We start from the raw sequence: 131,575 nt of genomic DNA, 5'->3' as shown, positions 1-131,575 counted from the left end.
TCGGACCGACTGAAAACTTTTATTGGAATAAAGATTTTCTTCACAAAAAAAATTGCCATTCAAAAGTGGGTCAACTGTTAGGCGACTTTTAAGACTGCAGCATGTCGATTCTATAAAATATCACAACTCACTTCGACATCACTCTCACTTCGACTTCGATCTAAAGGTAGAATTCCGTGGACGCGACAATAGTCAACCTATGAAAATGTATGGCACCGTTGCCGAGGCCCGTGACAGTCGCGCGCGGCCGACGAATTTCGTAAGCTGCTCGCGGCATTGTCAACAATTTAATTCTGGTTTTACTAAAATTCTATAGATGTTATTAAGCGCTAGACCATGTTGAGAAGCGTACGGCCGCGAGCGGCTCACGAAATTCGTCGTCCGCGCGCGACTGTCGCGGCCCTCGGCAGCGGTGCCATACATTTTCATAGGTTGACTTTTGTCGCGCGCGGCTGCGACAATCGTGACCCACGGAATTCTACCTTAAAGTTTCGTGATTGACATTGTCAAACTACACTAGCGCTACACTATCGAGCGTGTTGACAAGTTGAACTAAATTAAACTCGAGATTTTGACAGATCTGCCAAAATCTGTCTATCTATAGGGGAGGTAGGGGAGAGATGGGCAGTTGGGAGACATGATCAAATCAGAATAAAAGGGGGGTCCTTTTATTCTGATTTGATCATAGTTTTTTTTTTTATTGGGTAGTTTACGTTACCGACTGGTAACGGTGTTCATCCATAGACTATCTGTCATTTCTGTGAGTTGTCAAGAACAAACACTCGTAAAAGTACTTAAATATTTTGTTGCGGTTTCGGATCGTTATAAAGAGAAAACTAATGAAAGGTATGTGTATTTTCTATTATTAATGATTGATTGTCAAAATCTCCAGTTATGATTATAGTAAGTCGATGCAATCCACACCTATTATACCTCTAGAAGAGGTACTACAGCAATAGTTTATGGGCCCCACATTTTTATTTTAGTCTAATATGACCGGGACCTCCTACGTAGGTTGACAGGTAAGTAACTATTTTTTATTTTCTAGTTTTCAGTGCACATAAGATAAAACCGTTTTACTTAAGTTTTTTTACCGATTTTTTTTTTTATAAACTAAGTCAAAAGTGTCCAATGCTCCCTATGGTAGGGAGGCTTGGACATACCATGTAATGTATAATTTGTAAATTTTTGTTCTTCTTCTTCAGTGAAAATTTGTGAGGTTATAAATCTGCGCTAAAAATCCTTTATAGAATCTTGTTTCAGGTACCGTTGCCAACTTGATCTAGGGACTCCATATTTATCAGCTGTTAATTTTATTTTTTAACCTTTTGATACCTCTTGTATTGCTCGTTATATTAAATCTTTAGGAATTTCCCGTCGCAAACCATTCTTTTTAACCCCCGACGCAAAAACGACGGGGTGTTATAAGTTTGACGTGTCTGTGTGTGTGTGTGTATGTGGCATCGTAGCTCCCAAACGGATGATCCGATTGTAATACGGTTTTTTTTGTTTAAAAGGAATGTCATTCGGGAGTGTTCTTAGCTATGTTTGGTGGAAATCGGTTCAGGTCTTCAAGGTCATCAGCTCGTTTGTTAGGTGTGATAGGAATGTTACACGCTCAGTTTACTTGCAAGCATATGTGGGATCTAAAATTTGAAATACTAATGTCTTCTGAAACCACTGAGCTGGTCTGCTGTTAGGACACGAAGATAGGAGACGTAACCCTGAACTGCCTTTTAGTAAACCCATCGAGTTTGGGCTCGTTTAATTTGTCTTGACTAGTTTTCTTCATGTTTCTAATTGACGAGAACCTAATGCTGGAAATGGGATGTGGCGGATGAAACCCTAGAATGGTATATAACCCTGGATCAACAAAGGTCCATCTTTATTGTTTCTCAATCTGTGCAATTCTCCCAGAGCCAGTTTGTCATGAGGATTGTTAAACAGCTTCCTTTGGCTGAGATCGCATAATTATAGCGAACCCATCATAAAAAGAAGGAAAAATTAAGGAGCTCCTTTAAAAAACCATGAAATAAAATAAAATTATAAATTTAAAAAAACCCCCGACCCAAAAAAGTACGCAATTATTATGACAAAATGTTATAAACGATAAACCCTATAAAAAGCAAAAAGTAACTTTAAACACTACGTAAGTACCAACTAAAGCATGTCAGACTAAACAAAATTTTGACGTGTCGACGGTTTTATTTAAACCGTTTAAATATCTCGTAATGTTGAAACTGATTGTAATTTTTAGGATAGCTCTTTGATTTTATCTAGCCAAACATAAGAAATGGCAATAAAATTGATTATCTGTAAAATCTGATTTTTTATGCAATAAATGTGAAAAAGTGCCCATCCCTCCCCTACCTCCCCTAAAGTATGAAATGACATTACGAATCGAAGTGAAATGCGAGTTGTTGATCGAATTTTATAGAATCGCAGGACAGTGTGTAGTACTCTTATTCTTTCATTTATTCAAAGCCTGGGGCATGTTTCGAAGCTTTATATATGTATTAATAAATTGCTGGATGGTAGACTACACTTAACTTCTTATAGAACGCAATATTTTGCATTTCTTGGTAAACTAATATGAAAAGAAAAGAGAACAAACAACACTGGATAATAAGAGCAAGAGGATGGATATTGCTTGTCGGAACCATTATATGGCAATATGTTGCAAATTAGAGCTGCGGTTGGTACAAGAATTCACTCTTTGAAAATGATTTATTACCTACTGAAATTAAGGTTAAGGGTGCTTACATAAAGAAACAGGTTTCCGGTACAGACAAACCTGTACGAGTAGGTACCGATCAGTGCAGGTATTATATTTCAATACAATCGTATTCACTCACTTATAAAGAAACAGGTAAGTTGAAACAGGTAAACAACCTGTTTCTTTACCCGTACAGGTTTGTCTGTACCGTAAACCTGTTTCTTTATGTAAGCACCCTGAGGTTTTATTTCAAACATGTGCATTACATAATATGATATTATTATAATCGAAATTATGATAGACAATAACCTGACCTAAACGAGAGCTATATAAGTACCTAAATAAGTAGGTATGGGTAGGCATATCGGTAAATCTCGATTGTAGTGATGAAACTTTCATTACTCATAATACATAATGTGTTATGTTATATTGCAAACTGCTCGTGGAAAGCATGTTCTGCTCCATAACATGTATGTTTATTTGTTTGTGTATTTACTAGCAGTTTTCTACTACTGATTTTTGAGGTAACTGCTTCTCACATTCGGATTAGAAGATTACTCTTTATCATTGTCTAAGTAACTACTTCTTAGTGATTTCAAAAACGATATTACATTGGTACCTAGCCATAGTTCAAAATATTACAAGAAATAAAAAAATGGGCTGCAAAGGAAAATTGATATAAAAAGAAAATTATCGCAATAAAAATTAAATATTAATTTGTTGTAAAAACAATGCTATGGATACAGTAATTAGTAATTCCTCAAAGGAAAGTGTTTCCTTAAACCGTTAATTAACTTACGATACTGATATGAACTACGATCTATAAACATTTCCGTATTTTTTTCTGACGAAGGAAAACTCAGCTAATAGGGGCAGATATTCGATATCGCATTGTTTCCTAAGGGAAAATAGAAAATAGCGACTGTCCCGGGAAAAACTTACTTGGCTATTTTCTCTTTTAAGTGGGTATATTTTATTCCTTTCATGTTTTTTCGACGATTATTTAACAAAAAATCTCAGGTTGATAAATATCTTTTCATTTTCATGTTTGTTGAATGCATTCATACTTTCAAGTAAAGTAGATAAGTATATATTTTTCAATAAGTAAGTATATTTTCTTTTATATAATTGCAGACGTGTGTTGCTACTACGTGTTGTGAAGGCGAATTCAAATAATTATTTTAAAATTAAGTTAAGAAAATATATTTTTCATTTTCAGTCATTTTTAAGTTGTGTTAAATTTCTATGTCAGTTCTATAAAGCTGTGTGAGGGAAACGTATTCGCAAACGAGTTTCGAAAGCAATGATAATGTGCGCGAATATAAAATGTAATAGCACTGGAAAGGGTAATGTGAAAGAGATCATCGGTGTGTGTAGAACGAATATGTTATTTCGGGATTTTCAGGAAAAATACGTAGATTTATGAAAAATATAAGTTTTAGAGAGTAGGGTTATAGTATTTGTGTTAAAATATATTGTTCAGACCGTTAAAGCTAAATATATAGCAATATAGAACAAAAAATCATATAAGATAGCGAATTACTCTATCCGTCCTATCTTTTTAACACGCTTTTGTTAGCTTCACTTGTAACGATGTATGTAAGCATTACTTGAAGTCTTAATTTGACCCACTTCCCGGTAACAATAAATCTATCTGTCCAACTCTTTATTAAGCAATTGAATCTTTGTTGGTACAATATTGGATTGATACACTGGTACACTGAGCCTATGTAAAACGCGAGGCAGTATGGCTTCGAGCGTGTTGCCAACTATTTGTGTATTCAAAGCACATACATGGATGGTTAAAAAATGTACTTTGGATGGCACGAAAAGCGTGTCCGATATTCCCAAACCCGGTTTGTGTATTTTACTTCCCGTCATCTGTGACGTATGAGAAAATCCCTCTGCGTTACGCAGTGAAATATTATACCAGCAAAAGAATTGTTTGTCCAAAATTATATTTTTGTTCGCCCAACTAATGGTAGCTTCGTTAGTTTCACACAAACGTTTTGTTCTTTCTAAAACTTGGATAAAAAACTCACTAGGAAATAACGCAAAGACGTATTGAACCAAAAAAATGCTCTATATTGATAAATGAAATTGTTTTTTGCTATCTGCTGAATCGTACCTACTCTATACAAAGGTATCTTAAACCATTTAAATAAAACTACTTTTACGGATTTTATCGCGTTATATTAATATTATTTAATCCCGACGTTTCGGATCCTTTACAGCATCCATGGTCACGGGTAGACAGTTTTATTTAAATGTCTAATATTCGCGTAAGTGTCACAAATCAATATCTTAAACCATTTTACATCCACTCGCTATGTACTTGGTACCTACCCACTTGTCAGGATTTTGTGTACTGAATTTCTAGTGATCTAAATCATGGTATAATGGAGGAATGGGCGAAGGGGGAGAATACTTCAGATCCTTTCAAGTATTTGTAACACAATCTTTTCGGACAAAGAAAAGGCGGTGTTCGACAACATATCGAAAATGCTATCTTATTTCTTGAACATGGTTTGCCAAGCACATCCGAACATCCGATAAAATAAGATTAGTTAGACCAAATTGTTATGAAAGTAGGGATCTCTCGTTTCCTCAAAGAGAAGTTACCTTCTACGTCAATCTCCCGAAAATATACTTTTATTGAATAAGAAAGATTGTTGTATTGTTCCTGTTTCTCTGCGCATCACATGAACCAATCTCTTGCGATAAATTAAATCAAATTGTGCTCAAATATGCTGCCCATTTCCGATTTTCCCTTATCCTATTATTTTTTCATCACACGTGTGTAAAACGAAAACCTCATCCTCAGGTTTATAAAAATTTCATTGGCTTCTCGTGGCAGGTGACTTATTGTAGTGTGTGAAGTGTATATTTCAATCGTGTGTGAGGCACTTACCTTGTTTTGTTCTGTAAGTAAAAAAAATGATTAAAATTGTTATTGTTTTAATAAAAAAAAATTAATATAGAAAATGATTAACTTAGAAATTATTTTCAACTCCTATTTTGTAAGTATTGTACGGTGTCCTTGTGAAAATGTTTGAATGTCACTATAAAGGTTTTGTTCATTTTATTTCATATTTCTGCCGCTGTGCTATGGCTTGGGGCCAAAGGTAACAGCAAAAATTCATATAAGAATCCATTCAATTTAGTGTAGGTATAGTTGTGTAACAGTGCACAATGAATTTTATATAGGTGCCGTTTATTTCGTAACAATGGCTTTTTGTTCTTTTGCTTGCACTAAAATGTTGAAGTTTTGTGGGAATGCAAGAAAAAAAAACCAGTTTAAAATCCCAATCAATACTGGTAATAATATTAACTGTGCTTCTGATGTCAGATAAAGGAAAATTTAAATCAGTTCAAGTGTAATAAAAAAGTTTGTAAGTACTGCCTTTTATTTCCAGTAAACTATTGTTATGTTAGTTGATCCTAGATCTCCATATATAGTCTGAAAAAAAGCGTCACTTTTTTTTTATAGAATTTGTTTAGAAAAAAAAATAACCAACTTTGAATAATAACGGTAAACAAGAAAAAGTATTGTCATTGTCTTGCGGTTCGTTGTTGAGAATCTTTCTTGTAAGCAACAAAAGGCATCCTGTATTCCATGGTTATTTCTTCAGTACCCACGATAAATTACAGTTTCTATTTGCCAGACAAATTAAATTCTGTGGTCTTTTTTACTTGGATAGAACGGTATATATTCTGGAATACTAAATGGCACATTAATAAAGAGATTAAGTACTCTTAGTGATTTTTTTGACTTCGCTGAGTCTAAGCTTTGAAGCTATCGGGAGGTAAATAATTCAATTAGTGACGAAACAATAAAGGAGTGGATTGAACACTTAATATATCGGGTGTGTCGTTCATAATCACATTAAATGAAATGCGTTAATATACTGGTTAATATATGTCGATTAACAGAAATAAAAAAGAAATATACGTAAAAATAAAAAAATGAATTCAAACAAAGTAAATAGAATAAATATGTGCGAAAATTAGAACACCATATAAAAGTCAGTCATTACAAACAACTGAAACTCTCCCTTGAAAACTGACAGTTGTTAACTGAGCAAAACATTTGATACTCCTAACTTTATCTCTGCTTTACACATCATGTTGTAAATTATAAAAACGAAAAATGACTCCTGTGGTTAAACCACTGAATGGATTAGGTTATTTTTTTTACAATTCGCCATAGAATATCATAAAGTATATGTGATAGGATTTAATGTGATTATAAACGACACACTCTGTAGATAAAAAAAAACAATTTTAACATAAATAAAAAAAACCTCTTGTTTCCTGTTATAATTTTGCTTATATACTTGAGTTTGTTAATAATATGCAGGTCCATCCATCACGGCCTTTGGGTTGTCCGTCTTCCGACGTAGGCCTCCTGCAAACCTTTCCATCTCTGTTTATTTCTTGTCACTTTAATGCATAAATATTAATGCATAATTTAAAACTCTTGAAATAAAATTTGAAAGTAAAAAAAAGTATTATACAGAAAATTAAAACAAGTTAGTCATAACTCGATTAAAGAAGAATAAGACATTAAGTAATTGACTTAAGCTAAAGTTTACTAAACGGGTTACCGATAACTGTGAGCCAATTAACAAACCTAATTAATGATAAATAAAGTGGTTAGGAAGGGACTCTGTAAGGTAAACGCGGGTGAAGTCGTCATGCCCCAATAGTCGTCAATTAATCTAAAAACGTTGATTATTTTTTTCTACATAACTTAAAATGGGCCGGTTTATTTGTCAACATATTGTTGATAACATATTGCACAATTGAAATGACAACACGGGGTTTTAACAGTCATGGCATCGGAGATATGTTATTCGAAACGTGTGTGCTATAACAAAATCGTTTTTTCGTGAAGTTCAGCTGTCAAAAGTGAAACTTAGCACGTGATTTTGTGTTTTGATTTACATAACTCCAGTGGGGTCTGTGGTATGTTTCTTTGTTTAATTAGATAGTTAAGTTTATTTGCTAACGATGTAATGTGCAATTTAGAATACTTTTAACATAGAAGATATATTTTTTTAATATGACATCTATTGGTACTTTAAAACTCCCATTTGACCCAAAACCCGTCAATTTTAGAATTATTATGACGAGTACTGGGACATGCTCAAAAGTTGCACCTAAACTCGTCATAACGAGGATATTTTGTGTTTTACAGTACAAAATGCGAATAAATAGCTAATAACGGGACTTTTACAAAATTGTTAACTCTCTAGAACAAACCTATTTAAGGTTTAGACTACATTTGTTGATGAAACTGCGTTTCTTTTAAGCTTTTTCTTAGGGGTATATTTTACTCTGCTGGTTTTTGATGCACGTACTCAGTCATGGTATTCGATTCAATTAATTTGTTTCTTAATGGTTAAATCCCCTGTTTTCTATAAGTATGCACTTATTCATTGGCCGCTGCTTTGGCCTACTTATAGTAGGTCTACCACTTGCCTTTGTTTCTACGACGCTTGGATTACAATTTGTGGCAAGCAAAAATTGAATGTTCTGACACTATGCTTTTTGTTCGAAATAACTGCAAGTCGTCACGCGTATTGTACCGCGTCTCCCTAATGTGTCTTAATAGCGCCTTTATAAAAATTATGTCATTCAACTAGTTTTGAAGCAAAAAATATTAAAATCAGTTTTAAGAGGTAGTATAGCTTCCATCGCTGTCATTTCTTTGCTTGTCGTATTCGATATTGATGGGTAAAGAGTAATTCTTAAGTAAGATTTTTTATTTAAAATTGTATGTACCTAGTGACTGAAAGAAACTACAAGCAAGAGGCAGATAAAGAGAACCATTGTCAACAATTTACCAACCTTCTGTACCTTATTTGAGCAAATAAATGATTTTGATTTGATTTGAGGGCCCTTTAAAAGTCATAGAAGCTGTAAATCAAGGGGCCACAACATCAGATGCAGTAAGAAAATTATAACCGCTGAAGCCCTTTTGAGACAACTTTAATGAAATGGTGACACAAAAGCGACGATTATCCGAGTATACACTATAGAAATGAACCCAAGGACAATCCCCGGTTCTGTGCTAAACTATTGCTAACTATGGAGGAAAACTACTTGGGCTATTGCGTTGGGATTTTACTGGATTAGGATATAGGAAACTATAGGAACTATAGCACCTGTCGATGATAATGTATAAAATACATGTTAAAATGACAGGTGGTGGCTCGCCAGCTCACTTACTGGGCCCCCGGGAATCAGTCACTGTATAGCAACAAGAGGGCAACAGGGACATGAGCGGCTGAAGGGTGAGGAAACCTTAGCGGACTTTAAGCGCAGATCTCGCGCTCCCTGCGGGTCCAGGATCACCGGGCCAATCGCCACTTACCTTGAGGCCTCCGAGCCAGGCTACTAACCCTGCTCTAGCGACTCCACTCTGGGCGGCCAATGAAGGCAAGCCAGAGGCGGGAGATCTATCCCCCGCCATGCTTCACTCCGGCCAGCTGGTGTGAAGCTGGACAGGGACAGTATACTTTCCTTGGAGTACTCGGTATATATAGCCCCGCGGGGTCGCTACTCCCCGTTATCCGCCTCAGATGTCCTTCGGGGTTAATTAAGATTATTATTAGATATTATTTGTATGTCTCTACAGACCTCGGGACTATAGAGCCCCGGATTTTTGGGAGGCGAACGTGGGGCCGAAGCCAACACGCTGAAACCCTTTTGAGACAACTTTAATGAAATGGTGACACAAAACCGGCGATTATCCCTGTAAACACTATAGAAATGTAGCCAAGGAAAATCCCCGGTTCTGTGCTAAACTATTGCTAACTATGGATAAAAACTACTTGGGCTATTGTGATGGGATGCTAATGGTTTAGGAATGGGGAAACTACGGGAACTATGGCACCTGCCGATGACAATGTATTAAATACATGTAAAAATGGCATGTGGAGACTCGCCACCTCACTTGCTGGGCCCCCGGGAATCAGTCACTGAATAGTAACAAGGGAGCAACAGATACATGAGCGGCTGAATGGTGAGGATACCTCGGCGGACTTTAAACGCAGATCACGCGCTCCCTGTGGGTCCAGCATCACCGGCCCACTCGCCACTTACCACGAGGCACCTACCCTCCGAGCGGGCAGCTAACCCTGCTCTAGCGACTCCACTCTGACCGGCCGGTGAAGGCAAGCCAAGAGGCGGGAGACCTATCCCCCATCATGCTTCACTCCAGCAGGCCGGAGATGGGGGACAGTATACTTTCCCTGGAGCACTCGGATATATAGCCCCGCGGGGTCGCTACTCCCCGTCATCCGCCTCAGATTATTGGGTTTGATTTGAACGCTTAGTTTTAATCATAATTTTGCATGCGCTAAGCAGTTCAGAAGTTTTGATGAATGGCAACCTTACCTACATATTTATGAATGTTAGTAATTATTTCGCGGAAAGCTATATAAATGAATGTGGCTTTTATTTTTTGTGAAACCTGATTATTTTACAATTTCAATATTTTAATAGTAATAATTTTACTCGTGCTACATATGCACATGACTGCATGGTTATTATGATTAAGAAAATATAACATTAATTTTATAGACTGATTTTGTGATTCCAAGCGTTTGATTTTAGGAATATAAATTAAAATGCAACTATGTATCTGTTTTATTGAATACCTGCTCTTCTAACAGATTGTAACCTGCTACTCTAAATAGGGATTTGGTTTTCTATCTATCTGTATGTTTCAAAGGCAAAAGTATGCTTAAAAAATTCAAACACAAAAAATGTACATAACTTGAACTTTATGTTCAAGAATATAGAGTTCATATTAGCACTAAAAGTTGACGAGTACTGGGAATATTTGACGAGTATCGGTACAAATCAGACGACTACTGGTACAAATCGCCCTTTTTTTACTTTTTCCTTAATAAATACATAAACCCATCAAAATGATTTAAAAACATTGGTTACTTAGAATAACGAATAAATTATCTTTCACGTCATGCAAAAATTGACATTTTCTATTAAATATTTAACACACAGTAGAGCTTCAAAGTCAGTGATTTCCGAAATCCGACGACTATTGGTACGTTTACCTTATTGTATTAGCGCAAATGTACTTTAAAGTACCTACTGCCGAGTAATAGCGGAATTTGTTGTCGAAGTTTTATTGTGTTGCTCTGGTTAAGTAATACATTTGGGAGCATTTACGAGGGAAATTAAACGAACAAATTATTTTTTTCAACGGTTTACAAACAAGAGTAATTTATTTAAAATTATCGTCGTACCTAGTATAAAGAGAGATTTAAAGTTTTTTTTCTTCATTCAGGATTAAGCTTGATGTATCGATAACTTAAAGAATACGTATTTATAAGTATATTCGCATTAATTAGGTATGCCATAAACAAAGAGCGTTAATGACGTTCAGTTACTGCGTTAAATGTTAAGTTGGGCAGCTTAATTAAACTTTATGCGAATATGAGCGGCTTTTTAATTGTAAAGCACTTATTTTATTCACAATATTTATTTAAAGACTTTCCTTGTAGTTATTATAATAAAAGTAGGTATTAATAAAAATGAGTCCGTGATATTAAATTAATTATTATTAAATTAACTACCTATTCTAATAATAAAAATGTGAGTGTAAATTAGTTTGCTGTTTGATAAACACCCTTATTATCGCTTGTTGGTCTTTCAGTGGTCATTGAAGGCAATAAGTATCTTGGTCATTAATTCAACACTCGTTGCTGGCTCTGACTTAGAATTAGGCCACTTAGGCAAGCTCAATTGCTGAGAGAATTGCAAACCTATAGGTACCTACTCTCTTTTTACATAGAAATGGAACTATAATGTACCTATGAGTATTTAATAAAAATGCACATATTTAGTAGATCATTTATATTTTAATAATACATATTTTTTTAAAGTAAATCTGTAGGTATGAGATGCTCTAGCCTTGCTTCTTATGTTTTATAGCTTCATAAGCATCGTGCGCAGTGCCAGCTGCATTAATGGCGCGAAGTCCGTTCTTCTGCAAAGGGAATAAAAGTTAAAAATACAATTAAATATTGGTTTTCGCAGTAGCGTGATGGTCAATCATATACCTACCTGTGTTAACGGAACTGTGAAGTCCAGGAATTTGTAAAAATCACCTGGGTTTTAAAGCAATATGAACAATATTGTTTTAAAGATTTATTTAATACACACGTACTAGGAAATGTAGGTTTACCGTTCCTAGAAGTACCTACTTATTGTATAGGGAAATGTGTGAAATTAGTGCTTTCTGTTAATATTTATGTGATAAAAGCGGAGCTTTACTGAAATAACACTAATTTATTTATTGAGCAAGGCAACGCCTACATAAATGTTCATAGCTAAACTTCTTTCAGTGAAATAATCAAGCTTTAATTAAGACACTGTAATATTGATGAGTTTGAGGATGAGTAAGGCCGTATACAGAAAGAAAGCTGGAAGAAGCTGAAGCTTATAAGCGCTTATCGGCGCTTGACAGCGCTGGTGACCAGCGCAGGAAAATATATGAACACGCGCCGATAAGCGCTTATAAGTTTCCAGCTTCTTTCAGCTTTCTTTCTGTACACGGCCTTAGACACCTTTAATATACAGAAAACCACTACACAGTATATTTTATAATTTTTTTAAATCACTTTGTGTAAATTATATTGTCAGAAATAATGTAGTAGGTATACTTACAACAACCGACCCCGCTTTCACTTTAGGGTTGGCTTCAGTCGTTCCAATGAACATCGCCAACGCTGCCAGAATCACCATGAAGAAAGCCATGAATTTCATTTTGAAAATGTTTCTTAGTTTGCTTACTTGATGAAAGGATAACGCGATGTGATCGAGGAAGATGACACAAGTGATATTTTGCACCAAGAACCCATCTATTTATTTGATTTCGATGTTCTAGCACTAATAATGTGAGTACTTACGTAACGAATTTACCACCTCATTTCAGAGCTTGTCTGGGTAAGGAAAATGATCGTGTTTGGTAAGGCAGGTCACGTACACAATTATATTCAATCATGCCAAACTCAAGAACAAGAACATCAAGATTCGTAGGAAGGGAGAATCCCGACACTAATTGCTTTCTAGGTACCTACCGCATTTGCAGTTTGGAATTGTCAAACGGCATTCAACCTATTTTAACGAAGATGGAATGACAGATGGGTCTAGGAATTATTAACATTGTAGGAGATTCAGGAATGTGTGACAAACTTAGATATGCAAACTAAGGTAAAATATTTAAACTCTCGGTAAACTTTTTGTCACGGGACATTGCACTAGTCGTTGGGCCATTTTTGGGTATCAGCAGCACCTGAGTTACGTGCAGGAAGAATATGGGCTACATGCACTCAGAATTTAGTTGCGAACCGCCAGTGAACATTGCAGATTAACCGTATTTGTGATTACGTACTAAATCTAAAAACACAGCCGACAGAAACTAGTTAATCAAAACAAAGCAATAATTCAACGTTTTCTTGAAATTACTATTATCCATCGTAATTCTTACTACGAAAAGCTAAAATGAAGATAAAGCAACCGTGTAGTCTGAAACACAAATTTATTGAAGAGTGAATTTATAAATCTTCATCCATAGCACGTTGGGTTTGAGCTCAGATTTATATACGGGATTAGCTCTAAAAATATTTTATTCAAATAAGGCCTCTCATCCCTGTGAAGCAGCTGTTGCATATTTTACTTTAGTTCAAGCCAATCTCTTGGATAGTGACACTCTTGTAGAGTGCCTGATATTTTCTTCCTCAAATGGAGTCCCCATTTTCCGTTTCTACCCCAATCTTTAGGTAATACTCGTACCTACATTATTCCTTTTTGTTACATCGGTAAGTGAATGTTGATTTCTTTGGGCATAAATACTTATCTTTTTAGTAATAAGTTAATCTTATAAGAGGAACCGTCTATACCGTAAGTCGTGCTTAGTCTGGATTTTCCTGTAATTTTTAATGTTAGAATTATTCCTTTAGTTTTCTTGAGAAATGTAATTTTGATATAATTATGTTAAAATAGGTAGGTAGGCAGAATAGGAAAACCGAATCCATATACCTGTACCTACCGTGTAGGTAATCTGTAATATACTTAGCATGGAATGATTCATTCCGTCAACATATAAAAGAACGAAACGAGACCCTGTATCTTATATTATCAAATAGTATTCATGGCAATAACAGGCATCACATCTTATTCTCATTTGTTGGAAAAGTTCTAAGTCCACAAACAGTTACTCACACATATACATTAATATTGTGATAGTGCTAACTAACTTATCGTGTTGCTTTATGCTCAGAATTTATCAGAAAATAGTTTTGTGTAGGTATCCGTTTGAAACTTATTCAATCGTAACTGTAATCTGTGTTGCAATGTTTGCTAAATAAATCATTTTTTCAATACCAAAAAGCGTTGAACGGTTTAACAAACTATGTGGCCCTAACGCGGTTACCGTCCAAAACGGTTGCCGAGATACAGCCAAACCACAGGCTCGACGGTCTCACGAAGTTTCATACTTTGACCAGTTTCGGCTCTCGGCGATGCGTCAAATATTCCATAAATTGCTGAATATTCGGCTAACATCTGCCTGTGAGAATTTATTGATCTATTGAGGCGTTTTAGGTTGTTTTAAAATTTATTTATTGACTGTGAAGTAATTATTATTACTTCGTACTTATGTTTCATAACATATTATCACACCACGTAGCATTTAAACTCCATGCCCATTACATTATTTACATTTGGATATTTTAAAAAATGCAGACATTTTGGTAGCGCAGCAAACAATGAACGAGGAAGAAGGAAATCCTTGAAAATTTCTGACACGGTATCATTAAATCACATTTATAACCACAGTGCAAAATGCAAATATTTAATAACGTTATAAGATTTTTTTTTCATCATCAGCCTTTTTATCATTAGAATGCTGGGCAATGGGCTCCTCTCACACAACGAGAGATTTTAAAAAATCTCGTAATTCCTATTGCCGCACTTTTTTAACATGCGTAAGATAATTTTAGACATGTAAATGCTCTGTGCCCTGAGAGCGTCAAATAATATTTTCCCTAGTGTGATGCAATAACAAGCAACTAAATGCTGAGGGAAGAAATGCACCTGTTGCTAATTCTCCATTGAGAATAGATGCCACGTGGATGGTATTAAATTAAAGGAAATACGACTAGCGATATAATGTTAATATTAAATAGATGTATACCTATTTAAGTTGGTTCTGTGAGAATAAATAAAGGCACTGTGCTATAAGTGTCACAGTCCAGTTCAACTAGAAGCAGAGTTGTCTATGGTAGATTGGAAAATACGTCAATAATAGTTTTTTGACAATTCATATTTAACCAGTATTTAAAAAAAACCCTGTTAATAATTATCGTCTATTTCTATTTATATCAATAGAGCTTAGCACAATTTTAAAGTTAAGAAAAATATTTATTTGCCAAACAATTCTGAAACCAGTTTTTCTACATTTCAATGCTATTATTATCAGTCAAAGTCCAAGCATAACAGGTAGTGCAAAGGTCACCGGGTATCAAAACATCACAAAAAACGTGGAAAACCTTTTGTAGTAAGATGTCAATAGTCCAATGAGCTTCTCTAACAAAATTATATGAACTTTGACCGGCGACACGTTTTTGTTGTTTCTTGTATCAAATTATAATGATGTTCATTATGACCTATAGTATCAGGCGAAACTTAAAATGCTCACACGACTTTATACTAGGGTGATTCTTTTTTTTCGTGCATATTACGCGTCCAGCCTAAAAATCTTAACTTAATAACTGAATACCTATGTTTTTTATACAGGAAATCAAAAGTTATAAAGTTAGGCTTCTGTGCATGTAATATTTACTGATGAAAGTAACCTAATTAACAAAATATAAATTAAAAACATAATTAATTCTCATTTCCTTCGGTGTCCATATGCTATCGTCCTAGATATACTTGTATTTTATTCAAAAGTATCATTATTAATTTTGAATAAGTAACCGTACTAAAAAACTACATTAAAAAGTACAACTTTTTCATCTACATAAACAAAGCTAGCTCCGCAATTTTATATTTTTTTTATTTCATAAATGTTTCTCATTTTTTTTTTGTCATTACCATCGGGTTGGACGGATCTATGAATTATACTCTGCGTATTGCCCTTAACGCTGATACACCGACAACACACCCCGCGCACATCCCTCAGTCGGCCAGTAAACGTCTTAGCAGGTGCACGCATGCTTGTGATAATAAAATATGTTCGTGTAAAGTTGCGCAGGAGGTGATTATTCTGGAATTGTTCTCTCTCCTATCGTTGCCATAATTAAGTTAGTATTTATGACTTAGTTTATTATGTTACTAATTATAGATTCTAATAATTACCTTCGATTACTAAAATATTTAAGATTTCCGTAAGTTTGATATTCTGTGAGATAAATTGAAAAAAGGATTGAAACCTCATTACCTTCTTCCTCACCACCTTCGTTTACCCTCGTTTTTTTTAGCGATGGTAATGAGATTAAAACGATGGTATTTAGAATCTATAAATACTTTAATTGCAATTTGTGCTTCATTTTTGTTTTTAATATAATTATAAGTAATATTAATTACGTTATAAATTACCTTTGATAAACTTGTGAATCTACTTACGTGTAAGGTATTTATTTTCGCAGAGGATCAAGAATTAAGAATGCCGAGAAAAACTAAACACAACCGAGAGCACGATAGACTTCAAAAGAAAAAAGAATATGCAGCAATTAAGGCAGGTCCCGAAAAGTATAAAGAAGATCAGTGTTCGAAAGGACCGCAGTCACCGAAAGTCAAAAAATTATCTGATATTATATAAGATGACTGATTGGGAAAATAGCAAATTTTATCTTGATAAAAAGGAACCCGTTGACAAAACTTTTAAGACCGATTTTGGGAAATTTGTCATGTCCATTAGGGAACCAGAGCATGATACCAAAGAAAAGGTAGAAGGAGTATACGCAAAGAGAGAAATTCAAAATTTTTGTGATGATGATTCCGATGAAAATATTTTCTAATACTTTGAGTTATTTTAATTCATTTGTTTTTGATATCATATTTTGTTTTTTTTTTTAAGTATTTTTACATTGCGAGAAGTCTAATTTTAGTTTTGTAGTCTGATTCTTAGCTTATCTTGCCCTATTCCCAATTTTATTTGGGGTTGGCGCAATATGACTTCTGCTTTTTTGTGTCATCTTTCAGACAATTCATCCATCTTTTCTTAGGTCCTCCTCTTCTTCTCCATCCATCTACATTTATACCTAGCACTACTTTGTTGCATGCGTATCATTCCTCCTCATTACATGCCCATACCATGACAACCTTCTTACTTCTCATCTTTTCTGTAACTGGCGCTACTTTCAGACTTCCTTGTAATCATTCCTCACATCCATCTCAACTTTCTCATTTCTGCTACATGTACTGTCTTCTCATCCCCCTTTTTCAGTGGCCAACACTCAGATTCATACCTACTGGACGACAGGTCTAATCATAGATTTATATATTTTCCTCTTCAATTTAAGAGGCATCCTTGGGTCGCAAATTACTCCTGTGACCTGTCGGCACTGTCGGACTGAAACTGGTGGTAGGGCCCGCTGCACTTGTTAGCAAATTAGCTTTGTTCCTTTAAGTTGTTCCAATCCAACACATCACTCTTGTTCTTAAAAATGTTCACCAGGAAACTATTGCACCACTCGTCTGGTATTGTTTCCTCTTGCAAACACTTATTGAAGAATAAAGTCAGCCATTTCCATCCATCCATCTTTAATATCTTCCACTCTTTCACTCGTATTCCACCTGGCCTTAACGCTTTTCCATATTATACTAATTCTTAGCATATAGAAGAAAAACAAAAGCTTCTCATTTTTTGTCTCATTATTCTCAAAGATTATGATTATTGTGTAGAAAAATAAGTAAAAAATTAAAAAAGGCAAGAAAAATACCATTCTCATAAGTATCCGATCATTTAGAAGTCTAATTTTAATTTCTTTATTTAGTTTTTTGAATATATACAAATAAATCTAAGTTTTTATCAGTCGATTCTTTTCATTTTCATAACCTTAACTTCTCGATTTTCCTCTGGAAACTAAACAAAATCATTACCATCGTTGAATTTCTCATTACCATCTCACTCCGAAAAGTTAACATGATTGTAATTCCATTGTTTTCTATCAAAGGAAGGTAGAAACTACACAAAGTTGAAGGATTACCTATATTTTGACGATATTAGAAAAAAAAACAAAGTTATTTGACAATAATTTGAAATTTCTAAATATCACAGAATTTGCACGAACTACGCGAAACACCCACTAACATGTATTATAGTGGTTACCACTTCAAACGTATATTTGTAGAGATTGAAACATGTATTTTTTAGTTTTATACCAAACACTTATTTTCAGTACCACACTACAAAGCCACTGAAACTTAACAAATTGTAAATTTATCAAAGGGAAACTGTTTATAATTTTTTGAACTCACTGAACATGAATTTGAGCCCATTCAAATAAGAGAAAACTAGAATAGGCACGAAGAGAGAGGGTTCAAAACCCCGGTAAACAGTAGACACTACCTTTATGTTTCGCTTTCAGTTGATAACTCAACCAAAATAAATGACACAGGTACAAAGGTCTTGTTCGTTCATTATTATGTTGACATCGTCTTTCATCTCCATACATTCATCTCGATCTTATATTACACAAAGTTGGCTAGCGAAAAAAAATCGCTTTTATTTTAAGTAATAATGTCACTATAAAATATGAATTAATTAAAACATTTACATTTCAACAAGACCAAGTAGCTAAATATTGATGAAGGTAAGTAATTTATCAATGTACGCCAGAAAGTGTCCATATTGGCTATTGTGTTACACTCGATGTTTAAACAAAAGCCATCAATCTTGCCAATTTTAACATACCTATAAACGTGTATATTATACTACCTTTGTAGGTAATTATGAAATCTACATTCAATATTGGATACCTATACATTTTTTCATCTAAAATAAACTACTGACAAAGTGGCGTATTTTCATTATGATGTAAGCATATCATAATGAAAATACAATACTCGCATAGAGGTCGATGAGTATTTAGAAATCACTGAAAGATAGTGATGCGAATTTGCTTTAGGTAGGTTTATTCTATACAAATCTGCAAATAGTGGAAAAAGTTATTTTTGAGCTACCCTTTTATATAAAAAAACCGTTCAATTTTAAAACATAGAGCGTATCGTACTTATGCCTGAATGCCTGTTCTATTCCATTTATAGAAATGTGAATTGACATACGGGACATTCTATTCCAATTTTCATTAGAGGTAGAAGGAATGCGAGTGTGATACCGATCGAATTGACAAATATTGACTCTGATCAGTTTTGGTTTGATTTGATTATTTATTTTTGAAGGAATTTCTAGGAGCTAAGCATTGAGGTTTCTACTCAGCAGATCCGTTTTTAATTTCGTGTCAGGAAATAAAATAGCTGAATAATGATGAAATAATCTTCATGTATAATGCAGGGAAAATGCTCTGTAATCACGGTGAATATACTATGGACTGTCCTACGGAATTCTTATGTGGGGCAATGCTGCCGATATCGAGAATGTTTTCGTACTACAGAAGCGCGCTGTCCGTGCTATATACAAACTTGGTGCTAGAGTCTCCCTTAGGGAAAGATTTAAGGATATTGGTATTCTGACTGTGGCGTCTCAATACATTTATGCCAATATAATATACGTAAGGCAAAACCTAGATTCATATAGTAAAAACAGCGACGTACATCATTTTAATACTAGAAATAAACATAAGTTAACCGCACCTAATTATCGTCTACATAAGGTGCACGGTTCATTTGTGGGGCTTTGTGTACGCATTTATAACAGAATTCCGGTTCATCTGTTGGAATTAACGGACAGTTCTTTTAAAAACAAAATCAAAGAAATTCTTGTTAAAAAGGCATATAATGTTAATGATTATTTCACAGATGAACGCAGATGGCAGCTCTGAAGTGGAACAAAAGTGCTTTATTTTATTTTGTATTTTTCTGTGTTTTAAATTAATAATTGATAAAATTGGATTGTATAATTGTAAAATAAATTAATAATAATTAAATTGTATAGACAGCTGTGTTGCTGGGAAGTTTGTTCTTCACCGCTTCTTCTTTCCAGCCATAACACTAGGAAGTGGTGAAAGGGGGGCGTTTTGGGGGTGCTGTCATTCTTGTAAAATCTTGACGTTAAAAAGTGCTAATCGTATTAGCCTATTTTAATAAATGATTTTGACTTTGACTTTGACTTTGACTATGAATATGAATGTGAATATGACATGACATGTCTTAATGTTGTTTTTCGATACATAAAAATTAAGGGTCACGAGTATTTCGGCCTTAGAGAGCTGATACGCGGGACATCCCGTCGAACGTCCGTTGACGTGACATTGGGCAACACAACCACTGAAGCGTGATTCATGATGAGTCGATGGCCGGCATTTTCCTTTGGTCACTTCCTCATTGTTAGGTTATGTACAACATTCTCATGCTCACGTATACTATACCAGGTGCCTAATAACACATTTTTGGGATTCACGTTTAACAACTCGAATGTACGTTTCCCCGTACGTTCACATAACATTAGGTATTAACCAATGCCCAGAGTAACTGATACAAGTTCGATTTATCTCAATGTTTATATTTATCACTAGAATATTAAATGACGCAATCCCTCAGATGCGCAATTCACAGAAATTAACACAAGTTTACATACTTCATCACGATTTCGATATGCACCATTTAGGGAATTGTAAAGTCCCGGTCTCCGTTTATCTTAGTGTATAAAAACTTAGTTCAGTAGTCATAATACTTCATAATTCATTGTCACGTACCTTTGAGTACTTGTAAATACTAGTTGGAAGTAATTAGAATCATGAAGTTCACTAAAGTACTTGTAATTTTTATTGTTGTGATTGCATTACTGGTGCCATCTGAGGCAGCCCCAGGAAAAATACCAGTTGGCGCTATCAAAAAAGCGGGGAGAGCAATTGTGAGTATTTATGGTCCATACACATTTATCATAGGAGTAAATTAGACTGACCAGAAAGCTATTGTTCAGTTGAATATAAACTAAATCCATAGGTCCCTACAGTGGTTTTACCTCCGGCCAGTGGGATGTATCCCTTGCATTAACCCAGATTAGCCTTTATTAGATTTCTTCGTTATGAGCTATCTAACACTGAAACATTTTTCATATCGGATCAGTGATTAGGTCCTGAGATAAGAGCATTCAAGCAAACAAACTAACTCGGCAGGTTTAAAAGTAAATAAAATTAAATAGGTACTTATAGTAAAAAGTATAAAATTTCTACTATACGAAGTGCTAACTATTTTCAGGGCATTTAAAAAATATTTTACAATATTGACTACGAAGTTGGTATCTATTACCTAAAAAAATAGTGGACCCTGGCATCTAGGTACATGTTTTTTGAATGATAAGGTTTCATCCCTCGAAATTGTTTTAATTATTTTTTGGGATTTGACTCTTTCTTTAATTATTAATATTCATTTGCATAGACTTTTAGACAAAAAAATATTATTTACTTAGTGTTAAACTATCTTTTCAGGGCAAAGGACTCCGGGCCATCAACATAGCGAGCACGGCGCATGATGTCTACACATTCTTCAAGCCAAAAAAGAGGCATTAAATATATATATTTTTTAAATCTACCAAAGAGTTACTTAAGGTTAATTTAAAAGTAAATGTTTTACTCCATAACATTTTGATAATGTCTAGTCTAAGTCTCGTCATGTCAAATATCTATAATACATGTATTGTACATTATCTATTTTTATTTTATTATATCTATAAAATCCTTTGTCCTGACTGACTGACGGAGCAGACCATAGCCTGCTTCACTGGACGCAGAGACTTGAAGTTTGGAAGAAATAATCCTTATGTGACCTAGGGTGCTGGATAAGAAAGGTTATTCGGAAATACAATCTCCAAAATAACACGTAAAGTTTGTATGGGAATAAGTAAAACCGCCATTCGTCATTACCTACATAAGTGAAGTTGAAAATAAATCGATGACGCCATGGTTTCAATATGGCTGATAGATAAATAACAACCAACCTTAAAAGCTAGTAATAAGGATAACAACGAGGATATTTATGAAAATAAATAAATTAGTATATTATAGGCAGGCACGAAAGGAAAACCATACAATTTCATTTAAATTTTAGAGTTTGGACAAGAGTTTCGCGATATTTACACATGTACCTATATAATTAAAGAGTGCGTTCGCTCATCATGATGTTTGTGATTGTGAATATATATTCCTCTTTTATTTTATTTAATATTTCTTTTATTCTATTGTGTCCATCGAATCTGGCGCTAAAAGTAACTGTGTATGATAGAAGATCGCCTGACCGTAAGTTAATACACTGATCAAAAAATGGCTTCAAATAATTTGGCTCATGCCTCCGTGAATAGGGTATAGTAAGTGAGGTTAAAATAAAAGCTTTGTTTTCAGCAAATACCTGGCCACAAGTTTATACTGGTGCTAGCTATAAGCTGCATTTTCACACCGATAGCGAATTACGTTTCTACTTAATAGTGTTGGACAATAACGACAACTTGCATGTAGCACCGTACACTAGTAAGTTTTTGATGAGATATCATTAAATGACTAATCCTGTTCACCACGATTCACGGATCGACCGTTGATCCGCACGGCTTTGACTTATCACCGACTTATTAGAAGTAAATGTATACATGAAATAATTTAATCTGCATTTCAACTATTGTGTATTTTTGTTACCTAACAGCTAGGTGGCTCTGATTATTCGCTGATTTATAGCTATTTATTTTTTTTTCATTTCAGACAATAAAATGAAATTTCATATTTCGAACTCCTCATTGTCATCATCAGCCTCAAATCATTTTTATGCATCCGCCTCTAATTTAGAAAATACCCTTATGTTATATATTACTTTGAAGATATGTACGAAAGAAAACATATGCATATCACCCATCGTTGTCAAAGGAAGATTTGTTTCAAATAAAACTCCGCTCTCAAAAACAGGTACCTACATACCTCGTATTAAATAATACGTCCAGGCCACGGCGACTGTCTTCACATAAAGAGATCAGCCAGCTGCGCAGGAAATATTATAAGTACTTAGTGCACGAGCATTTGCGCAGACACAGGTGCACTCACTATTCCTTTACTCTCATAGCCCGATGGGACGGCAATCCGGCACGACCGGAGAGACATCAGGCGCAGGACTGAAATTAACGTTATCTCCGATGCACGGGTAAATCAATCACCAACACTGCTTTCTGAAAGTTTATAAAACCCACAAAGCGATTTCGGCCCGACTCGGGAGTTGAAACCGAGACCTCAGACATAAGCAGTCGCGCTTGCAACCACTAGACAATGAGGCAGGCTCGAATTAAATAAAATACAGACGACGCTGGATAGATTTCATTTACTTCATCCAAGTCTCAAGTTGTTGCTATACATATATCTGTTTTTTCGTCCTTAAGTATTAGGTACATTCCTTCCACAGAAGGTTTACTTTAAGCATGAATACTTATACATATTTAAAACAGGGTGGTTAATGTCTTATTAGTAACGAATAAGCAATTTGTCCTGCGACTATTAATGGCAGAGACACGTCTATGAACTATCAAAAATTACGAAGATTTTTTTAGCCTACTAAAACGCTCTTTTTGGCGATGCACGACGCAACGCAAACTCGATTTTAGCGTTGCGCAGTAATGTTTCAGCCCTTGAACAACACGTGATAATTTGTGGAATCGTTAACTGCAATTTTATTTTTCAGATAAAGTTTGCTTACAGAGCGTCGTAAGTTGTAGCGTTGTGGTGAGTTTGTCAAACTTCACAACAGGTACGTACCTACGACACTCTATAGTTTGTATGCTCACGAGCAATTCTTTATTATAAAAATATGCTATATCGCTTGCACCAGCATCTGTATCCTCCCAATACTCAACACCAAAAATAATTTAATGTTCACCGTGTCTTAGTAAACGAACATTCTATTCTTGCACGTTGAGGCGTAGACTGTATCATTATGATTACATTGCATTCTGAGTAGTAATTTGAATTAATTGTTTGTAGCCTCTGTCCTGGAAAGAAACCGAACACATGTTACCAAGTCGACATCTTCTACAACGACTAGGAAGCCGGTGACGAGCGTGCTCGGTGTTACTGATCGGCCAGCGATAGTTGCTTCCAGTGCGAGTGAGTCACACTGTGTGTAGCTTTGCAGCTGATTCATGTTCTAGTGTGTATGAGAGGGAAAATATCTTTTCATCCCACCATCTCGGAAAGAGTATTTTTACCCTTTGATATCTGAGCGCAAAAGCCGTTTTTATCCTCTAGAGCGGCAAAGTGATTTGAATTTAGAACATCGTGTGCAATACTCCATTTGTGACAATTTTGATAAGACTTTGCAAACAAATACTTATTCAACAAATAAAATACTGCTTTAAATAATTATTCAATTAATTAAGTAATTACAATACATATTTACAATAAAAATCAAAAACTATCCTAGTAAAACAAACAACTAAAAAGCGTCGGCTAAATACGTGCCGTATTTAGCCGAGGCTATGGATGCATGGAAAATTACTTGCCCGAACGAAAATTTACCCAGCAACCCGTCTTCCCAAGGACAGTGGGATGAGCCGCTCTGCAGAGTAACCCGGAATAGTTTGATAGAAACGGCAATTACTCCTGCTGAGCGAGCGCGCCTACTGGCTGTGGGTAGATGGGAGTCGGGGCTTTGGCTTCAGGCACTACCGTCGTCAAACATTGGCACCATGTTTGACGATACAACTTTCCGCCTCGCTACTTGCTTACGTATAGGAGCACCGTGCTGCTCCCCTCATCGCTGCCACTGTGGTGAGGCTGTCACCAGCCTCGGACACCACGGCCTGTCGTGCAGCCGTAGTGCGGGCCGTATTGCCCGGCATGCAAACATCAATGACATTATACGTCGAGCTCTTGTTGCCGTCGAGGTACCAGCTGTATTAGAACCAAACGGCTTGGCACGCGACGACGGTAAGAGACCAGACGGCATGTCGTTATTCCCTTGGAAGATGGGTAGGCCTTTAGTATGGGACGCAACCTGTGTCGATACTCTTGCGCCATCACACCTTCCAAGTTCTGCGTGCTGTGCTGCTGCTGCCGCTGCGGCTGCGGAGAACCTCAAGCGGCGGAAATATAGTGGCCTTGTCGGAAACTATATTTTCGAACCGTTTGGGGTTGAAACCCTCGGGTCGTGGGGTCCGAATGCCCACATTCTATTTAAAGATCTCTCTAGGCGGCTGGTTGACGCTTCTCGTGACCAGAAGGCTGGCTATTACCTCGGACAAAGAATCAGCATGGCGATCCAACGAGGTAATGCTGCCAGCCTCTTGGGCAAGCTCCCAGTTGACAGGGATGATGACGAATTTTTTGACGCTTTTTAGTTGTTTGTTTTACTAGGATAGTTTTTGATTTTTATTGTAAATATCTATGTAAATAAAGTGTATGATTTAAAAAAAAAAAAAATTAAGTAATTTTTATTATTGTTTTTACATAGATTTTTGACCTCGTTTAATTTTAAACTGAGTTTTCAAATAAATGAACTTTAATAGGTACTTCTTTTTAATTTGATACTCATATTATGTGCGCGCCATTTTGTTTTTAAATTTCCTCGATGAGGTGGGATGAAAAGTTACGCGTTGCACTCGAGTGCAAAGATTTTTCACCTTGTGCTCTTTTGATTCCCTCGGTATCGCTCAGGATTCTAATTATTGAAACACGAGCGTAACAAATAACTATTATTGCATTTATTGATTGACAGTACTATGACTGTTCAAAAGTCAAGTATAAAGCCAGCCAACGCAGCAAGCTGCATACGTATAACTCATCCGTCTGCCTAACTGCTGTAGAAGACTGCCCGCCCACGTGCGATAAATCGGTGACCAATTTTTCGTAGGAGAAAATCATAGACTGTAAAAAGTTAGTCAGAAAATCCTAGTAAGAACATCCTACAAAAAATCGGCCCAATAATCTGTCCTACAAAAAGTCTGACGTGGGCGGGTAGCCTAAGGCACGGATAGCGGGTAAGTTCGAAAGATGGCAGGTTAATCAGGATATATCATGTAGGCACGTTGTTCACACAGATCCGTGGGTTATACAGACACATTATTTTCAGATTTGACAGCGACTATCCTCACGGTTATAGTACCATCGGTGGTGGTGTTGCTACTGGCGCTCATCACAGTGGCCTGCATACGTCGCCTTCGTCAGTCACCCACTAAGCCAGATAAAAACGACGTGAGTACAGTTCGCCACCACTCAAGTCCACCGGGATCATGGAGAGTAATGACAAGCAGAGATAACGTACAATCTCAAGTTGTAAATCGAAAGAGTTACTAAGTAGCTCCGCCCTTATACGCCGATTTTTGAACCCGCCCAACTTTTTTGAAACCAAATCACCAATCTCTCAAGGCATATCTTTGACAGGTGGACAAACTGTGAACGAAAGTTTGACAGTCATTTAGGGTATCGCCAGCTACCTATACCCCATGTATCAGGTATTTACATAGATGTAATATACTAAACAAGATTGCGCACGCTCAAAATATATATTTACGAAAAATAACTCTGTTCTAACGCAATAAGGTACTAAATTGGTTGCATAATAAACAGAGGCAAATCCGAGCCGAGAGGGATAGTTAGAACGGAGGCCGTTTGTCGCTTTCTAACACCTTGCCAGCATAAAAAAATGTTGTGATCAACAGTTTTGTCTTCCCAAAAAATCAATTGAATCACTTATATTTTTATCTTATTTTAACAATTGTAAGTCAACAAATTAATAACAATCGCATTAATTTATTCGTATTTATTCTTAAAACATAAACAACATAAATTTTTATTTTTATTTTTTTTATTTTCTAGCGGTAACCCTGAACATTTTTGGCGCGTAATCAGCATTTAAAATTTTATTTATATTTTTTGTATTAAATCAATTTAAACTATTAAAATGGTGAAAAAGTGTTGCGTTTATACTTGTAAACCTGAATCCTATGGTGGTTGCAATATATCGTTCCACAGGTTAGCTAATAATAACATTTTCGTAAATCAAACAACTAGGGTACCCATGAATTCTTGTAATGAGTCAAAATATGGGTGATGGATATTAAAACTGTTGTACTATTGTTATAGCTTCCCAAAAAATGAAGAAAGGCGACATAAACGGCTCAGCAGTCTATATGTTAAGCAAAAATACAAAAAAAAAATAGTCTTCACTTCGAATCTCCCTGCTTTTATACTGCTAATTCCCGCTAATTATTAAAAGCCTATATTAGTATTTTAAGGTCACAAACTGCGTAAGTTAAAATTTCAATACCAATCTGTGTTTAATAATCTTAGCAAATTCGGATTTGTCTCACCTAGCTTAATCTCATAGTCACCCTATTAGAAAGGGACAGACGGCCTCGGTACTAACTGTTTCACTCGGCTCGTTTTTTGGCTAAAGGTGCGCAGTCCTGTTTACTAATATTATGTCTATGGGTATTTACAAATGTACTCTGTGGGTCAAGGCCAGTATTACCAGATCTGGGAAATTCAATAACTGAAAAAGTTTTCATTCGAACATTTCGTTTTCATAGTTTTACGAAAATGAAGTAAAACGTTGGCACACACGTTTGTTTCAGTTTTGGAATCGGTTCTACGTAAACATGCTGATGCAAGAGGAATGCGATGCGGAGATACGCGAGCGCGAGCTACGCGACGATATAGAACTGCAATATGATTACGTGTACGCCGGCCGACCGAGATATGCCCCTCGTACATAAACAATAATGGATCGTACATAAAGAATACTGTTACACTCGGCATCAAACCAACAGTTTTGAGTGCAGTGAACTGCCGAACTCAGCTATTAATCTACGACTTGAGTTGATCTATTTTGTACATCCATTAGCACGACAAGGCAAATACTAACGAGATGATTTTTGATTTATTATTTTTTTCTATTATCGTAGCGTTAGGTATTTTTATATGTCAACATAATTTAGTAGGTAATATAAAAAATACCTATAACAACAATAACATATGCCTATTTGCTATCAGCAATGTTCAAGATAATTTGTTTACCCATATGTCATTAGTCTGTAACGCCTTCTTTATAAAGTTAATAAAAAAATATGCTCCCAATTAGATAGCGCAATGTTTAGCGAATACTTATTTTAATTGCATAATATGATTATTGTAATATTACACAATTTTCTTGCAGGACTAGGGCTCGCCCCATATGCGATTTGTTCAACTCTAAATGTAAGATGTACTCGTATCTATAGAATTTCAAAATCGGGATTCTTACAATTAGGTACAATAAATTGGTATTATGCTATGAAATAATATAGACATTATGTGCTTGACATAACATTAATTAATAAAATTATAAAAATAAGAATGTAATAACCGTGCAATATCATAGGTTTAAAGTTGTCAATTATAGTTATTAACTATTACTTCTAATAAAATTAACATTATAATCTATACTTCTATCTATAATAATAAAGAGTAAACATTTTTTGTTTGTTTGTTTGTACTCTAAAGGCTCCGAAAATACTGAAAATATCTTTCACTGTTGGAAAGCCACATAGGCTATATTTTATCCTGGTACGGACAGTAGTTCCCACGGGACGTGGGGAAACTGTTAGTACTAAATAAAATGTGTGAAAACCTCCTGTAATTCACGCAACTTTGGTTTTACCTCTATTTGTATATCTTTTCTAAGGTACAGATGAGTACCTATTCCTACATAAGGTTAAGATACATTTGGTATCTACTGCATGTAGGTACGCTTGTCGCATATTATACAGTGAATAGGTACTTAAGTAAATTGAAACCTGAAGAATTAAAGAAGCGCAGGATATGGACATGAATTGAATGAGATCTGAGTAATTGAAAAGATTGCAATTTTCTTTGGATTTCGATATAGGTAATTACACTATATGTATATAATTGACTGACTTTACAGTCACTAATCACACACATGAAAAATATTTTTTCCCGTATATATGAGAGTCTATTTTTAGTACTAATCGAAATTGGTTATACGTTTTATAGCCCATTCCATAATTTTAAATGTTAATAACTTGTTAGTTTAGTGTAGAAATATGGAAATATTTTCTGGTAGCCAGATAAACAATAATAATCTATGGAACCTTATGTCAAATTGCTCGTGTTGGGTTTTTACGCGATTTATATATGTAGGATTTTTTATGAAGATGTAAACTGGCTAGAGCTATCAAAAGCTGCGTATTTTCCCACCTTTTCATAAATTCACGTTTTATATAAAAGCCGAACCAAATCTATTTGTTTCAATGTGTTTTGGCGTTAAGATACGAAGGCACGATGAAGATCGCTGTGGCAATTGTTTTTGTGGTAGCATTATGTTCGCACGTATGCGAGGTGACGAGCGCTCCGTCGAATTCCCCGGCCGTTGGCGGGTACGGTTCAGCTCCAGCGCCAGAAAAACATTTATCCGAGAGAATCAAAGAAGGAGTGGTACGTAATTTTATACAATTTCAATATTTGTATATAGCAAATTATATTTTTAACGACGGAAAGTTTAAACATAGAACAAATACACCACAAATGAAGTTTGCCTTTACGTAATAATGCATTCATTGTAATCAGATCATAACATGATTTTACGAGCTAAGACTAAGTTTTCCTGTTATTTATCTCTTGTTTACTCATGTGTGCGTAGGGAAAATTTAATAATAATAAGGAAAAATATCTTATTTGATATGTACATATACATACAATAAATTGACTTGCAACATGACTGATTTAATATTTCTATTCATACTAAGTTATTAATCATTAAAACTTCAGTTTTGATATTTGTACATCCGTCTAGTTCACTACGATAAAAACAATACAGTTTTACATATATCGCAAATATTTTAACTAGGTACTCATAAAACCTATGATTTCAGGGTAAAGCGGTACACGCGGCCATGGTCGTGAAAACTGTCGCTCACGGGCTACACAGCATTCGCGAACATAAGGAGCAACATGATTCAGGAGCATCGGCGGGACCCGGTGGACATTCTCCCCGCGTTGTAAAACAAACTGGCACCAACTTTTTAGTTCTCCATTAATTATTTTTAATCTAGATACTTTACTAAATACCGCTTACTTAGTACTACTACTAAGTACTACTTTACTAAGTGAAAGGGTGACTGATAGTGGAACTTCATCATAAAGCTTTGTGCCATGTGCATTTTACCTGATAAGGCATACATTATGTAGGATAAGAATTACTTGTAAGAAACATAGACTTAAATACTCGTGTGGAGAAGAAATGAGATTTGCAATAAAATACCTGAAGTAAAATAGGCATTTTCTTTGAAACACCTTCCAGTTATTTTTAGTTCTCTACGTACAACGTGGAGGTGAATGGAACCGCATCTTCAGTTGTGAACAAAGATACGAGGTATTGTATCTAGTTCGCCGACATATATCAAAGTTATGAAAGACGTGGTGCCGGCGTCTGCTGTAACAAGAGACGGTCTTCTAACAACTGGACTGTCGCCAACAATGGAACGGAGCCGACACGAGGCACCGCCCACTGCACTTTGTGAATGATCAATACGTGCCCATAAGATCTTACATGGATTCTTATACTTAGCACCTTTCGTAGAAAAGCTAGTAAATATTACTTAGTTTTGTCTTTTTTATTTCATATCAGAATCACGAATTAAAAACCTCAATGTAAGTGTATTGTGCGTTATAATTTTGAGCAATACCTATATTGTTTTAGCTTGTAAATACTTTATGATACGGAGTCAAGAAAAGCAAATAGTCTGAGTTTGTGTGATAACAGACTTATCCCAACTTTTAGTTCATGTTATCTAAAGTCCTTCTAAAACTTCATTATAACATCATGAAGTTTAGATGAAAATAAAAGCTGCAAGGAAAAAAGTTTATAGAAAAACAAACAACCCGGAATATTCTATTTTCTCTTTATTATGTAGGTACTCAGATGCTATTACTCAGGGCCCTACTTAATACAAAAGATCCAATTTGATAAAGTAATGAGTAATTTGATAAATACGTACTTATAACGGGAAAATTACAACACAGCTGAAATTGTAGCTTAAATTGTATCTAAGTACGAGCTTGTTACATTTGATAATTGAATGAAAACGTTCTCAATTCTTCCTTCGGAATTTTACATCTGTCTGTTTTCTTATATTTTATTATTCTCTAAGTATGCTAAAGTATACCAATTACTAAAGTATCTGTTAAATTAAGTGAGATTAAAAAAATAGTAATGCATATGAATATTTGTTACAGTCAAAATTTATAGAAAAGGGAACTTTACAATAATTACTTCTTTTCTGTAGAGAAATTCATGAAATTGTTCCGATTAACAAGTAACTTGTGTTTATCGTTTAACGCTTCAAGCTTTTCAGTGAGCTCCTTTACTTTTGCATCTAATTCCACTTTACCACTGTAAAGAGAAATACAATTAAAAGTCTTTGATCTGTAACATTATACTTGCAAGTCAATACTCAGAATTAGTTTATTTACTTGACGGAAGACAAAATGTTGAGTACTAAAAATAATTTTCGATTCGATCTTGAATCAAAATTTGAAAACACATTTTGTAAATTGCGATACCTGGTGAGAGTATTGCTATGAAATAGTTTCTATGAACCATTCATGTCTGCTCCAATTTAGTGCAAGTACGATCAGAAAATAAGGTTAAAGGTTTGATGACCTTCACAAACTTACGAGTGCACTACCATTTAAAAATATTTTTTCAAGTTATAAAAGTTATGTTTTCTGCAGTCAAGAATAAGTACAAAAACCGGCCTGGAAACAATACGCAATAATATTCATCAAGTATCAAACGGCAACAGCCATTCAGAAGAAAAACAAAATCAGTAAGACCCTTTGTGGATTCGTTTTTCTTTTGCGTAGGGATTGACTGTCAATCGAATAGCATTTTTAGGGTTCCGTACCTCGAAAGGAAAAAACGGAACCCTTATAGGATCACTTTGTTGTCCGTCTGTCTGTCTGTCTGTCTGTCTGTCTGTCTGTCTGTCTGTCTGTCTGTCTGTCTGTCTGTCTGTCTGTCTGTCTGTCAAGACCCTTTATCTCAAGAACGCGTGGACGTATCAAGCTGAAATTCACATGAAATACTCAGGTCTATTGTCCCTTTAAGCTGTGAAAATATCAAACTTCTAAGCCAAGCCAATCAAAAGATACAGCCGATTATGTCGATATTTTCAACAAATTTTCGACACTCGCAAAGGAATCAAAACCTACGGGATACTTTCCGTAAACTCAGAGTCTTGAAATTTGGCATGAAGCATTGTCATATAATGCAAATATAGGAAAAATTCCGAAAATCTCATTTTTTTAGTTATATAATATAAAAAAATATATTTTAATAAAATGAAACTTACAACCTTATTTCTCACGAACGAATAAAGGTACCAAATTGAAATTTATACCAAATACCTATGTCTATTGTCCCTTTAGGCAGTGAAAAAATCAAACTTCTAAGTTAACGCGATCAAAAGATACAGCAGTTATACCGACACCTTAGACGAATTTCCGTCACACGCTAGGGAATCAAAACCTACAAGGTACTTGCCGTGAACTCAGAATCTTGAAATTCGGCAAGAAGCAACGTTATATAGTACAGATAAAGGAAACATTGCGTAAATGATAAATTTGAAGTTACATAAAATATTATTTTTGCTTACATGACATAAAATATTTTTTTAATGATTATAAACTTACTATCTACCCTTTTTCACATGAACGCGTAGAGATATTAAAGTTGAAATTCATATCAAACACTTCTTAAATATAATTGCCTCTAAACTGTGAAAAATTTTAAATCATTCAAAGGTCATTTTGCACCTTAGTATGGAAACCATACCCACGGCGGATTCATCGGATCATTACAAGTCGTCAGGCAGTTTTGAAAAAAACCTGAAACTGGAGCTCGTTAGGTGATTAATCCCTCAAAAATAAAAGATCTCATTAGTAGTGAATTCTCATCACCTAAAATAAAATAAGCTCCAACACAAGGTTACGTTATAAATTGTAAAGGAGTTCCCATAACTATATCTGATCTTTGCTATCGATCCCACAATGGCAGTCAAACCTATCTATGTGGAAAGTCTTCGCCAATACGAATAAAATAAGCCCAAACACGTGGTAGTTGCAACATACCATTCAGGAGTTCCCTCGACTCTCTGTAGTCTCCATAATCAAATCAGCTCCAAATCTTCACTGTTTACCAGTACCCTCAAAAATACAGTCACATGTCTGGTTTTGACTCGATGCGTGCCTACAATATTCAAGAGTTGCCCTCGATTTCTCAGGGTTTCCAGATCCTCATCAGATCTTGGTCATCCGAATTGGCATCTTCCTTCTTTATGAAAAGTCTTTACAATAAAAACTAGCATTGCAACCTGTACAATCCTCTGAAACTGCTTGTCTTTCATATTTTTCAAACGATCCTGGACATTCGTCTCCATGGAATTTTAATAAAATATTTATATTCAAAGAAACGTCATACCGTTCTCCACGATTTAAAACTACTTTGATTCATGTCCGCCACTTTTTACAAAGCGGGTCAGATATGCCCAATGACCTTTAAGACATGTTGTATACAAATAAGAAGACACACAAAATGTTGTATATAAATAACTTTTAGAAGGTACTGGCCTACTATTTTAGTTATATTATAAAATAAAAAATATTAACTAGGTATTTTGACTCTCACGAAATTACCATAACTATGATTGTTCTAAACTGAACGGTTGGCGCGAGACTCACTTTTTATCTATACAGGATTTGTACGGAACCCTCAGTGCGCGAGTCCCACTCGCACTTGGCCGGTTTATTTATAAGGAGTTTGGGAAAACGAAATAATATATGTGTGTGAGTGTCTCAAACTTTTTTTACCTTAACGAACCTTTTTTAGAGAATATTATAAAGACCGGTTATTAAAAAAGTTACTCACGTGATGTAAAGGAGATCTTCAGGTAAGGATGGTTTGAGCTGATTGAGTTGAGATTTTAACTCGTCAACCATAGCTTGTCGCTTTTGCAACTCATCTTCCAGTTCCGAGACTTTAGCATTGACGTTTTCAGTCTCCTTATTAACCTCTTCTTCATGCTGTTTTATAATCAAAATATGTACGTAATATTTATTGTTTCCTAATGTTTTGGTATAGTTGCGCAATGGACCCATAAGAAGTACTTATAGGCAGTGGCGGATTTGCAAATTTGCCGCTAGTAGGCCATTCAATTTTTGCCGCCCCTACTGACTTTTGGAATTCAATACGTTAGTTTAATCCCGTTATTAGTATGATTGTAAACTTAATGATATTTCTGTCAGTTGCTAGATTATTTTTGCAACCCGCTATGCACTGAAGAGTTTAATGTTGACCTAACAACAGTGGCGTAGCGTGGCTATCCTCCACCCGGGGCAGGAGGCAATTTTGGCGCCCCCAAGTTTTGGGTACAATTATGTATTGGCACATGCAGCCCTTAAAAGGTTGTGGGAATCTGGTTTTCAGGTTAACAATTATCATTAGCAATACCACTACAACCGATAGGTAAACTGAACAGATTTTGATTTATATTTTAGTGCGCTCGCTGGCGCGATGATAGAGGAAACAAGTAAATGTAAATAGGCGCGAGCGAAGCGAGCGCGAAATTTTTATAGTTTATGGTCTGAAAAAATAATTGGAGCCAAAGGCGTCTCTTATGTAGCTTAAGCTTGTGTAGCCCTTGTGCATTCATTACCTAAGTGGCCCCTATGTATTGAAATATTGTGATTAATATGTATATCAAAGTGCTTAGAAAAGTTTATGAGTAACCCAAACTAACGAACTTAAATGTTACTATAATAATTACCAATATAATGTACTATAACAATGTTTAAATTTAGTAAAAGATATTGATAGTCAACGTAGAAGACACATTCCATATATGTATAAGGAGCGCGAGTGAAGCGAGCGCGAAAATATTGTAGTCTAAGGCCTAAGGACACGAAATAAATTAAAACCACTGTAAATTAACAAAGCAAAGTCAAAAAGTAAGATATGCACAGAAATTAAGTGCAAGTGTATAAGAAGCCGCGAGCGAAGGGAGCGCGATTTTTTCCTTAGAGTTATTATGAAGTAAACATATCATAAAAAGCCAAACTGAACAAAAAGCCATAAGGGACATGCGCGAAAATTTTTTTTTCGGAATTGAGTGCCTCAACAATTTAAGAACGATAAATTCAGAAATTTGACATGGAGCCGCGAGCGCAGCGAGCGTGAATTTTTTTGGGGATGCAAAGGGTGAACCCGAAAATTGACAGGACATGACCAAAGCGGGCGGCTTTTTCTGAAATTCTGAATTATCTATTTTAAGTAAAAAATATGGTTTAATTTTGCCGCCCCCTAAATCGTGCGTCCCAGGGCATTTGCCATGTGACCCCCCCCCCACGCTACAATACTGCCTAACAAGTTTATTCGACACGCAAAACAAAACGCTTTAAAGTCGGGGGCTTTAAAGCGTAAAACCTCTGTAAGTTTTAAACGGCTCAATCGATTTTCATCAGACATGTCTAAGAACACTCGCCCGTAAAACACCTGTAATACAAAAAAAAACTAAATTGAAATCGGTTCATTCGTACGGTTGCTGTAATGCCACAGACAGACAGACACGTCAAACTTATAACACCCCTCTTTTTGCGTCGGGGGTCAAAAACAGCAGCATGTAATAATCATAAAGTGGGGAAAGGCATGACTTAAAAATACCTTCACTATATGAACACAGACAAAATAATCAGTGGTCAGTAAACATTGTTTTTGTTAAATATTTTTTTTACACTTAACAGTTTAAAAACAATAGAAACAATTTCTATTGAAATATAACATCTTAACAATCAGTTAATGGTGACAGACAATATGGATTGTGTACACGTATAATTATTAAAAAAAATCTGATAAAAAATAAAAATTTGCTTTTGCCGCCCCTCTAAATCTGTCGCCCTAGGCACTGGCCTACTTGGCCTATTGGTAAATCCGCCACTGCTTATAGGTAAAACAAATATTATAGTCGATAGGTAAATTAAAAGTAAGCAACAGGTAAAAAAAAACATACGTAGTAACCACGAGTTTTCCTGAAACGATCCGCTATTTCTTGTAACGTATCCTCATATTGACGTCTGTAAAAAAGTATTTTTTATAAAGCTAATCTAGCTTACAAATATGACCAGTAAATACGATAACATAGATAGGGTTAAGAAAAGCATGCCAGAAAGAGCTGAAAAAGAAAGGGACGTGTTTGTGTGAATATGTTAACGGATATTGCAATCACATGCATGGAAAACACTGACGGACAAAGGAAAAAAGGTCGCAAGATGAAGTCTTGTTTTAGGTTCAATCCAGAACACCCTAATTGTACCTAATTAAAATAAAAAATAAAGAAGAGTTGGCTGTGAGGTATCATTGAAAAAATCTTAAATCAAAATGCAAATGCTGTACATACAAGATTTTGGGTAATTTAGTTACGAACTTTTACTTTATCCTACATAAGTATAGGTCCACTAGAGTATCAACTCGGTACTTATTTTATTTAAGATGTTAATGAATACAACCCATAATACGATACGTGGGAATTTTAAGCGCCTTAAGAATTTGTTGAAGCAACATTTTACGACGAAGTGTGGAGTAGGCGCGAAATATTTAAGATCTAAGAATTCCCATTATTTTTACACACACGTGAAAGCGAAACTTCATTATGTAGTTATAATGACTTATCTAGTTGTTGGAAACTTAGTTTATACACACAAATACTGAGCTTCATAACTTTCCGATATATTGTGCTTGGGTAGAAGATCACATTAACAGTAGAGTAGATTTAAATATACCTATAGATCGGTAACGGTGTCCGTCTATAATATTTTGGCAATAACTGTTTTTTCTTTATATTTCTTGATATTTTTATTTATAAGAATGCTGAGAAACTCCATTAAAGTACTTAATACACAGTATTCAAATTGAATTAAATCCTGTAAATATAGTAACAACGAAAATAATGAATAGGTGTTGGCTCAATAGAAAACCAGTGAACCGTTCTTGTAGCTATGTGTATTGTGTGTCACCGAGACTTTTGTTCTGTTAATAATTGAAAAGGCAGGTAGATAAAGGGTTGGAATCTGTGTATGGCTGGCTAGGTAGTATAGCCTTCCATCAATGTATGTAGCAAAGGTATCTGATACCTACCTACTTGATAATTAGTGACCGAAACAAATAAATGAAAGTAATCATGCTAAGTAAATCATGGTATCTTAGAAAGGTACGAACCTTAATCGTCGCCAAAGATTAATGAAATCCATTGATTACCTAAAGTCAATGTAACAAACTTCTAACTTACAGAAGGAGTTCTGTTTCCTGTGCTTCTTGCTCCACTGACTTAGCCAGTTCACTTTGAGTCTCCCGTGCCCGCTCCACACTGTTGCTTATATCATCGCTTTGGCGTTTCAGCTGCATACGCTTTGCAGTTAATCGAACTGTAACAAAACAGCTTATAAGTCTAATACGTGTATTCAATTTAGAATCTTCTGTAGGTCTAATATACTTTAGGTTTTCCGCTACTACAGATGAACTACCCTGATATCTACGCCAGTCAGGCCCATAAATTGATGTTTCCCATCATATGACTAGTTGAGCACTCATTCAATAAGAAAATTCCTAGAGTCCGTTCAAATCGTGTGTTCTGAAAGTTACGAGTAGTATCATTACCTACCTATCTCTAGTTGGGTACTTGTGGGAACTGAACTGTTGGTATTTAACAAAAATATCTCATAAAGGAATAGTTATGTCGGGAAATGTTTAAATTTTCAAATATGTGCAATCGTCATGCTTGCTCCTAATTTAAAGGTGTATAAAAAACATTACTCGAAGATCAACTTAACTTGCAACTTTGCTATGTTAATGTGCTAGGGGCACTGATCACGTTCCTAAAAAAATACTGCGGTAATCTTTAATGCCACTGAAATTAGCCGAGTCATACTGACTAGCCCTTTCCTAGTCTGCACCGAAGCGCGGATGATGTATGAATTGGAGCAAACAACGCCCCTATCAGAAGAAATCGCTCATTGCGGTCAATATGATTAATTGGTGAACATACAAAAAATAACGTATAATTTTAAAATGCTATTGTAAAATAAGTTGTGAAGTCTGGGATGTAGGTTTTCCGTGTGTATGTCGACATTACAATTTGAATTGTTATTTTAAAAGTATTTGCTATCTATTTTTAAGTCTTTGTTTGGCAAACCTATGAGGCTGATTTACCGCAGCAGCTCTAGCTTCAGTAAATAAAATATTGAAAAAAAAAAATTGCTAGGTAAAACTTACCATTTTCAAGTTTAAGCCGTTCAATTTCTGTGTTCAATGAACGGGTAACTCGCAACGCGGTCATCGTGTCCCGGTATTTCTGCTCGTTCTCCGCATCCAATGCGGGTAATGCTGAGCGCTGAAGCGTTACAGATAACATCACTATCATATAACTGGATGTATCAATATTATGTTAAGTGACATTCGGTATTATACGTGTCTGATATTGCGGACCAGCGACACTTTAATACCCTAGTTAGTTCAATCAGAAACAGGTAATCGCAGTCAGCTTATATATAGGTATAATTATCTAAAGACTAAGCCTAAAAGGCATCATTGAAAAGCATATGACATTACGTAGTTGCCAGCGGCTTAATGTCTCTGGATGAAATTTACCTCGAAAAAAAAAGATATATTTTTCTAACTCAGAATCCAAAATATTTCACACATAATTATTAGATAGCTATGTAGGCCATGACAAACAGCAGTGAGCGTAGGTATAGCTCATTCGAGAAACTTAGGAATACTTTTATTGACCAACTATATAGCTGACCCGGCGAACTTCGTACCGCCTAATTATTGGCATATTTAGTAAGTCACAAATACACGACACAATACTTTTTAATTTTTTTCTTTATTTGCTCACCGTTTAGACCTACCCTGGACTACGACAAACATTTTAAAACCAAAATCAGCTCAATCGGCCCAGCCGTTCTCGAGTTTTAATCAGACTAACGAACAACAATTCATTTTTATTTATATAGATTCCATTACTTAGGTATTTAAAAACAATTTTCTGAATATCAATATTCATATTCGGTAATAAAATAGTTTAACTTCTAAGTAGTTTCTTTGGACCAAAAAATAACTTCAAGTGAGAAATAGCACACAAAAAGCAAACATGTTAAATGTGTATTAAAATGTCATTTTGCTATTAGGAAACTTCAAGGGGTTGCAATAGCTATTTCTTATGCTCTTCTAATGCCGTATGCGTAGCGAAATATTGGGCCTCCAAAATTTAAGTTGCCATCGACTCGCCAAGAAGAAGAAGCTATTTCTTGAGCTATGTTATCTTCAATATAATAGTCACAATATACATTATTTATGGTTTTTAACTGTTATTACACTAGCTACATAAATCATTACTTACCTGGACGACTAACTCATTTTCAATTTCTTCCAAATTAGATTTTAGTAAGCATATTTCAACTTGCTGTTCTTCTGGCCTGAACATTGTTTTAATTAATTGTAATAGTGTTAAAACTCAAAAAAATGTACTCTGAATAGTGAAAATGCAGGAAATTCCTTTCTAACATATGATGCACGCAAAACTTTTTATTTGCCGCCAAATAAAGACTACAATTTTATTTGAATTCAATGGAACACTCTTTAAAAAAAACACATTTTATTTTTTTTGTTGCCTGTATTCTCTATGGTTGAGGCCAACTAGGTTTTATGATTTCGATATTTGAAAATTTTTTAATGAATACTATGAAACGCGTATTGATATGTATTTTTAGACGTTCTGTATTTTATTGATAGGTAGTTATTGAAATGACATTTCCTAAATTTAATTAGTTCTGAAATATAGTACCTTTATAATAGAATAGTAATTAATTACTTATACCTAGAAACGCACACCAAAATAAAACAATATGTTTTCGCGTGGACATCATACACAGTGTGATCTATGTGAGTTTAAATTTTAGTGAGGACAAAGGTGTCGTGGGTTATGAAATAGCATAACTTTGAATATAACAGCATGAATTACGATTGTACCCTTATAATTTGTTGCCTGTAATAAATTACCAGTGTTTACGTGCCCAATTCAACAAAACAAAACCTGAGTTATTCAGGTGTGTTGGAACAAAATTATTTACCAGCCGTGATGTGAAGTTTTAAATAGGTACCTACAATAAATAAATTAATGTGGTTACTGTCACATAACGTCTTATCAGTCAGCATGTATGATAAATAATCTGTATGTATAGTTTATAAGTGTTGTACTGTCATTTATTTATGTATTGTATTTTCTATGGGCCCTAGTTGCCTGAAATAAAGGAACAAATAAAAAAATAATAATAAATAGCCGGCGAATTGCACTTGCCGCTATCGTTTAGTTCACATATAAACACAGTCGGTGTCAAATCATTTAATTTTTTGTTGTTGTTTACTGTTCAATTAAGGTATAATTTTTAGCATAACCGTTACACCAAAACTTTCAGCCAGAGTTTATTAAAACCCAGCGTCAAAAAGTATGGAATTTATGTACTTAATTCTAAAATGTTTTCTTTTTAGATTACCAATAGTGCCTATCTCTCGATATCGAACAGGCTTAAAGTTCACCTAAAGAAACCAATTATAAAAAAAATGTTTTTATTTTTTTCCCGTTCTCACGACACCGATCACATCCATTGTCCAGTTTCCATACATATAGTCGCGATTTATTAGTATTAAAAATAAACAATAAGCGCTATCAGCGTTATTAGATAACAGCCGCTCGTATTACCAGTGATTACTGAGTATCGAGTAGTAGGTTTAGGTATTGTTTCGATAAAGAATACGAACGTAATTTCGATTATTTGTACAGCGGATGCATCCAGTATTCTAATCAGCATCTTCAGTTTTTACTTATGTTAGTGTTTTTTCTTGAGTATTCCATACTTGTAGGTAAGGTATCTTCACTAAGAAGGAAAGCACACGGTAAATAAAAAATATTCCTGTTCGCAAGACAACCATCGCATCAGTCTAAATGTACTGTTTCGCCAATATCACTTTGGATTTTTTTTTTGGCATTCAGCATTATCGGCGTAATTCGACACTATACTTTCGTAGTTGTTTTAGTTACGATAACGATTTGTAGCTTAATGTCCAGTCATAAGGTCAGGTTTGGTTCCGAACGACAGCCAAACCGAGACAACGTTTTAAGTAAGTTTGTTGTATGTAGATAGTGTCTGCTCCTAATGGTTGTTCCATAAAAAAAATTCTGTTTGCAGATGTTTCGAGCAGTTTGCAGATAAAAAGTATTTTCAAGAATGTCGAATGCAATTTCGTTTTATAGTGAATTCCGATTTCATAACTGGTCAATATACTTAGTCGATAAGTCAACATTGAATGTTTAGGACTTATTTATAGTATGGTAAACCAATTCACTCCTATGGTGAAGCAAGTTGGGTGAAGACAATCACGCGCGAACAATGAGCGCCGCACACTTGTCCAGTAGTTACGCCAACAAAGATGGAGTTCACGCATATTGTATAGAAAATAGATACACAAAACTCAAGACCTTCGTTTCAAATAGAATTTCAGATTCATAAAAAGCAAAACGGACTGTCGCAAATATGGCCAATTCTACCTCAATATTGATTATTTCCCAAAGTAATTCTTATTGAATCAAGTTTTTTGTCCGTCTAGTATTTAGAAAACAAATAAACAGTTCGATTTTCTTTTACTGTTGTGGAAAACAATTGTGTCAAAATCACAAACTCAAGTTCATAGTTTTGTGAACGACCATATTTGCATCAACACCACGAAAAAGCAACTTTCATGTCTCCATGTAATGAATTAAATCTTCTACAGTGGACTGCCTTTATGAAAGTGGAATTCATTTTGAAACGAAACCGAAGTCCGTTTTTGTGAATTTTGTGTACACAATTTCTTTATAGTTCGGCCATTCAGAGAATGCGTTCCTGACACGTCGCGATTGAACTGACGACGTAACTACATTCATTGATTATTGATATAATAATGTTGTTTTAATGCTCCTCAATTGTTAAAACGGTAAACAACCAGCAAAAATATTTTTATCGTAACTGCAACGCCATTGCAAAGTTACGTCGTCAGTTCAATCGCGACGTGTCAGGAACGCATTCTCTGAATGGCCGAACTATAATGGCTCTTATTTATATACTGATTGTGTGTACATGACTGGTGTAACGTAAACACAAGGGATAACAAGAAAATCTTGAACAAAAAGTAATCGGTTTATTAAACATTCATATACATTCAACATTCGACGTTTTGTCCCAATATTTTGAATCTCAACGCCACAGTAGTACAGTACACAGTAACTTTAATAGCACCATTTTGCATCCGAAGTTTCACAGCATACAATTTTATTTATTTATTGTTCTTCGTTCCCCGCAGCATCATGTCATAAAGTGATTGTTCCGAGTCTTCATACACTTTGCATCAACGCCTACTACTATAGCGTAGGGATACAGACGCAAGTAATCATCAACATCATAGGTTCTTGTAGCGGGGTTTGCGTAAATTGTGTCGTATCCTAAGAACAACAACAACTTGAAGAACGCTCGTCGCAATGTCTGCAACACACTTGTTTTCATGTTATTCAATAAAATGATGATCCTGATTATGTTTATCCTCTGAATTTTAATTACTGACTGTTACATAATTTTGCAAAATTCCCTTTTTATACATCTTTTACATCCATATTTCACGTCCAAAATTTACGTATTTTGGGTTAATTTTCGTTCGGGATTGTGAAATTCCTTTTTCTGAGCTTTGTGTTAAGTCAGTGGTAAGTGCAGCATTTAGAAATTAACCTTACCCGTTTGCACTGCACCTCGTGAAAACGGCAAAGAACGTAGCCAACAAAACATCAAAATTCATCATGTCGATCGGTACAGGAGTTAAAAAAAGGTAACATAGACCCTCTAATGTATGTAGCAAAGCCAACATGATATATGCGGATTACAGAAAACCAAAACGCAGTTCTTTTCTTTTGATAGACTGTTTGCACGTAGGTATTGCTCGTGTAGATTGTATCATGTTAACATTCGTTACAAACTAAAAGCCAATATACAATCTAAAAATATGTAGGTATCGTTTTTGAATACGGTTGCCGCATTATGGAGAACTTAATACTTCACCATATTGGTAAATGCGATTTAGTAGCGCTACCCCAAAGCACTTTCTGCACGGAGTACCACTACCATCCTCCATTACGATTTCATTGCCATTTCCAAAATCATTTTTAACATCGAATTGTATTTTTACAGTGATTCGGTTATGTGGCAAGCACATCTGCGCAGTCGGGCTACAAAAGGTATTAGCCATGCAACATGAGATTCATTGCACCGCCTAATGCGGTTTTAGGTGCCGTGTCACGTGTGTGAATTATCTAACCTCTACTTACTTACCTACCTTTAACGTATTAAAAAAAATATATGATAGATACTTTCGGTTCAAAAAAACAGCTGTAGGTACCTATATATTTTCTAAACTCGCGTGGAAACTCAAATCCAACCTTGTGGAATAATGAAAACTTATGGATCCAATATTGTGCGTAGCAACTGGGAGGTGTGCGTCTTGTATTTTTATTCTTTTAGACAAGACATTGCAGCTGACGGCTTTTTCTACCTGACAGCTTTACGTGTCTCATAGCACATTCTGTTGGAAATTACAGTTTTTACGAGCACAGTCCGTATGTGTCTGTTTACTTTCCCTTATTGTTTCACCACACTCCGTTCCTAACCTGAGTTCAACGCAGCCCGCAGTCGTTCTGTCAAGCATTAAATTAAAGGATATAATATGTAAGTTACATAGTTGAAAGGAAAAGTAAATTTTGGTTTTCAAATGAAAGTGAGCTAGGTTGACCAAGGATGTTTTTGAAAGAACAACAACAACACTGACTATTACTGTCAGTTGGTTTAAAAATCACTACAAGGAATATCATATGTAACGATTACAATCGTACGCCAGAAAGAATAATGATTTTGGCCACTTATGCATGTAGGTAATTGCATTAAAATATTTTGGTTTTACAAAAGGAAAACTGATTTAACGCAGCTTTTGCTAAATGGATTTGATACACGAAACAAACTATTCATACGTATCTAAAATTAAAATCTGCCAGTTTGTCACAACGAATCCCGGGGTCAAACGTGCGACGTACCTTTGAACCAGTTTGTGGCATGACAAGGGAGGAGATGAAAGGTGGCTTTTCATGTTGATCATGAGAATTGAGAAAATAAAACATCAGAAGCTATAATAAATCCATAAGTATTTGAGTAGGTGTAAAATATAAACTTAAATAAGCAATGAAGTAAACAACATTTTGTATGTGTATTAACATACAAAATGTTGTGCTAATTAATTAATTTTAAACCATGATAGTTTGAACTAAACTTCTTCCATTACACACATTCTTATCTTCCATTTTCAATCTCTAGCTAAGTTCAAGGAACTTTGAACTCTCTTAAACACATTACATTCGCTTTGCAATACTCTCGATACATTTGCCCATATGCTCTTCATTTTCTTATAGATAGCGCCCTTTGTTCTGGAAGTAGTATCCTAGGTATTTTATTTCTCAGCAAACAAACTCGAAAAGAAGGTATTTTTTTCTATTGATTACCTATATCTTATTATTTTACTTATAAGTAGCCAGTTCAACTTGCTCTATTTACAGTTACCTATTCAAAATCTACTTGGATGTTATCTCGTACTAACACTCATTTTCATTTTCGTAATACAAATTATTATGTAGGTATTTGATATATGATATACCTACCTACTGAGGAAAATAAGATCTTTTTACTTCAAAGAACAAAAAAATAAAAGGCATATTATATCGCAAAACAAACACGCCTTACACAAAACATTTTATTTCTCGTACCTACTCACGTGACATTTTGGCTCTAAAAGCCCGAGTAAGTAAATTATCTTTAAGTAAATTAAGCGTCACACAAAATTATTGTACACACAATGTGATAAAACCGACGTCGCTAACTTAATTTAAATAAATTAGAAGACAATCGTGTTTATTTTGAAGGCTTCTTATTAAATTAAGGAAGACAATACACAGGTGATTTTTGAAATATTACATTTTCAATATCGTTTTCGTGTGAAATATTCCAGACTCTTGAACTTCTTTCAAAGCTTATAGGTATTGTTGGCTACTAAGAGGCGATGATTGGCGCATTCAGTGTTCGGCATCTCGAACCCTACCCAACAATTCATTACCAATTTGGGGTTTATTTTCTGATAAACAGGCGTGCTAAAATAGATATTTAGACAACAATAGGTATTTCGTATATCTGCAAAAAAATGAAAGTAAATAGAGATTTTTTATGTTAAATTGTAAAGATCCAATGTCAGGTAAAATAAAATGTTACCTACTAAATATAATATAAAATAATCGAGTAGAAAAAGCTGCTCATCTTACTCACTTCAAGGAAAAACGAGAATTTGAGTGACTTACATAAGTTACTTTTGTAGCTTCACTGATTTATTCAGCATAATGCATTTATATACCTAGCTGTTACAAAGCCTACAAATATTAGCAATAACATAGTCGCAGGTTACAACCTTTATGTGCCTAACAAGACCAGCATACAAAACTTTACCTTTACTTACTTTATTTGATATCATGTTGTCGGCAGTTTGAAACAAAGGATCAAAAGGAATTTCCTCAAAGTTGAACAAAGGAGTTCTTAAATATAATGCTGTTGATGATAAGCTAAATTCTTACTCAACTAAATATAAAGTAATAAACCAATGGATACAAATAAGGGGAAGTCATGAAATATTTTTTTTTATAAATTGACTGTAATAAATTGCACAAAGATACATATATTTTAAATTTTAAAATAGCAACGACAGCATTATGTTTCTAAACAGCTTCTTTGTTATTAAAAGTCCGAAGGTAAGAAAATTATTCACGACATCAATGAGCCAATGCATTGTAATCGCGTTCCCGCTTCGTAGCACTCTAAATGCAAACCAGTCCTTCTATAAGGAATACAAATAAATAATATAATTATTCAGATTTTTTAATAGAACTAGCTACTTATATGCAGCAAGGACATTATAAGTTAAAAATAACATTGCAAACGTCGATTCGATCTTGTTTCGGAAGGCACGTTAAAATGGAGAGTCCTGCCCGTCATTTGAATTTTAAATATCTTCGGCAGTCATCACGGGTAGTCAGAAGCCTGAATTCGAGTATTGGTTCTCTGGGTAACTGGGTTGAAGAAGTCAGATAGGCAGTCGCTCCATGAAACACACTGTTACTCAGCTGCATCCCGGACAAATTACTTTGATATACTATAGTTCGGCCATTCAGAGAATGCGTTCCTGACACGTCGCGATTGAACTGACGACGTAATAACATTCATTGATTATTGATATAATAATGTTGTTTTAATGCTCCTCAATTGTTAAAACGGTAAACAACCAGCAAAAATATTTTTATCGTAACTGCAACGCCATTGCAAAGTTACGTCGTCAGTTCAATCGCGACGTGTCAGGAACGCATTCTCTGAATGGCCGAACTATAATCGAAATTAGAGGCCACATTAACATGTCATCACCAACAAAGGAGTTAGGAATAATATACCTATGCAATGTCAGTACCAACGAATTCCATTTTACAACTTATTCAAAGGTAAGTTACCCAACTCCTTGTTTGCACATCAATCATTCGGGAGTTCTTTTGAGTTATTATACAACCAATTATGTAAATTACACCAATCCTATGTACCTAATGGAATTTTCATTTTGTCTGACTAATAAAATTATCATCAAGTGGCCGTTTTCATTGGCATCATTTTAATTGTTACTGACTTATAAAAGACAACGAGTTTCCTCGGAATAATGTCAAAGTTTTGATTGGTCGTTATTAACTTTGGGAATAGCATTAATTAAAATGAAATCACTTCTGTTAATTGCGATAAGAATTGCGACGACACTTGTAAAGCCAATTGCTGATAGAATATAATGTAAGTGTAAAAAATTCTGTATGAAAGACGATGAAAACTCAGTACATTTCAGAAATATTAGTAAACATTATTGGCCTTACTACAAAAACTTTAACCACTGTTTTACACTTGTCTAAAAAAAATGTGTCTCCAAAATGAACCATATGTCAACGTCATAATTTGACATTTTTTTAGACAAGTCTTAAACTGACGTTAAAAAGTTTTTGTGGTAAGACGGTATATGTCTATTAACCGACACCAACTACTACCAAAACATGGAACTTGATAAACAATTCTAAAATATATATTCGCAAACACTGTTTTTCTACTCCGTTTACTAGTGAATGGTTTACGGCGGGTATGAATCATCTCTTTCTCGACACGAGTGTGAATGGGAAGATAGCTGGCATTCATCACAATGATTGACATTCGATTGAGTTTAGTTATTTTGAAAGTGAAGGAGTTGCTGTCATAAATCTTTCTATATAGTGAAAATATTGTTTCGTAGTCTTGTATTCTTTTACTAGCTGTTGCCCGCGACGTTGTCCCTGTGGGCTGCATACATCGTAAGACGACGTATAAGTGACATTTATTATACACATAGTAAGCAACCTAGAAGTTCTGTCTAAGTTAAAGACGCACCGACCAAAAAGGAAACTACGGTTGCGCGATGCCCGTATCCTTGAATCGGTACTAATCGGTAGGCTTTGAAAGGTACGTCAACTTCTGGAAGTTATTCCGACAACGTAATCACAAACCAGAAAGTTATATTATCTTATATATATCTTACCGTCATCATCGGTTAAATACTCTATATATTCACTATTCATCACAGGTCTCATGTTTTGTCTAGCCGGGTTAACCGAGGTTTTACAGCCGGCTTACACTTCGTAAGACAAGATAGTCCAGCAGTGCTGGATCTGGCTTGGATCTACGATAGTGGGCATTGTGGGTATTCTTAATCGACTCGTCACTACTGTAGAATTCTTATTAGGTAGAAATCATATGTACATCCCCTGTATAAATCCCGAAATTAATGAATGTGAATTTTCAGCCTTATCGTATGGATGAAACCAAAAACTTTTATTCGCCCCTTTACTCTAGACTCCACTGGCAAACGATATCTTTACATGTAAAATACATAATATATAATAATATCTTTACATAATATTTCAGTCTCAGTCTCAGCCGAGTTTACTTTGCTTTTCTGATCAGACTTAAATTGTTGATTTACATTTACAATTGCAAAATAATTCACGTTACGACTATCAAATGTAGCATGCCCAGTTCGTTTTGTTGTTAGAATCTTTAAAGCGATGCATAAGTAATTCATCGGGTGCAGTTTTCAAAATCAGATTGATAATACATGAGGATATTCATAAAAACTACCTTTCATTCATAAAATATGGTAGTTTACTATAGGTACACTGAGTCACGTAAAACCTCTTTTGAAGCAAAAGCGATTTTAAAACGATTGGCGTGCATTTAAACTTTTCACTGAACCTGTGATGCAAAAATGTGACTTCGCACTCGTGTTATTTCGTAGCGACTCTATGGTAAAGTGTAGTTAAGTAAAAATGTTAGTTCGAGTTTGTGTGACCTACTGGTTGAATTAATGTAGGTGCTCTAAAAACTTTGTCGTGTTTTCATTAGTGTTCGTCCGTGATAGAGCGAGGCGAGGTAAATATTCAGGGTATTTTATTTTTATTCACGTGAAAAATGAAATGCTTGTTACTTTTTTTGTGTTCTTTAATTTTACAGAAATTATTTTTCTGAAAACAGCCTCTCTTGAAAATATATTTATTTTACAAAAAAATTGGGAGTTGAATCTTGGAAATTGGTTTTAATTTGTTTGTAAATTTATTTTTTAAATTGCTGAAGCAACGTTAATTTTTACCCGAGCTTCGTGCACATGAGTTAATTCTGATACTTATAGCCTGTCAAATGAAAGTGGAATTTAATAAATTGGAATCTTCAATAACAATTTTATTATACAATGAATTCGTGAAATGAAAGAAAACAGAAGTGTTTTTACATTCACATTTATTTGTCCAGAAACATTCAACATATCCATCATTTTCATTATAAAATTACTTATATTTCAGCTTCTATAAATTATCTCAATACTTTAGTATCATAATCGGCTTATTATTTACAATAAACTATATTTTTTATAAACACATATAAAGACACATCGAACTAATGACCTAATGTTAAAATCACATTTCATAAAATATCTACTAGCTTAAACTAATAAAAAAGCTTATTTTTAAATAAACTATTTGTTGCTTAGAAACTTTTTTATAGATTTAAATACAATTACAAGAAACGTGTCGACAATTATTAATTAAAACTATTACATATGTACACTTTTCTTATTATGGCGTCTTTTTACTTTTAAATTATAATGTTTAGTTTATACTATTTTACAATAAACTTTGTTTTTATGCTTCCTTGTAAATGAAAATGGCAATAGATACAAAAACAAACTATTAAATAAGAATAAGTTAAATAAAGCTTTAACATTTTAACAATTAACACTGACTTAAAGCAATTTTACTGTCAGCGAATAAAGACCAAACAGAGTAGGTAGTACAAAAAAAACAATCATATTATTATCATCAACTCCTCTTACTATTCCAGGTAAATTGTCAAAATGATAAAAACAGAATTCTGAAAATTCACATTTTTTTTTATAAAATAATAGGTATTCTTTTTATGAATTCACAAACGTGGTGGGTAAAACAAAAAGCCGTATATAGCAGTAAGTAATGGCGCTGTGATTGGTGGGGGTGGCGCAGCGCAGTAAGCCCGCGGCTGCTGTTTGCACGCCGCTGTCTTGCAACAAACAAAAAAAAACAAAATTATAAAAAACAGAACTGTGATTTTAATTTGCAAAAAAATCTTTAGACGTTACTATAATAAAAATATACATTTATCCATGAATTCACAAACGTGGTGGGTAAAACAAAAAGCCGTATATAGCAGTGAGCAATGGCGCAGTGATTGGTGGGGGTGGAGCAGCGCAGTAAGCCCGCGGCTGCTGGTTGCACGCCGCTATATCTTGCGCTAAGACCCACGCCATGCGCCTGAGCAGCGTGCTCGCGGCTATCGAACACGACCGTCCGGCGTTCGCCACGCATTGAATGAAGTCGTCTCGTGCACTGGAAATGAAATAAACTGAATGAAGTCGTCTCGTGCACTGGAAATGAAATAAACAATTGGTATCTTGGATTTTTGGCACATTATTTATTTAGATTTTTTGTTACGCTGTTAGTTTTCTTAATTTTTTGCCTTTTGCCCCTATTCTATTTTTCTTGTCTTGTCTCAAACAATCAAAGCATTTAAATTGCGATTTTATACAGTAGGAACTTAAATAATCAGAGAATTCATATTCCGACTATAAAGTTAAAGAAATGAAGTAGATTTACAGAACCCTCAACCCATAATAATTATTCAAGACTGAGTTCCATAAAGCTAACAACTGATGTAACCTAAGAACACTTGTATCATTATTCTTATTTTCCCTCTAATTGGGTAGCAGAGGTCAAATAGCATTCGGACGGCATTAATTACCAAGCCAACCCCATCTGGGCACAATAGGGGTGAACCTTAAAATTTATTATTTATTGTATATGGGCTTACTTTTATTAAACTTTGTTACAACTTGCAAGCGTTTTAATAAAAAGTACAAAATTGCCTCGAATAGCATAGGTGGCAAAAAGATAGGGGACGCCAAATACGTTTTTAAATAAAGAACAAAAAGGTTGTGTTGCTTTCCAAAAGTTTTTTTGCTGTCTGAATTTCACATAGTGATTTTTTTATTTTATCTGTATATCTTACGTAAAGGTAATAATAGGGTAGGAATATATACCAACAATATTTTGGTATAAGTATAGCAGTAGCACGTGAACAAACTCGAAAGAATATGACAGCCTCATATTTTATTGAGCACAACAGAGAATAGTTGAGAAGTAAGAAAACAGAAAAGTTAGACATAATTTTATTTACTTATAGTTCTTGAAATGTATTAATGGACTAATATAAGCTTTAGTTCCAAATTTCGTGAATGTCCTGTTTAGACCTCCCAGAAGTACTATATTGGGTGAAAATAGAATTTCCTGGTAAGTAGGAACTCCCAGAAATACCACTTAGACGTTTGTAATTATGACGAGAAAATGGAATATCGGTGTCGTAGAATCACAAATTCTAAGATATTGTGAAGTCAACTAACTGGCGTCTAGCTAACTTCTGCTTACTGGGAGTATTGAGCACCAACTGGGGAGTATTATGCTCTGATTTATGAGCCCACGTGTTAAACTTAAAGCTACAATGGAACTTCTTGGAGATGTGATCAACGTGAATGTTGCACTACAGACTATATAAGCCATTGAAATATACACCCTCTGATAAATAAAATAAGTTACAAAATCGATAGTTCTCAATATTTTATTAGCAGTGGGAGGCTACTAAGTCTCCTAAATATTGGAGTGTGATTAGAATAATAATAAGTCATTGTTTGTAAGTTTATTGAAAATGATCCTTGAGACGCAATCGTAAGCTGAAACTTATGAAATGAGAAATGGCAAAATGGGATTTCTATATTTTATACATTAAGCCTAACAATCCTTTAGAATAAATAGTAAATAGAACAGAGTAATATTAATATCTTTATTTCACAAGTTCTGAAATGAGATAAGCACAATAGATTCGGATAAAGAGATGAGAGGAACACATATAATTCTTTATTATATCTACGGATTTATTAACACTTGCTTTTAATTGCGTCTGCAGACAAAGAGACTCGAGAATAATGTTTCAAAACACAATCAGGAACAATGCATCCACTTCAGTTCTGTGAATCGTAATATCTTTGAAATTATTATCGTGTATCTTAGCGAAATATTCAGTGTTCATTATCTTGAGTAAATTAAGTAAAGGATGGTATTCAGAATACATAGTTGCTTTGTAGTTATTTCTTAGGTACCTGTTTGTTTGGGATTTAACTGTCTTGTTTTTAAGCTCTAAAATACAAACTTCTACAATGTATTGAAAGGTATATAAAAACAGAAATATTCTTAAAAATGAGATGATATACAAAGGTTCGTTTCAGTTAATCTCTCTGGGAGACTATGTATTTATTTTGTGCGGAGAATTTCCTTTTAAGTGTTGGAAAAATAAAAATATCAAAGTATTCTTCTGTTATACCTACATCTATACTAATATTATAAAGCTGAACAGTTTGTTTGTTTGAACGCGCTAATCTCAAGAACTACTGGTCCGATTTGAAAATTTATTTCAGTGTTAGATAGCCCATTTATCGAGGAAGGCTATAGGCTACTTTTTATCCCGGTACGGGAAGTAGTTCCCACGGGATGCGGGTGAAACCGCTGGCAGAAGCTAGTAAAAATATAAAGAGTAGATAATTACCAACACAGTTCGGCGTTCCTATTGAAATACGTGAGCTGTTGGGCGCGGTCCGTGTTCTCTCGAACGGCGACTTGCAATTCATCCACACATCGACTCCAGTCGGGGCTGACACGACCCCAACACGTTGGCTCCTTCAAAAATTCTATAAGAAAACGAAATAATTATTTAATAGCTCTATATTGCCAAAGCAAGGACTTTTGCATGCAGTAATGTGCGCGGTTTAAGTCTGAAAATGCATTTGGTTATAACCTAAGAAAGAACAAAATTACATCTTGTCTATTTGTTTTAAATGTCTAGGAGGCCATAAGACGGAAAACGAAGACCACATAAATAATGGACATAAATAACAAAAAGCTATAAATATGACACAGTAATCCGGACTGAGCATGATTGGTGATCGATGTTTGTGGTGCAATATTAGTTTATCTTTAATAAAAAATAAGTTACTAAAATAAATGCTATTTCGGGTTAATCACAAACTGGAATCTTCGAATTTCAGCTTCCTTTTCATGAATGGGGAACTTCAAATATTTTCCTTGAATGTCTTTGTCTTAGATGTAATGAAAGTCTTATCTATTTTGAAGGTTCGTAAAACAATTTGGCCTTAACTGATGGACTCCTAAAACGAAAGATCAATCAGTTTTCAATCCAATGGGAACAACAAAGTTTTATTTATTTTCAGTAAGCGACCATTCGACGCCAGTATAGCTGGATGATGGATCGTGCAGAACGTGTAAACTTTAATTCAAACAAACATTCATAGAATATTGAAACAAATGAACAGCGCCATACGAGTCTGTTTCGTTTTCATTTTATAGCCATTACGCCTGCAAGCGGCCAGCCATTTTTATAATTCAATTTAAATGTTTCCGATAACATCGATAATCCTCCTTGATTGTGGATTTGCACCTCATCTTTTTTATAAAACTTTAATTCCCCAATGATGGGATGCTGTTAAGTTTGTTTGTATGATTTATTTAACTCCCAAGATTTTCCTGTTCACCTTTCCTTAATACTTACGCTTGACATTTCTCTAAGAGCAATTTTTAGGGTTTTTAATTTTATCATTATAGAAACTAAAATTATTAATACCTGTAAGTATTAATAATATTGCAAATTATTATGGAACGTGTATAATATACAGCAGAAGATAATTAATTACACATAAACGTTGTTTTAGGTAAAATGAAAATGATTTCATAATGCAAAATGAATTTCGATGCTCACTTAATGGAAGTTACTAATTTGAATACGGATAATTGTAAATATCTATTATAATGTTCACGATATTTAGCACATTTATTAAACAGTCTATTTAATAATTGCTAAAAGGCTAATTAGATCGATTGACCTACTGACTAAAAACCTTTTATTAAAATTCCTCAGTAATATTTGAAATTAATATTATAGATATACAACTAACCTCTCCTAAGAGCCGTGTCATTTGTACATAGAAAGCGCATGAGTGCTCGCGCGCCTCCGATCTGCTGCTGCAGTAACTTCTGACCATCTGTGGGGAGGCAGCGCTTGATCCACGCGTCCATACACACCATGCCTGTATGGTATGCCCTGGGAAAATATCGAACTTATAAATAATCATGTCATAGAAGAAAAAACAAGTAGGTATGTCTGCTATTGATTTGAGGTAAATTCATTGCATATGAACAATTAAGAAAAAATAAGGTTGCATTTGAAGTGGACTTCGGTCCATCAATGAGGTCCATTTTCGACGAATTGAAACTTCAACTAGAATACGATATTTACTAAAAGTGGAGATGTAGGTACACTATAATTAACAAAACCCTTCACGAAAGTTCAACGAAACAATAACGCTCGATTTCACTTATTGATACTAAAAACAGACACCCTAGAGCTATTCTATTTGCGAAAACCAATAAGTGAGATCATCATCAAATAACAAAAGAAAAACACAAAATAACGAAACTTTGTCGTTTACTGTCATGCGAGGGTTAGATATAATTGGCCAAGTTTATTCGCAATGGTGCCATATGTCGAAATATTGTTTTGTAACTTTTCATAAATGACACACGCTCCTAAGACTTTGGTGGGAACATGACAAAAGTCGTTTTGAATTATGATTAATGGCGTCATTATTATTTCCAACTCGTTTTCAAAGTTTGTATATTTGTCATGTGTTGTATGTTTATAAGACCTAATTGTCATTTTATATAATTGATCTATGTATTTAATAAGTCAAATGAAAGCTATCCGTATAAGTCGCGAGGCACCGATCGACCGCGGTAATAAATCTTCATTTGTCGACGCTGCCGTGTTTTCAAGCCATTAATCGTAGTTTTCAAGTTATAAAAGAACTGGAATGTATATATTATCGTCAATTACAGCAGTAAATAGTTGCGTGAGATCCCTGAGGTGTCATTTACAGAACATCTGGAAAAACTTGGGAGCCAGTCATCAGTTTGTAACTTTTGGGACGACACGTCGCAAAAGGATCGATGACTAAAGGTTTTTGAAGACCTTCGTATCTTTCCCTCGAGAATAGAGAGATTTTATATGACATTTGGAATATGATCTGTTGTGAAAGTAAGACAATTATACTGAGATAGTATAGGTGATCAAAGATCAAGAGATTTTGAAGAAAAAGTTGACTTAAATCTTGGCAACTCGCGGCGTCAAAACGGGGAGGTGAGATCATTAGTACGTTTTCAGCATAAAATGTTATTTTCGCCTAACAATAGGACATAAAGTTTTCCTATTTGTTGTAGGTAAAATAAAATGCGGTACAACAAGTTCTTTGTCCGTATTCTGTAATAGCCCTGCCCACGAGCACTTGTGGTATAGCGTACGTATAGCTATTAGGAACATAACATGACATTAGTTGGACGGGAGCACGTACTCCAACGGTTAAGAGTGGCCTTGCTATGTCGATTTCGTCGAGATGTGCGTGTCCCAAATGTATTCGAATAATTGGATTACTATACCTAAAATTATTTTGTGACGGGGTAAACGTCTTGTTGAATGTCAAGATTGTGGTATTCATTAGTTAGGTATTGTATAATTGGGCAAATAAACAATTAGTTAGATAAGTAATTGGTAATATATGATATCAATAAAAGGTACAATATTAAATGACTCGATCTTCATCGGAATTCTTTCAAATAATACCTATTATCGATATTTCTTTAATACCAACGGCTTCTACGAATAAGTGAAGACCGAAAAATCTTTGATATATTTCTTGACTGAAACATTTCACAATCCCGCCACGGCGCCGTAACACAAATCTCACATTTCATTTCATACTTTGCGAAAGGTCTTAAAGAATAAAGGTTTTTTTATTAATTTTGATGTGGGTTACATGAGAACCTGTAGAAATACTATATTAGGCTGGACGTTTACTGAAATTCAATATGAAACCTTTTAGCCGATGTTGAAAGTAAGTACAAAGGTGAAATTAAATAAACGTTGAAGGTTGCTCGACGATCTTAATTTTACGTGGGTTATGAAAAGCTTTATAAGTTAGTCAGGCATGTTGATCACATTAGCCGAACAGCCCATGAATTAACAATGGGTAGTATTTAAACGCAAATCAAAAAATATCCTTTTTCTATGCAATAAGATTCCGAATTCCCATCAAAATTACTGATTGCACAGCAAAATATTCAACTCAAAATATCACTAAACACACTACAATTTATTTTCGCAGCGTACAGCGATTTTTCCTAAAGCAAAAGCTTTTTCATCAATGCACAGCTAATAATCTTAATGCACATTATACATGTTAACTCTTTTTCTTTTAAATATAGCTTCTATTTTTATATTATTTACAGCAGTTTTTCAGAATGAAACAGCATTTTATTTGTCTCAGTCATCTTATTATTTATTAATTACGGCATAATGAGACCAGCAAAAAAATATAAAATTAAATACAAAATTGTAATTTATTGAATTATTAAAGCGCGTCTTGCTTTCGCGGGGCGTACACGTTTCCTTTTTTGCCCTAATAATAATAGGCAACATTTTTAGCTTCTGCAGCTGGCGCCACGTACTTGAGTCGGATCGCAAGTCCGATGATATGCTTGCATATACATACTATAGTTCTTTAAAAAAATAGGGCTGGTGCATTGTCAGTCATTGTCAGTATTTCCTTTTGGCATACATTTCATATAAGTAGTCATTAAAAGGCTACTACTATAATATCATATTTCAGAATGTTTATAGTCAGAATCATCTTTTGGCATAGTTTTGGAATTTTTATTTTCCTGTAAGAAGCATGCAAACAAGCCTGAAGCATGAAAGCAGGCATGCAGCATGTAACCAGGCATGCAACATGGAAGTAAGCATGCAACATGCAGCAAGCATCACTTCTGTCACGGCTCCGGCGCTTCGTGGCTCCGGCGGTCAAATGCGAGCTTATCGTCGCAGATGATTTTCACGCTCACCACCGCAGCTTCGGCTTACTGGCCGGCCGAGCCGGCCAGCCTCAACCGCGTTGGCGAGCGTTAAAATTACCTGCTCCTCAGCTCGCAGGCCGCCTCGCCCCTCCGCGCCTACGCGGTTTTGAATTGCACTCTAGGGGTAGGGCAGACAAGACTACGTGGAGTCGGTTTTGCAGCGATTTGTTTTCGTTACTAGCTTCAATTTTTAATACAATATTTTTTAATTGAACTCTATCTTACTCACTCGCGCCACTCTGCACTCCAGTGACGAAAAAGCGCGCGAAGCCGCGAACCTTTTTCAGTTAATTTGTTCTGTTTTTAGAAATAATGCAATGTGACAGGATTTTTTTGTTATAATAATCATTTAATTTGTCGAGCATGGCTTCTTGAAAATTAAGACAAATATGATGAACAGGTTTTGTTGTACTTACTGGTTAATATGCGACTGGGATAGTTATTTTGCTATGAAATATGGAAAATTTGCTGTGCAGTCAGTATTAATGCTATGTATGTAGTATTTTTGTACAAGAATAAATTTAAGTGTATTGCATTATAATAAAAAAAGCAATGTCATATTGATGTATAATTTCGAATTATCTGCAGTTTGAGTGTTGTTAAACATTTAGTTTATTTGTAGTGAACTAAGTTATTTGATGTAAAAAAGAATATAAATGATGAGTATTAATTGATAGGCGATTATTTATTTGATATGCAATTTATAATATCCCATTAACAATGTGAGCCGTGTAAGCTTTTGGCATGCCGCTAAAATAATGAAAACAATGTCCATTATGTTAGTGCATGGAGTTTATGCAACATTAGGGCACTTTACAGACCTATTTCTCCATAACTGAAAGTTTCAGAAGTCCAGAACCAGCCATGAAGCAAATTACCTATCTGAACTACTTTGAAATCTGTTACTACGAGTTTCAAACTATATTGAGGTAACTATTAGGTTTACTTACTGGCAGTGAGCGTCCAGTTCGTGTTTGTTCCTGGGCAGGCCGACGGGTGTGCGGGGAATGAGGCTCACGCACATGTTCAGGTCTCCAGCGTCACAGTTTTCTGTCTCTCCTAACTGTGCTCCTCCGCCTCCTACAAGCAAGACAACTAACAATACAATACTTGTATACACTGGAAGCCGACCCCAATATAGTTGGGATAAAGCTCGAGAGATGATGTATACATTGGGAAAGTGTAATTCCTATAATTTCCCTGACCTCATCCCCATTTTCATATTTGGAGTTGGGGCAGCATGTCTTCCTATCGACGTTATAATACGTTATAATGGAGGCAACATAGCATACAACACTACAGTGCGCCCTACGAACCATGTACGGTGAGTTTGAAGTTAGCTGTTAGGCTGCTCAGTTAATCATTTACTAACAAAATTGTGCTGCGTCGGGCGCACTGTGAACTAGTGTGACACAATTTATGTTAGAGCGATGTGTTTTAACAGAACGTGACTATTTTTTCTAATTAACGTGTCTCAGAGTGTAGATGGTGGATGGTGTTTCTAAAAAGATTTTGGTTTAATTTTTGGTATATACAAGTAATTGGTTCAAGGCATCTCGTCAGTCTTCTCCATCATATCGTTATATTTCACATAAGAAGCCAGGATTTAATTCGTAAGATAGATGAAAACGTAAGGCAAAGGGAACTATCTACATAAATAATCCGGGAAGTGTGTGGAAATCGTAACTGACAGCGATTTCAGACACATTGTGTTCGGCCTTTGTATCTGCGTCTGCAATTGCTCTATTGTGAGGATGTCCATTGTTAGCGCAACGTCATGTCAAACTGTATCATAAATATTGTATAGCTGAGAAACTACGTCGTTTGGATTGATGAGCCAGTGCCCTAGAGCAAAAAAGAAATAAATAATTGATTCTCTTGTTCGTTACCCCAAATTTTTTGTTAGCAAAAGCTAGCAACGTTCCAAAATACCTATGTCTGTTTTTTACGCATATTTACTGAATTTAAGCACATAATGAATTACAGTCTCTTCAGAAAAAGAGTGGTTTTTATTTTGTGTTCAACAATGAACTGGTTGTGCGCATAAAACGCACCAAAGTTCGTTAAAAACTGCAACATTTCACCAAACTTTGGAGCGTACGTTGTAACACGTATAACGGAAAACCGGAATGTATGACATAGGATTTTCAAGGCGAGAAAAGTGAGAATCATTTCTAGTTTTACGAGGCACGTACTTCTGACAATGAGGCAAGGATGACCCGGCCATGTCGAGCTAGAAACCAAAAACAAAAGAAATCCGTGACACAAGCGTGGATGGCTCCATTAGGAAAAACGAAAGAGGTGGGTGTAATCCATATCTTAGAGAACAGCGAAGTGATTATCTTTTGAAACGTGATAATTTTAAAGGTCTCTTTATTTAGCGTAAAAAAATTCTTTGATATTTGTCCTTAAATGAAATAGACATAGCTAAAAAAACTGAGTTATGCTTTTTACCGTATGTTCTCGAAATAAAAAAGTCTACAAAAGTAGATGGAAATAGGTAGTATCCTCCAGAATTTTGGTTATTACAATAAGTAGCACTCACTGAATCTCCTGTCTGGATTCAACTACCTACTCAAAGTAAAGTGGTGTAGATTTCAAGCGAGGTTTGAAACTGACATATTGTTATCCTTCAAATTGTCACTTTTGGACAAACCCTCCTCATACTTGTTCCATGTGTACAGTACATTAGAATGAGTTAAGTAATTAACGTTATTGTTTATATTGTTAAAAGATAAACCATTTTCAAAATTAATTAAAAGTAGCTTAATATTTTATGAGATTTTAACACTGGACACATTTATTAGGATTTATATAATTTCAATGAAATTATATGTAAGTATATCTCGCACATATGGCATTTGACATATATTATGTAAGTAAAAAGTCTTTGGAGAAATAGATAAGCGTGACAGAGAAAAGAAATTAAAATTGAAGAGTTTTATGGACTTTTGGTCTTCAAGCTAAATTATACTGCCTATAATTATACCTCCATTTAAATTGGGGTTTACAACGTTTAACGTTAGTACTGGGAAACCAATATGATTTACCACTTTCCGCGTATAAGTTATTAGAAACAAATAGATATTATATAACATTAATTTACTGCCTATGGTAATACCTCTCTATCAGTTCTCGATAAAGCATTCATACTGCTTTAGATAACGGATTAATATCTACAATGAGTTCAAATTAATACGGCTTAGATTGATGAACGTAACTAGTTCTCTGAACGTGTAATATTCAAAAGGATATGTTTGCATATGGTATTTTATTTAACAGGGAATAAAAACGATCATTATATTTTTATCTATTGAAAAGATATTTTACGAATGTCGAAGTAAGTATTCCAGGAATAGAACGTTACTATTAAGCTTTTGTGCCTATTCAATTTGGTATTTTCCGGTCACGATTCCACTGTGAGCTGAATCTGAATTATACTAAAGTTTCAATTGTCAGTTTTTCGCAAATGCAAATAAGTTCATACATATTGCCATCACGGCTTGGAAATGTCAACAAAGCTTTTTTGGTTCTTTTATTTTATTGTCGATGTTCTACAAAAATATTACAATGAATAACAGGTAATGTTAATAAAAGTTACCTAAAATTGGATAAAATAATACATCATAAGCCAGAATCCCTTACAAATAATATTCAATTCTTACCAATGGAATGTTTTCTCATGAAGACGCACGCGAAAATGGGGCTCATGGGAAATATTTTGTATCCCGGTCTACTGACTGGGCCTTTTACATAATCCGTTTTTATCTGCCTACATATGCCCTACATTAAATATAAACGAGCGAACGCGGATTTAACGCTCGCTCTGAGTATAATTAAGTACCGACACGCAAAAAACTCGTATCGTTTGTATGTTTGTACGAACAAGCAAAACATCTCTTTTATGATCCCGCCGGCTATAGCTGTCACAGTTAGCAACAATGTCGGCGGGAAATCAGGAGCAAAAACGTTGGGTTATGAACGTAAATATATCACAATTACAATAACCTTTATGTTTAGGCTATCAACCACACTGTTTTACAGTTACTAAGTGCTTTATAACATGTTTTGTATTTTATTTTAATTATTTTTTCTGTAAGGCTGGTTATTGGACAATTCTGAAATACCGTATAATATAAGTATCGCAATTAAAACTCAAAGCGCTCGTGTATCGTTTTAGAATTTGTTTACAGTCTTTGTTTCTATGAAATAAATATTGAAAGACAGCGGATTGGCGCTTTTCTCTTTGCAAATTCGAACTGCCAGAGTTCCGAAACATATTTTTTCCTGTCTTTTTAAACAGTACCCTAAAACCCTTTATAAATCCTTTGAATACTCTTTTTTATTATTAGATAAAAGTGGACTGTCCGGAATTGATAAACGACTGAATAAGCAATCCCTAGAAAGAATAGGGCAGATCTTTATTGGTTTACCCATCAGTAGGGTTGCAACGTGACACACGAACATATGCCTCGGAGACGGTCACACCACTAATTTGACCCGTATCGCTATTTTGGGAGCAAAGGTGCCTTATGAAATGCTCAGAAGTTTCACGGACTAGGTAGGTACTTTAAAATATCTATCTATCTAAATGCAAAAAAAGCAATGTGTTTTTGTTGATGCATTGTCAATCGCATGTATGTAATCTACAAAAGCACTTTAAACCAGAAAAAATGCTTTTAAAATAATCATAACGACCAAAAACGCTTCAAAAGCAAACGCTCTGTGTTCGATTCCATCTGCCAATAAAACTGTACAGCACTGAACTGCCCCTCGAGATTTATTTCTCACCTTTAGCATCTGGCTGACTATGGTATTAAAATCTAATCTTATAATACTTTTATAAATGCTTTTGTTGCTAAGCGGGGCAAATCTGCGATAAGCAGTAGGCAGAATTTGGGTGCGTCTTACTGAGGACTGTATCCTACGAAATAATTGTGGACTTAGGCCCCTATACAAAACAAGATGATGGTTATACCTACCTACGTGTTCATGTTTCAAGTAAATTCACATAAATAAATGCGCGACGCTTCATTTCAAGATGATTCCGAGTCAACCTTCTGAGACGATCGTATCAGGTGTGGTAAGGTCAGATTAGCTTCAACTTCAAGCTGGCATCGTCACCCTGCGGCTAACTTGTATCCGAGGCACGAATTACGTGTCGCTCACTTTGCCTTACCCACCCACCATGACTATATACTCGAACTACAGACATACATAACGTATACATAGGTACTATGTACATATTTTCGTTTCTATCCCGAGAAAAAAGTTTGGTGGTTTATTTTTACGACATCTGTCATCGTTTCGATATTACTTGGCAACATTTCAGTACTTTGTAAATGTTTATGTCTGTTTTATTTTGATAGCGTACCTACCTATATAAATATGACTATTAGATCGCTAAATAACAGTGTTACAAGGTGTTTTTTTTTAAGTAGAATGAATGTACCTACTAATAATAGAGACCGTAATTTCCTACTCAGGATCACTACCATGGCGTTTTGATTTTATTGAAGGATACATTGAGTATAATTTTTTAAATTGGCAAATAAAATCAACAAAAGAATCAAATTGATATCTCGTATTCATCATCATCCTCCGCGCCTTTTCCCAACTATGTTGGGGTCGGCTTCCAGTCTAACCGGATTCAGCTGAGTACCAGTGCTTTACAAGAAGCGACTGCCTATCTGACCTCCTCAACCCAGTTACCCGGGCAACCTGATACCCCTTGGTTAGACTGGTGTCAGACTTACTGGCTTCTGACTACCCGTAACGACTGCCAAGGATGTTCAATGACAGCCGGGACCTACAGTTTAACGTGCCATCCGAAACACAGTCATTGGTGTCTAAGATATACTTAGAAAGTACACGCAAATTTAGAAAAGTTGCATTGGTACTTGCCTGACCTGGAATCGAACCCACGCCCTCATACTCGAGTGGTTGGTTCTTTGCCCACTAGGCCACCACGACTATTGATATCTCGTATTATGTGCCTATTATCAAAGACTACGAATAAAAACAGTGTGAAATGCGCATTGTTTTCCAATTATGACACCCATTTGAACACAAAATGTGCGTGTGATCTCTATTTCACTGGCAATTTCACGGCCCGAGGTTACTTGCCGAACATAATACAGCCCGGACTATTTGAATATATTTTCACGGTTTTCTTCCTTCCAAGGCGATATGGTGTAAACCCTCGGTTTATCCCTTACTGATCCTCCCATCACACATTGCCGGGGGAAAAAGCCAAAAATTGGTAGATACGCGATTTCGAAAGCCGAATGTTTTTACGACTGTAAGACAAAACAAAAGTTACAGTGTTTTTCCTCAAATCTTGTGGTTTTGTTGAGTAAAGTAAAAGGAAAAACACACAAGATTTCCATTTTAATCTTTGGCGTCAAAGAAACTGGAATCATTTTATGCACCCTGTTCCGATCTTGCGAGTTCCGAAAGCTTTTCAAAGGAATAAATTGGTTGCACGGTGACCGTGCTTCGTAGGCGACGCCGACGCTGGGCGGCGCGGCGGGGTAATAAAGTAACCTATGAAATTTTATGCCCACTACACATAAGGAAGATTTACCGACATAAAGGTTGTGCATCATATTTATAAATAAGGAGTGACATTATCAAAATAGCTTCTTTGTCACACGAAATGCGTATTAATTTATAGTAGGTAGGTGTATCTACGTGAAAACATTGGACAACTTTTTACAACAAAAATCTAGCTACCAAAAAGGCGATCGCTCAAAGTATCGTGCCGCTGTCAGTTTTTTACACCTACTTTTATACGAAATTTTATGAAACTGACTTCATTTTCATTAGCGCCATTTGCTTTTCAAAGGTATTTAATTAACAAGGCAAACAAAAATGTTGTGCCTACTTATGATTTTTAGACACAATTTTACATGATCTCATTAGAGTAAAAATCAATCTAGAGCTACCTTTTGAAGCTTACTTTATCTAGTTTGCTGCTCATTATAACTGACAAGAATGAAGAAAAATATATCGGAAACTATTCCCTTTAGAAATAAATTAAGTTACTTTAAACTATGAATACATAATATTCAACAATACCTTGTAAACAAACTCCCTTCACGCAAAAAGTACCTACCTACTGCTCTTGTAGAAATTTGTGGGCGTCGAGTGTATACTTAAAAAAAATTACACACAAGACAATCGCGACATTATATCAGTATGCGTGAACATAATAAATATATAAGTGCATAAAAATGTCATAAAAGTTCGCAGTAAATGTGTCCAGCGACTTATACACATACTATGCTATAGGTATTAATTGCTGTATTTTATGACACTAGTTAGCCATTATCCCTGTCCACTGATTATAGGACCTCATAAATTATTTCTCATAAAAATAACAAAGAGAATATTAACGACATTCTAAGCTTCAGAAAAAATATTAACTGTCTTTTTTTATAGCGTGATACAATACAGGGTTGTTAAATTAGCAACAATGTAACATTAGAACAAACGTTTTAATCACACATACAAAATACTTAACGGTCGTAAGCGTTAGATTAGCGTTTGTACCGACTTACTCAGTAGAAAAACTATGTATCATGTATCCATAAGGATTAGATTAATCAAGATTTTTTGTCAAAAATAGAAACTACCAAACTACAAACACTTGAAATTATTTCCATTAAAACGCCAGTACAAACGAAAAGCTTAACAATTTGGCAAATAAATCAAATGAATTGCCGATGGAAATAAATGGAACTCGGTAACCTAACAATTTGAATAGCGATGAATTTTGTGAGATCAATGCTCTTAATCCCTACAATAGCTAAATAAATAATTCTGATAAGCTCCATATAAAATACCTGTAATACCGAAATTCATATCAATAACAATCTAAAATTATGAAAGGTAAGTTATCAAAGAGTCGATTATGTACATTTTGTTTACGTCTTTACGCTAATTGTATTTTTTTTTTCATGCTTACATAAAAGGAGGTGATAGATTCTCTGAAAATGAAAATTAGTCATTTTTCAACGAAAAACATTGATTGACACTTCAATTAAACAAAGATGGTTAAAAAAACAATCTTTAAGTACCATAGCACACATCATGCTTTATTAAAAAATACACAGAATAAATGCTTTTATTCGATATTTGAAAGATCCCGATTTTAATTAAGAATTGGCTTTAACTTCCATAAATCCTGAATACACAATAGCAACCGATTTTGATTAAAGTCATGAAAGTCGGATCAGGAATAGTTTTGTTGAAAACATTTTATTGTAAGATTAGTAGAGCTCAAAAATACCGATCGGATTGTTTTCAGTTGCCGCCAGATGGAACCTTCCTGTAAACAATTCAACAGGAAAATCTTATTTCCTGTTATTCGCGTTTTAGAACCAAAATTCTATTATATTTTATGAAAACTTTACTCAGAAAATAACATTATGTGATTTAGTAGGAAACTTGAAAAATTTTTCACGACGAACAAGTGAATAAAGGAGCGGTCTAACAAATCATGGAAAAGTTTTTCTGAATAAAATCATGCGACCTCAGACAAAGTTACCTACTCAGCTTTTGACACATTTAAGCCCGGTACTACCCGGTACATAATTAATACGTATCCTACAGTTTTAATTAATTTTAATTGTCTGCCATTCAACGTGGCAATGCTGTCAGCCTTTTTGGGACGGTAACCTCTGACATGGATATGCAAGTGCTGAAAATAGTTTGGTTACATTAATTCCTGACCATTTTACTAATGGAAATAAAATAAAACTTTATGTTAGTAGGTGTATATGATTCGATTCCAAAATCATAATTTATTACGTATGTACTTACGTAACTAATACGTTGTTTCATGTGTCTTTGTAAAAGGATTAGACTTGTAGATTTGTTTTCTAATGATTTATTTTCAATTGGTGTATTTATATGTGTATACTTCGGTTTAAACGTATTATGATTGACAAATTATTATTTTTTACGGTCAACTGTTCGATGCGGTACCGTTAATTTAAAATGCATACTGTGCCTAATCCTCTTGTTGAGAAAAATAAAATATCAAATGGACGAGCCAGTAGCAGTTTAATAAAATACGTACTATACTTTATATAATACCGTAAATAAAACGGTCTCTATAAATCCTGAAATCATAACATAAAATGAAACGCGATTTCTGGGTGACGTTGACGGTCGAAATAATATTCTGTATACGTTAAGGTCGAAAGCCTTTGTGTTTTCCTGTACTTTGATGTTTTATATAATGCTCCATTAAAAATAAACTCAACAAGCGATATTAACATATTGCAGCGGTTCCGAGATGAAATAGTTAATACTTTGTATACATAAGTAGCAATTTCCGTCTTATTGCAGTGAAAAACTATGTTTGCATAAACCATCCTTATTTCTTGTGTGATTTTTCTCCACAAATATTATTTTTCCTTTATGTCTTTTCCCGAAATAGGTAAAAACTTTTTCATTTGTTAGACACAAACACAGTTACTGTGGTGGCATAATATCACTTTTCGCATATATTTTCCATAAGAATAGAGTTGTAAGGAAGTCTATTCGCGTAACGCGAATGGGTTTCCCAAGCGAGTGCTTCATTCAGATTGTGGGCTGAATCTTAAATTAATCTGGTGACGGTTGTAACTTGATTTCGGCGGCAGGTGAATTCAATATACCTAAAATAAATAGTATCAAAAGGCTAATCCACTAGGGATTGCCCTCGAAGGAAAATTCGAAACTAAAGGAATATAATATCAAGACTTTGATTGCCCTATTCGGGTTATACTTAGTGACTTTTTTTGTAGTTGTGTCGTAAAATATCTCAGGTTTCGGTAAAACCAAATGGACAAATGGTTATTCTATACCCACCTAAAAAAGTAAGAGAACAATGGAAATAGGTGTGTTACATTCAAATAATTTGGAAACAAAAGAGCATCAAATGTAATGTTTCAAAAGAGTAGGTACTCTTCTTCCATCTTTAAAAAAATGTAAGAAGCTTTTAAATAAGTACTCTCTTAAAAACCATTTAAAAATTGAGAAACACTAAAACTTAACAACAACTTAAATCCCGGTAAGCCAAATGATGAAGTCATAATTTTGTCGTGAGAACATTTAGAACAATTTAAGTACTTGGAAATGAGAAACCAAGCCACAAATTAAAAGCAAGTTAAGCTTGTTGTTTTGTTTTAATGGGAAGGATACACCGAGGCTTTGCATTTGTACCTTCATAACAAAGGGTCTGTATGAAATGAATACAATAGGACCAACCATAAGTGTTCACCTCGCTATTACCGGAAAGTTCATTAGAATTAACAAACTAATTCAGAGGACACAAGAGCTGATTACTTTTAGATGGTCTTCCTCTTTTATCCGGAATCCTAAACTCTAGCTTATGCAAAAACTTTTTAAACGAAGCTTGGCTGTCGTCAACCAAGCAAGTAATTTGCCTTTTACTTATATGAATATTTATATCACTTTATCTACATATCATTCTGAAGTTTGACTCTATAACGTTGGAAGACTTTTGAATTATTAATGAGACATTTTCTTCACCTCTTTTCATATGCCCTTTGCTCCATTTTATATAATTTTCATACTATCCGTAATTACTCACCTTTCAGTTCTCCCGAGTTTCCAACTTTACGCCTCATTTGTAGGTTAAAGCAAAGCCAGTTTTAATTTTGTGGTCTCAAATTCCTCTCTTTTTCGCACCGCATTTTTATCGTAATTTAGAAACTTTAAGCACGTTTTAAAAAGAATGGAGGTTATCAAGTAGTTTTTTGAAGAATACTTTTAATCAAACAAAACTAAAATTCAAGCATAAAAATGATTTATTAAAGAACAGTCTGCAACTCAACTAATTTCTATTTGCGTGTAGACATTTAAATCTATACATTAAATTCAACATATTGCTTGATATCTATTTAATAAATTGATTGATCCATTCTTCAAAATCGACGTGAGCATATGATGCTTACACACATCAGTGAATGTGGTATGCAAATGGAATTTCAGATGCTATTTAGTCGACATGGCAACACGGAGTAAATATCGCCACAATAGTTTATAACAGATACAATTTTATTCATTGCTTGAAATATTCTCATAGTTTATTTTATGGCAGCTAAATCAGATCCGTCAAATAAATCTCCATTTCGTACTAACAAATGTATCAAAGTCTATTTCATGAGTAGGTAATGTTTCAATTAGTTTTTATGAGCTTGAGTCATTAAAAACGACTCAAGTTGCAATCGTTGATCATCCCTTTCATTAATATTCAGTCTGATATCCATTTCGGAGATTAGACTTCTAATCAACGTAAGATGATTCATAACCATGCAGGTATCTCTTGATATTAATTATTATGTCTCTAATCAGCATTCCGACTTGTAGGTGGAAGCTTAAATATAGGTACATATACATACATATCGTATGTGTGAAATGGTATGTCACACATGATTGGCTGTGTTCACACCTAGCATAAGTAAACTATTTCATATGTCGCATTGGGAGTTAGCAGTTTCCCCGATGCTTTAATGGCGTATTGCTGGAGCGGTGTGAACGAAATGCTGAATTTGCATATCCCCTCGTATGTCGTGAGTTATGCATGTTCGACTGCGCGGACCTCAGCTAAATATCTGTGCTTTGTCTGTTAAATCCCTGGTTATTAATGTGTTACATTCTCATTACATATACGAGGGGATAGATAGGAACATAAGATTATACCTACCTATGCATCTCATTACTAAATATTACATAATTTCTATGATCTCTATAAAAACAGATATTCCTATTCCAACTGCAAAACGTACGTTCAAGCACCTGAAATGTTCTAATTTAAATTTTAAAAACGTTTAGTTTGCATGTCCGTACGAAAAGGGAATCTCAATTGAAACTATTTGAATCCAAATTTGAACTCTTCCTTTTATTCGATAATAACAAAGGATGTTCACTACTTATATTAAAATACCTACTAATGTTGAAGGTTTTCAGTAAGAGATAGCTTACTGCGATGTGGCCGACCATTGTGTCACCTTTATCTTAAATTCAATTTGTTTTATAATACAGTTATCGGCACGGATATCGAGCCCTGACCTTCACCTGCGCAAAAGCGATTTACTGCCTTATTGCCTTATGCGTACGGTGCGCAAAGCGATCCCCACTCTTCCGCCGAGAGCTCAATATCCGTGCCAGTAACTATACATCTGTCGTCTTATTTCACTACCGTTACTGTCGTTACAGAGAGTATAGAGGCACAGTTACTATCGTTATACTAGGAGCACGCACAGTAATCAGATGGAGCTATTCAAGAAGAGTCGTTTACTTTTGCGCACAGAAATCTGGATTATGATATCGCGCGTAAAAGTACCGGCGACTAAAACTCTGTAGGTAAAAGTAAATAAACAAGCAAGGTAGCCTGTAGGCACACCTAGTTGGTGTTGCCCACAATACAACGACCGTACTTATGGAAATTGTACTCGTTTCCCTTATAAGCTACCCTTGTTTAAACTTTCATCGGCCTGTCGCTCTGTTGCTACGTGGTTTGTGAACAAACATTATTTTTTTGTATATAGGTAGGTACAGTCAACTTCAGGTCAGTGGTAACAGTTTTATAGGAAAATCGTACTTATTACTATTGAGTTAAAGTGCATGACAGTTACCACTGATGTGCAGTCTACCGTACACAGTCTCATCATGTTAGTTACGTGCTCTACAAAGAATATGTAATTTTGGTCCGTTCTGTATAGTTTTAATCAAGATAGAGAGACTTTACTTTTTATATTTAATACTACCTACAGTAAGAAGTATTTTTCTTAAATATACTCACATGAATGAAATAGCTTTTCACTGTTTAAAATAATAATGGCACGTAAATGTAAACGGGCTACTTTGTGCATAGTTGCATCAAACCAACAGTGAGAGCAATAGACACTCAATTAAATTTGTTTTAATTAACTTTATTTAACGAGCACTCGTTTGTTTTATGGACAGTGAAATCCATGTTTTTCATTTAGGTATTTATTTTAGCGAACCAACTTACCTTTATTTTGCTAGTTACAGTATTATTAAGTCATTTTGGTCACGACACTTACTATGTTACTCGTAAAAGTGACCCAATGGCAACATCTAGCTTTTTATTGCTAAGTTTATGGATCAAGTTACAGAAATGCGAGAAATATACTATACTTGAATATACCGGGTGTTTTCTCGCAGTTTCACCCGTATTATAGGTAAACTTCTGCTCTTACAAGGATAAAATTTAGCCTCTTACTCGGGAATAACGTAGCTTCCCAAAAATACTTTTTAAAATCATTACAGTACTTTAGGAATCTTTCGGGCATAAAAAAAATATGATTAATTTTTACTATATAATTGTAGATATACATAGATAAAGGGCAGTGGCGGATTTACAAATTTGCCGCTAGTAGGCCATTCAATTTTTGCCGCCCCTAATGATTGTGAACTTAATGATATTTCTGTCAGTTACTAGATTATTTTTGCAACCCGCTATGTACCGAAGAGTTTAATGTTGACCTAACAAGTTTATCTGACAGCGACTTTAAAGCGTAAAACCTCTGTAACTTTTAAACGGCTCAATTGATTTTCATGAAACTCGCCCGTAAAACACCTGTAATACAAAAAAAATACTAAATTAAAATCGGTTCATTCGTTCGGGTAGAAAGCCGCGAGCGCAGCGAGCGCAAAATTTTAAAGATTTAGAACAGTAAAGTACCAAAACGAGTTTATAAAACCGGCCTGTTGGAATATACGCACGATGTACGTATAATACCTCCTTTACAAATATCCAAGATTGTATAAAGCATACCTACTTCAATCATTCGTCAAACATTCAATCATTCAATGTTCACTTTAATCGTACGTTCTTACATTCGAAATATAACAGTCGTTCAGGATACATGTGTTTTCTTTGTCTCACCTGCACCCATATCCAACAGGTTATGGGCCCAGGCCGTTTTCTGTAGTTAAAAGTAATACAACAAAATTTTAAATTCAGTGAAAGAGTGTAAATTAAAATTGCATTAACAATGAACAAAATATCACATCTTATGACGGTGTTATTTCTGAGTTGCTAGGTGATGAGCAACTCAATATGGTTTCTGTGAAGACTACGCCTACTCGAACATGAATTGTATAATAATAATGAGACCCACACTCAAAATAAAAATAATTAGAGCTCTCGCTGTGGCGGCATATTGGGCTGACAAAGTGTAGTCTCACTATAAGACATGTCATCGACACGAAAGAAGAAGAATAAAAATAATTATCAACCAGAAAATTCAATGCATATAATATCAAAAATGTATTGTGATCATTGCGGACGTCGGAATAATTTCAAAAAGGACTGCCGTTACTTAAAGGGACTGCAGCAAAATAAATCAATGGGTGAACTTCAAAAGTCTGCCAATAACATTGAATACTGCAACAATGACCAGGGCAGTTTCGTTTTTATGATTTCATAATGTAAATTGTCTGCTAATTATGTAGAAAATAGCTAATACTGTTTATTTTCTTTTAGATTCTGGTGTGACAGATCATGATGACATATCATATTGACAAATCAAAAAAAAAAAAAAAAAATTAAATTAAAAGATTGACAATGTAAAAAGGTTTTAACCTCGTACGTCGAATTATCCACACCATTGAAGATCGGTGTTGCTAGGAAAGGAGTTTCAATCCTGGAGTTTGGTAAAGGGTAAGTCGAGGTAACAACATAAATTCAAGGATCAATTGATGACGTTTTATATTCACCGGAGGTACGTTATAATATGCCAAAAGACTGGTATGTCGGTAAATTTTTCAACATTTATGTTAAAAATAATAAATGTTTTATGACAGGTGAGAACATCAATCGATAATGTTTTTAGTATTACTTTTAAACAGTAATAATTCTCTGAGTAATTTAAATTTAGTTGAAGAGAATAACCAAGACTGTGTAAAAGAGTATAAATAATACGGCATAGTACTCACTTAAATAAACAGAAAAAAATTATGTTCAAATATGTAGTTGATGAAAATAATGTTTTTATTTGATAATTTGGTAATGCTGATGAATTATTTGAACCTTGCATACTTGGTAAAAACCATGTAGGTACTGTAGATAATAAGAACTATTTTGTTACTTTTATAGACAATTTTATACATTACAGTGTAATATTACACTGTTATATATATTTGATGTATGCTAAGTCAGAAGTGCTGAAATGTTTTCAAGATTTTGTTGCTAAAAGTGAAAACTTATTTAACCATAAAGTAAACTAATTTATATTGCGATAGTGGGCGAGAATATCTTTCTAATGAATTTAAAGATTATTATTGTGTTTGTAAGGAATTACTTAGGTACTGTTTAACAGTATCGAATAGCCACAACAAAATGGTGTCGAGGAGCGTATGAATCGTACGTTAACCGAAATGGCTCGACCATTGGTTACAAGTGCGAAATTATATAAAATATTCTGGGATGAAGCTATATTAATATACATATTTAACAAATAGACTACCCACAAAAGCGCTCGCCAATAATAAAACACCATACGAAACATGACACAATCAATACCGAAAATACGAAACCGAAAATAAGTCATTCAAGACATTTAAAATAATGATGATGATTCGGTTCAACATGTTCATGATAAAACTAAAGCCTCGAAATTTGACGAAAAGTCATTTAAAGCCATATTAGTTGGTTACGACCAAAATGGTTACAAACTATTTACCTAATACAGAAAATAACCAATTCCCTATTGCGAGGGATGTTGATTTGATGAAAGAAAGTGCTTGCGGCACTAATAACCGCGTAGACAAGCACTGCCACAATCATCTGTCCAAGATGCTCTGTGGCCAATGATGATGATGATTTGATGAGTTGTATTTCTATAATACCTGTTCAAATTCCCGCCTAAATTAACAAGCACGATAACGACGATAAATCGGCAAAGTTAATAGGCAACAAACACAAACATAATCATTCCCCTGATAATAGCTTAGAAGCTGGACCTTCATCTAGCAAACTGAGACGTAATACAAATAATTCTCAAAGTACCCCAATAGATTATAAAAGGATTGATGACCCATTTTTGCTTATCGCTCACAACTGTTCAATCACTACCATGCACCTATTGTGACATTTTTAGTGGGGATGATTCTAGTATACATATGTTGAAAACCACAAAAAGTGAAATAGAGTCTAATCATAGAAATAATACTTGGACTCTCATAGCAAGACCTAAAAATTTTAACATAAAAAGCTCAAATTGGGTATGTACAATTAAAAATAACGAGTTGGGTAAACCTACATGGTATAAAGCCCGATTAGTAGCTCGTGGTGTCACTCAACAATGCTTACAAGATTATAACGAAACGTTGACTCCAGTAGCTCAAATATAATCTTTCCAATTTATTTTAACTCTTGCAAATCAGTTTGATTTACATGCCCATCTTATGGATGTAAAAACCGCCGTTTAGAAAGGCATTCTCAAGGAAGATATCTATATGGAAGTGCCTTATGTACGCAATGCGCATGCAATGCTTAGTACATGACCAAATATTTGTGCTGCTATAGGTATTATAAGTCAGTATCAAAGTAAAATTAATGAAGTTATGGAAGTGGTTAAAACATCTTTTGAGATACATAAAAGGAACTCTTAAATTAAAGCTGACCTATGTGAAATGTGATTACAAACAACTGATGGCAGGGTATGCAGATTCTGATCGGTTGAGGCGACGTTATTGACCGCAAAAGTACAACAGATCACATAATTAAAGTGTTTGATAATTGTACAAATTCGTGGAATACACGGAAACAAAATAGTCGCCGGTTCCTCAACAGAAGCTGAATATATGCTTATTTGAAGCTATAAGAGAAGCTATTTGGATAAAATCATTATAACATAGTTCTATTCTGATAAAACAGACAATGATGATATATGAAGTTAATAACAGTTGTATTAGCATCGCTAATAATCCTACAAATCACAAACGATATTGTGACGAATTTAGTTAAGTTTTTATGTGTTGATTTGTGTGATGTGATGTGATGTGTTATTTATGTGTTTTTAGTTTAGTTTAGAATTAATAAGAACCCATCTGCCGCATTAGGCACGTCCTGTAAGGGTAGATGTAAGGTTGTATATGTAAATAAATAAGTAAATGTAATAACAAAATACCAGAGAACCAGGCAACAGTCTGGAACTGAATGACATGAGGTTTAAAACTCATATATAAAAAAGCCACACTTTTTAAGAAAGCATATTATAAGTTAGAACATTAAGTTCAAGATAAAAATGCTTAGAAATGTGGTGGTCCTGCTCCATAGGACATAACAATATCTAATTAATAACCAAATTAAAATTTTACCAGCTAGTAAAATTGTATTTTTCCTTTGACTATTTGTCTGGTGACAAAATATGTACATATAAAAGTATTAATTAATGTAAAATATGTGAATGTTTATACTTATTACAAGATAAGTTACAAAGTACATTAAAAGATTCATATCATGTTTAATAATTATTCTTATAAAAGGTATTTGACTCATGCATTTTCGTGAAACATGAAAATTTGAAGCATGAAGCATTTTAATGGTAATTTAATTCTCATATGTTTTTGTTTGTGATTCTACATGACCTTCGCATGCTGTTATTGTATGTATCAATACATATAAACTGTAATACCATACTATGTATTTAAAAAAAAAAAAAAAGGTAACCATGGAGTTACTTGCCTGTTCTTCTCCATAGGAAGCTACTGTTGGAACGAGCAACTAGAATCAAACTTATTTATGTTTTTGACTTTCATAAGTGCTTGTTATGGTCTAAATGAAGTAAATGTTTTGACTTTGACTTATGATGCAAAGTTTTTAGAATTAAGTTGAACTTAATGTAAATTTTTGAATAATTTCAGTTCAATGATTTTATTTAGAATGCTATTATGTTTATAATCTAAGCTGTTGATCAAAGTTATTGTAATTTGATATGCAGCAGGTACTATTTATGACTGTATAAAGTGTATGTAAATATTGCATATTGTCCTATACTGCAATGTACAAATTGTATTGTATACTTTATATATCAAACAATGTTTAAGGTTCTTCTAACCTACAGACAGACATGTGTTGCTGGGGAGTTTGTTGCGCCACTTCTTCTTCCCAGTAAAAACACATAGGAAGTGGTGAAAGGTGGGCGTTTTGGGGACTGTCTTTTATAAATTCCTGACGTTCAAAAGGTGCTGTTTTGCAGCCAAGTTTGGGTAAACGATTTTTGACTTATGATTGTATAAAATGCTTGTACATTTGAGGGGGGCTGTTGGAATATACGCACGATGTACGTATAATACCTCCCTTACAAATATCCAAGATTGTATAAAGCATACCTACTTCAATCATTCGTCAAACATTCAATCATTCAATGTTCACTTTAATCGTACGTTCTTACATTCGAAATATAACAGTCGTTCAGGATACATGTGTTTTCTTTGTCTCACCTGCACCCATATCCAACACGGCCTAAAGTGAAAAAGTCGCGAGCGTAGCGAGCGCCAAATTTTTTGAGTTTTGAGGACACAAAAGCGAAATTATTTGGGACACAAAAGTCCTCCACCTCCTGAACAGCTTAGAAATCGTCAGCGTAGAGCGTCAGTTGTTTTTGCTACTTCGGTGCTTTAACTTTTTGTTAGATTGGACTCAAAGAGCGCAGAATAAACCAGAAAAGATGAAGAAACCGCGAGCGAAGCGAGCGGATTTTTCAATTTATTTTTATTGAAACGCTATTGGAATATTTTAAAATTCATGATCACATAAACCTAAGCATATATTACAGTGAGTTTATTAATCGTTTATTTATATATGGATTGTGTACTCGTATAACTATAAAAAAAAAAAACTGTAAAAAAAATCGCAAAATTTGCCGCCCCTCTAAATCTGCCGCTCTAGGCACTGGCCTACTTGGCCTATTGGTAAATCCGCCACTGATAAAGGGCCTATACAAATATACATTTACAAAATAAAAAAGACGAAAACAACACCACAGCAGATTGAATGATAGACTATACCCATCATTGTTATTGAGAGCATGTGTTAGCCCTTCTCTAAGATTGTGTAATCAATATCCTGTCTTGAACAAAATGCTATCGTAAACTACAATTGTCTCGTATCTGTAACCATTTGTATATAGAAAGAATTTGTGTTTATTTTTTACAGGGAAACCCTTTGAAAGTTTATCATTTTGCTCAATATTTTTTAATACAACTTTTTAAGATCGGATATGACAAGACTTCAGTGTTATGCATAATAGGTAAACTGAAAATATGTTTTAGGTAAATATTAACGAAATTGCCTCCATGATAAATCTTTCCTGTCATTTGACATCTTTAGCACAACCTAGCAAATAGCAATTCTTTATGTAATATCACAATTAAGACTGTCTTGATAAATATAACTACTTATTAATATTTCGGATTGTGTCTATTTACGTAATATATTATGGTAATTAGTCGCGACGACATTTAGGCAGTGACATCTAATTATAAATGGATGCAAACGTTTTCCTGGAATATTAACGATAGGGATTTCTAGAACGCTGCGACTTGATTGAATACGCCTGAATGCTTCACAAGATTGTTTTCTCATGCGAGTTTATCACGTAGGTGTGTGAAAACTCGTGATAATGATACAAAGGTAGTTTATACATAGGTTACGCAACTGTTTTATGAAAGAATTCTGAACGAAATACTTACATCACTATGTGTTTTTGCTTATATCACATATACTTACATGTTATGTAATGTGAAGGAGAAGAAATATAATAAAATAATTCATAAACTGAGCACGTTGTTACGACCTCTCATTCGATGTAAAAAATAGGAGATCACAATCTCTTGGCCGAGGATAGCAAATACTAATGGCACAATAATCAAATTGTCATCAGTGATCGCTCGATTAAGAACATTTTCACTCGATATCTCATTCGTTTTCCTATCACGTGCTCGCAGAACGCCTGATCACTCGGCTTCGCGCTCTCCGATTTTCCGATAAATTCCTAAAAGCTATTCATTCGAGTTATTCCAAATAATAATTATTTTGTATAATATTTTGATTGCGGCAACCAATTCTATTAAGTAGGTTTTTTTGCTATTTCGGGTAACCGCGACGATTTACACCCAAATACAACTCGGTCGTGCGAATAACTGTAATTGCCTGGAAATAATCGAAATGTATCGATAAACCCACATGACAAAGGATGTCGTTTGTAATGTTTGTTTGGGTAGCTTTTGTTCAAAGGTCCCCTTTAACAAACCATACCTTACTTTATCTTATATTCGAGATCTGGATCTAACCACAATATCTACAAACTACTTAATTGGATCCTTACTTCTTAGTGAGATCTCTGAGAAATTCAATCCAATTTCTGCTAGTAAAATAACAACTACAAATTAAATATTTATAAAAAAATAGATTTTCCTGGTTTTTCCTCTGTATCGGTTAAACAAGACTATTTTCAGAATTGTTTATTAACGTTTTGTTTAGCAAAGTAAAAAGCGAGTGTCTTTTGTTAAAGCGAAATTCGTTTATCATTAATCCCGTAAATATAAGGGATCTGCCCATTTTATTTCCATTATGGTTCTTATCTATAGAAATATTGTATATTATTTCGACGCTTAGATTGCACATTAAAGTGGAGTATAATAAGATTAAGATCTTCATCATTTTTAAGGCAATCCAACAGCCTGAGATTACTTAACTTATTTAACGTAAAAGCGGGTTTGTACTTTTTACCTAGCTGTCATAATTAAAGCTTCTAAAAACAGGCGCAGACCTAAACCTTACCCGACATAAATTCTATTTGACATTTCCAACAGGATCTACCTAACTGCGATTACGTGATTAAGCACTTAATATTTTAAAATTGGAGCTGTTTGTAACAAACCCCAAGAGTTCGATTAATTACGTTAATTGATTACGTATGAAAATGGTAATTAAATCGGTATGGTGCCACACGCAGCCATAAAGTTAGCGAATGTTCCGTCAGACTTAATGACCGACGCGTTTATTAGTTTTATTGTTAAGGCGACGATAAAACTAACAGGATTTGTGTGAAATGGGATAGATAAAGATCTATTTTATATCTTCGGTTTGTTGTGATTTGTTTTTGAATACCTACTTTGAAATAAATATTCCGTTCATCTGTATCCCAATTTTTATTATTTTCATCTGAATGGAAGAGTAGTATTGTTAAAGCCCTATTGAAGAAGCTCCCTTTTACAACGAAAAATAAAATTGAAAGAATAATTCTTAATGAGAACGAAATCTGTATACCTACCTACTTCCGTAAAACATATAAATAAAAAAAAAAAACGTTCTACAACTTTACTATTCTCTGGGAAACACAAAGTAATAAATATCAACATTAGTTACACTTTCGCACTTCACTTCCCCGCTAAGTATTTCATGAATACAAAATTTTCTTGCTAATCCAAGCGCCTAAGTTACTGCACTACTTAAATGTGAGGACTTGAGTAAGTAGTCTTTTGCCTGATTTACTATTAAATTATAAAAGTACCTCTTTCATTTGCGAGAGTTAATGTTTGAAACATTTTCACGACTAACCGCTGAACCGACTTTGATTTTGCCACGCAGAATTACCACAACCCCAAAAAGCATTTCTTTAGGATACTTCTGAAAACATTCCAAATGAAGAACATCTTTATGGCGTGTTTAAATCATACCTTTCCTCCATACTTTTTCGTTTTAAATACTTTTTTAGATACTGTAATAATATTTTGAGTCACGAGCGCTACAAAAATATTTATACATTGAAATCGTTCTTAGTTTGTTGTTACAATATTATCCTTTGCTGAGCCTTCTTGTATGTTCAGGTAGGCTTTATTCTGATATTAACATTGTGTGTACATACCGTGGTACATACCCATATGAAGTTAGTAGGTCATTGAACCAAGTTGCCGAAGACGCGAATACTTGGCAATCTTGGCATACAGTTTAAATTGTGTTAAGTGCTCCCACGTAGGTACCTGAACTAAAATGATGTGGGCTACTTACAAGAAGCAAAGCCCCCACTCTCAACTAGGGAGTAAGTTATCAATTTATCATAGAGCATAGTGCCAAAAGAGCCAAAAAATCTTTTACCGTAGGTACTAATATTTACGCGTGGAAGGAATGCTAAAACCTGTCAATCAACCTGGTACGTTTGTGTCGGTTCACAGAATTCGCAAAACTTATGTTTAAATAGGTACTAGCTGGTGCCCGCGACTTCGTCTGCGCAGGTTTAGTATTTCGAACAATATGTTTACAAATTGTAGCCTATATGTTATTCTGATGTATAAGCTATATTATTGTAAAGTTTCATTAAAATCCATTCAGTAGTTTTTGCGTGAAAGAGTAACAAACATCCATACATCCATACATACTTACAAACTTTCGCGTTTATAATATTAGTAGGATTCTTTTGTCTATTGTTTTACTGAAATATTCAGGTTCTTTAGTAAAGATACCCAAGTTACTTAAGTGCAGAAAAAATACTTTTCTAGTCAAATAATCTCCACGCATAAAAATTATAAGGATGTATTTTGTATACTAAACGAGTACAATCATAACGTATATATAATATCATTGCGTACGATTATGATGTGATTATGTCCTCCATGAAATTGATATAGTAATATATTACAATTGATGCGTGTTTTACGAATTGGGACCAAACATAGTAATTAAACTCTGTGATTTGCTGAAAATAAGTGTAAAGACATACTGAAAACATTTCCTGATAATACCTTTTACTCTACTTATGTGGAAAACATTGAATTTAATTACAACAGAGACACGTATTTAAATTGGAACCCTCCTAATTCAGTCATTTTTGTTCTTGTTACTGAAACAGCTGAATCGTTATATTTAAGCTTGAGTTTCCACTCAAACATAGTTTCTTCGTCGGAAGACGGACATGTTTTTTTCACGAAAAACATTGTGAATAAAATATCCTAGCTGCTTACCCCAACAACGCTCAAGTGACTTGAGAAAAATAACAAAAATGAACAGTCAAGTTTTCTTCTGTGAAACTTGGCGATAAAAGCAAATAACACGCCAATGGAACGCGAATTCCAAGGTGAGTGACAAATGTAAATTTATGGAGATTGCCTCTCCTGGTTTTTATTTTCAGGTGTACAGAATTCATGTTATAGATTTGATTTTTTTCCCAAATTAAGAGTGCCAATCTTAACTGACAGAAGTTTATTTGGACATCAGATATGTTTTTCTGTCAGTTTTTAATTAATAAGTATTCACCCTTACTTTTTGAGTAATGTTATTTGAATAATATCATGAAATAGATGTTGGTAAAATAAATTTTTCGAATAATAAATACATTTACTAGAAAATTATACAATCATTATATGTATTTTACTGAAAACGAACAGTTTTAGTTTTGACTAAAATATAAATTGTCATGTTAAAATGATACTTAATTAATTTTATTGAAGACTGTTAAATAATAATATGATTTTACTTAAGAGTGATTACTGGCGAACAATTGATTGGTATTGAATTGAGATAAATTCCAAACTATTTGGAGAAGCGATCATCTGTAAATAGGCCGTATTCAATAGTGATTGGTACTTACAATACCTACCTTTCAGTTATAAAGGATATTTCGGAATGATCAAGTTGCTTTTGTCACTACAAATTATTAATGTTGAACTAAGTATTAAGAAATCTCGTTATACAGAATTGACAAATAAATCGTTGAACTCGACTCGTCCCGGGGCAACAAGTCCGCAAACCCGGGTAAAAAGTAAGCTGTTATTAAACAGGCTATCTAAGAATTACTTACTCCATTAGTTCACGAGATTAACGCGTTAGACCAAACAAACCCAAAAATTATTATCCCTTTTACCTATCACAAATATCACTAGGCTGTTATCCCACATAGTGTAAGTATCATTTCAATATCACTATGAATGAGGAACCTTAGTACGAACCGATAAGTGTAGCATTGGCACGTTGAATGGCGTTTATTTTCGCGTGATAGAACTACAAAGCAGTGTTAATTGGCTTATTGTGCAGACGTTAAGTGCGATATTGACGATACGAATGGATACGTGAATGGAAGTTAGAGGAAGTTTTGTGTAGTACTCCTATTATAAGACGTAGATATATAGCGTTCGTTTATATGAAAATATATCACTAAGTAGCTTATGACTGAACGAAAGTCATTGATAATTGGTTATATGTGTGAATTATTCATCTTATAATTCCTTACTTTTTTCTCCTAATATTTACTGTTCTTAAGAACTAATGAAATATATCTCGTAATAAAATATTAATAAAGAGTTTATACACAGCTATATTATGTGCCGTAAAAGGTATACAGGCACAATAAAAAGAAACGGAAAAAATATTACCATGCTATATTTTACTAAGGTGAACAACAAAAAGTTAGTAGTAAAAAGGCCCAAAATAACTTACCCGCAATAAACAAACCACTTAACAACCAGACAATCATATTATCTGATTAACAAAACTTTTTAAAACTTTCAACAAATCAATCAAATGTTCAGCAAATCAACTTTTTTTCTTCTCAAAAATAAAAATAATCTTTCTAATTTTGTAGCAAACAATTTAAAGTTTATGAGAACTTCCAAAGATTTTCAATAAACATGTACAAGTGCGATGTGGGAAGATCGCGTTCGTTGCCCACGGGATCTCGCGCCAAACTGAACGCTGTACGGGACTCTGTGGTCCTCGGAATGAGAAATCCTTTGGAAGTTTACACGGACCTTAACAACGCAGCTCGTAGAAGCTGTACACACCGCGATAACAGACAAGCTTTGTTATATACGTTGAACATTATAAACAGCTTTTCGAAATGAAATTGTGCTACGAAACACTGATTGACGTGTTATTTTGAATGACAATGATTTCGCGCCTGCCTTCGTTAATCACCAAAAATGTATAAAGCGTGGGACGGGATGAACATTTTCATTAAACATTTTGTTCTTAAAATATTATGCAAATAAGGATGTCAATTTATTTTTTATTCACGCATAAAAAAGTGATATAAAGAGCATAAGTTAAATATAGTGAAACATTACCTACCCAAGTGTCACACTGGTTTCCAAAGTAAGACATGCTTGTATCTTGGGAATCACCGCTCTAGTTGTGCATACGTCACCACCGGCCCAGTTTACATTCGTGGATATGGTACACATATTTAATGTAAAATGAGTAAGTACTATTTAGAGATGAACTAAAAATATTCACAAGTTTCTGTCTGTAGCGGAATTTGCTCTTTTTCACATTGAATGAAAACATTGTTATTAGACACCCTAGATCGTCTTATTGGTGAACGTAGCTTCAATAGACTGATAGTCTAACGACATTGTCTAAGGTTCCAGGCATCATACATAAAAAAAAAAATATGACCTGGGACTACTGCCCAATATGAATATGTATTATTCTCCGTGTGGCCTATGTTTATCCTTGATACATAAGCAAAACAAATAATTTATTACAGTGGTACCTATTACCTCGTCGGATAACATATAACTGAAAACATCTAGGCTGTACACGTATATCTTTTATTGTATAGAACATTTTTCATAGTTTTTTTGTACCCTAAATGCTCCAAAACTATTGAACCGAACTATTAATTAAAAAAACAAAATACCCGACTGCACACTAAAAAAAGAGTAAAACAAGCCCCACAATAATATTTAATTTATAAATATTGATGGAAAGCATCGCAGGCGGGGACCAACAGAGGCTTATTTATAGTCATTTCGGTTGTGCACCATTTAGCAGAATTTTCGTTGGTGGCGGTCAAGGTGGTCCCCGCCTGCGATGCTTTCCATCAATATTTATAAATTAAATATTATTGTGGGGCTTGTTTTACTCTTTTTTTAGTGTGCAGTCGGGTATTTTGTTTTTTTAATAATAATTCTTTTATTTATAACTTTTTAGCTGTTTTTATTTAACGAAAATGTTGTAGATGTAGAAGACTATGTATATGTAAGTACCATTTTAAATTATTTCGACGACATTTGGCTTTAGATTACGAGTGATGTTACTCCGCAACATAAATTTACCGCCAATCTGGACTGTTGGTAGTGAAGAAGAAAAAGAATTAGGTGAGTCATTACTGCTGAAGACCGTCAACGACGTGTGCCCTTATGCGTGTGCCCGCATTCGGGCTGTATACTCGAGCATATCCCCCTCCGCACCGCGCCGCGCGCCGCATGCCAGGCCACGCCCTATCTTTTTGCTTGCTAACGCATGAGTTGCTTTGCGTTGACGCAGAATTAACATGTTCCCGTGGGAATTTTGAGAAAAAACGTATCCTATATTAATTATTACTCCCGTGATTGAAATGAATCTAATGATACCGCATACATATTTTTTTAAAGGGAAATTTAGAAAAAATATCCCGTGGGACTTTTAGGATAAAATGTATCCTATGACACTCCCGTTATCAAGACAAATCTAACGATACCTCATACATCAAAATCCATCAAGCCGTTTAGGCTACAGGAGGTCACAAAGGAACAGACATACATACATACTTACATACACTCGAAAAACATTACCCTCCTTCTTTGGCAGTCGGGCAAAAAATGCTTTCACTGTTGGGATTGTTGGGAAGCATCGCTATCCCCAACTGAAATGGGCTATTTTTCATCTAGGCTCGGGAAATAGTTTCCACGAGACGTGGGTAGAACCGCGGGAAACAGCTAGTAACTCATCAGGTACCTAATTTATTATTGAAGTTATGTAGGTTCGTACATAACTTAATAACAATGTTAACATAATAGACCTGTCTCTCTCCTTTATTACATACAATGCTGAGAAACTTGGTTTAGCGTATTAGGTACACAGATATTAATTATCAAGACTATTTGATACAGCAAAGCTTCGGCCGAGAACAGTTTATTCAAAATAATGATTACATTTTAATGAATACCTACATATTATTGGCAAGTAATGAAATTATTTCAAGTTGATTAAACTGATGAGTTTATCGGTGCATGGTATTAATTTCATCTTGTTAACGTGCCGTTTGCGCCAAACCAGATATTTATGAACAAAATTATGACACAAAAAAGATCATTTATGATTTACTTTATGTTGAGAGTGTCCTTGGTCATTTTTGTATAGTAAACGCTGAATTCTGAAATAAGCTTTGTATTGTGTAGGTAAAGGGTACCTCCCATTTTTTAAATAATTTTATCAAAAGACCTAGAGATCCAAAAGCAAAGAATAGAATGTGAGGCCGTAGAAATGATAAAATTAATAAGATCTTTATTCTTTTTTTGTTATTACTGTTATAAAATATTATCGGCCCATTGAATAGAAAAATTATAGTAACAGTAACAGTAACCGGACAAAAGATTTCACTTTAATTTCTTTCAGAAAATGTAACCACTGAGCCCAGAAATTGCTTATATCTTATTTATAGAATGTCAAAAATAGTTTGTTCTATATTAAGACTGTCATATATAAAAATACTTAAGTACCGGCTGTTTAAATAAATAGTAGCCGTTGGTTCTCAATGTAAATCAAGGATTTAAACCATTTAAATCATTTATTTAGCCACACATACAGTCATTGAAAAATAACACAAGGTATACAAGAAAAAAAAAGAACCAGTGTGGTAAGGGGTATATCTCAGTATATGCTGTGCTGGGCACAGCCCTGATTTTCAGATATCCCCTCATCATTGAAATTAAAACGGTACATTTTACACGCACACGAAATTATATAACAATAAAAAAATTAAATTAAACTTAAAAAAAAAACAGTTTGTAAGAGAGCTTAGGTAGGTAGGGAGGTAGGTAGAAAAAAGTTAACACATCCAAACCAAGTTACACTACACAAATAACAAATAACACTACACACACATCAAGAACAATGAACGCTGTAAGAGGTAGGTAGTATGACTGACATTACATTAGGTGGTTGCTACTCTAACTTTTGTTTTTTTTTTTTTTTGAAAGAGCATTTTTATTATTTACTCAATTTTCTTCTTTTCAGTTGTTCTTTTGTTTATTGAGAAATAATATTGTCAGATGTTTTTTTAATGTTACCTGGGACATGCTACTACGTAAAGGAGGGGGTAGGTCGTTCCATATTTTCGTAGCAGAGTATTTAAACCCCCCCTTATACTGAGCCGTTCTGTGAGCAGGTATCACTAGCTTATTCGCCTCTCTCCTGCGTGTATATCTCTGCTGCTTGTCGTACAAGTATGTTGGCTTCTTTTTAAAGATTACTTTGTGTACCAGACACGCGAGATGTATTTTTTGACGAGCTTCCATTTTTAAGGTGTCTGAACTGTTAAGAAATGGATTTACGAGTTAAAATCGTATTTTCACGATCTTTACAGTATTTTACGACTTGTAATTTTTTTCAATGTTTTAATTTCAAAGAAATAGGATTTTCGAAGTGTGATTATAACGTTCCAAGAACGGTAAATGTACATATTACTTTCCTTACATACTACACTATACTTTCCTTGTTTATACAGTTATTTATTTCCAGAATTTCAGATACCTAGTCTTTGATAGGTACATAAAATGTAAAAACCTAGTTGTTAACAATAGTTGGCAAGGACTTGTCTAAAATTACCGGAAAAACAAAAGAAAACAGCTATGTCATTTTAAGAGAAATAATGTTATATAATGGAAAATTTCGTTATCATCCGAGTTGAGCGAATGATATCGTGCATGGGAACACTATTTCTTTGGAATGTATTACCTCGATCACACAATATGACATAGAACAGTATAATTAAGTTTTATGTTTTTTGTAGTTGGGTAATGGCTCGTTGCTAGAATTTGCACTGAACAAATATGATATGCAAATACTTGTGTAGATATGAAAATGTAACTATTATTAGTGATATTCATTTTTGTGTCATGCGTTATAAAACTTGCCCCTTCTATGTGTATGTACCTACCTAAAATTTTTATTGTTGGGTTTACAAAAAAAATATTATGCATTTGTGACAAAAATAAAACTTTAAAATAAATACTTCATTGAAAAACTTGTAAAAAAGCATTGTAGTGGATGAGCGCGATAATTCAAGAAAATAGCTCTAGTTCTCAGAAAACTTGACAAAGAGTGCCATTCAACACAATAGGGAAGCTACTTTAGTCATGTTTAAAAGAACAATTTTCAAATTAGTCGTTGGAAAATGAAGACAGTCTTTGTTTATTATGAAAAGTTAAGAGTGAAATTATATGTTTCCAGCTTCGGAATTGCTTTTTTAATGTTTCAATATTAATGATCTTAATGAGCATATTAAAAAATATCTATGTAAGTACTAGTGGCCAAAATTTCGTCAAAGCTAATGTGGTGGTTTTAACAATCCGACCTGTTACAACCCTCAGCATTGTTGCGGACGCTATAAGAGAGATATTTGCCATAAAAAGGTACTTTACGCCTAAGTATATTCATAATTGCAATAAAGGTAGCAATCTCAACTCGGAGCGACCGCAACATTGCCGACCACTTTCCTAAACACCCCTTAATTTAATAAATGGGCTCAAAGTAAGCCATGAAAGCTTTCCAACATATTTCTTTTTTTACGGAAAATTAAGTGACACTTAAAGACCCGAGTAACCCTTCTTATCAAATCAAAGGACATTGTTCCGGCTCCATACATGTTCTGCCTAAGAACCGTTCGAATGGAAAGTGACTTCTATAAACTCTTAAAATTATATGGAATCCTATGAAATAAGTTTTCACGAACGGACACTTCAGGAAACTAAAATAATTACGAAAAAAGTTAATATTTTGAGGTTATAAATAAAAAATAACCAAGCTTGCGTGAAATATCAGAGTAGTATTATCAAACTACACTATACAAAAAATCAACAATACTATGTACAGCTCTATATGTTCTCTTCTAGATCTAGGAAAAGACTACTCTACTAGATACTAGGAAAAGAGATAGTAAATAGTCAAGTTTAAGATAATTCTTTGACAATGATCATTTTATAAAGTTGCATTTTCTGTCTGTCCCTTTGAATGCTTTAGATCTTTAAAACTACGCAATGGATTTGGGTGCGATTTTTTAATAGATAGAGTAGGTCAAGAGGAAGGTTTACACCAAGGTTTTACATTGCCACCGTGCGAAGACGGGGCGTGTGACTAGTTTTCATAAATGCTTAGAATTTTTATGAAAAACAACTACCTAAACGCTTTTGCTTTCAACGTTACGTTTCTTAATATATAGTGAATCCACTTTGGATTTGTGATAAAACGCATAAGTTTCCAAAATGGAAGAGTTCCATTCACCACAATTCATAAAATATCGATATTATTACGATGGAGAATTATTTATTTAAATGATTGTTACTACTTTTATATTAGACAGTTACCTAGCTATCTACATGCCATAAGGCGGGAATCGAACCCGCGGTCTATTACCAAGAAGGCACAGACCATACTAAAAATGTCATTACCACACAAAATAATTTAACAGTTAAAGTAAGGTTTACCAATAACAAAGAAAGAGGTTTTCGAGGATGTGCAATAAAAACAATATTTATATTCAATTAAAGGTTTTTAATCATCAATATTTCTCAATAATATATCTAAGAACTGAGCTTTGGTATCTCGCCCAGCTTAAATACCAGATAATAGTCATTATGTGGGCACAACAGCCCACTGTTCTACGCCCAACGATACAATTGCAACAGTATGCCTGATGGTAGGAGCTTCTTACAAAGTACACAATTGCGTCCAACAGTGCATTGCATCTTATTATGCTCGACTGCTTCAGACCAACACGTCGTACATATAAGGTCATGAGCTTCAACCTGTAATAATAAATACAAAAAATCATTAGTAAATATCAAGTAACTTGCAATTGTGGCAATTGATTTGAAAACCGAGAAATTGTGTGCTTATGAAAACATAAGTAGGTAGTAACATTCTTATCAAAATTAGAAAAACACTTTCGTAGACCACTTACCATACGGGGAACAGTCCATTGTTGTATGCAACGAAGTATATCTTCGTTTTCTAATACCAAAGAACCTCCAGCAGATCCACAATTTATACAATATACTATATTCTGCATCCATTGTTGTAATTATAATATAACTAAATTCGATCACAGACAGAGCAATATCCGAAAATGCTAGTAAAATCCAGTTCTTTACACAAAGCCGAGTCTACCAAGTACGCAATCTAATCGGAGTCCGTAATCAAGCCAAAGTTGTTAGAATAAAACCATGAAACGCATAGAAAATCACAAAAGAAACGATAGTCGCAAAGCAATCAAACCAATCAAACTGACTTCTAGCAAACTGACTGAAGTACACCAGTGTTGCCAATTACGAAAACTATAATCCTACTCGAATGCCAAGCTAGAAATTCGCGATTCGCTCAAAACCATCTTAAAACATTATACAGAATACTAGCTTTTTTCTAGCTAGTCAGTTTAGGTATTTAAATGAATAAAGTGTTACCAACTATAGTTCGGCCATTCAGAGAATGCGTTCCTGACACGTCGCGATTGAACTGACGACGTAACTTTGCAATGGCGTTGCAGTTACGATAAAAATATTTTTGCTGGTTGTTTACCGTTTTAACAATTGAGGAGCATTAAAACAACATTATTATATCAATAATCAATGAATGTTATAATTTTGTGCCAAACTGAGTGTCAAATAACTTGGTAAACAATATTTTTCTAAATCTATACTGCGCTATTACAAGGTTATGTCAGCGGTTTATATTTTGTAGTGCTGTGCTAAAAATAACAGGCAAGTATCGTAATCTGTTCTTATACAGTTATAATATAAAATAATACGTTTTGATTTTCTTTTTAAGAATTGGAAAATAATGGACTATAAGACTTAATTATAACGTTTATGAAATATAAAAATAAAACTATGACCAAACCGCATTTTTATACTTAGATTAAAAATGGTAACCCCAAATGGCGTTATGGGCCGCCATTTTGTGACGCTAAAACAGTCGTCCGTTGTCGTTTCGTGCGCATAGACCACGTTTTTCAAGTGTTTTCGATCTGTTTTTATTTGATTACCCGGCTTTTGTTAGACCGAGATATCAGGATTGATTCTGTTATTGATAATAATATAATTATACATGTAGGCGAAGATGATGATGAAGACACCACCTCCTCAAGCAAATCGGAGTCTGATTAATATTCTGTTCGCACATTCAATTCAATGTACTTGTAACAAAGAATAAATAAAACAATTTTATTATATGAATATTACCTTTTTTTGGTTTCCACTTAAATAACTAAAATATAAAACAAATGATTCCGCCAATTTAAAACGAAAATAATCTTAAAATAATGCGGCGGTTCATTTTGAAGGAACGGTAACGAACTCAGTGTTATGTTGTGCCCATCACTAGTCGTGACTAACTGATAGGTGTCAGGAACGCATTCTCTGAACGGCCGAAGTATAATTTTAATAACCGACTTCGGAAAGTAGGTTCTCAATTCGATCCGTATTTACCGAAATCCCGAAAACTTCCGAAACTGGCAGCACTGGCTGACGGAAACATTTTATAAGGCATCAATAATTGTGACCCTACTTTTTATTTGGAATTTATTTATTTGAAGTGTCCGTGGAATACTAAAATATGTTTCAAACAATATAAAAATAAATAAAAATTATAGTATAATTTATATTCACATCGGTTCTTAGGCCAAAATTGAACAATGTCCTTTATGTTATCGCATCACTTTCAAGTCATAACGCGAGATATGTTTCCAATGCTTATTTAATGTAGCAGTTTATTTTACTTACTTCTAGCTTAACATATGTACATATACATAAGTGATCGTTTCTCATGGTTTCTGGCAGAGATTCCTTTCACATATTTCATGCGCAATGTGCTTTTGATGGTAGAATTAATGACTTTGACTGATTACTTGCGAATTGGGGTTAAATGCTGCAACCAAACTGATATTTATACCTACTTGCAAGATTTTGATGTTGAGATAAAATATAATATTTGTAAAGCAATTATAATTATAACAGACATTAAGTAATATATAAAAAAATAAGATATATATAACTTTATAATGCGAGGGGGAATTGTGGAATCTGAGGGAGTACAACTCTCAGATTCTATAAACGTGAGATCACTCTCCGCAAACGATACATATAAATACCTGGGTATGGCGGAGGGGTTAGGCATCAATGTGGCTGTCATGAAACGGTCATTACGGGAGCGTTTCTTTGGCCGCCTGAATAAGGTTCAAAAAAAGTTCCTTATCGGGAGGCAACAAGGTTTGCGCCTTTAATGGTTGGGTCATGCCAGTCCTGATGTACTCTTTCGGCATACTCAAATGGACTCAAACTGAATTGGACGCCCTGGATAGGAGAGTCCGCAAACTGCTGACCGCAGAACGAATGCATCACCCACGATCGTCAGTGATGAGACTGTACATCCCACGGAAATATGGAGGACGAGGCTTTTTAACTGCAAAGACGCTCCACAACCATGAGGTGTGCAGCCTCAGAGAATATTTTCTCAAAAGCGACGTGGGTATGCACCGTGATATGGTGGCAGTGGACAGAGGACTCACCCCGCTGTCGTTGGCAAAGAGAACTGGCGCAAACCTGTCGTACTAACTACGCATGATCGCAAGGAGGTATGGCAGAACAAACAGCTACACGGACGCTTCTTCGGGGCTCTTCATGGCCCCGATGTAGACTTCAAAGCGGTGACTTGTTTGGAGAAACCGAAGGGTTTGTATGTGCAATTATGGACGAAGTTATCCTTACGAATAACTACCGGAGATATATCGTGAAAGACGGGACGGTTGACATATGTCGGGCATGTCACCATCCGGGTGAGTCTATTAGATATATCATATCTGGTTGTTCTCGTTTGGCTAATGGTGAATATTTGCACAGACATAACCAAGTGGCCAAGATCATCCACCAGCAGCTTGCTCTGCAATACAACCTTGTAGACCTTGAGGTACCGTACTTACTACAAGTATGCGCCCGACCCAGTTCTCGAAAAGGGCCATATCACGTTGTACTGGGATCGATCTATCATCACTGACAGGACTATTGTAGCCAATAAGCCTGATATTGTGGTGATAGATCGATTAGCGCGCCGCGCGATGATAATCTATGTCGCCGTTCCGCATGACGAGAACCTTGTGAAAGCTGAGAAAGAGAAACAAATAAAGTATCTCGACTTAGCGCATGAGGTTGTCGCCATGTGGAGTGTCGACACGGCTGTTATTGTGCCGATTGTCGTTACGGCCAATGGTTTAATAGCCAAGAGCCTCGACGAACACCTCAGGAGGCTCTCGTTGGGCGGCTGGATCAAGGGACTGATTCAGAAGTCAGTACTCCTTGATACGGCACGTATTGTGAGGAGGTTTCTGTCTCTGGGACCCTAATCACCGGTACCTTGGACCCTGTGCCCGATGTCGGTGGCAACCTATTTTTTATATTTTTAAATGTTTTTTATTTTTATATTTAATATTTAAAAATGTAATAAATATGTGCAAGAATAAATAAAATGAAAATAAATATTACAGCGTAGCATCAATAAAAATAACAGTAGGCCATTTGGAAATTAAATTCATATAGGCAATAACAGTTACGTAAATGGGTCTTGCTGGGGATTACTGTGTACGTGAGAAAGCGCTGGTCCACGGAGTTAATATTGTTCGATTTCATATAACAGGCAAATAGGTAGACCACACCTATGGTGTTAAATTGTTAGTCTAATTTGTTTTTCCTTGCCTGAGCACACGGGGCAAGTGGATTAATGCGTTTACATTGCGTACCCAAAGGGTTTCAAGCTACCCCTTCTTGACCAAATTCTTGGCAAGAATACTGAAGCCCTAACTACTTTTCCTTGAAAATAGAAATTTAATTTTAATATCTTCTTTATTGATCAAACACTTGCCAGTAATTCAAATTTTAACATCCCTCGGAAGAGGCTTTTATATTGGAAACTTAGAGGTTTCTAATGCTCAAATAATAATTTAATTTGAACACTATAAAGATGACCCAGATTGTATTCACAGATTTATAAATACGACTGATGTTTAATTTATCATTATGTTTCGTTTTCAATGCTTTGTTTACCTGAACGAGCTTAAATCTGAAATAAACATCGTTCATTCCCTTGCTCTTATCGCAATTTATTATTTACTTCCTTATCTGTTGTCATCTCGCAAATAACACTTCTTGCAGCCATATTGCCTTTAACACAATCCATCCAACGAAAATTGGACTTTTTGTACGGCCATATCCATTATCATCCCTCCGCATAACATTGACAGGTATAGGTATTTCACGTAGTTAGAAGTCGTAATAGAGAAATTACGACTTCTAACTTTTATCTCATAAACCCATCATTCCCCTAAGACCACACTAAATCCGAAACAAACATGATAGCAATAAACATACTCACACTTTACTTAGAGAACAAATCTTTTCCTCTTTAAAAGCAGTGAAAACATCGGATCCTACTATTAGATTAAGTGTTAAGCTGCCCTTTTTAAGATAAACGACCAGGATTAGATTTATGTATCCATTTAGTGCTCAATGTTACCCTAATGTCATTATCTGTGAAACATCGGGATAAAGACATGGTCACACCGAGGCAATACCATTAAATCTTGTAAACAGTAATTTCGGAGGCGACCACAAACTTCAAAGTTATGTACTATGCAAGCTAAGTACTTAGAATTTAGTTATTGAGCTATAACTTAGTGGTCTCTAGATACAATCACTTAGAAACCTGTCTGTGTTGAAGCTGGTTTAATTGGGCCGTTTGTCTTCAAGTTAAGCGAAATATTAACTGAACTCAGTTGTTTCACACTTCGATAAGTGACCAGCACTAGTAGGTGATAACTTTTCAAAACGAAGTTTTTAATTCGTTACAATGGTTCTTTTAAAAAAAGAAATCATTTTGCATTAAATGACTTAAATATGGAACGTAAATTAAATATTATAATGATGAGCATAAGTTCTAATGCATAAGGCAAAATACAAAATAATAAGGGCTCACATTACATTAGGTAAAGACGCGAGAAAGATCCCATTATTATAAAATCTTGAATACTTATAGTATCTAGATCAGTCTGGGTATAATCGATGTGTCATTTACGTCAAATTAAATGAGATTACATGGTATTTAAATATCATTATCGCAGGCATTTACGCAGTGTCATAAGAAAAACGTCTTTGACATAATGTTACATTAATAAAAGTGCGTCAAATAGCTGCAATGTTCCATCTCCATGTTACGTCGAAAGTGCCTGAATATTAGTTGCTCATTCTCTCACATTTGCCGCTAAATAGGTTACTATGCCGACTACACCCGACAGGCTAGCCGTCGACCCGTCAATGCGCGGAACTAACTTAAGCTATAGGTAACAGAAATGTGAATAAAACTCAAACGAAACTCGCGGGATAAACAATACTTTTATATAGTTATATCTAATGGTGGTCTTTTACATAAATTAAGTAACAATTTTGTTTCCGACTTAATTACCGGCCGATTGAACAATTTACGCACAAAAAATGTGAACATTAAAAAACAATTAGAATTTTTATTGAGAATTTTATAAAGATAAAGTTGAATAGAAGTTCAGTAGCCCCGTGGAAACACTTCTGTTGGGAACAAACATTATGCGAGTACGCAACCAACGGACTCGTAAAAGTTTTTTCATTATGTTGGAAAATTGCGAAAAATTTACCTGAACCCTGAATTTACCTGAATTAATTTGTTTTTTTTTTGTAGCCGTGTATCATTCATAGGGTTATGAATAAGTGACAATACGTGTGTGTAGATTGGTACGTAACAAAATTTTATTTAGTAGAAGGCAAACTTGTCATCTATAAAATACATAAGCAGTTTTGAGAAAAATGACAGAAAATAGATTGCCTAGAAGCTCTATTTATAATGAAATATTTTCCAACGTCTCGATCATTTCTATGCAAAAAGTTCTTCAAAGGAAACATTTATTCAGCAAATGGACTACGGCATTAACATATTAATACAAAATTATAATCGTCTAAGTATAACTTATTTCAATATTTTATGTAGCCGGCAAGCAGCTTTACAAAGTAAAGTGCGCTGTAAGTTACTTTTTTACATAAGCTAGGCCGCTCACGCCTATCGCACTTATGCGAAAAATAGGACAAAGTAAATGGGAAGCCTGTGAGGCCTCTACGCAAATACATTTAAACATTCAGTTTCAACACTTTCATGTACTCGTAAATAAAAAAATTCACCCACACATGTCTGCCCACACTGTACAGAATAAAGCATTGAGTTAGTTAAGTTAAATTTAAAAGGGTGCTATATTTTTTCTTTGCCGCCACGTAATACAGCTTTTATTATATGAATTTTTAAGCGTTCAGATGAAAAAAATATGGCATAAAATATTGTTAACTGTCTTCACATTTACGCCCTCGTTATCATAAAGACTAAATCATTGTAATGATATATGACTCCTCGTATTACTTATACGTGTATTCGAATAAAAGGTACTTATTTTGTAACATCATGATTCAGCTTCATCTAAAGATAATCTGAATTCTTTAAGTTCAGATGTAATGAATTTAAGAATAAAATAAAATTGTTTCATTATAAAATACCACAGATGTCAAGAATTAATGAAGATTTGATCAGTTTTTTTTTCTTCTAAATACACAATGTAATGCGAAAACAATGTTGAACGAGCATTTCCATTAAAAATACATACATTAATCATTCAATATGTAAAATTATTCGTAGAAAAGCGATAGTCATTTGCACAAACCACTCCATCATTTTACGGACAAACAAGTTACGGGTTGATTCCGAGTCTTTGACTAAAGACAAAGTGATTTGTACTTCGTAACGCGTTTCAGCCCAACCCGAGAGCAACTAGATACAATATAGTCCCATAAAACATGTCAAAATGTATCGATGTGCGTGACAACGATAGCTGTTTTCAGAGGGGCAAAGTTAACTAACGATAATTAATCCCAACTTTGCCAATATCAATACCTATCTCATGAAAATTTTTCAAAAAATAAAACAGTATATTTACCTTCGTTACATATAAAGCTTCATCCTTCAAATAGTGCAGTAGTCAACAAGATAACTTTCAGTTATGTGTAAGATTATTTCAAAAGTCCAAACAATGACTACATACCTACTCCGTCAGCCGGCACGCAAAATCATTAGATTATTTCTGTCTATCTTTTGTAACAGGATTATGCGTCCATTTTCCGTCTCATCCTCATCAGGCCGGACTATTATAATTTCCGCAGATGTTGACCAGTGCGCCTGACATCTGCATCCGATGCCATTTACTGGCAGCTATTGCTTTAAATTAATTATTGAAATACACGTAGTTGATGATAGATGAGGTAGTTATAGAAACCATGTGTGGCTTACCTGGAAAAATCTCTCGGAATTCTCATAGACTACCTAAACTAGGATGACTTTATAGATACTGGGTTCTTAGACTGTCTTATTTCGTTGAAGGGAACGATTCTTGACACCACTGTAAGCAACTGATTAAAACAATATTTTTATATTGTGACAGACTTGCTCAGTGTTGATTTGGGTCACTGAATTGATTAGAAACGGCTTAATCGGTTTCTCGGTAATAGGATATTTGGATTGTTTCTCCTACTCAAAGTTACTGTCGGCTAAATTACATTTGCCAAATTGTAATCTTCGCTCGTAAAATAAGACCAAAAATGTTAACGTATTGCTGTTGAAATTCATTTCTTTTTAGACTACAATGGCGGCTATAAACATTTTGGATTCAAGCCAAAAATGTAATTCTTACTAGAGTTGTAGCAAATTTCTATTGTTGCGCTGTAATGTGATTCTTATTATGTGAACTGTTCTCAAGATTTCAATGCTCAGTGTTTATATTTATGCAAACGGCTTCCTGAATAAAACAACAGCTAGTATTCCGTTGCATTTAAGGAACGTACAATAGGGGTATATTCAAGCATGACTTTCACGGCAAGGATAGGCAGACATGACAGCAACCTGAGTCGGTTGTGAATTATCTTGAAAAGGTACTCTACCTCCTTGGCTCGTATTGTTGTCAAAGATATTATGTTTTCAGTCGTGATACGCATAGCGTAGAAGGAAAATACGTGTTCCGCTTTTCCTCATATCATAGGAACCACCGCTCAAAAATTCTTGCTAACGATATCTTATAATCGAAAGACACTAATAGACAAGCCAAAGACTACGAAAAAAGCGAACTAAATCCTTTTTAAGTAGGTACGCAATTTACGGACGCTTTACAAACTGCGAATCTAGTTCTAAGCTTTTAACTTTTTACCGAACAAAAAGCTAGACCAGGTACAAGGGAAATGAATGGTGTGAGCCAAACTCCGCATTGCACCATTGTAATGGCAGTCGCCTATTGCCGCGAGGAACCAATGGTATGTATTGTCAACATGATTTATGAAACTATCAATGTATGTATGTGTGTAAAAACCGTTTTCTATGTACCGTAACCGCTGTGGGTGCGTTTGTGAATTGGAATCGCACTTGAATTTATGACAGATTGCAAATTGTGTGGTGTAAAAACTGAAAGCTCGGCTATCGTCATACACATATTGAAAATTCTCTAAATTAAAGCTAATGATTTTACGCTGTAAAAGTTTACTCCTGACAGTAATTAAACAGCATGAAAATAGAGATGAAGAATAGAGATTAGATGAAAAACCGAGTTTTGTGACTATTGAACTTGAATATAATACGAGACCGAAACGAGACATATAAAACTTTTATGGAAAAGTTTAAAGCGTCAACACAAAGGTATTTTCTAGAAACGAGCCTGTTACATTGATTTCTGACGTTCAACACTATTTCAATGGGTTAGATAAATTAATCAAGGAATATTGAAGTGCCTCACTACTTAATAGAGTTTACTTCAAACTTGCGATAGAGAGGATCTTGGAAAGCCTTCGCAGAAAGTGTTCTTCTGATTGGTGTATTGAACTAATTTGTGGCTACATTGATTGTAGTATCCGGGTATTCTCAAGGCCATGAAAGGTGTAGATGAATTGATAACGATAGTATAGCAAATGCCAAGTGAAGATGATGAGAAGAAACAATTTGTGTGTTAAATAAATCCATAAGTAGGCTTAACTCTGCCTCTTGAAATGCAGGAATCCAACAACGGAAAATACCTGCCTTTACAAAAAGATTACGAATGACTGTAAAGTAAACACTAATTATTTTTATGTACATTGAATAATTGAACAGTTGCTATTACTCTTACCCATCAGTTCTTTACAATACGGAACAATAGCATTCAATTTGTTACAATGGACCGAATGGAGGCGATAATGGTTTTGATGAAAATTTTATTCTTCCGACTCAATACGTTTAACCAAAACATCATTAACTTTATGGGTCATAGCCATTAACTGGTTTTTTTTTTTGCCAAAGAAAAAAATCTAGAACTTTTACGATTATTATTGTTGTTAAGTGTTGGTTTGCTATTTTATTTTGGCTTAATTTAAAAATAAAATTCTAAACTTTTTCTCCATTTAGAACCACTTTATTCTTACTTTGCTTTTCCATTTACTTTTGAGTAACTTTTGAGTAAGAGTCGTGGTGGCCTAGTGGGTAAAGAACCAACCTTTCGAGTATGAGGGTGTGGGTTCGATTCCAGGGTCAGGCAAGTACCAATGCAACTTTTCTAAGTTTGTATGTACTTTCTAAGTATACTTAGACACCAATGGCTGATAAAAAGGTGAAGGAAAACATCTTGAGGAAACCTGGACTATAAAGTCTGAAATCACCAACCCGCATTGAGCAAGCGTGGTGATTAATGCTCAATCCTTCTCCATGTGAGAGGAGGCCTGTGCCCAGCCACTGCTGGGACGATAAAAAGGCTGTAACAGTTTGAGTAACTGTGCCATGTTTTTATCAAATAAACTTGCTAAGTTTTGAAAGTCTAAGAAGTTCCAGACTTAGCTGTGATTTTTATTTATTACTCCCTTTTGTTAGTAGTAATAGAAATGTCAACTTCAAAGATTTATTTTATATTTTAATACAACCGTTTTTCGATTTTGCCTTTATTTTTTTATTATTTATTGCTCGGCTGACATCATCATTTCGCTGTAACTCACTGGAATATACGACACTGAAAAGAGCCGAATTTAGGGACAATTTGTGTAACAGAGTTATTTTATTACAATTACATCCTTAACTAAAATCTAATGTATGCACATAATGTTCAATAACTGAGCCGACATACTGTATGCCTTATTTGCCGTAGGATATACTTTTATGAGTGAAATAAACTGGGAAACGTTTCCAATTTCCGTAAAGTCAACACCACAGCAACCGATGCAGCCTGCCACAGATTGCCTAAAATGAAAAGTTTGTTTGTTGTTTTAGGAACTTTTTCCTTTCTGGGACCTTGTACCTAAATTGAATGTTCGGGATACTGGTTTTATTACAAGTTTGTCAACCGATTCAATATTGGCATCGATTTTCATCATACATATACGTCCATGATCGAACTTGTTCTAATTCCATTCGTCCGCTTTCAGAGCAAATAATATTTGTATCTGTGGCCCTTGATTACAGACAATACCAAACCAATATTTGAAATCATAATCCTTTGACAAACTTGTTCAAAGCCGAATTACATAACCAGCTTAAGTCAACAAAAGTTTAAGCGGTAAACACGGGTTGGCATAGTACTAAACAAAGTTTCAGATTAAAGTAACGGTTAATATCATCCCCATACTAAAATAATTTACCCTGATGACGGTTCCGAGTAATTTTGTGAATAATAGAATCCAATTTGGAAACTAAAGTTCGTCGCTCACAATGGCCTGATTTCGGGTACTGTTGAATGCATGCCAGCATGATTAAAATGCTGGTGCACGTAAGAAAGATGAAGTACTGCTAAACGGACTCTGAATTCTAACAGTTTCATTGAAACGCCTTATCTGAGGTAAGTATTCAGAACATATTTTAATAAGACGGTATGATATTAAATGAAAGTACATTTTTATGATTTGAGTCTTCTTTTATGTCGTTTCAAATGTGATTTTTTATCAACTTAATAATCAGAAGGATAATGCCCTATGACCTATGAAATACTTTTGAAATTGAAAATCTGAAGTTACTTGCCAGAGTACCTACATCAGCTCGGCAAATAAGTTATGACTGCCTGTGAAGTCATCTATTCACGGGAATACACTCGGAGGATCTATCTTATACTCGTAAGCTGGTCCGTAAGTACGTAGCAACATTAATTGCTAATCGACCATCATTCTATTTGGCGATGCGATGGTCGAATGACTTCAATACCTTTGCAAATTGAATTGGACAAAGGTATCGGCGTAATATCGGCCATTGTGTATGGGAGGCTTAAAGACAGGGTCTTCCTGTATATTGTTCGGCAAAATGTCGCTGATACCATACATTTCTGTTGACCCACATTTGTGCCTATAAGCCTTTAAGCTTTCGGCTGCTATCAAGAACAGTTAAAGCAGAAATGCAATTATGCTTGCTTTGTAATTATGTCATACTCTCACAGTAGTTATATGTACAGTAAATAGTAAAAACGAGGCCATGGTACGGCTTTTGATCTTGGATTACTCGAGGCAATTTTCATCTCAATGAATATTGTAGAAAGTCGTGAGACGCATTTAAATTAGCTAGTTGATTTAGGTAGCATCTAAGCCAAGCCCGTAATAAATTCTTTGGCCTAATAGCTTTCCTGGAGATTCAGTTTGAATCAGTAATTTTAGGACGTTTTCTGAAAGCTCCATTATCTATAAAAAATATTTGGTTGTTGAAATAAACTCAGAGCAGAGCATTAACACGTAACTTTTGTAATTGTTTGCCGATACTTGAATGTTGAATACTAATAAATTATCAGCAATTTAACCGTGGTAAAATGTTTGTTTTAATAACACTTTCGCATGAATAACAATAAAATAAAATTATATAATTAATTGATTGTAATTTCATAGCTTGCACAATTCATTTCCCTCGTTGTGTATTTTTGGCTGTTCAAGGATTCGACAAATAAATGAACAACCCCGAAAAGTGTTATCTGTATATATTTTCCAGACAGAAAATACCTAACTATGACTTTTACCAAATATGTAGTCTTTACCTATGTTATTTTAATGAGGTTTTTCATTAGCTTTCATATTGAGTAGGTAGGTACAGACAGGACTTCGATTTTTTTTAATTTTTGTAATATTGCCTTATTTTCTTAGATATTATAGAAATCAACCGCCCAGGGAGATGACTTTCATTTCAGAGGCGTGAGCAAAGAGAACCTCATTTATTCAATATCTGAACGTAATGTAAAAAAATGGACGACCTTGCTCTAGTCGACTTCCTCACAAAGTAAATATTGCTAGCTGAAACGCTGATTAAATTAAGTAAAAGTAATTTTATTAAATGAAGACATTTTATTGAAGGTACTGAAAAGGTAAGAAATCTTTAGGAATGTTGTAAATGACAAAGTTATTAAGTTAGTTAAATGAATAAATTACTACCTAATTTGTTTACGAACTAATATGGTTTGTTTAATGATTATTAGGTACCACATATTCTCAAATGACATATCAATACTTGCATGCTTTCTCAATCTGCACCCTCTAAAAAACCTGTTTCGTACAAAAAGTAATATCCGTAAACGCATATTAAACGTACCCATATTATACTTGCGGAAATATCAGCTTTGTAACAAACAAGGTATAAGATAAAACAACAACGCCAAAAGCTCACCCTTTGTAACAATCTGTTTTAAAATAAACGAGTTAGATATACGTGCATACGTAAGTAATCTAGTTTCTTTTATGTGTGTCGTTTACCCTCTTAATGTAAACGTTTTCCATTTTACGCTCACACGCTTCCTCGTAAAACTCATTGGCATTTTGTCGGAGGTATATCACATTCGCAAAAGTCTGTTCACGTCGTTATTATATATTGACGACCTCGATGGCGCAATGGTCATCATGCCGGACCGCCGAACCTGAGGTCCCGGGTTCGATTCCCGGTTCGGTCGATATTTGTGTGATGAGCATGCTTGTTGGCCGTGGTCTGGGTGTTATGATATGTATTTATAAATATGTATATATGTAGTTTATCAGTTGTGTTAGCACCCATAACACAAGTTAATAAATAACTTACCATGGGGCTAACCGACCGTGTGTGAAAAAGGTGTCCCGACATTATTATACATATTATTCTATGACAATTTAAACAGTTGGATTAGGCAATTGAATATTAGATTGTGCCATAATCCCACAGTAGAACAGTAAGGTCGGTTTCACTACACGTCTGAAGGAAGATAAGTTCCTTACTAAGCATAGAACTATTTCTTGTGTGACATTGGATGACGGAAACCATATTTTCGACCTAACGAAACTAATAAAGTTTTGCTACATCATGATAAGGGTTTCAGGAAGCAACACGGTGACAATAAATAAACGAGACAGCAATTTTATCTAATGTGGTCATGAAACATCTACCTACTGCGCTCTGTAGGCATTAATTGTTTTAGTTATATTTTACAATGATGCAATAATGATTAAAATACAAGCATCGATTCATATAATATGAATGTGTGCTGCAAACTATTAGCACCCGTTATTATTACGTTATTGTTATCTTGTATGTCTCTACCAGACCTCGGGACTATAGAGTCCCGGATTTTTGGGAGGCGAACGTGGGGCCGAAGCCAACACGCTGAAGCCCTTTTGAGACAACTTTAATGAAATGGTGACACAAAACCGACGATTATCCCTGTATACACTATAGAAATGTACCCAAGGACAATCCCCGGTTCTGTGCTAAACTATTGCTAACTATGGATGAAAACTACTTGGGCTATTGTGATGGGATGCTAGTGGACTAGGAATGGGGAAACTACGGGAACTATGGCACCTGCCGATAACAATGTAGTAAATACACGTAAAAATGGCAGGTGGAGACTCGCCAACTCACTTACTGGGCCCCCGGGAATCAGTCGCTAAATCGCAACAAGGGGGCAACAGGTACATGAGCGGCTGAAGGGTGAGGATACCTCGGCGGACTTTAAACGCAGATCACGCGCTCCCTGTGGGTCCAGCATCACCGGCCCACTCGTCACTTACCACGAGGCACCTACCCTCCGAGTGGGCTGTTAACCCTGCTCTAGCGACTCCACTCTGACCGGCCGATAAAGGCAAGCCAAGAGGCGGGAGACCTATCCCCCGTCATGCTTCACTCCGGCAAGCCGGAGATGGGGGACAGTATACTCTCCCTGGAGCACTCGGATATATAGCCCCGCGGGGTCGCTACTCCCCGTCATCCGCCTCAGATGCCCTGCGGGGCTATTGTTATTATTAGTATGTTTTTTGTTATTTATTTAAAAAACACGTTATGTACGTAGGTCGTAGGTACTTACATTATGTAGAGATATACCTACATATTGCAAAGCTACTAGATATACCTACACTGAAGTCTCATATGGAAGTAATAGCAGTAGTTTCTAACTATACACCAAAACAAAAAGAAATAAGTACCTATCTCTTGAAGAAATTGCTTCACGCGTTTAAAACTTTTGCCCTTTGCTATACCTTAATTAAAAATTTAAAAGACTTTTATGAAACTGTCATATTTCGCCACTTTATTGAGGCTGAAACATTTTCATAAGAAATTTAATATCTGCTACCGTATAAAAAGATAACACGTTTTATATTTCATACACAAGGGAATACAATATATTAAATTCAATAAAAATATGATTATGCTGGGTTTCACAACATTTTTAAGATTACAAAAAACAGGTTGAAACAGGCCTATAGGGATTGGGAATAAACAGTGTTGCGACGATTTCAAATATCTTCAGATCTAAAGTACCTACTTCTGTGATATCTAAAGGGCTAACAACAGCGTAATTTTTAAACGAAGCTTTCTTAGCGAAAAATTTGAAACCCTTTTTCTTGTTTTTTTTTTTCATTTAATAATCCGTTATTTACGAACTATAAGCCTTTGTGTTTACGAACAAAATGTATTTCTTTTTTTGGCAAAAACCACTGTTTTAGATCTCACGAAGGTAAGCGTTACAGAGAGCAACATAATGTTTTACTTACATAAACATGGTGGAGTCTAATCGTTACACGGAAACTCGGCCAACTAGGACAAAATCCTTTTAGGTTCTGGCCAAGAAAGATTTATCCAAAGACTCAGCACTTTCTTAGACAAGCGTTATATCTTAGAATGGAAATAAATGGCACGGAATAGAAGAAAGGCGTAATTTATCAAAAAAAGTAACGTTTCTATTGTACGTATGTGATAAAATATTTGCGTTCCTCTGCGAATGCATTAAGAACTTAAGAAGAAGTTTTAATTTTCTTTCTTTTGATGCTTGCTAATAAACGAAATTTTGAGACTTATGTATACTTAAGTAATAAAATGTGGAGGAGTAAGCTTCACCAAGGGCTTATTTTAGGTATTTATGTTGTATGTATAGTCTTGGTACTAACTCCTCAAACATTCCTCATCCTCCAAGCCTTTTTCCCAACTATGTTGGGGTCAGCTTCCAGTCTAACCGGATTCAGCTGAGTACCAGTGCTTTACAAGAAGCGACTGCCTATCTGACCTCCTCAACCCAGTTACCCGGGCAACCCGATACCCCTTGGTTAGACTGGTGTCAGACTTACTGGCTTCCGACTACCCGTAACGACTGCCAAGGATGTTCAATGACAGCCGGGACCTACAGTTTAACGTGCCATCCGAAACACAGTCATTGGTGTCTAAGATATACTTAGAAAGTACATACAAACTTAGAAAAGTTGCATTGGTACTTGCCTGACCTGGGATCGAACCTGCGCCCTCATACTTGAGGTTGGCCCTTTACCCACTAGGCCACCACGACGTTCTAGGCCACCACGACGTTCCTCAAACATTCCTATCTATGTAAAAGTTGTTACATTTGAAAAAAAAAAATCCTCTCAATAAAGTAAAAATACTACCGTCAAAAGATATTCATAGCCATATGTAAATTAACAGTCATATCGAATTAATATTAACAGAAAGTCATTGCTTTACGTATTCAGAGCCCGCCACAGGTGGAAAATTGAGGCTTCTCTCGTCATCATCAATTCATCATAATGACTAGCGTTATGGCCGCGGTTTCCACTATCAGTGTTATAGAGTTACGTGCTGTCAAAATGCCTAATACATCTAGTAACCTGAATAACTGGATAGAGGATTTATTAATTGCTATTGCCTACGCATGCATGTATGACGTCATAGTGGCAGTCACTGCGTGGGTCATTTTGTAATAGGAATTGGGGGATGATTTTAGGTTACGTAGTAGATTTTTTGATAATAAAAAGCATGTGATGTAAATGATTGGTTTTGTCTTTGCAAGCTGAACATCTTGCGGAAACTTGTATTGAACTTTTTATAACAAAAACTGAAGAAGTTTAATGTATGTAAAATACTTAATCTGTTACAGCCTTTTTATCTTCCCACTACTGGGCACAGGCCTCCTCTCACTTGGAGAAGGATTGTGCATTAATCACCACGCTCGCTCAATGCGAGTTGGTGATTTCAGACTTTATAGTCCAGGTTTCATACTTAATACTTTTGTCTTGTTGCTTGGTAATGTGTTGTGCGGTAAAAGATTACCGCCAGATGGCAAGCTGACGCCGGAGTTAACTGCAAGATGCGCACTCAGCAGTTTTAATACACTCTTATCACGCTTTACACGGGTAGTAGAAGTTTAACAAGTTACAAACTGTGAGGATTAGTCTTAATTTTATTTAATCTACGATCTCTTCTCACGGTTTCACGTGTAGCCTGGATCCTGGAATTCACAAAATTCCCTTGGGTGATTTTCAGAAAAGAATACCCTGTGACGCACAGGAAATATTTTTTTTTTATTTCGTGAATTCTATTTTATTTACTCTAATATTAAAGAATATATTGTTAACTAGCTAAATCTGCATTTTAAATTAAAATTATAATATGATTTTAAGAAATATTAAAGGTTTTCTGTCAGTGTATGATGCATAGTATTCCTGAACGTCACAAAATATAACTAATTAGAAATAAAATAAACAAGTATTAAAACGAAATCAACTTATGGTGGCATAAAGATATACTTAAAATCTTTTAAAAACAAACAAAACGATAACATAATTCTATAAGATTATTAAATAATCAGCTAAATAATTTCACTTTCGTCACTTCTTGGACACATCTTACTAGAAAAGTTGTCATTACTAATGATACCCGCTACAATTTCCAAAATCAAGCCTAGTGAGAAATTTTAGATACTAACAAAATACTATGATGCCAAAATAAACGCTATAAAATGAAAAATATATATTTTTAAACCATTTTTGTAATATCCAGAATATGGGACAGTGACTATTATGAAAATTTCGTGATGGATAAGAATAATTTGAGCAATGTCCACACTGCCGATTTCAAAACACAATTACAAAGAATAAAGTATTAACTCACTAAATTTTTAGATATAAACCTTTACACACACATATATAAACAAAACCGATTAAATGTAAGCCTTTTCGTTTGATACCTACCACACGCGCGGACAGCACGCTCCCATAAATTATTTAATTGTACACTAAGCTTTACAATTCAAGATCGTTACGATTTTGTTCCGGTAGTATGTAACGTGACGCACAGGAGGTGACGTTTTCATCTCACGAGACTTTTAAAATTGAAAATAACTAATATTTATTTAAAAAACCTTGTTTTAGCCTTACTAATCTAATAATGATGAGTTGTTTATGTTATATACAGTGTTATAGAGTTAAGAAAACAATTTATTAACCTTTTAAATACTGCGACTATCCGGAACAAAAATTTTGCGCGCCGATGATACCAACATTGTCGTCACAGTTTTAGCCTTAACTGACTTTAAAACGGCAATGGCGGAATCCTAATACGGTCATAAAGTTGCCAAGAAGGTAGAAAAAACACAAATTAGTAGATTTTGTCTTGAGTACGATATAAAATTCACCGTGACGAAACCGGATTTTCCGGAACAATGATTTTCGTAGGACAACATTAAAATAATGATATTTCTTAAAATAACAATAAATTTATGGCATAAAAATTAAAAATACGTTTTTAGAAATACAGAGACTAAGTTCAAAAACTCAAACATACCCAAAAACGAATATTTTAGAAGTAAGATGTATTTGAAATCTCCAAGAGCGCCATGGGACACACGATAGTTATACGTCCTCTTTAGGTTTATTTTAAATATAAAAATAACTATCCACTTTTTATGCTACATATTGATTTAATTGTACATTAAAATATATACCTAAAGAAGATGGATCAAAATTGCCCCACGTCCTATAACAATGTAACGTATCTCAAAAAAAAGATAAAAATGATTAAAAAAATATGGCATACTCTCTAACTTCTTTTTTTACACCTTCATACGAAAAAAATGACTATAAATGTAAATGACATATATATAAATGACATACGAAAAACTTTCCACTAATGCGGATAGTGACAACTATGCTTGTTACTGAAAAGCCAAAAAAAAAAACTTTTTAAAAAAAAAAAAACCGACTCCCAAAAACACTAAAAAGTAAAAAAAAAAACTATTCTTAGGTGCATCGGCATACATAGACATAATATTAGTAAACAGGACTGCGCATATTAACCCAAAAAACGAGCCGAGTGAAATAGTTAGTACGGAGGCTGTCTGTCCCTTTCTAATAGGGTGACTATGAGATTAAGCTATGTGAGACAAATCCGAATTTGCTAAGATTATTAAACACAGATTAGTATTGAAGTTTTAACTTACGCAGTTTGTGACCTTAAGATACTAATAAAGGCTTTTAATAATTAGCGGAAATTAGCAGTATAAAAGCAGGAAGATTCGAAGTGAAGACTGTTTTTTTTGTATTTCTACTTCATATATAGACTGCTGAGCCATTTATGTCGCCTTTCTTCATTTTTTGGGAAACTATAACAATAGTACAACAGTTTTAAAATCCATCACCCATATTTTGACTCGTTACAAGAATTCATGGGCACCCTAGTTGTTTGGTTTACGAAAATGTTATTATTAGCTAACCTGTGGAACGATATATTGCAACCACCATAGGATTTACTTTTGCAAGTAGAAACGCAACACTTTTTCACCATTTTAATAGTTTAAATTGATTTAATACAAAAAAAATATAAACAAAATTTTAAATGCTGATTACGCGCCAAGAATGTTCAGGGTTACCGCTAGAAAATAAAAAAAAGCAAAATAAAAATTTATGTTGTTTATGTTTTAATAATAAATACGAATAAATTAATGCGATTGTTATTAATTTGTTGACTTACAATTGTTAAAATAAGATAAAAATATAAGTGATTCAATTGTTTTTGGGAAGACAAAACTTTTGATCACAACATTTTTTTATGCTGGCAAGGTGTTAGAAAGAGACAAACAGCCTCCGTTCGAACTATCCCTCTCGGCTCGGATTTGCCTCTGTGTATTATGCAACCAATTTAGTACCTTATTGCGTTAGAATAGAGTTCATTTTCGTAAATATATATTTTGAGCGTGCGCAATCTTGTTTAGTAATATTATATCTATGTCGGCATATAAGTCGTAGGCTAAATAAACTTAGGTACCTACATCCATTAGACACTAACTTCTAGGCCGATGCATCTAAGAATATTTTTTTTTTGCTTTTCAGTGTTTTGGGAGTCGGTTTTATTTTTTTGTAAAAAGTTTTTTTATTTTTGGCTTTTCACTGACAAGTATAGTTTTTACTATCCGCATTAGTGGAAAGTTCACATCAATACGAATAATAGACGACCAAACACGAGGTAGTTAACATATTCAGTTGTCGATTCCCTCAACCTTCTCTGGTCTCCATCATCAGATCAGCTCCAAACTTTCACTGTTGCAAAGGTCTATTCAATACAAATAATAAAAGCCCAAACACACGGTAGTTTACACATTCAGTTGTTGAGTTACCTCGACCTTCTTTCGTCTCCATCATCAGATCAGCTCCAAACCTTCACTGTTGCATAGTGTTATCAGACATACACCTCATTGACAAGTTTTTATCCTGCGCATGCCCACAACTTTCAAAAGTTGCCCTAGATTTCTCAGGGTTTCCATCATCAGGTCCTGACCTGATGATTATGGGACCACCTGTGAGGTATACCCTATCAAACAAAAACATGATTTTAAAAAATGGTCAATAAATAGTCTTATGAACGATATTTTCATAACAGCGCCTGAACAATTTTTAAAGCATTTTTTTCGTATGAAGGTGTAAAAAAAAGAAGTTAGAGAGTATGCCACATTTTTTTTTTACATTTTTATCTTTTTTTTTGAGATACGTTACATTGTTATAGGACGTGGGGCAATTTTGTATGGATTGTGATCCGTCTTCTTTATCAAAAACTCACTTTCACACGTGCCATATAAAAAAATCAAAATAAAAATGTTTGAAGGTGTGGGACAGGCCGATTTTGCTAGGGTCAAGTTTTCTGAAAAACACCCCCTTACTTACTAAACCCCTTACTAAAGTGCATGCTTTCGACTTTCTACATACACTTTATATGTATACCTCTAGAAAGTCATGCACTAGTTTGAGCTTTCTTTTATGCTTCATGACCCAATCGTTAATTATGTGGGGTGATCGATCAGTTAGTGAACTAAGTTGTATAACCTGTTATCTGTATCGGTACCTTATCAATAAAATAAAATAAATAAATAAGTACATTAGCTATATATTTCCAAAACTCCACTAACTTCACTTCTCGTCTGATGTTAATACTGCATTTTGCACCAGCAAACAATTATCTTACGGTTATCTTATTACATTCCGAAGTTCGCTGAGATTGGTTTCGAAACTAATAAGTTCGTACAGGTACGTCGAAATTAGAACTTGTAGTTTCATACAATGATCACGTGCATATTCTAGTATTTGGAACATTCGAAATTGGATATGAAAACTTTCTTAGGTGCCACGAACTTTGTCTCCGATAACTCTTGTCTTCAAGTTTTTTATATGAAATTATTTGAACAAAACTGAACTTCACTCGTAAAAGTTTTGTCGTTAAAAAGTCTGTAAATAAGGATCAATTTAGTAAAGTTAAAGCGGTAAATTAAAAATGCAGCGATATTTCCAAGTGATATAACTTTTTTATTTATATTTTACATCACTAGCCGGGCTGCTATAATTTTTCCCCAGTTTTGTAGATTCTAAGTTATGATATTGAGTAACTTCCTTGAATAATCTTCCCCTTTGAGACAGGTGCCGCTGTCTCATAATTATGTTCCTCATTAAACATTACACGCGCGTCTCCTTTGTCAAATGACATAATTAATCGGGGGTCTAGTTAATTCCTGTACGGATGGAAATCAGTTTCATCCTCATTCGTCCCTTGGCAAGTAAACGAAATGAAAGACTTTCCGGTGTCTGTAGGATTGTGACCTTATTTATTAGAGAGCCTTTCAACGATATCCGGCTACTTGGGTACGGATGTATCAGTCCCTCGTCCTAACTTATTCTAGCAGGGATTTTTACATATATTTTCCTAAAATAGATGCACAAATTTATTGCTCTATATAAAGATGTAGTCGCTTTATAGCGAAGGTAAATTTAAATTATTTAAAGAAAAGGTAAACATAGCGTGTATATTTTCGAATAATCAATTTCACTATCAGCACCTGCGTTCAAAATTGAATTTTAAATCTAGACTTCAATCTTACTTATCTACCGTGACATTATCACAAGTTAGACAGCAGTTTAATCATAAGCTTGGCAATTTGGACTGCAACCAGTTTATAAACTTTGCAATTTAGACTTAGAGTTTATCATAAACTGTTAAACTTTGTACAGCACCTTGTAAATTTGACCCATAATAACTTGGCTACAATAACACCGTCATAAATCGAGCACCTTTTGTTAGTCCCGGTTTAATTTGATACCTCAAGTTAATACCGACACTAGAAAACGAACAATATCCGAAATGATCCCCAACAATTTATGGCTTAAATCCAGCCACAGGATTTACGATCCAATCGACTTTATCTGATTTTGTTTGTTTAAACATCTTACTTGAGCTTTTGAACAATTTTGATTAAAATTATATCCAGCCATTGAAACCAAAAATAACTGCCTTTTCATACTCTCACAAACAAGGCTTATATAGGTGCTCAATTTTATCGACTTTGTATTCGAAGTTAACCAAATTCAATTTTGTATCAAATGGGTGATCTTAAATGTAGGACGCTTGGGTTCTCGTTGAAAATGTAACATCCAAACAATTGAACTTAAATTGTTAAAACTTTATTGCTTCGGTGGTCTCCGGGCGATGTGGTTGGTGGAGTGTCTCCGAACAGAAACGAAGTGAGGACTTGTGGATCCCGGTGAGCAAATACACCAAGTTCCAGCTCGTTTAACGAACATCCAAAGAAACTTTTGATCGCTTCTCCAAAACTTGTGAATTTATTGAACCCACTTGTACTTTGAACAAAGAGCTCGAAATGTATTTTATTGTTCAACCATTTAATATAAAAAAGAAAAGGTTTCTCAATATTTTCTTAAATTAAAAAAGTCAATTTCGACGAAACAATAATGAATTAATGTTATTGTGTATGCTATTTAATTTGCAAATTACAAAGGTAATTTTGTTAGAAAATATTTTATATTTTTTAAAGCCAAGGATGAAAGGTCTTTAAAAGTAAAATTAGACTAACACGATATTCAAGTAAAAAATACATAAATATCACTTTTGCTACCAACTGTAATAAGTAGGCATAGGCTTTATTAGTCGTTCGGGAATTTCATTACAGAACTATCTTGTAAATGACTCATTTTTTCAACCTGTTATTACATGGAAGGCAAAGGAAGAGCCGCTACAATTTATTATATAGCTTATTCTTAATTATTTTGGCTCCGAAATGCGCTAAACACCATCATCATTCAGGCTCCGTGTATGACTGATAGTGCGATTTGTACAGAAAGTTAATAAAAGATGGCGAAAAATATGTGTCGTTGGAACTACAACCGAGTATTTTTTGTATATGCAAAAACATTCTCTACCAGCTCGGCAGCTTTGTATAATTCACGCCATTTGAAATTGGTCAGCTGCGGTTGGCTTTCAGCCAGTTTATGGGTAATACTTTACTACCACACTTTCTGGATAAAAAGCAGTTATTTACACAAATAATTAAATTACGGCCGTACACGTACATAATTCTTCGGAAGACAGTTAGGTATGGTTTTTAGCTTAAGTAGATACTTGTTGCCACTACGATCTAAGGAATAAGCAGTAAGTACATTTATCAATGGTTTATCGAAATGTACAGACAGGCCAAACTGAGAACCACCTTTTTTAAGCCGGTTAGTAAACCGATCGTAATGTTTCTCAGAAATTGGTCTTAGGTAACTCAATTTCTTCATGGATGTTCTACCATGTACTTTAGGTATACACTGATTAAGAGATAATTACTTGGTTTAAGTGAAATATTCTAGGAAGATAACTTCGAAAGGAAGACTATTGTACTTTCAACCTCAAAACGTCGAGATTTTTGACAGGGGCAAACCTTCACAGAGTAGCTTTTCCTTTTCACCTGTACTTTATTATTCTAGTTCAACTATAACGTTTAGCCGATTTTCTTTAGAAGACTTAATTCCAAAGCTTTTTCACCTTAATCTTTCACTAAAGATTACATCGTAAGCTCTCTTGATTTTCCGCTCGATCTTATCCTAATACCACGAGGATTACTTCGAGATGTTACAAACAAGTGAGTGAATGAAGTGTTTAATTTTATATTTATGAGTAAGTGCTTGAGACTCCTTGGTTATGTCAGCCTACATTTTTGTCTCTTTCAGTCGCCCAGTCTTCGTTATAATTTTGGCAGATTTTAAATAATGAAACTATTCAAGATGAAGTTACTTCAATGGAAATACATTTCAGTTGATTTCTTATTTGATTATTTCGATCGTATAATCTTCCTTGCAATACTTTCAGGATTCATGGCAAAATACTTACTTGCAATATAAGAGGTTATGACTTGTTAGGGATGTACCTAACTAGATACAATGTATTTATGCAACTAAAATATATGTAAAATGTGTATGTAATTTTTAATATTAATAATTTCTGCCCTTCTGAAACATAACTACCTAACTAAATATGCTCTCTTCGTAAGTCGTTTATGGATATTTGCATGATACTTAGGAAGTGATGATAAACTCTGTTGTCGGTAAGTGAACGCTCATACCTCCACGTATCGTGTGCCAAAAAAATATCTTACGCGAGCACTGAATAAGATAACCCTGCAAACGACCTCAAGTACCAACATTCGTTTACCCGAATGTAAGTACTTACAAAGATAAGAAATGAACAGATCATTGCCTAACCAAGAACCGAAAACATAAAAATCCCTGTACTAACTTCGTAATACTAGAAACCTCTAAGCAAATACTGTAAACATTCAGCAATATCGTAACTAAACCACGTAAGCATAACACGCCAACAGATACACACGTGTCACGTTACTATTGAGACAGGTTAGAAATGCAGATGACATTTAAATGCACATTTATGGCCACGAGCATCCCCACAGGTCTAAACTTGGTCTAACTTATAAGTAGGTAATGCAAAACCTGCTTCCTTCAATAGTTCGCTAGCATTAGTTATGTGACATCTCCTTACGTGGAATACGGAATACGAGACCACTTCAAGTTCTGTTTAAGTTTTTATATTCTGAGAATTGAAGGTAGTGAAATGTAAAGTTTTATTATCTGTTTCTTACCGGAGACAGTTGTAAAAGTCAATTGAAAAACTTGGAGTACATTCGTGTAAGTCGTGACATGCTTGTGAGACGAACAAATAAAATGTTTATATGTCCACGATTAGTATCTGTAAAGTCGTGCTAAGAAAACTTCAGAAAGTTAGGATTTCGTAATTTTTTAAGTTAATTGTAAGGCACAATACGTCTGAACGTCTATTGTACAAACTCAGACAAATCAATGTTTTCCATAGTAATAAAGTATTTATATGGATAGGTATGGGATTATCCAGTGCGATTTTATCGCATGATATTAGTTAACTATGTGTACATATTGACTCAACTGGTGACATAGGAGAAATAAGTCAGTTTCACTGTATAGGTAATTAAAACTGGGAGGAACATAAAGATGTACGAAATGCGGGTGGAACCTGAAGCAAACATAATTATATATTCCGTGTATCTGTTGAAAAGGAACAAATCTACAGCTGCAGATAAAATACGTTTTCAAGTATTCACGTGTGCAATTCCTTCAACATTGCATACCTTTGCGGTTGTGAAGGAAAATAAGATACCGTATACAATTTTCACAGGTCTTGTATACATTTTATAGACATACTATATGTTTGGAAACTGAATTTTAAATTGGTAACCTCTACTTACATTTTATTCATAGAAATATTTTGGTATATTCGACGTAACAGTAATATTGATATGGAAAACGAAATATGTGTTTAGTACACATATTTCGTTTTTTGGATAAAAATAATTTCAACGGCGTTAGAGTGCTTCTCCTTGTTTTAAATTGGTTGATTGGCACATCTTGTCACCTGGAGGCCAAATTGACATGATCAAAGGGTAATTTATTCTTCCAACATGGAAATGCTCTCTGGCTGTTGAGTTGTCCAGCAATCAGACGAAGGAAAGTTTTAAAACACCACATATTATACCTAAATCAATCAATGAGTAAACAACTTAGTAATCGGATACCTCGATCTCGACCGATCAATAGTAAACGTTATAACTGGAGGTCCTTTATAAATACTACTAGCTGTTTTCCCGCGGTTTTACCCACGTCCCGTGGTAACTTCTGCCCGTACTGGGATAAAATATAGCCTATATTACTCGTGGATAATGTAGCTTTCGAATGGTGAAAGAATTTTTAAAAACGGTCCAGTAGTTTTTGAGCCTATTCATTACATCCAAACAAACAAACATAGTTTTCCTCTTTATCATATTAGTATAGATTACTACTATCCAAGTATCATTTTAAACTGGGAAAATTTAAAATACTTTCTAGCATCGATTTTAATTTATTAAAAGCTAGGCAAGCGCGTCCAAAGTCAGATAACTAAAGTACCTGAGTAAAAAGAGTGCATTTAGGGGCACGAACGTTCCAATTTCATTAAGTCCGTTCTTAATCTCTATAAGAGCAAAACTGCATTACAATGAGAAAAAAGATTTCAGTGGAAGCTCTATCTGTTATTGAAACTTCTTTTGTTCGATGCCAAACTATGGATCCGACTGAAAGTGCAGACAGCGACAAGCGCTGATAGAATTTTTTATCAGTATCGTAATATTGTTTCGTAGTTGCAGAGTGGGCAAGTGCTACTGTTTATAGGAACCTGTTTGTAGGTATGTCTGCAAAGTTTTCTATTTACTTTTAAAAAATCGTTGGTTATGAATTTTGCGAATAAACATACGTACAGATGTGATATTCAGTCGATAATGTTACAGATTATCATGTTAGTAATCCACGTCATATTCAGCAATTTAGCATCCCCGTTGCATCCGTACGTGCATCGCACTCATACACGAGTATTAGGGTGGCGGTACAACGTCACTGATTTACGGCCCACTAGTGGTTGCAAAACCATTACGTATTTTCCGAATAAAACTATCCGAGATACATACCTACTCAGCAAATTGAAACGCAAATTATTTCCGCTCCCTGCCATATCAGAAACAGATCTATCTCGTATTGCACTACGTAAACAACTTTTGATTTGATTTACGAGATATCCAAAGTTCAGATAAGCGCGAACCTGTATTAATTACGAAAAGTTTCAGGTCGTCACAGCATGGTATAAATGTTAGTTGTCTGTTTTGTTTTCAGTCATCCTTTATACTGAAGTACTTTTAAATAAAATACAGGCTACATTGTGCAGTTTCCATCAGGTTTTAAAGCACTTTTCCTGTATTCACACGGCGTGACTACACGAGCTGGTAAGTCTATTATAATTTTAACTTTTGTATTTTACTCCCACTGCTTGTTGCAAAAGGTTTTTCCTGTGAAACATTTTTTTTACCTACTATATAAATCGCGAAACATAAGTAGGCATTGCTTTGTAATCGAATGAATTTTTGATTGATAAATATTTTATTACTGAAAATAATATATAAAATTCACTAGTCCATATTAAATATTATTGGATTGAAAATTGTACTGAACGTAGGTACTTAGAGATGGGCCCCGATTTCACTTAACATGCCTCAGGTGAAAGGAATGTTTCAATATTAAAATCTGTATTATTTACTGTTCAAAAGGAATAAGATACCTTAATTTACTGAATTGTAAATTTCAGCACGTTTCATTTAAAATATTTTCAAGTAAACTTAATCCATTTTGATGCTTACTGCATATTAAATGTACTGAGATTTAATTTCAGGCAGAAATATGTAAAATATAAAAACAGCGTAATTTGAACTTCAGCAGATGTAGGTAATAATTTTAATCACTTTTAACTTACAATCTTGTTTCCATACAATATGTATGCGTTTACGGGCGTTTATATGCAGGACCATTCATGCCACTTTGATTATGTCCTCATAAAAGTAGACTGTATGTAAAAAAACTCCTTTACTTTATATCCCTTGTCGATAAGTCGTTAGACGAAACAGATAAATTGTAAAACAGTACAAGCGTTAAAGAAATACTGCATCGAACAATTGCACTTAAAAGCGCTAAGCACGCTCTGCTACAGGTAATAAATGGGATTAAACTTTAGCCGGATTTCGGTAAATACGACTATCTGGAGCTGGGAGCACTTTGTACGTTTAAGACCGAATTGAGTACTTAGGTACTTCAGCAATATTGATTTTACACTGACCGAAAACCGCCTTTCCCAAACAAAAGTTCGGACGGAGCCTCAAAATTCATGTTTTGATCTTCACAACGCGACGTGACATGGGTATTCCTAATGATGCTTCTCCGAACTTCACATCAATAAGATCTGACGTTTTGTATTTGTAGCCTTAAGTCTGTTAACACACGAATATTCCATGGAACGAAATATTAATAGTTTCATTTACGTGTTCCGAGTGTTTGCAATAACTGTCAACTAAGCTGAATTTATATTCGGCGCGCAAACACTTTTCTTGCTAATTTGGTGTAAAATACTGGTATTTATGTATACATATGTGACAGCAGCTGTAAATTTTGAACATATAAATTGTAATAGAATCCTGTGTCATGTTTCCTGTAAGTATAAATATTTTCATGGGTTCAAACTTCAAACAATCATAATTGTGTTAAAAATAAATATTTCAGTTGAAAAAATGAAAAATATATTATATACTCGGGTAAAGGACAATGGGCACTTTGTATGGGATTTGGTACCCGCTCCAACAGTAACGTATGATATATCATTAGAAAGGTATTTACATGAAGAATAATAAAAACTATGGGGCTTGCCTCAATTAGCTGTCCGATCCGAGTAACGATAAAAATTGAATCGACACAGAAGCAAGTATGTCATCCATATATGCGAATTCATTAAGAGGCATATGTCGTCAGTGTAATAATTTTAAACTCAGTTATTAGACATCTTACATTGTTTGAGATACACTCTATTATAATCTAAAAGTTGTGATAGTCTATGGAGTCATACTACGGAAACTCAATCTTCATCTGATTTGACAAAAGTTCAAAACATTTCTGTTCATCTTTTTTTAAGAAGAAATTCATCATTATCTCGGCACCTCTTGAGGAGCAAGATTAATTCGTAATACGTACTGTGTTAACATCGTCCCCTGACTTTGCAACCTTAATTGATTGTAAATACTCAAAGACTTTCATCAAATACATAATCTAGTTCTGCGTGAACTGCAAAGGATTGCACGGTCTTTTTTTAAAGCAGTCGGCAGGCAAACATTTTAAGAAGGCCAAATTCCTGTTTTTTTGTTGCTTTACCAGTTTTTATTCAATACAGTTGGATTTAAGAACTACGTCTACGTTGACGATTTATGAACATTACACATTCTGTTAGTCGATGTCACGTGAAATGGACAAGGATTTGGAACTAGTCCTCATAGTAAATTTTTTTTGCCTTGCCAAGACCTACGCAACGGTACTAGAATTAGCACTGTTGGACAGGGTACCAAAACGCCCATCGTCCTTTCAAAGATTTTAGGAGAAACTTTTTACTTTGTTCTTTTTCTTGACTGCTACCTTAAGGTAAACAAAGTTAATGCTATTTATTTTAATCAAAGGCGCTTTGAAAGCTAGATGGTTCACATTTTTCGCGTGAAGCTCAAAGAGTTTTGGTAAAAAGAGGATTTGTCCAATTAACTAATAAGCATAAGTCGCTTATCATGAGTGACTAAGTTGTAAGAATATATCATGCTCACCCTTTACTTTTGTCACTTAGAGCGGAATAATTTAAGATTTCAGCGAAGCTTGCGCAATTTACTCGCAATTACTTACTATTTTAAGTTTATTTATACGTCGAACTAAAAATTATAAAGGGTCACTTACCTAAATAATCGAGTATCGTCGAGTTTGGTATAAAAACTTTTATATTTTATTTAATGTTAAATTGCGTTGTTATCTGACTGCTGCCCGACATCGACCAAAAAATGAACTTGCAACAACATTTGACTTCTTAACCAATTCAAAACAAAAAATCTGCTAAAGCATTCTCGCATCATTACTCCTAGAAAAATGTTTTGTGATCGTACATAATATATTTCACGTTTCGAGTCGCCCTTAGACGTTGATTAATTACTTTATTGTACCATCTCTTGAACTCGAGCCATTTTTTAGGATTTACAAATTCATTGTAGACTTACTCGTATAATTTATCCATTACGTTTACACGCCGTTGATATGATAAAATTAATCTTCTTCCGACAATTCCTTTGTTTGACATAGCTTTCATTACTTACATTCTTATTTTAATTTGAGTCAGTCCAAATTATTCTCACGCGAATCCGTATCATTTTCGTCTACTCGAAGCTCGTTATTTGTTTCTTTTGTTTCTCTACTTACAATTTTTTAAAGTGAAGCAAGAATTCTTATTAAAATAAAAGTTGGGCATAGTTTATAATACGACTACATGTTTTGGGTACAACAGTTACCTATGCCCGACTCAGTAACAAAACCTTAAAAATATGGAAAAAGGTTGTCATTATTATGTGTAGTTTATACTAAAAATATGTAAAGCACTATTCATAAACAATTTTATCGTAGCGACCACGGCAACGTTGAACGTGTTTTTACCGCAAAGTTGTCAATGTTAGCACTATCCTTAGGTTTTTATAAACATGAGTTCAACCTCATACTCAAAATTATATTTGTATAGTTGGACCAACAACGCTTGAAAGGTAGATGAACCCATTATTTCAAAACAGTTCAGTTGAATGTATCAAATATCAATCAACTTTTAATTATCAGGTTGTAAGTCAATATTTTAGCAACATCAGTTTTAATGAAAGGCACTAATTAAATATTAACTAAATTAAGCGCTTGTGTAAAATCCAATTTATCGTATTTGGTCCATTTCTATATAAACGAGGATAAAATACGTTTCGCCTTTTAATATGATCTGTGTAGAAATTAAAAGTAAATATAATTAGTTCGTTAATTTACTGAAGAAGACCTGGGAAAATATGCTTAGTACATATTAAACAGTTTAATGAAAGTGCTTGTTCTTCTCGTATCACGAACAATATTAATTTTAAGCTACACCGCAAAAACTTAAGTTAGCATCTACATCGTGAAGTGCGCACGTTGAATTAATAAATGTTACCGAACGTTAAACTCTTGTAAAAGACGCAAACTTTTAGAGTTAATATACTTTACTAAAACTGCCAACACTTAATCTAGATTTTCACACAATAAAAAAGTGAGCTTACAAGTTTAATTCGCATTTTGGGTTTGCTAGAACCTCAGACAACTTCTGAATAAAATACATTCAAGGTACTTCAAAGAATACCAACTTACTTTTATGTTCTTTTCATTGTTTATTTGCTTTCTCAGAAGGAGTATCTGATTCTTAAACAACCTTCATTAATTAATTCGTTCAGCAACTAAAGTGCGCTAAACTAAATAAGTGTCTGATGCATCTTAGTATTAAATTACTTGTGAAAGGCAAAAAGTCCAATGTTGTTGCCAAGAGAATTGCGCTGAAATGGTAAGGAAGCCCGCGCGAACTTGCAGTTTCTAGTTTAGCAAGTTTTGGCCGCAGTTACGTTGCAATAAGACGACTTTTATGATTTACTAGTTCCTGAGCGCTTCTTTTTACCCAGCTAAATGGAGTAAGCCATATCTCTTCCGATTTTTAATGTGCTTTGTTCTAATTTCCCAAAGGGACCGTGCATTATTTGGATCTTTGCCACGTTCGAGGAAACCTAAATATTACCATAATTTTCGTTTAAGTCAACAATATTTTCATTTTCTTATTTGCTGCAGAATTTGAATTTTGAACAATTTATTCGTTTACCGACTTACCAAAAGATAGATAAACGAAAATGGTAAAATGATTTTATTTTCGTTAACCTTCTCAAGCTTTACAACTTCACTTTTTAAATCCCTGTTTCCGCAGCTGTATCTACCTGTAAGCTGACTTCATCTTCTCCAAAGCCTAGATTCCGTGCAAAATGCAATGACAACACGGAATTTGTATGATAATATGCAAATGCGTACCTATGCAATATGCATGCGGCCGAATGAACGCATCAATATTATTGAGGAAACAGTACCTACCTTGGAATAATCTGAGAAACCCTGTTTGTTTACCTTAGATTGCAGAAATGTTGTGTAAAAATATAGGTACTCATGTACAGGACGAGGAGAATACTTTGTTCTATTTGATTAGTAAAAAAAAAAAAAACTAATTACAGTTTTTTTTCTCCATCAGGCATAGAAAGAAAATTTTCGAATTTAACAAACCATATCACATGAACCAAAATATTGCAAGTGCATTTTTTTTTTAATATGGAACATTTAACCGTCTCAGCAATGTTTTATGAAAAAACTCTTTGGGATAATAAATTATTAGTTATATTTTTTTTAATTTCCTTCGTATTATTTCAGATATAAACAATGACTCAAACACACTATATACATACCTACCAATCGGTTGACTGGCTGGGCAAATAGGTGATTTCACTGGGGACGACTCACGACCCGACCCCGACTTTCACAGCCTAATATAATTTACAAGATATTCTCTATAAAAGCACAGAATTTTACGCAGTAGATAGGTTTCCCTTTGTTCTTACAACATTATTTGTTTAGGGGCTGACCAAATTCGTTGGACCATTTAGATCTAAATAATCAAATATATGTTTTTTGTACATTGTTTGTGCATGATATATTATATTATTTTATTTTACACTAAAATAAAGGCTATAATACAAGGTAGAGAGATTTCAACATAATCAGTTACGGCTATGGGCAAAGCAATCATATTTTTGGCAGAATGCAAACTGTATGTTTCGTTGAAAAAGATAATTAAAAGGCGATTAGCAATATAATTTAATCAAATTATTAGAACGAGTTCGTTAGTGCTGGTATAATATAGGATTTGATAAGTAAAATATGTTCACCACGTAAGAAAAATGCGATACAAAAAGAACTAGACGAGAATGAAATAAGTGTAATTTTGAAAGGTATGTCGTACATTCTTATTAGTTTTATCGAATTGAACTTAAATAGTTAAAAGGGAATGGTTACTGAACTTCCAAATAAAGCTAAGTTAGGTTTCGCTTAAATAAAATGGGACCTAAGTAGCAATATTGAAAAAGTTTATAAATAAAGCTTAATCTTGTTTCAGCAATAAATTGAGAATAATTATTTGAGAAAGGTGTCTAGTAGCCAAGTTTATATAAACTTCACACTATACAGCATTAACTAAGGTATTGTTAACGCCGTGTTATATTAAATTTTGTAAGCAAGCGGCGGATTTGCCTCCCCGCTATGTTCATAAATTATTCCAAGTTTCTAGTAGCACAGGATATTGGGAAACTTGCAAATTTAAGGTCTTATAATGCACGAACTGTGAAAGGATTTATGTCCTTTTTTTACTGAAACAATATCGAACCTAAAAATCATGCCCGAAATTCTGCATAAAACACATTTTCATGAGCGTTTTTGTTTCGTAGGAAATTTAGTAAGACTCAGGCCTTTGTGACTATTTAACAATGCAAACGGATGCTTCAAAATAAATATTTGTATATAGCTTAGCCTGTCATCGAAATAATTTAATATCACAACGAATCTCGGAATAAATAGGAACGTATGTGTGATAGTAAAAGCTTCTAATAGGCATGTAACTTAAGTATGGGCTTTTAGCAGAGGGAGTTCGTGCCCAGGCCGGATTTCGAGCAGACAACATGATGGATGATGTTTACCACGATTTGGTTGGAGAGCTTCTAGTTGATCACACAATTGGGCGGCTAATTAAGCTTTACATCTCATTTACAAAGTCTAGACATGTTATTTGAGAGCAGTAAAATCATATTCTGCAACTTGAATATTTAAATTACATTATTTTGTTTATTTGCTTTTAAGTTCTCTGATGAAATGGAAAATGTTTCTATTTATTTCTTGAAAGAAAATTGGAATAACATGTTGAAATTCTTGACAACTATGTATTATATATTAGCAGCATCAGCAATAACTCCTAAATGCTATGTACAATGAAAAATAGTCAGTGTGACACCTATTAGCTAGGAATCACAGTAGTTATGTTGGGCTCCGTAGGAGCCGTACCGCAGCGATTTTTCGCCGCATGTTGCCGACTACACGTAGCTTCAACCGGCTAGAAGAAGGACTACAACTGTCGAACGAACAAATCGGCAATTCTGAAGCTATTATTTACAGATCGAAGGTCAAAATATACCCCACTTAACTTACACACTTCTAATACTCGCTTAAACATTATATTGGTGTGAGTTACGAGATATTTTCGCCATAAGGAAATGATAAATGGGCTGGTTCGTTCCCGTGGAGGGCGTGACCACTATAAATCATTATGGTATAATAAAAGGAGGCCCACATATGTCTCTCTGTCCGCGTTCTGTTTCATGAGAAAATATAGTCTGCTGTGAGATCAATGAATGTAAGTTTGTGTTACCTAATCGAGAGATTTATTGACAAGTCACTCGATGAAACGCTAATTTTAAAACAACATATTACTTACCTACGTAGTCTTGAGAACTATGGTCTTATTTTTATCTACTTGACAATTAATTTAAAACTCAACATCGTCCTCATCCTCCGAGCCTTTTTCCCAGCTATGTTGGGGTCGGCTTCATAAATTTAAAACTAGCGATATAGAAAAAATGCCACTGATGTTTTGCAGTCACTAAAGAGACGTCAGAAACTATTTTCAGGAGATTTTACATCTTGAACGGTCAGGCATGAGTAAGGAATATAATCAACTTCTTAAAAAAGTAGGTATCAGAAAAACCAATTGATTTGATGGGTTTATAATAAAAATGGATTAACATAGCGTAATCGTTTATCACGCCTGAATACCTTCTATTTTAATATTTTAGGCGATGATTAATGTTAATTATTCGTTCTAAAGGTAAATTGTTTTTGTAGGTAGCGTCAGACACAATAATGGAAGGCTTAAGAAGGAGGTAAGCTGAACAGCGTGGATTTCATCCAAATCTGCAAAATTGATAGAAATCGGAATCTTGGGAGGAATATAGGCAAGAAAAAAGTAACTGATGCTTAAACGTTGTAAAAGCCAAGTTATAGGCTATCATCACTTAGCTATCCAACCGCTTTCACGGCATCATTAGATTAAAATAAAGAAAACAATGATGTTCTTAATTTGGTGGGACAAGACACTGATTCAGGATATCCTTTTATTTGTACCCGGAAAACATGGCGCCTGGGTGTCGATTGAACTCAATATCTATTTACACAAATGACTGCCCCTCAATCATAAAACCTACTAATGACATTTCAATGACCACAACAAATGGATTATTTATTCAGGAACCCTTCCCAAATTAAACAATACAAAGTTAACCGTTTCCTAAAAATATATAGGGATGTAAAAGCAAGGAATATTTTCTATAGGGAATAGCGAATTGTTTGCTGTCTTCATTTATAAGAGACAAACCTCCATAAGTACTTTACAATTTACCGTTCCTACTTAAAACCTTTTAAACTTATTTATAGGTATGTGTAACAGAGCGTTCCTTCCTAATTACATTAACATAAACATATTTTGAACAACACAATGAAACTGTGTAGAATCTAAGTAGGTTAAATTGCGCGCTTAAATCACACTTACAGTAGGTCATAAATAAACATACAATTTTCGTTTCTTCCTTCCTTAGCTGGGTTGTATAACCACGTTATTAACTTTGATTTTCTTTACAGACACAAACAAACATATTTGGCCGCACAGTTTCAAAAAGTAATCAGAAACAAGAAGAGAGAATTTAATAACCTCAATTTGGTGTGCAAACAGCGCTTTCGCTGTTTGCACCGCGTAAACGTTAATGCTTGTTGGTAGAAACTGTAAATTGTCTTGAAGAATGTTCCTCTAGCGTGGTTCTAATTCGAAAACAGTTGTGAGCTTAGCCGCAACGATCTCTAAGTTGATACAAACATCCCACGAGATTCAACTCTGAAATATTTAGTACACCGAAAGCCCATTATGAAGAGTTTGGATTTTCTCGTTTCGTTGAAGAAATACGATACAAATGAAGAGATTTTGTATTGATCTAGCAATGATGCTCAGCCTCTTATCAATGTTTCTACAAAGAATTGGATTGCTATTGTGATTGGGATCGCATCAGAAATGAGGTAATCCGTCAGAGAACCAAGGTCATCGGTGGGTTATGCCCACCGAATCAGAAAGCTGAAGTGGCAGTGGGCTGGCCATATTAGCCGAAGAACCGATAACCGTTGGGGTAAACGAGTTCTAGAGTGGAGACCACGCCTCGGCCAACGTAGTGTAGGACGTCCTCAGGCACGGTGGAGTGATGACTTGCGCAAGACGGCTGGCAGGAGCTGGATGCGAGCAGCCGAAAATCGATCTCAGTGGCGTGCACTTGGAGAGGCCTATGTCCAGCAGTGGACTGCGATAGGCTGATGATGATGATGATGATTGTTAACAATCCAATAATGAACTTACGCCTAGTTACTTACCTACAAGATAGCTATAATGAAGTTTGGTAAAACTTAAACTAGCCCTAGTTAACGTGAGCGAATAATAGTAAGTTTGTATGTATAAGAAATTAACTTTGGTAGAAATAATACGTAGTTTCAGCCATAATGGGCGTCCTTGCTTTTAGAGAAGAGAAATGTAATTTCCTTCAGACACTTTAAAATTATTATCTATTATTTCATTTTACATAGGTAGCTTTCGCCTAACATTTTCAGTGTTAAAATGAAACATGTTTAAAGTTCATTAGCTTATCTAACCTCGTTTGTGTCAAGAGGTATAACAATTTATTACGTTTACAGATTTGTAAGTTAAATTTTACATAACGCGAAGCCCTATGGACCCATGTGGTTTCCTAGCAAAGCAATGAAATATCTATAGCTATATAGAATATTATTGCCTCGGAAAAAGGTATGACTGTCGTCTTGTACCTAATGAATTCAGACGACGAGGATGTCAGGACAGGGCAGTAAGTAGATGGCCAGGTTAATTTATCTAATAGAACAGTGGTCATAGTTTTGTTGATTGCTTACCACAGTTCTGTTTAATATCAAACACTGTAAAAATCTTATGATTTCGAAAGCTAAACAATGTGTAATTATCTTTTTGGTAAACATGCCAATGAGTTTTGTGGTAGCGTTCTGATAGAATTTCTGATTTATGGCATGAAAATTTTGTCTTATGTCAAAAGATATCAGTCATGATGATTTGAAAATTACTCTCATAATTTATATTAAGTATCTATAAAGAAGTTGTAAAAAGGGTAATAAGCAGTAGCTATAGGTAATAAGTTGGCCAAAATAGATTAATCATTTTCAGTTGCTGTGAACTGTATAGTGAATGTTCAATAAAAAATATCTTTTGAATTTAAAATAAATATGTCGATTTTTTATTTTCACAAACTAATTCAGTTTTTTCACAAAGCATTTCTGTTTCACATTATTCAAACTGGGAAAGCAAAACTGGTTCAGGCCTTTGAAAAGGTTAACTTTTGTCACTATAAACGCCAGTTGAAAGTTCAGTACGAACAAAATGAACATGGCAGATATTTTTTGTTGCATTGATGCACCCGAGTGCTACTAGTTAACAAAAAGTTGGACTAGTTGATTGAGTGTAATATGAGTTCCTATTATGACATACGTTATCTAGGAGAAAGTTAGCAAAGAACAATGAGTCCGTTTGTGCGTGAAAATTTAAAAACATAAGACATAAGTAATCTAGATACTAATATTATAAAGCTGAAGAGTTTGTTTGTTGGTTTGAACGCGCTAATCTCAGGAACTACTGGTCCGATTTGAAAATTTCTTTCAGTATTAGATAGCCCATTTATCGAGGAAGGCTATAGGCTACTTTTTATCCCGGTACGAGAAGTAGTTCCCACGGGATGCGGGTGAAACTGAAGCTAGTACACATATAAATAGCGTAAATTGTGATAAGATTAAACATTTTCCACACAATACTACGGTTCAATTCATTCCCAAATGAAGCATTCATTCGGTTTTTCCTAATAGTTTTCAGGAAGTCATCATCTTGCTCTCTCGTCTATACTGAATTACGTTCTTTTAATGTCGTAATCGTAATTCCCATCCCTTCATTGCAGAAAACATTGTCAATTAAAATGTCAGGCAAGTAATTCCCTTGTGGTAAGTTAAAAATGGTAGCAATATTAATTTTCCAAGAATGGTGAAATATTATTAGGCTGGCATTTATAATGTGTGTCCTCCGATGTCCTCTCTTATTTACATCTAAAATTAACATGCTAATTTAATTATAGCGCAATTCACCAGAGGTGAAAAAGGACCTTTATTTCTGTTTACCAGCGGTATTCACTATAATACGTATAATGTCATCAAAGGTATTATAAGTAGGTATCCCATCCTTAAAATAAATAAGACGTAGTTACAATTTATCTTAACCTACCTGGACATTTCAGAAAATAATAGATTCAAGACACTGAAAGCTTTGATTTCGGATGGATCGCTATTTGTTACGCCCTGTAAATATTCATATCTGCTTAGAACACTTCAACAAAAATGTTGGCTTTTGAACATTTCATTTCAAGTAGAAGAATGAAAAAAATAAGTAGCAAGTCAGATCGCCGTCACTCAAACAAAACTTGTTTCGTACAGGGATCATAATAAAACTTCAAAAGAAAGAATGTGAAAGGTCGGAATTCTCTTTCGAACAGTTTCAGGAGTAATGCGAAATGTTTGATACCTACGTCCAATGGAAAATATCAAAGAATTTCAGTTAATTAATATAAATTTCGTCGTTTAATAAAATAGTTAAGGGTCATTGGAAATGGCTAATTAATTAGGCTCATTTTATTTAAATTGCTCTCGGTGTAGAATACAAATAGGTGCCTAGTAATGTGACAAAGCTATTTAAATGATGTGGTTATTGCTGGATTGTAGCGGATAATGCCTACAAACGGGATTTGCATCGAGCCAGCGGGCCGCAACCTCAGTCGTTGTGTGCAGGAAATGCAAGCATTAATCACAGCTCACACTGAAATTACGCTCAGTGCTTTGCACCAAACGGAACAAAGCAGACAGAATCGTCAAAAAAGTTTATTTTTTTAACGATGTTTGTGTGTAGAAAGTAACTAGTATAATTTTCACTGTGGATTTTTAGAAATTAAAATGAACTAAACACTTTTTTTATTCATTTTGGTCTATTATTATAATGAAATGGTCAATGTCCATGAAAAACGAAAAAGGTTTTGATTTGTTAAAAGACTTAATGGCTTTCCTTAAACGGATTTGTGGATTAAGTGCTTATAGAAAACTGGTAACCTTAGAAATACGGTCGGCATCATTATCGTATAAAAGGGCATTTATTTGATGTATATTTAACAAAAGTACCTAAGTAGTATACCTACCAATATTAAGTGACTACGGTACCAAATCTGAAAAGTATCCTTGTAAACTGGAAATTGAAAAGCCAGTTTGGCACGACAAATACTTACCGAAGAATTAGGAAAAAATCCCAAAGAAAATTCTGTTTCAGTTAAAGTGTCTGTTTTGGTATCAAAAGCAAAACTAAACTTACGCAATTAAATTAAGAGTCTCTTATAACGGGTGATTTTTTAAGAAGTATAGGATTTGATTTTCAAAAAAAAACAAAAAATTTGAAAAAATTGACGAAATCTTTATTGGAATCGATAGAACGATCAATATAATTTAATGTTTGAAAATGATTTCATGCAAATGCTGGCCGCGGCTCCGGTTTAGATAGCCCATTCGCAAGGCCCAATTTCGGCACACTCTCTCCAACATATCAGCCGGTATATTACGAATAAATGCTTCAATATTGGCTCTCAATGCGTCAATCGTTGCTGGTTTATCCCTGTAGACATGAGTCTTAACATGGCTCCACAAGAAATAGTCCAAAGGCGTTAGATCACACGATCTAGGCGGCCAATTGACGAGCCCAAAACGTGAGATAAACTGTTCACCGAAGGCGGCTCTCAATGAGGGCTAAGGTAAACGCGGGTGAAGTCGTCATGCCCCAATAGTCGTCAATTAATCTTAAAACTTTTATTATTATTTTCTACTGAACTTAAAATGTGCCGGTTTATATATCAACATATTGTTGATAATATTTTGCACAATTGAAATAACAATACGGGGTTTTAATAGTCACGGCTTCTAAGATATGTTATTTGAAACGTGTGTGCCCTAACAAAATCGTTTTTTCGTGAAGTTCAGCTGTCAAAAGTGAAACTCAGCACGTGGTTTTGTGTTTTGATTTACATAACTCCAGTGGGGTCTGTGGTATGTTTCTTTGTTTAATTAGATAGTTGAGTTTATTTGCTATCGATGTAATATGCAATTTGGAATACTTTTAACATAGAAGATATATTTTTTCAATGTGACATCTAATGGTACTTCAAAACTCCCATTTGACCCAAAACCCGTCAATTTTACAATTATTATGACGACTACTGGGACATGCTCAAAAGTTGCACCTAAACTCGTCATAATGAGGATATTTTGTGTTTTACAGTACAAAATGCGAATAAATAGCTAATATCGGGACTTTTACAAAATTGATAACTGTCTAGAACAAACATATTTAAGGTTTAGACTACATTTGTTCATAAAACTGCGTTTCTTTTAAGCTTTTTCTTAGGGATAAATTTTACTCTGCTGGTTCTAGATGCACGTACACAGTCATGTTATTCGATTCAATTCATATATTTCTTAATGATTAAATCCCCTGTTTTCTATAAGTATGCACATTCTACGAGTGTTTTTTCAGATATATATTGGCCGCTGTAGGCCTCCGCCATTCGATTAAGATCTACCGCTTTGGGTACAAGTCGATCTAGCACTAGCCTTTGTTTCTACTACGCTTGGATTACAATTTGTGGCAAACAAAAATTGACTGTTCTTACACTATGCTTTTTGTTCGGAATAACTGCATTTCGTCACGCGTATTATACCGCGTCTTCTTAACGTGCCTTAATAGCGCCTGTATAACAATTATGTCATTCAACTAGTTTTGACGCAAAAAATATTTAAATCAGTTTTAAAACTAAGATGACATAGCTTCCATCGCTGTCACTTCTTTGCTTGTCGTATTCGATATTGATGGGTAAAGAGTAATCTTAAGTAAGATTTTTTTATTTTAAATTGTCTGTATTTAGTGATTGCATGATCGTAATTTTAACAGCAGATCATGACTGAAAGAAACTACAAGCAAGAGGGCCTTTCAAAAGTCATAGAAGCTGTAAATCAAAGGGCCACAACATCAGATGCAGCAAGAAAATTTAAAACGCCCTTTTGAGACAACTTTAATGAAATGGTGACACAAAACCGACGATTATCCCTGTATATATATGTTATGGACCATGTGATTAATTCGGGCATTATTTATAATGCCCGTGCATTATGAATAATGTCTAGCTTTATCGGGCCAAATGATTAATAACTATCTTAACTTCATTATTTATCACATTGCACGGGCATTATTATATTGCTACATGATAGTTGGGCAAATTGATAATAAAGCTATATTTTATGCGGTGCGAGGGTGGCAGTTGTTCTAATAAATAAATCCTGATACTTGCTACATATGTTATGATTATTGTTTTAAATTATATGTTCTATTTTAATGGGAAATTATAAGTCTAGCCACAAAATTATTAATTGGACAATTGTCATCTAATTTACTAACTCGGCCTCGTTTTTCTTGATCTCATTATTCTTGGCTGCTTTTTTTTATGGTAGAATTTAATTTGGATTCAAAACATTGTATTAAAATCTGAACTTAGTGACGAAAACGAATCGCTGCAAAACCGACTCCACGTAGTCTTGTCTGCCCTACCCCTAGAGTGCAATTCAAAACCGCGTAGGCGTGGAGGGGCGAGGCGGCCAGCAAGCCGAAGCTGCGGTGGTGAGCGTGAAAACCATCTGCGACGATAAGCTCGCATGGGACCGCCGGAGCCCCGCAGTGCCGGAGCCGTGACAGAAGCCATGCTTGCTGCATGTTGCATGCTTACTTCCATGCTCTGTTAATTGATATGGGATGTGTTATATTTTAAACGTACTGAGTAAAAAAAATATTGTCATTTTATATTTTATGATGTCATTTAATAGTATTTCAGAAGTTTACTTTAGTTTAGCATGCTACAAATTTAATTGTGGCTGACTTAGTATTTTAGAAGGCAACATACATTTTTGGGGGCAATTAATGATATTAAAAAGAAGCCTGTTTAAATAGCACCCTATTTTAATTATATTTTCTATGTGACTTTTATTTAGAGAAGCTAAATAATAAAAGTTAATTATGCCAAATAATGAGTCCAATCGCTTAAACTTTAGTTTATTTTGTTTTATAATAATAAGTCATTTGTATAAAACAAAGATACGTTGTAAATTTTTGGTTTTAAATTTAATTATATTTTATGTTATATTTTTAATATGACTTTCCTTAACTTTTAAATGCAAAAACTAGTGGATTTTTAAGGCAGAAGTCCTTCATTATTAATCCAAATCATGAGGCTGATTATTTAAGTGGTTTAATGTTTAGTTTATTTTAAGTTAAATGGCAAAAACAAAAAAAAATGAAATTAAATATGTTTCGACGACCTCGATGGCGCAATGGTCACCATGCCGGACCGCCGAACCTGAGGTCCCGGGTTCGATTCCCGGTTCGGTCGACATTTGTGTGATGAGCATGCTTGTTGACCGTGGTCTGGGTGTTACAATATGTATTTATAAATATGTATATATGTAGCTATATGTAGTGTATCAGTTGTGTTAGCACCCATAACACAAGTTAATTAATAACTTACCATGGGGCTAACCGACCGTGTGTGAAAAGGTGTCCCGACATTATGTCCCGACATTATTTGTATTACTTTGCCCAAAATGTCACGGGCAATATGTATAGTGCCCGGTCAATTTGATTATTTGAATAATTATTATCAAATTGCGCTCTCATATTGGGCATTATTCATAATGACCGGGCATTATGTATACTGCCCAATTTATCACTTGGTCCATAACATATATACTATAGAAATGAACCCAAGGACAATCTCCGGTTCTGTGCTAAAGTATTGCTAACTATGGAGGAAAATTACTTGGGCTATTGCGTTGGGATGTTAGTGGATTAGGATATAGGAAACTATAGGAACTATGGCACCTGGAAAAAAAGTCGTGGTGGCCTGGTGGGCCAAGAACCAACCTCTCAAGTATGAGGGCGCGGGTTCGATTCCAGGTCAGGCAAGTACCAACGCACTTTTCTCAGTTTGTATGTACTTTCTAAGTATATCCTGCAATGACACTAATGACTGTGTTTCAGATGGCACGTTAAACTGTAGGTCCCGGCAGTCTAACCAAGGGGTATTGGGTTGCCTGGGTAACTGGGTTGAGGAGGTCAGATAGGCCGTCGCTTCTTGTAAAGTACTGGTACTCAGCTGAATCCGGTTAGACTGGAAGCCGACCCCAACATAGTTGGGAAAAAAGGCTCGGAGGATGATGATGATAAGGAACTATGGCACCTGCCGATGACAATGTATAAAATACATGTTAAAATGGCAGGTGGAGACTCGCCACCTCACTTACTGGGCCCCCGGGAATCAGTCGCTAAATCGCAACAAGAGGGTAACAGGTACATGAGCGGCTGAAGGGTGAGGATACCTCGGCGGACTTTAAACGCAGATCACGCGCTCCATGTGGGTCCAGCATCACCGGCCCACTCGCCACTTACCACGAGGCACCTACCCTCCGAGCAGGGCTGCTAACCCTGCTCTAGCGACTCCTCTCTGACCGGCCGATGAAGGCAAGCCAAGAGGCGGGAGACTTATCCCCCGTCATGCTTCACTCCGGCAGGCCGGAGATGGGGGACAGTATACTCTCCCTGGAGCACTCGGATATATAGCCCCGCGGGGTCGCTACTCCCCGTCATCCGCCTCAGATGCCCTGTAAGGCTTTGAACGGTATTGGGTTTGAACGGTTAGTTGTACCTAATCATATTTTATTTTTTGATTGATACCTTTAAGACAGTAGACAGTTTAAACTGTCTATAGAGATTTTTGCAAATGGTACTTAGCATGCGCTAAGCAGTT

At 34.7% G+C, this 131,575-nt stretch overlaps 4 protein-coding genes and 1 long non-coding RNA gene across 5 annotated transcripts; 3 read left to right on the top strand and 2 right to left on the bottom strand.

Annotated features, from left to right (window-relative positions):
• The first annotated feature begins 20,116 nt into the window (after positions 1 to 20,116).
• Positions 20,117 to 21,587, top strand: LOC124633880. Its single transcript, XR_006984790.1, has 2 exons — positions 20,117 to 20,792; positions 21,370 to 21,587. It is a non-coding gene; the product is annotated as an uncharacterized LOC124633880 (long non-coding RNA).
• A 1,050-nt stretch (positions 21,588 to 22,637) lies between these two features.
• LOC124633879 lies at positions 22,638 to 27,646 on the top strand. Its single transcript, XM_047169251.1, has 5 exons — positions 22,638 to 22,830; positions 23,594 to 23,659; positions 23,893 to 24,015; positions 25,979 to 26,100; positions 27,483 to 27,646. The coding sequence occupies exons 1-5, from the start codon at positions 22,638 to 22,640 to the stop codon at positions 27,621 to 27,623; spliced, it is 645 nt and encodes a 214-aa protein (XP_047025207.1). The 3' UTR covers positions 27,624 to 27,646.
• Positions 27,647 to 29,164: 1,518 nt separating this feature from the next.
• LOC124633897 lies at positions 29,165 to 30,180 on the top strand. The gene is made up of 2 exons (XM_047169267.1): positions 29,165 to 29,343; positions 29,781 to 30,180. Exons 1-2 carry the CDS (start codon positions 29,191 to 29,193, stop codon positions 29,943 to 29,945), a joined length of 318 nt encoding a protein of 105 aa, XP_047025223.1. The 5' UTR covers positions 29,165 to 29,190; the 3' UTR covers positions 29,946 to 30,180.
• A 798-nt stretch (positions 30,181 to 30,978) lies between these two features.
• On the bottom strand, positions 30,979 to 39,443 carry LOC124633872 (lamin-like protein). Its single transcript, XM_047169243.1, has 6 exons — positions 39,360 to 39,443; positions 38,231 to 38,348; positions 37,248 to 37,383; positions 35,973 to 36,036; positions 33,836 to 33,990; positions 30,979 to 31,300 (listed from the first exon to the last, which is right to left on the bottom strand). Exons 1-6 carry the CDS (start codon positions 39,441 to 39,443, stop codon positions 31,177 to 31,179), a joined length of 681 nt encoding a protein of 226 aa, XP_047025199.1. The 3' UTR covers positions 30,979 to 31,176.
• A 9,517-nt stretch (positions 39,444 to 48,960) lies between these two features.
• On the bottom strand, positions 48,961 to 81,551 carry LOC124633891. The gene is made up of 5 exons (XM_047169262.1): positions 81,280 to 81,551; positions 57,746 to 57,875; positions 53,786 to 53,931; positions 52,363 to 52,504; positions 48,961 to 50,096 (listed from the first exon to the last, which is right to left on the bottom strand). Exons 1-5 carry the CDS (start codon positions 81,314 to 81,316, stop codon positions 49,880 to 49,882), a joined length of 672 nt encoding a protein of 223 aa, XP_047025218.1. The 5' UTR covers positions 81,317 to 81,551; the 3' UTR covers positions 48,961 to 49,879.
• Between the last annotated feature and the right edge of the window lie 50,024 nt (positions 81,552 to 131,575).

Source organism: Helicoverpa zea, chromosome 10 (genome assembly GCF_022581195.2).
Source record: "Helicoverpa zea isolate HzStark_Cry1AcR chromosome 10, ilHelZeax1.1, whole genome shotgun sequence".
Taxonomy (NCBI): Eukaryota; Metazoa; Arthropoda; class Insecta; order Lepidoptera; family Noctuidae; genus Helicoverpa; species Helicoverpa zea.
This window is presented reverse-complemented; position numbering and strand designations above follow the sequence as displayed.

Coding starts and splice junctions, on each gene's coding strand:
- LOC124633897 (XM_047169267.1), top strand. CDS start 29,191: ATGAAGATCGCTGTGGCAATTGTTTTTGTGGTAGCATTATGTTCGCAC. Junction 29,344..29,780: donor AGAGAATCAAAGAAGGAGTG/GTACGTAATTTT, acceptor CTATGATTTCAG/GGTAAAGCGGTACACGCGGC.
- LOC124633872 (XM_047169243.1), bottom strand. CDS start 39,443: ATGTTCAGGCCAGAAGAACAGCAAGTTGAAATATGCTTACTAAAATCT. Junction 38,349..39,359: donor AAAATGAGTTAGTCGTCCAG/GTAAGTAATGAT, acceptor GTAACGCTTCAG/CGCTCAGCATTACCCGCATT. Junction 37,384..38,230: donor ACGGCTTAAACTTGAAAATG/GTAAGTTTTACC, acceptor GTTTTGTTACAG/TTCGATTAACTGCAAAGCGT.
- LOC124633879 (XM_047169251.1), top strand. CDS start 22,638: ATGAAATTTCATATTTCGAACTCCTCATTGTCATCATCAGCCTCAAAT. Junction 22,831..23,593: donor AACTCCGCTCTCAAAAACAG/GTACCTACATAC, acceptor TTTATTTTTCAG/ATAAAGTTTGCTTACAGAGC. Junction 23,660..23,892: donor TTTGTCAAACTTCACAACAG/GTACGTACCTAC, acceptor AATTGTTTGTAG/CCTCTGTCCTGGAAAGAAAC.
- LOC124633891 (XM_047169262.1), bottom strand. CDS start 81,316: ATGATTGTCTGGTTGTTAAGTGGTTTGTTTATTGCGG. Junction 53,932..57,745: donor GAACTGGACGCTCACTGCCA/GTAAGTAAACCT, acceptor ATATTTTCCCAG/GGCATACCATACAGGCATGG. Junction 50,097..52,362: donor AGGAACGCCGAACTGTGTTG/GTAATTATCTAC, acceptor TTTCATTTCCAG/TGCACGAGACGACTTCATTC.